The 111,920-nt window shown below is 34.9% G+C and overlaps 13 protein-coding genes and 1 pseudogene across 18 annotated transcripts; 8 read left to right on the forward strand and 6 right to left on the reverse strand.

Moving 5' to 3' along the window:
* Positions 1-9,892: 9,892 nt before the first annotated feature.
* LOC123899197 lies at positions 9,893-18,582 on the forward strand. Of its 2 annotated transcripts, XR_006805532.1 has the most exons (11): positions 9,955-11,517; positions 12,002-12,475; positions 12,589-12,890; positions 13,574-14,296; positions 14,373-14,651; positions 14,858-15,019; positions 15,338-16,267; positions 16,354-16,569; positions 17,166-17,426; positions 17,557-17,792; positions 17,887-18,025. XR_006805532.1 is itself a non-coding variant. In XM_045950270.1 (10 exons), exons 1-10 carry the CDS (start codon positions 10,179-10,181, stop codon positions 18,217-18,219), a joined length of 5,019 nt encoding a protein of 1,672 aa, XP_045806226.1. In that variant the 5' UTR covers positions 9,893-10,178; the 3' UTR covers positions 18,220-18,582. The 2 variants fall into 2 exon arrangements, 1 of the variants encoding a protein (XP_045806226.1); XM_045950270.1 differs by lacking the exon at positions 17,557-17,792 and having other exon boundaries at positions 9,893-11,517; positions 17,887-18,582.
* Positions 18,583-19,024: 442 nt separating this feature from the next.
* LOC123899198 (probable glycosyltransferase At5g25310) lies at positions 19,025-23,623 on the reverse strand. The gene is made up of 4 exons (XM_045950271.1): positions 23,287-23,623; positions 22,886-23,067; positions 20,119-20,470; positions 19,025-19,888 (listed from the first exon to the last, which is right to left on the reverse strand). The coding sequence occupies exons 1-4, from the start codon at positions 23,512-23,514 to the stop codon at positions 19,223-19,225; spliced, it is 1,428 nt and encodes a 475-aa protein (XP_045806227.1). The 5' UTR covers positions 23,515-23,623; the 3' UTR covers positions 19,025-19,222.
* Positions 23,624-25,294: 1,671 nt separating this feature from the next.
* Positions 25,295-29,950, forward strand: LOC123898927 (synaptotagmin-5-like). Its single transcript, XM_045949968.1, has 13 exons — positions 25,295-25,581; positions 25,683-25,795; positions 25,887-25,938; positions 26,237-26,357; positions 26,507-26,634; positions 27,112-27,213; positions 27,296-27,370; positions 28,107-28,186; positions 28,447-28,597; positions 28,701-28,931; positions 29,009-29,296; positions 29,419-29,532; positions 29,657-29,950. Exons 1-13 carry the CDS (start codon positions 25,477-25,479, stop codon positions 29,801-29,803), a joined length of 1,707 nt encoding a protein of 568 aa, XP_045805924.1. The 5' UTR covers positions 25,295-25,476; the 3' UTR covers positions 29,804-29,950.
* A 6,224-nt stretch (positions 29,951-36,174) lies between these two features.
* On the forward strand, positions 36,175-37,911 carry LOC123898515 (annotated as a pseudogene).
* A 2,842-nt stretch (positions 37,912-40,753) lies between these two features.
* Positions 40,754-41,772, forward strand: LOC123897512 (miraculin-like). Its single transcript, XM_045948188.1, has one exon. It carries the CDS (start codon positions 41,039-41,041, stop codon positions 41,669-41,671), a length of 633 nt encoding a protein of 210 aa, XP_045804144.1. The 5' UTR covers positions 40,754-41,038; the 3' UTR covers positions 41,672-41,772.
* Positions 41,773-58,141: 16,369 nt separating this feature from the next.
* LOC123897511 (kunitz-type elastase inhibitor BrEI-like) lies at positions 58,142-59,164 on the forward strand. Its single transcript, XM_045948187.1, has one exon. It carries the CDS (start codon positions 58,259-58,261, stop codon positions 58,898-58,900), a length of 642 nt encoding a protein of 213 aa, XP_045804143.1. The 5' UTR covers positions 58,142-58,258; the 3' UTR covers positions 58,901-59,164.
* A 9,316-nt stretch (positions 59,165-68,480) lies between these two features.
* Positions 68,481-69,359, forward strand: LOC123898574 (latex serine proteinase inhibitor-like). The gene has a single exon (XM_045949563.1). It carries the CDS (start codon positions 68,547-68,549, stop codon positions 69,186-69,188), a length of 642 nt encoding a protein of 213 aa, XP_045805519.1. The 5' UTR covers positions 68,481-68,546; the 3' UTR covers positions 69,189-69,359.
* Positions 69,360-70,886: 1,527 nt separating this feature from the next.
* Positions 70,887-73,791, forward strand: LOC123898906 (ER membrane protein complex subunit 7 homolog). The gene is made up of 7 exons (XM_045949944.1): positions 70,887-71,178; positions 71,278-71,321; positions 72,179-72,287; positions 72,495-72,558; positions 72,656-72,772; positions 72,870-72,978; positions 73,351-73,791. Exons 1-7 carry the CDS (start codon positions 71,084-71,086, stop codon positions 73,440-73,442), a joined length of 630 nt encoding a protein of 209 aa, XP_045805900.1. The 5' UTR covers positions 70,887-71,083; the 3' UTR covers positions 73,443-73,791.
* Positions 73,792-74,586: 795 nt separating this feature from the next.
* Positions 74,587-79,944, forward strand: LOC123898081 (cysteine--tRNA ligase, chloroplastic/mitochondrial). Of its 3 annotated transcripts, none has more exons than XM_045948938.1 (9): positions 74,587-75,107; positions 75,230-75,293; positions 76,177-76,338; positions 76,570-76,740; positions 76,901-77,182; positions 77,325-77,450; positions 77,609-77,812; positions 79,008-79,109; positions 79,446-79,944. In XM_045948938.1, exons 1-9 carry the CDS (start codon positions 74,740-74,742, stop codon positions 79,668-79,670), a joined length of 1,704 nt encoding a protein of 567 aa, XP_045804894.1. In that variant the 5' UTR covers positions 74,587-74,739; the 3' UTR covers positions 79,671-79,944. The 3 variants fall into 3 exon arrangements, with proteins under 3 accessions (XP_045804894.1, XP_045804895.1, XP_045804897.1); XM_045948939.1 differs by having other exon boundaries at positions 74,612-75,107; positions 75,226-75,293; XM_045948941.1 differs by having other exon boundaries at positions 75,092-75,107; positions 76,146-76,338.
* An 8-nt stretch (positions 79,945-79,952) lies between these two features.
* Positions 79,953-82,346, reverse strand: LOC123898082 (calcium uptake protein, mitochondrial-like). 3 transcript variants are annotated; one of them, XM_045948944.1, is made up of 7 exons: positions 81,966-82,346; positions 81,813-81,880; positions 81,481-81,698; positions 81,282-81,365; positions 80,772-80,916; positions 80,374-80,670; positions 79,953-80,293 (listed from the first exon to the last, which is right to left on the reverse strand). In XM_045948944.1, the coding sequence occupies exons 1-7, from the start codon at positions 82,231-82,233 to the stop codon at positions 80,078-80,080; spliced, it is 1,296 nt and encodes a 431-aa protein (XP_045804900.1). In that variant the 5' UTR covers positions 82,234-82,346; the 3' UTR covers positions 79,953-80,077. The 3 variants fall into 3 exon arrangements, with proteins under 3 accessions (XP_045804900.1, XP_045804899.1, XP_045804898.1); XM_045948943.1 differs by having other exon boundaries at positions 80,772-80,919; XM_045948942.1 differs by having other exon boundaries at positions 80,772-80,973; positions 81,966-82,345.
* A 4,255-nt stretch (positions 82,347-86,601) lies between these two features.
* Positions 86,602-87,675, reverse strand: LOC123898975 (1-phosphatidylinositol 3-phosphate 5-kinase-like). The gene has a single exon (XM_045950028.1). The coding sequence runs from the start codon at positions 87,549-87,551 to the stop codon at positions 86,889-86,891; it is 663 nt and encodes a 220-aa protein (XP_045805984.1). The 5' UTR covers positions 87,552-87,675; the 3' UTR covers positions 86,602-86,888.
* Positions 87,676-93,284: 5,609 nt separating this feature from the next.
* On the reverse strand, positions 93,285-97,151 carry LOC123898949. The gene is made up of 9 exons (XM_045949993.1): positions 96,879-97,151; positions 96,592-96,803; positions 95,846-96,027; positions 95,471-95,755; positions 95,318-95,376; positions 95,196-95,232; positions 95,002-95,073; positions 94,475-94,799; positions 93,285-94,005 (listed from the first exon to the last, which is right to left on the reverse strand). The coding sequence occupies exons 1-9, from the start codon at positions 96,967-96,969 to the stop codon at positions 93,502-93,504; spliced, it is 1,767 nt and encodes a 588-aa protein (XP_045805949.1). The 5' UTR covers positions 96,970-97,151; the 3' UTR covers positions 93,285-93,501.
* A 3,449-nt stretch (positions 97,152-100,600) lies between these two features.
* Positions 100,601-101,498, reverse strand: LOC123898618. The gene is made up of 2 exons (XM_045949626.1): positions 101,250-101,498; positions 100,601-101,165 (listed from the first exon to the last, which is right to left on the reverse strand). The coding sequence occupies exons 1-2, from the start codon at positions 101,347-101,349 to the stop codon at positions 100,819-100,821; spliced, it is 447 nt and encodes a 148-aa protein (XP_045805582.1). The 5' UTR covers positions 101,350-101,498; the 3' UTR covers positions 100,601-100,818.
* A 5,149-nt stretch (positions 101,499-106,647) lies between these two features.
* LOC123895734 lies at positions 106,648-107,907 on the reverse strand. Its single transcript, XM_045946226.1, has 2 exons — positions 107,551-107,907; positions 106,648-107,097 (listed from the first exon to the last, which is right to left on the reverse strand). The coding sequence occupies exons 1-2, from the start codon at positions 107,848-107,850 to the stop codon at positions 106,648-106,650; spliced, it is 750 nt and encodes a 249-aa protein (XP_045802182.1). The 5' UTR covers positions 107,851-107,907.
* Positions 107,908-111,920: the final 4,013 nt, after the last annotated feature.

Raw genomic sequence — 111,920 nt, forward strand, 5'->3', positions numbered from 1 at the left:
TCCATTGATACCTAACAAAGATATTTACTATCATTGGTTTAACTGTGTGAGAGATTTGAGACTTTGAGTAATAATTTGTACAGTTTAGGCGTACTGTGTGCATGTTAACATTTTATAGTCGCTATATATTAAATAAACAAAATAAATATTTTTTTTTAGGTCTTTTTATAAGAGACAATTTGGGTCAATTAAAATTGATTTATATGCATTATATTGAAGCAGTGTATAATTTTCATATTGAAAGAGTAAAATGTAATATCTTATTGTTTTAAATGTAATTTTCATATTTTGTCAAAAAAAATGTAATTTTCATATTGAAAGAGTAAATTTCTTATAATTTTTTGCCATTTTAAACTATAAAATATTAGATTCTACTTTCTCATGTAAAAATTAAACATGAGAGTATCCATTCTTGATATTTTGCATAATTACATATCCATGTCCTCAGCCTTCATAAAAAGCACTAGGCCATTTCCTATTTCTTGATATACAACATTGTTCTCTAGGATATATTTTTGACAAGTTGTCCAAAACATTTTGTATTGTATAATGATTTATTGAATTGCAATGAGATAATGAAGCAATTAATGTAAAGCATATACGTAATACAATATGTACACACAAAATATCATACATTAATTAAAACAAAAATATATTATACATGGACGCAACAAATCAAAATTCAAAAAAATATTATAGTATTAGAGGAATTCTATATCAAGAGATTTGTTCTTTAGCTCTGATATACAACAATGGATAAACATAAATTTGAATGGTAGTATTAGAGGAATTGGTGTTAGCATTTTGTGGTTTTTTTGACACAATGCCAGCACTTGAAATAAATATTCCCAAAATGCGGTTTGAAAAAAAAAATTCCAAATGCCAGCCTTTTAATTAGCCCTGTGAACCGAACAAACATATATCTCACCACCTGAGAGAATATGTAGCAGCTACTAGGATAAATCAAGTTATATATACAACTTTGAAGAATATTGGTAATGTCCGTTAGAAGCCTTCTAGAGTGTGTCTTGTGCTTAATATGGATGGAGCGCGAGAAGCTTACCTACGGTGTGGTTGTGGTGGTCTCATTAGAGGTGATAGTGGTGAGTGGATTGGTGGTTTTGCTTGTGGTCTAGAGAGTAGTGTCTTGGTGGCGGACTTGTGGGGAGTGTGGGAAGGTTTGAAATATGGGTAGAGATTGGATTTTCCTCGTGTGGAACTTCAAGGAGATTCCATGAGGGTTGTTTGTTAACATGGTTCATGATACCTAAGGGGTGTGTTCAACCGGGTGAAGTATGTTGAGAAAGATTAAGGGACTTTTGCAATTGGAGTAAGACGTCCGTATTTGTCATATTTATCGTGACACAAATATGTATGTAGATGTAGATGCTCTAACACATGTAGGTTGTGATTTGAATTCTAATGTGATGTTTTATGTGTTGTGTGTGACACATGTAGATTGCTCTAAAGCCTTAATTTTTAATTTGTGAAAATCTGATTTATGAATAAATACATTCCAATCTCAAAATTTTGATATTTAGTTTATAACCATTTAAAATACTAAAATTATTATCCAAGTTCAAAAGGTTTAACTTTAATTTTACGAAAACAGTGCTGGAACGGGTTTGTAGGCCATGAAGGTAGGACTTTCAGCAGACCGCTGACGCCCGTCAGGCGTCACGCTCATCTTCTTTGCGGCGATGATGACCGTCATCCAACCAGATGAACACCATTTTTCACCATTCGAGTTCGATTTGAACTCCGATTATTGATTCCATACACCCGGAGAAATCCTAGGACTAATTCTAGATCAATTAGTATTATTAAAAGACTGCAGAATTTACAAAGTTCATAATTAACTACTCAAATTGTGATTTTCCAAAATTAAGCACGAATTTAACATGGTAAAAACAGAATTCAAAGTACTAATTCATGGAAATCAGAACTATTCATCAACAAAAGAAAGAACACATCATTCATGGGAAACAACTCTTAATAATGTTAATAACAGCCCTCTTTGCATAAAGTACCCTCCCCCTTACCTTATATTCTGCAGAAGTTTGTTCTTAGTTTTACGACTTTTTTCTAAAATCTCAAATTGTGATGGGTAATCTAATCCTAATCTTCTGTCTAAGCTTAATATATTTATAAGGGAGGATTAGGTTTCCTTTTTATAAAAACTATGAAAATCTTGACATTTTATATGTCCGTTGAAATAGTAAAAGTTTGTGCTTATCTTTTTTTTATTTTTCTTCTTCCTTCCTCTTAATGGGAAAAGTTAACTTGTGCCTTAAGGCACTTGTTAATAGCCAAACCTTGTTTTGTTCAATTACAATTGGAAGTATTCTTAGCATGTGTGTATGACCCTAACTTAATAATAATAATCCCTGCTGCAATATTGTTTCGTCGTTCTCCCCGCCATTCCTAATCAGAAATCGACTACCGCAGGCAGTGGCGATGAAAAGGCAGAGAATCAAATTGGTGCCTTGTTCAAATTTAGATTTGAACAACTGAGACGAAGAAGACAACAACCGTCGCTCGCTACTACTTGAACTCTCTCTCCCTCGTCTCAAAACGCTTCCTCTCCATCACAAACCGTCACAAATTATGTCTGAGAATCTGCCATCCAATCCAACCCTCCCTTTCCTCCCTCGCCTCTTCCATAGATTCACCAAACTCACCCCCCTCGACCTCTCCCACTTCCATGGTGACCTCAACAATCTTCTCATCCAAATCTCAACTTTCTCATTCAACCAACTCACACATCTCTCAATCTCTCCAACCAACCCGCCCTTCCCAAAATCGGCTTGCGAGCTTTTTCCTCCTCCTTCTCCTCCACTTTAACCTCTCTCACTTGCTCCAACTTAAACTCCATCAATATCACTCATGCTTTCAAACTCATCTCGGATTGTTTTCCTTTGCTCCAACAACTCGATCTCAGTGACCCTGGAAAAATCATTCTCACAGACGCTGCGATTTGCTTCGTACCTTTGTTCTGAGATACTTTTTCATGCCCGTTAGTTTTTGGATCTTATTTCATGTTCATGTTTAGAAGTTAGGATGCATGCTTGAGTAGTGGTAGTCCCTGGTTTGTCTCACTGAGCACAATTAGGTGCAGAGCAAAATGACTCTTAAATTAAAATATGATAACATTTTAAATTAAGTAATATTGTTCTTGCAATCAATTTATACAATTTGGCCTTCTAACTTTTACAAACTTACAATTTTAGCCCATAACTTTCATAATAACATTTTTAGTTCCGTTTGTAAAATCTCAATTTTAACTAAGTCAATGCTCATGTGGATATTACTCGCATGCTACATCACCATCACATGCGACCTAATTATTAATAAAAAAAAATAAATCATAAAGCACTTGAAAGAAGACTTTAAGGAAAAAAATTGAAGCAATCTAACAACACACAAAAACGGAAGTTCCGGTCGCCGTCGAATCTTTGCACACCACCGGACCTTTGCACGTCGTCAAACCTCCGTTCATCCTCGGCACGCCGTCAACCAGCCGCCGTGAACTTACAGTTAGTTGCTTTTTCAAGGATTTAAATGTGAACTAAAAAATTACAAATTAGTGGTCTAGCAGTAGCACCTAAGAAAGATAAGAAGAAATCAAGAAAGAACAAGGTGGTTGTCAATGAAAAATGAAGCATCTAATTTCAATGAACAATGTTTATTTGCGATGAAAATGTCAATGAAAATGAAGCATTTAATTTCAATGAAAAATGTTTTTTTGCGATGAAAATGCACCTGAAAAGTCAAGTCCATGGGAGTAATTTGGGTTTTATGTTTTAATGGATTTTTTTTCTGGTGATGTGTTCAGTTTGGCCAATACAGTTTGGTGCTGGAATCGTGGTCTTGACTACAAACGGCAACGATAATAACTAAAACGGCAAGATGTCGTCGACAGGAGGATGTCGACGTTGGCACTTGGCAGGTGATGCGGGCTATTCCAAATTAGGTAATTTTGGTGTGGTTTTGGGAAGTGGCTCATTGAAATTTGGAGTTTCATGTTCTAATATCATGAATGCATTAATGCAGAAGAAGATGGAGAATGAAACCTAAAGAAACATGGTTACTTGCAAGTGAATTGGAGTAAGCATTTCAACACGTAAAATAGGTACCACTTCTTATTGTAGAACAAGTATCTATTAGGTACTTTTTGTGTTTTGTTCCAATGGGAGTACCTACTAGGTACTAGTACTTAAAAAAATAAGTATCCACCATTGAAGATGGTCTTAAACATTAATCACAAAATAATAATTAGGTGGCATGAGATGTTGAGGTGGCATGTTAATCTTGTCCATATAAGCGTTGACTTGAACTAAATTGAGATTTTGCAAAAGAAGCTAAAGATAGGAGATAACAGTGTTATTATAAAAGTTAGGAGATCAAAATTATAAATTTGTGAAAGTTACAGGGCTAAAAATACAATTTAACCTAATATTTTTATGAAATGGACTATACTTGTCAGAAAAATGAGATACTGGCGTTGTCCTTTCAAATTGAAATTGAATCATGCCTTGAATCAATCACGTGACCCATACACCCCAAGATGGTTATATCCATGATTGATTCTATTTCAAGTGTAAATAACGAAGTTGTCAAAATCCGTTTTTTACGTAAACTTATTTAATTTAGGTGGAATCGAAATATAAACTAGACTCATAAGCTCATAGAATTTACTTTATATTAAAATTATACATATAATTTATTTAATTTTTAACTTAATTTGAAATTAATAATTTTATTTTTAATCTATAAATTTTAAGTGTTATGAATATTAATTAAAGAAAACATAACAAAATTAATATATTATTAATTTTAAATATTAGATAATTCACACTCAATTGATTTTTTCTCATTCTCATGAATTAAACATGACTATATCATGCATTTCAATAACAAATATTATTGGTATTGGTTGAAAATATAAATGTTGAAGAGTCTTGATTTTTCTAACAAATGGCAACAACAACTATATATCCACAATATGTCTTGTAAAGAATAATAATACTTTTTTTTTTTCATGTATTAAATATGACTTTTTAAATCATGCTTGTCATGTAAGAATGAATATATGCTTGTCATGACTTTTTTTTTTCATGTAAGAAAGTTTGTTCTTTTTTTTTTACGATAGGAAAGTTTGTTGCTTCTTGTTATATTCAGATTTAAACAGATTTTGTTATCTATAATAATTGTTCATTGAAGATTTAAAGTAACAATTTATTTTTTAATAAAAATAAATTTATTTGAAAGAGTGCAAGAAAATATGAATTTATTTGTGAATTAAGATGAGGGTATAATAGAAGATAAGATGCAAAAATCCACTTTCTTAATTTGGTGTTATCATTCTAATCGGATACTTATAAGTTATAAGAAAATGGAGGGAGTATTTATTGAATAATTGTATAAAATTTTGTAATATTATATTATTTTATCAAAATCTAATTACTTATATGTTTCGTCTCTCACACATTTTCATCCATTTTTTGTATATTTTTCCTTTTTCTTTATTATTCTCGCACGACATGCATAAAATAAGAGACGTTGTTTCCTACTGGCTGCTATAAACAAAAATTCACTAAGATAATTGAAATACTTATCTATAATATAGGCCGAATATTGAACCTTGTTAAAATATTCACGAGTGTAAAAAATTATTACACTTCTAACTATTTATTACTAATATTATATTATATGTATTTTAACAAGATTACTCTTTATAAAAAAATATTTTAGCTTAAAAACGTTCAAGTAGGTAAAAACATGTAAACTCGTTTGGACTTGCGATTTTATCCAAAACTATTTTAGCATTGATTTAACACGAAAGTTATACCTAAAAATGTAGAATCGATAGAGTTTACGTTAAGTGACGTTAACGAAAAATGTAGTGTCCTTGAAGAGAAATGAATTGATTTTGATGCTATTACTAGTCATCATCTTACTACTAAACATCATGTTGAGGTCTTGAAGAAGTATTTCAAAATCAACATAATGTTGCCGAGTTTTTCTCAACCATTATAATGTCAATTTAGAGCAAATGTGTGTGTATATCATGCTTGGCATATATGATAGTTTTCTTTTAAGGGTGACCAAGTCGGGCGAATTGCGCGGTGAACATAAAACATTGCATCGAAGTACTCTAGACAGAAATGAAAGAAGTAGCCCACAATTTTGCAATTGATTGAATCCTCTAATGAAACGTATGAGTGGATGCACAAAATTTTTAAAAAAAGAATTTTAACTCTGTAATTAGTTTTTAGAAAGTCTTATTTTTTTTATATTATTTAATACAAATAAATCATGTTTAAATACATTAATACGTGCTCTTAAAATACATATTAACATACTCTCTTTATTAAAATATATTTAAAGGATTCTTTTGGAATTTCACATATCTTGTGGAGGTGGGCACAATACCTAGTATTTCATCCGTCCCAAAATATAAGTAAAAGTGATCAACAAAAGTGAATTTATTTGATTTAAATTTTTAACCAAATACATCAATTTTATTTAACTCATTTTTGTTTATATTTTGGAACGGAGATAATATACATCAGGAATACAAATGTTGCCGTATTTGGGTTTTGTAACCCAACCTAGTAGTAGGCATAACTCTCACTACTAGGGGTCTCGATGTTTCTCCTAGTGCTAAATGTATCTTTTAATCAAACCGTTTTAATTTATTTTATAATTTGAAATATTACTTAAATTTGAATGATTTGGTTTTGAATGAATGAATGATGTCCTTAATATATGCGAAAGCTTGAGTGCATATAACCTTAATTCATGTAACACAGTATTAAACACACTTTTTTTATGAGAAATGCTATATGGTGCGAAGGGCTGCGGTGCGAAATTCGACGAATACCCTTGCAAAAGCTTAACTCCCGCTAGCTCCACGTGCAGTAAATACAAAAACACTTTGTACCACAGTACAACCCTTCCCTTCATAGAAATATATCCGGCTACCGCACAATTTGACTGTTTCGTTTTTTACAACCACCGGTGAATAAGAATCTTAACTATAGCAATGTCATTGCTATAGTTAAAATAAACAGTTAACAAGCTTCAATTACTATTATTGATTTAATTCATTGTGTTTGGTGTATGAAATCTATTCTTGATGTCTAAAATTCTGAATCTTGTTCCTAATAGTTACTCCTCCTCCAGCAATATAATAGGTGTGGTTGTGAAATCCATAAATTGGATTTTCCTCACGTCGGAACCTCCGCAAGCCCGCAACGACGGTGACCTCCGTCGCAACAGAAACACGGCAGGCTCACCGTTGAATCTAACTCCCTTATCTACAACCTCTTATCCATTGTTATCCACCACACCACCCCTGCTGGAGAAAATCACCCAGTCACAACTTGCAAGATATTAAAGATACCATGGGTGGTTAATGTTGATGAAGCGGTGGTGGAGATATTGGTGATTGGTAAAATCATAGTGTAGAAAAGACGTAGGTCGTACACGGTGTATGCTAGATTTGTACCTTTGGATTTTCAGATTAATTATGAAAATACTACGCCACGTCATTCGTCGCCTTTCGCATACTCTTTTATTCGCACCATTCATCATTTTCCTTTTTTTATTATTATTATTTGAATTTATATGGAATTCACGATTTTGTGAGATTCGCACGAATTTTCTATAAAAGATGATTGTTGGAAAACATATATTAGTGAGTGTGTCGTTAGGACTTTTTTAAGGAAAAAAATAGGCAAAATTACACCACATGTCCTTTATCTTATTTTTTTTGTAACAGTTTGGTCCTTTATCTTTTTTTTGTAATACTTTGGTCCTTTATCTTTTATTTGTAACACTTTAGTCCTTTATTTTTTTTTTATTTGTAACACTTTAGTCTTTTTTTTTTGTAACAGTTTGGTCCTTTATCTTTTTTTATTTGTAACACTTTGGTCCTTTATTTTTTATAAATAAAAAAGATAAGGACCAAAGTGTTACAAAAAAAAAAGATAAAAGACCAAATTGTTACAAAAATAAAATAAAGGGTCAAACTGTTACAAAAAAATAAGATAAAGGACATGTAGTGTAATTTTGCCAAAAAAATACTAACATGTATTTCGAAGATATTTTTTAAGAAATTAATCACGCTAAACAACGGTAAAAACTACAATCTATAATGTAACCAAAAAAAAGAAAAATACAATCTATAATATAATATATCAAATATGTAAATCAAGTAAATTTGTGAGTCTTCATGTAACACACTGCTCATACTAATGCCTCATTCTCTACCAACGATAAAAATAAAATAATGCTTCATTCACACCCATCATAATTATAGAGAAAGAAAAATGATAAACAAAAATGATAAACAGTGTAACAAAAAAACAAAAATTATGTACACCAAAAAAAAAAAAAACAAAAATTAGTTAAGCTTTTCGTGAGTTGAGATCTCTCCATTTTGTACTCTTTCCATTTCTTTCATTACCAAAAGTTGTAAATGTTTTTGGGTGTATAAAATATATTTGGACCTACTTAATGTCATATTTTTGCATTTATATTCACAAAACTATGTGAAATGAAAATGATCCTAACTCGTGATACGAAAGTAATAAGTAAATAAAATAAAATTGTCACCATCCTAGATTCCTAGTTAGAGAAATGGTCCAGCAAAAGAAAATAGGCATAAAAAATGGCAACCCTAAGACCAACTCCAGCGGCTGGTTCTTTCTTCAGTTTGCCAGCTGGAGTATGATTTGGGTCCACTTTTTCTTTCCTTTGAAGCTCCACCTGGCCATCAGTCCATAAACAAGCAATGGTTCTTCAATTTTTTTTTTGATTTTAATAATAAAAGTAGCCGTTACCAACGGCTAGTTTCTTTTTTTTTTCTTTTTTTTTTTAGTTATTTTTTAGTTATAAATATAGTTTTGTGAAAAAAATTAACCAACACAAATTTTACCAACACTTATATTTTCTCTTCAATTTCAATTTTCTCTCTCACAATTTCATCATTTTAATTCAAATTTTCATTTTTTTTTACTTCAAATTACAATTGTTTAGGTCAAATGGATCCTAATCATTTTCATTATCAACAAGCTATGTTCAATTTCATGCAAAATTATCAAAATCCTAATCCTCAAAATTCTCAAACTGTTGCGATATTTCTGCAAGTGCACAGACTTATCGTGTAGTTATAAAAGATTATCGATCCCACAGAGACTATTAGTTAATATTTCGCTTATGTTTTCAATATAATGTAAGGTTAAGGCTAATAATAATTAAAAAGGGGTTTGTAAAATAAATACCTAGATATAATGTGCTCCTTTAATTTAGGTGTGGCTGGCGCCACAATATGCATGGCTGGCGCCATGATTTTGCTTTGTGGCCGGCGCCTTAACTTAATGTGGCTGGCGCCACTTCTTTATTTTATATCAATTTTAATTTAAATAATTAAAATTATTATTTTAATTATTATAAAATTTAATATGAATAAAATATTAATAAATAAAGTAAAATTGTGGGACCCAATATGGGTTCTTCAGAGTTGCACCATTGGAGATAAAAATTAGTTGAGTTGCTTCAAGCTGACGTGGCTTAATAGGTCCCACAAGGAACCCAAAAATAGGTTCACGGTTGGAGATGCTCTAATAATTCCAACACAAGATCGATCAAAGCATCAGATCAAATGGTCAAAATGCGTAACCTGATTATAAACCAATCCAATGCAATCCACCCATACTCCAAATTTAACGTTTCAATAACGTGGCCGTAGATAAACAAATAATCCACAAGTACCCATCAAGTTTCACCAATCCTACGGTCACAAATAGTTCATATTAAGCAACACGCTCACTCTTTCCTACATTTGAACTCAACCAATAAAACGAGAAGCGAAAACAAGAAACGCGCATGGTTCACTATCATACGCCACACAGTTACTAAACAAAAGAAGAAAAAATGCGCAAGACATTATCGTGCGCCTTATTGTCCAAACCTGCGTGTTGTGTGTGCTTTCTCTCTCTCTCTCTCTCTGTGCCTCCTTCGTCTTTCTCATTTCTCTCTGTGTAATTTTCTCTCTTATTCTTCTTCTTCAATCGAAAAACACAATATAACTAAAACAAAAAACACGAAAACAAAAAAAGAAGAAGCAAAAAAAAAAAATTAACAGAAATTATTTAAATACTGAAAAAACAATGAAGCACACTTCATCCGAAGCAGTTCCATCTCTATCATCCGTACCATCATTCACGACGGACCAATCACAACCCGCCACGTCATCATCTTCTTCCGCGGCAGCGGCGGAAGACCTTACAATAGGGTCTCGCGACGGAGGTAGCGGTCAAGAAGCGGTTGTTGTGGATCGGAGAGGTGAGTACTCCGCTGTATGTAGATGGACGGTTAAGAATTTTCCGAAAGTAAAAGCTAGGTCACTGTGGAGCAAGTATTTTGAGGTAGGTGGTTACGATTGTCGTTTATTGATATACCCTAAAGGTGATTCACAAGCTTTACCTGGTTATGTTTCTGTTTATCTTCAAATCATGGACCCTCGTGGAACTTCTTCAAAATGGGAATGTTTTGCTAGTTATCGTTTAGCATTTGTTAATGTTGTTGATGATTCTAAAACTATTCATCGTGATTCTTGGCATAGGTTTTCTGCTAAGAAGAAATCACATGGTTGGTGTGATTTCACACCTGCTTCTACTATTTTTGATCCTAAATTGGGTTTTTTGTTTAATAATGATTCTGTATTGGTAACTGCTGATATTCTTATTCTTAATGAGTCTGTTAATTTCACTCGCGATAACAATGACTTGTTGTCTTCCTCGCTTTCTTCTTCAAATTCCATATCTTCGTCGGTTGTTGTGGCTCCTGTTTCCGATGTTTTGAGTGGGAAGTTCACGTGGAAAGTTCATAATTTTAGTTTGTTTAAGGATATGATTAAGACGCAGAAGATAATGAGTCCGGTTTTCCCTGCTGGGGAGTGTAATTTGAGGATTAGTGTTTATCAGAGTTCGGTTAATGGGGTTGAGTATCTTTCGATGTGTTTGGAAAGTAAAGATACAGATAAGAATGTGGTTTTGTCTGATAGGAGTTGCTGGTGTTTGTTTAGAATGTCTGTTTTGAATCAGAAGCCTGGTTCAAATCATATGCATAGGGATTCTTATGGTCGGTTTGCGGCTGATAATAAGAGTGGTGATAATACTAGCTTGGGTTGGAATGATTATATGAAGATGTCGGATTTCGTTGGGTCGGATTCGGGGTTTGTGGTGGATGACACTGCGGTTTTTAGTACCTCGTTTCATGTGATCAAGGAATTTAGCAGCTTCTCCAAGAATGGGGCTGTCATTGGTGGGAGAAGCGGCAGTGGTGCGAGGAAGTCAGATGGCCACATTGGAAAATTCACTTGGAGGATTGAGAATTTCACAAGGTTGAAGGATTTACTAAAGAAGAGGAAAATTACGGGTCTTTGCATTAAGAGCAGGAGGTTTCAGATTGGTAATCGGGATTGCCGTCTTATTGTTTATCCCCGAGGTGAATCCCTTTCCTTACTCTGTGTACCAGTCATTTTAGTAAATTTTAACTCCATTAGTAGATATGATATTTTTATGTGCATTTTGGTACAATTCTTGTTTACGTTGATGAAAGTTTAGGAGCATATACTTGGTATGTTTTATGAGTTTTTCTTCAGTTTGATATTTTAAGCTTTTAGTTTATTTCTACCAATGTTGAATAGCAACTACTATTTGTTTACGCTTTTGGTACAATTCTTGTTTACGTTGATGAAAGTTTAGGAGCATATACTTGTTATGTTTTATGAGTTTTTCTTCAGTTTGATATTTTACGCTTTTAGTTTATTTCTACCAATGTTGAATGGCAACTACTATTTGTGATTAGGGATGATAATCTAGATCTTTTTTCTTTGTGCACGAGTCTAGTCCATGCACTCAGATTATTCAAAAACATTGAAATTATGCTTAGGTTGTGATGAATTTTTATATGGTTTTGATGCTATCAGGGCAGTCTCAGCCACCATGCCACCTTTCGGTGTTTCTTGAAGTTACGGATTCAAGAAATACTTCTAGTGATTGGAGTTGTTTTGTTAGTCATCGGTTGTCGGTTGTAAACCAGAGGATGGAGGACAAATCTGTCACTAAGGAATCTCAAAACCGCTACTCTAAAGCTGCAAAGGATTGGGGTTGGCGTGAATTTGTGACACTCACTAGTCTATTTGATCAAGATTCAGGTTTTCTTGTCCAGGACACTGTCATTTTCTCAGCTGAAGTTCTCATATTGAAAGAGACATCAATAATGCAGGACTTTACTGAGCATGTTTCTGAGTTAAACGGCAGCAGTTCCCTTCTTGATAGTAGTGGGAAAAGAAGTTCATTTACATGGAAAGTGGAGAATTTCCTTTCTTTTAAGGAAATAATGGAAACTCGAAAAATCTTCAGTAAATTCTTTCAGGCTGGTGGATGCGAACTTCGAATTGGTATGTGTTTTATTGCACATATTTTATTTCCTGCATTGTATCCACTGGAAGTAGTGATTGCAAACTTTTGAATTGTTGTTCTCTCATTAAAAGCTTATGTTTCAATGCTCCAGGTGTGTATGAGTCATTTGATACCATATGCATTTATTTGGAGAGTGACCAGGCTGTTGGCTGCGATCCTGATAAAAACTTCTGGGTCAGATACCGAATGGCTGTTGTGAATCAAAAAAACCCAGCCAAGACTGTATGGAAAGAATCTTCTATCTGCACAAAAACTTGGAATAATTCTGTTTTGCAATTCATGAAGGTGTCTGATATGTTAGAAGCAGATGCAGGGTTTCTTTCCCGTGACACCGTTGTTTTTGTGTGTGAAATATTGGATTGCTGCCCTTGGTTTGACTTTTCAGACTTAGAGGTTAGTCCTTTCAGGAATGTCTTATACTTGTAAATGCTATTATTAATTGATATACATATACTCTCTCTCTCTCTCTCTCTCTCTCTCACTCACTCACTCACTCACACACACACACACGCGCGCACACACACCAAATGTTCTCTGCCTTGCCCTTTTATTTTTTTCTTATGTCCCACTGTCCATGGGATGATTTGTTCTTGGCTTTAGATATAAGAATACCTGTATATACATGGGTAATTATTTGACGACCCCGACTCTTCTGTTTCTGACATGTCACAAATTTAGCATATAAATAATATCTGGTTTTAAATCTGACTTATATTCTGTCTGGTAAGATTGGAACAAGCAAGTTAGGAAATATGGCCCCTACCTTGGAATTTCTTGTTATAGCTGATAAGATGCATGGAACAAGCTGATAAGTGACTCATTGGTTACAGAAGTTGATTAAAATTTTGCATCCCTACTTGTAAGCATATTTCTATCCCATACCCGAGCCAAAAAATATAATTGTTTTCCTTTTATGAAAAGGGAAAAAAACGACTATATGTTTACCTCGTATCTTCTTGTTGTGAAGTTAGAAGTTCTTGTTATGAACTTCATTACAACTGCCGGTTGTCTTTAATGCTTATCGCTCTTATTGTTAGGTTTCATGTGCCTCTAATAATTTGATCTTTAATGTACAGGTTTTTGCTTCGGAGGATGATCAGGATGCATTGACAACTGATCCCGATGAAGTGATAGACTCTGAAGACAGTGAAGGGTTAAGTGGAGATGAGGAAGATATTTTTAGAAATCTTCTTTCCAGAGCTGGATTTCATTTAACTTATGGAGATAATCCTTCACAGCCACAGGTTACTTTAAGAGAGAAACTTTTAATGGATGCTGGTGCAATTGCCGGGTTTTTGACTGGACTTCGGGTTTATCTTGATGATCCTGCAAAAGTAAAGCGCTTGCTTCTGCCTACGAAGCTCTCTGGTATTTCTGATGGGAAGAAGGCCACCAAGGCTGACGAGTCTTCCCCAAGTTTGATGAATTTGCTGATGGGAGTTAAAGTCTTACAGCAAGCAATCATTGATTTACTATTGGATATAATGGTTGAGTGCTGCCAACCTTCTGAAGTGGGTCCTGTTGTTGATTCTGTTGATGAATGCTCTAAGCTTTCTCCAGATAGCAGTGGAAACATTAGCCCACTTGAACGTGATAATGAAAATAGAGCAGTGGAGTCTGCACAAGTTCTTGTTCATGATAGATTGAATTCCGTTGTCGAAGAAAGCAGTAGTACGTCTTCTGCACAGAGTTTTGATTTAAATGGGAATGGTATTCAGGAAAAAGCTCTTCCTGGACAGCCTACTTGTCCACCAGAAACAGGTGCCACTGTTTCAGAAAATGCGTCATTTCGGTCAAAGGTACAGCTCTGCATTCATAAGATTAAACTTTTGTTAAATATACTATGGTTTTGATTCTGTGAATTTGGAATTTCAGACCAAGTGGCCAGAGCAGTCTGAGGAGCTCTTAGGTTTGATTGTAAATTCACTAAGAGCTTTGGATGGGGCCGTTCCACAAGGTTGTCCGGAGCCAAGACGGCGACCTCAGTCAGCACAGAAAATTGCTCTCGTATTGGACAAGGCTCCTAAGCATTTGCAAGCAGACCTGGTTGCTTTGGTACCCAAATTGGTTGAGCAGTCAGAACACCCACAGGCTGCACATGCACTCCTTGAGCGCCTACAACAGCCAGATGCCGAACCTGCTTTACGAATACCTGTGAGATAAACTATTATTCTTTACCCAAATGTTCTTATACCATTTTTTTTTTTTGCATAATTCTTATACAAATTGTTTTATTGTGTGCATTTTATGTTCAGAGAACAGTCTTCAATTTTAGATTTACGTTGGCTGCATTTACACTTCTACGAACTTGATTATGGTTGCATTGTTTTACTACTATTGATGAATATTTTTTTTCTTAGGTTTTTGGGGCGCTTAGTCAATTGGAGTGTGGTAGTGAAGTGTGGGAGCGCATTCTGTTTCAGTCATTTGCGCTTTTGACGGATTCAAATGACGAACCTCTAGTTGCAACAATAGATTTTATATTCAAAGCGGCATCTCAATGCCAACATCTCCCTGAAGCAGTAAGCTCGAAGATAATTGGAAATAGCTCCGTGCCTCTTTAATTACTTAGAATTAATTTGTCAATGCAATAGAGTTTTATACAATTTTCTAATATGTTTTGCCATGTCATTTAATGCGTTTGTCAATTGGCATATCATGTTATTAATAATATATCCAAACAACTCATTTAATGTGATTTCGACACAGGATTGGATGATAGTGTTAAAAAGTTTACATTCACAATGCATCAAAAGCAAAATATTATACTTATGTACTGTTTCCAATTCCAAGATAGTTTATGAAGCATTTGTAACATTATTTTTTTCCCATGTATGTAGGTTAGGTCTGTTCGTGTCAGGCTGAAAAATTTAGGACTTGATGTGTCGCCTTTTGTCCTTGACTTTTTGAGCAAGACTATAAATAGTTGGGGGGATGTTGCTGAAACCATACTGAGGGACATTGATTGTGATGAGGATTATGGTGAAAGTTGTACCGCTCTGCCGTGTGGGATTTTCTTATTTGGTGAACATAGCGCTGCTGCTACTGGATTGCACATGATTGATGAGCAAGCTTTTCGTGCTAGTCGTCATTTTTCTGATATTTATATACTGTTAGAGATGTTATCTATACCTTGTCTTGCCGTTGAAGCTTCTCAAACATTCGAGAGAGCTGTAGCTCGAGGTGCAATAAGTGCTCAGTCTGTAGCTCTGGTATTGGAAAGTCTTCTTTCCCAAAGATTAAACAATAATGCCAGACCCGAAAATTTTCAACATTTAGATGGTGCAACAGAGGAAGATGCCTGTGAGCAATTGGTTCAAAGGGATGATTTTACATCAATTCTTGGTCTTGCTGAAACTTTGGCCCTCTCCAGGGACCTATGTGTGCAAGAATTTGTGAAATTGCTCTACATGATAATCTTTAGATGGTATGCTAATGAATCTTATCGGGGGAGGATGCTGAAGAGGCTTGTTGACCGCGCCACCAGCACTACTGATAATGGCCGTGGAGTAGATTTTGATTTGGATATCTTGGTTACTTTGGTCTGTGAGGAACAGGAGTATATTAGGCCTGTTTTGAGTATGATTCGTGGAGTTGCTGAACTTGCAAATGTTGATCGAGCTGCTCTGTGGCACCAGTTATGTGCTAGTGAAGATGAAATTATCCGTGTTCGTGAAGAATGCAAAACTGAAATTTCTAATATGGCTAAGGAAAAAGCTACTTTATCACAAAAGCTGAGTGAATCCGAGGCCACAAACAGTCGACTCAAGGTATTTCACATGTCTTGGTTGATAATTTATTGTGGATACCTCATATACTGGAGAATTTACTTCTGATGCATTTTATGATTCAACAGTCCGAAATGAAGGCCGAGATAGACCGGTTTTCTCGGGAAAAGAAGGAACTGACAGAACAAATTCAAGAAGTTGAGAGTCAGCTCGAATGGCATCGCTCAGAGCGGGATGATGAAATATTAAAGCTCTCTGCAGAGAAGAAAGTTCTTCATGATCGTTTGCATGATGCAGAGACACAACTTTCTCAGTTGAAGTCTCGGAAACGTGATGAATTAAAGGTATTACTACTTTTTTAAACAGAAAAAACATTTGTTCCTATATGATTGAAAAATAAGCATCCATCTATGCTGATGTTAAACACTGCATCTTATACAACTACGTGCTGCCTACAATGTTTATGTTTGCATACCCCCTATTTCGAGGTTAGGTGAGCTGGGAGGGATGTTTATGCATGACTAGCTGACTGATTTTATTACATAATTTGTTTCACTGGGTATAAAATAGTAACAGTAGAATAAAAAAGCAAGGAATGGGGGGGGGGGGGGGGGCATTGTTTTGCTTGTTGGATACAAGGGCATTGTTTTGGTAGTGTGGCAAAAAGTGTTCTTCAATGCAGATTTCCATTCTTGTCCCTAGATTCTGTCCACATCATTCAGATTATAATTAAATATTTGATGAGATTGCATCTCGAATAAGGAATAGTTAAACTGCAGTTTATTTTGACTTCCACAGGGGTTATGCATGTTAGGCTAAGGTTTAAAAAACCAAAGCATTTTTATGATTGTTCGCTTTCGTTTATGAATTGATAACTAGTCTGCTTGTTATGTCTTGAATGAGGCAAGGTCAATATTGATGTAATTTGTATATTTTACAGAAAATAGTCAAGGAGAAAAATGCACTTACTGAAAGATTGAAAAATGCTGAAGCTGCACGCAAGAGATTTGATGAAGAATTGAAAAGATTTGCAACAGAAAACGTATCTCGGGAAGAAATCCGGCAATCGCTTGAAGATGAAGTTCGTAGATTGACTCAAACAGTTGGACAAACCGAGGGAGAAAAGCGGGAGAAGGAGGAGCAGGTTGCTAGGTGTGAAGCATATATTGATGGCATGGAATCAAAGTTGCAGGCCTGCCAGGTTTGTCTTGACATATAGATTGTACTTTTCATATTTATTGCTTTTTATATGTACTTTTCGCATCTCTTGGATTTAATCTAGCTTACTTTCTCTGCAATTTCAATGCTGTCTGCTATTCTCAAATGCTTAGTTCGATGATGAACGGGTTTTGTTGGGTGACCTTGAAATCATAATGTGTGTGCATGAGTTCAACTGGGTATCCATAATATTAGGCAGGTTTTCACTATCGATGCTGGACTGTTTCATTCTTTTGCCTAAAGTTCTCTAGCTCAAATATCGTGTGTTGGAAATCTTTATAGTAGTATTTTGTTGGATGGGTCAGAATGATGCACAATGTCTATTTCATCTTTGAACATTGATGCCATTGTACGTTGTTTTCTTGAATTTGCAAAATATTGGCTTCATGATCATACTCTGGAGGTTAATTTGGTAAGTTAATGCCTTGTTTTTTCTTTTCCAGCAATATATCCACACCCTTGAGGCCTCACTCCAAGAGGAAATGTCACGACATGCCCCATTATATGGTGCTGGTCTGGAGGCTCTATCAATGAAAGAGTTGGAAACAATATCACGTATTCATGAAGAGGGCCTGAGACAGATCCATGCCCTTCAACAGCGTAAAGGGAGTCCAGCTGGGAGTCCTCTTTTGAGTCCCCATGCTCTCCCTCACAGCCATGGATTATATCCTTCTGCATCTGTGGGACTTCCTCCATCAATCATCCCAAATGGCGTAGGTATCCATAGCAACGGACATGTGAATGGTGCAGTAGGACCCTGGTTTAATCACCCTTGAATTCTTAGGTCATAGGATGTTATTCTTTTCGCGTTATTTCTTTGGCATTTTGGCTGGTAGAAGTGTTGGAGCAAGCAAGGATGTTGGGTAAAAAGGAGTACCTAAGGTTAGAAGGGTTGGGTGAAATTTTGCAAATGCCATACTCATTTGCGCCTACATTTTGAGGGAAAAAGAGAAGAAAAACAAAAATAGTTATAGGCATTTTTTAGTTTCCACAGTTATATGTCACCGTTACTGCATAGCTTGGCCAAAGTGGTTGCATCTATTTTATCCTGGGCCAGATGTGAAGCACTGTAAGAAATCTCTATTGATAGCTTCTTTTAATACGTAATCAACAAAGAAAATCCTTACCCCCTTTGATTACTCTCATGTCTCAGTCTCTTAGATTATGCATTTCATGTAGGTCTTTTTTAGGGTAAATGTGGTGGCAGATCTTGACTAAAATTTTAGATGGGGCCATATTTATAATAAGTATTAGTAACATTTAATGTAAATAAAAAATCCGCATCTTGGCGTAGTGGTAAAAATCGCTACCTTTTACCTCACATGCACGGGTTCGATTCTTCTCATTCCATTTTTTCAATAATTAAGTAATAAGAATGAATTTTTATACACCACCGACTTTTCTTGTTACGGAAGGTTTGCATTTTTCATAAAAGGATTTTTTATTGTATAAGTTAATTTATTAGCTATTTGTTAGGTTCCCGTGGATTTTAGTTGATTTCTTTGGGGTTTTATCCCCATTTCTGTCCAAAAAAAAACAAAAAATATGTGTATATTAAGTGTTATAAGGATAATGAATATAGTCCTTCAAAAAAAAAAAGGATAATGAATATAGAGGAACTCCGAACTCTGCATGCAAGGAATACAAATAAGAATGGCAGTTTTCCTTTAATACCATTCTGGCCAACATTTAGTTCACCTGTTCCTATTTGAAGCCAAAATAAAAAAATAAAAATCACTATATATATAGTATACTCTATTATGCTTAAGTGCAAATTAGCTATCCGAGTTTTATATTCAATCTTCTCAGCCATATTGAGTGTAAGATCATGTGAAAAACATCAAATCTTTTAGCTGGCTGATTCAGAGTAAAATGTTTCCTCACAGCCCTTACACCTTGCTTGAGATTCCTATACTTACTCTCTGGAATAGCACTAAGAACCTCTTTCAACCTTGGAATATCTGAAACATCAACCTGCACTGAAAATGCCTCCCATCTCAGTACATCACTGAAGGGCAACACATAATAATCTGATAGAATCACAGGTACACATTCTGCATAAATTGACTCTACAATTCTTGGGCTAGCCACTTCATGGCCACTTGGACATAGACAGAACTTGGAGTTTAGCATTAGAGAATAGTAATCTACCCCTTTAGGGAGATACTCATAGACACGGAAATCACTGTCTCTGTTTCTCCAGTGGTGGAGAAGAATGGGGCGAATTGGGCCGTGCATACCACCGGCAAAGAAGGCAAGATAGCGACGCGGGGCGTTGTCCGGTGGAGGTGAAAGAAGTTTAGGAGATACTTCACCTCCAAATAGATGAATTTCTGGTAAAGATACATCCTTTAGAGGATTGAAACCTTCAGAAGTGTTGGCATTGCACAAGACTCGGATAGAGTTATTGTAGAGGAAAGGATTACCCTTTGATGCATGTGGACCCTGCATAAATTATAAGGAAACAAAAATGGCTTAAAACTCACATTGTAAAACACTTATGTTTGAAAGCGAGTCAATCATTTTAGAATGTAAAGTAAATAATATCAGTATCATATTTGTTAAAATATCAATCATATATATTTTTTACTTTGCTATAACAAGGATAATTGAGGTAAAAATGTGGCTAATGTTTCAATTGTGTATCATAAACAATAGGGAATTGAACAAATTACCCAATCATGACAAGCAAGCATGAAGTGGTCAGCACCACGAGTTCTGTTCCAGAAGGGGTACCTCATAGATATCACTTTCACATAATCAGAGACAAAATGCTTTAAAGGAGTGATATCATAAGAGGATGGTGTATAGAGGTATTTGACCATCCATGTCACACTGAATGGTAAAAAGTAAACATGAGCTGCATTAGGATCATTAGTTCTAAATTTCCCAACCCCATGTTCCATCTCATGGAGGAACCTTCCTTCAATGGAATATATGTCCTTACAAGGGCCATCGTGAACAATTGGTAGGTCCCCATCTGGGTATACATATACTTTGAATATCTTCTCCATCTCCAAGTAGCTCCTGTAAATGTAATTATAGGTAGTGCTGTAAATAGCCATAAGAAATGGATATTTTAACTGTTACATTCCCTTTTTCCAAAGAAAATTGGAATTTTCCTGCAGAATGATGGAATTTGTGGTCCTATGTCAGGACTTTGAGTATAGCCATTAAGAACTTTTACATAGAACTGTGACATTGACGCATGAAAAATAGGCAAAATAGGAGTATGAAAAAGCAGTAGTTTCTGTCACAATCGTTTAATTAGTGCGTAAGGTTCGGGTGCTTATTAATCACACATATTTTTTCAAAGTGGCTCTTAAATACAACCGTAAATAATTTCAAAATGTATTATTACTCCGTGCTAGAGTTAAACAAAGTTAATGTATTTTGTCACGTGAACTTAACTCAATTGATAGCATTATATGTGTAGGGAGTCGGGGTTCGAACGAACCCCGATCATTTTCAAGACGTGGATGTAATTATAGAAAGTTAGAAACAATTTTCGTCAAAAAAGAAATAAAGTTAGAAAAAACTCAAGATGGAGTGTAAAACAAGATGTGTAGATGTAATTTATTTTCAACTTGTTTTATAAGTTATTCGTAATAATTATAGAAAGTTAGAAACAACTCATATATGGTTCATGTGGACAGTCATTTCTTCTTTGAGTACTTATGATAGCATTTAATTTTGATATACAGTCACTAATTTTACATGACTTTAAAGACCCAAAAATCTTTAATTATTTGAAGATTACTCCAAATCCTTATAGAAACCGTCACTAATTTGAAAAATATTGTTGATAAATGTACCCACAATTTTATTTTTATACACGAATTGCCAAATCAAAAGCGTAAATCTGTCGGGAAAAAAAAAACGAAAGCGTAAGGAATTCAAATTCCTTTTGCTCAAAAGACTTACAAACATATTCATGCATAAAAGGCATGGAATGTTACTGAAATTAGTTGGCACAATCAAAGATCACACTCACCATCATGCCTGACTAATATAGTTCCAAACTTAATTGCTAACATAATTTTCAAGATTAGGGATTGGATGTGGACATATTAATAGTATCAACAATTCAATATACTTTAAATAGTTAGCATGTGTTTGGTTTAGCTTATATTTGCCGCAGCTACACGTCCGAACATGATCTTGCCGCGAAAATGAGAAGCAACTATTTGTTGCTTCACAAAAACGTGTGTCGCGTCGCGTTGTAGACGCGGAAACAGACACAGCATTAGAAATCATGGAAGTTTGGGGTAACAGTAACACAATACTATACCAATGATCACGACAAGTAGTGAGTGTCCAACATATTTTTCCGCGCAAGTTTTATCATTACAATGAGTGTGTAAAACTCTGAAAGCAAATGAATGCTAGCGCACTCAGCCACCCCCAAGCCCAGCCCACCCCTAGTTTAGGTTATCTTATATTGCAAGAAAAAGAAAAAAATGTACACTATCTCATAAAAGTGTTCTAGTACAGTGACTTATAAGCAAAGCTCAGAATAAGCTTTCCACGCTTTGATGTTGATATTATTATTATTATTATTATTATTATTATTATTATTATTATTATTATTATTATTAATAAGTATAAAATATGAGTGTCTATTTTCGTTGTAGATATATCTTTCTTAGAATAAAGAATTGTGTTGTAAATGCAGTTCAGTTGATAATTATTAAAGATATTGATTTATAAAAGAATTTTCCACACTTTTAAAAGTGTGTGAGATTAAAAAGAAAAAGAATAAAGACTCAATTTGGTCTGTTACAATTTTTTTTATACATACAAAGTGGAAGGACATAGGTTGAACTCCGATCTTGGCGTTTGGCTTAGCAATTTGACATTTCTGCTGGTTTAAGCTATAATTTGTGAATTGATCCGTTACATTTTACGTTTGACTCAATTCGATTAGGTGACCGGCCATGATGCAGGGATCGAATTTGGATTTAGTTTATATTTTATTATATATTTCTTCTTCTAATTTTTTTTTTGTTTTAATTTTTACTCAACTTTTTCCTATCTTAAATATAAATGAAAAATATAAATAGTTGAAACAAAAAGTTAAACATATTTGAACTAAATTTTGATCCAAACAAAAAGTCAAAATGTATTTGTTTTACCTTTTTCATTTATATTTAAAATCAAAAGTACATAGTCTATGTATTTTAAAAAATCATATGTATTTAAATTTGTAAAAAACTGTACTATTCATAACAAATTCATAATTAAAATGGTCAACTATGATTGATTGTTAGTACTTTTACAGTTTTTATTATATTTTCCTGTAGATCATTATTTTATTTTTTTATGAGATTGCTGTAGATTATTTTATATTTTGCTGTAGATTAGTATTGTTTTTATAAGTTCATATTGGAAAAAAAGAAGAAATTAAGGAAGAGAAGAAAAAAAAAATGGAAGAGAATATACTGATAAAATAAGCGCGGGTTGTGATAAACAGCTCCGGCGGGAATGTAACCGTCGTGGTGTGGTGTTGACGGAGTGAGATTGCTTCTATGATCTCCTAATGCAACTTTGCGAATGGAACTTCTCGCTCGTGCAAGTCCTTCTTCTCGCTTCTCTTCTCTGTTCTTCACTTTTCTCACTTCCCTCTGTTAAAATTCAAATCAACCACATTACTAATTATATCAAATTAATCGATGATTGAAGTATATAGAAACAAATTAAATTAATCAAATTAATCTAACTCTACTAATCGATCTGTTTCACAAAAACAAATACAGTACTGATCGATCTATAATTGATATTGAAATGAATGTTGCGATAAACTAAAACTGGCATAAGTTGAGTAGTTAGAGTAGTGAAATTACCGGTCCGGTAGAGTTTGAGTGACGACCAGCAGGTTGAACGGCAAAGATGTGATCGTTCTCGGCGCCGTAAACATTTGTTAGTAAGTCGTGAAATGAAACTGAATTAAACGACGGCTCAACGACGGCGGTGGTGGATCGCATCCAATGCAAAGGAAGCACCACCGTAAAGATGACAGTGAATAAAGCTAGAAAGAGCATTAACATCAATTTTCTACAACAAATCTCCATTTTCCTTTCTTCAATTTTGTAACAAACTTTTAAGAGAGAGAGAGAGAGAGAGATAAAGTGAATGAGAGCTATGGTATGGAGATGGAGGTATAGATGTTATTATGATATCTTTCTGTTTCAGACTTTTTGTTACGGATCAATATCATGGTGTGGAAAATTTGAACTTGTGCAATGTTTAATGACTGTTTTGGCCCTATGAATTTTGATTGAAATGACTGAATTGACCTTGCGAGTGAGAAAGAGGCACGTGACCAAGGACACGTTTTATGTGATTATTCAAAACCAAAATGGGTTAACTTAATTTCCCGCCGTAAACAGGGAGGTTTTGCACGGACTAGGAACAAAAGCTGTTATCTTTGTATCTCTTTAAACGGAAACGGCAACTCATGTGGTTTCTTTTCCCCTTAATTACTTTTAGCTTCTTTAATAGAACACTCTATCTCACTTTTTTATTAAAATAAAAAAGTCATTTTAAGAGAGATTAATCATATTGGTAAAGTGGTACAGTAAATATTTTGTATTAATACAAAATATATCTCGCTTCATAAAGTGAGTATTATTAATAAGGTAATAAGTTATCATTGATTGATTATGAAATTAAATCTGAATATGATAAGCTTACTTTGATGGAGTTGTAGGTCGTTCAAGACTAGTTCCTTCTACACAAGCGAGCCAGTTACGGTTAATATTTTGTTCTAACTTTTAATATGTACTACCCACTTTTTAAGGTGTTGTCGTTTTTGGATGTAAGTGCTCACAAATTTGTCTTTGATAAAATGCATTTTTTTAGATTGAGGAGTGAAGTATTTTTGTTTATAAACTACCATTAATTTTGATTTTTGAAAATGTATGACTTTAAAGTGTACTAGAATCGTTCTAATCTGAACGATATGGGTTGATCGGGTCTTGGGAGGGATTGGTGTATTGATGTCGAGAATATGTTGTTTGAAAGGTAGCTTGATATAAATGTGGATGTTGTAAATTCTAAACCTCTTACTCAATCCAACAATAACAAGAGTGGATCAAAATTTTAATCACAACCAAATCCAAGCAATAATAATTCTAACAACTTAAGTGTAAGCATAAACAATCAAGCAAATAACAAGAAATGGTAAAGAGGAAGCAAACACACAAGAGATTTGTTACTTAGTTCGATCCAACAATAACCTAACGTTAGAGGGAGAGTAGCCCTCCGATTCACTATTTCAAGTTTGTTACAAGAGATCAAATGAGTTACAAGAAATTAGCTCCACAAGTTCACCAAGAACAATAATATTCTCTACTCATTACTCAATCTCTTCCCACGAATAAGAGATTCAACAAAGGTATCAATAAAATGCTCACTAGTGCTGCTTTTCAAGAACAATACTCGTTTTCTCTATTTTTCTCTTTTTGCTCAAGAACAAAGATGAATAATGAAACTCACATTGAAGGTGTTTCTCAACCTTAAATTTGTTAAATATGTTTGGATCTCATCCCCAAAAGCTATCGTTGGACTTTACATCGTTAGACTTCCTACATCGTTCACGCTTCAGGCCCATGGGGCCGGGCTGCAGCGTGAGGGGGGTGTTTATATATTCAGGCCCAAGTGACCAAATGAAGTACATAATTTGCTCTTTCAATAATCGATAAATGTTTATTTATATTATTCAATATTTATAATAATGACATAATTGTTTATATTAATTAAAAAAAATCAATATATTATATCCATAAACTGTTTTCCTCGAGTAATTACTCGTGTGTGCTCCTCTTCTATGTGCATCGTAACTAACTCATCAACATATCTCTCTCTCTCTTCGTTTGAATGACCAATGAAAGTTTGTGTATTCTAACAAACATGATCTGAAATCTGAAAACCATGCTTGAGCTAAACAATGACAACAATAAAGACAATGTAGATTCACACATTGCGATCATCTTCCTACATTTTCCATATAGCAATTAATCTCACCTTCAAAAATGGGATTCTTCAGCGGCATGATCATTGGTATTGCGATTGGTATCACATTGATCATCGCTTTCGCTAAACAAGAAAGCACCCGATCCAAGCGTCGCACCGATTTGGTATATCTATTCTAGATTTCACATTCACTTAATTCATTTTAAATATCATATTCTTTTTTCTTTTTTTTAACTGTATGTGTTATGGTGTGAATCTATTATAGGCGAAGACGATAGCAAAGTTTGCGAGGTTAACGGTGGAAGATTCTAGAAAACTTCTACCTGAAAATTTTTATCCGTCATGGGTGGTCTTTTCTCAGAAACAAAAATTGAGTTCAACTTGTTAATTTCACATTTAATTTTTTATTTGTAGAGCCTTCAAATTTAATTTTGATATGTCATCTAATATTAACGTTTTTGTTAATGCAGTTAACTTGGCTTAACAGTTTATTAGATAAGATTTGGCCTTTCGTCGATGAGGTACTTTAGTTTTTTTCTTATCAAGTTTGGAAATATGTATTTTATTGTATGAAACACGGAAACAGACATGGATATCAGACACGACACGAATACCGGCACGTCGACACTGATAATAATTTAAAAAAATGACAAAATTTAGTGCAAGCATGAATGTCAATGTGTGTCGATGTCTGACACTAACATGTCTCCGATACACCTAATTTGAACAGTTTCTCTGTGATTCATTAGATTTTATTAGACATGGCTATGGATGTATACTTTTTAATGATGCAATATTGAAATGTGAAAATGTATGTAGGCAGCATCAGAATTGATAAAAAACAATGTTGAACCTATTCTTGAACAATATAGACCGTTGATTTTGTCGTCTCTCACATTTTCCACATTGACACTTGGTACTGTTGCTCCACAATTTACAGGTTAGATATATTATTATAATTCTTGTGAAATTTAAGTAATTTTTCTTATGTGCTATGACTAATTATGGGTATGGCATAACTAAAATGACATTTAAAAAAGAACAGAGTGTATTATACTGAATTTAAAATATGTTGCTTGAAATATGTAGGAATTTCAATTGTTGAAGAGGGTAGTGGGCCTACTGGAGTGACAATGGAGTTTGACATGCAGTGGGATGGCAACCCCAATATTGTTCTTGACATTAAAACCAGAGTTGGTGTTGTATTGCCTGTGCAGGTAATACAAATAATTGTTAGGATAATTTTAAATATTAATTTTTTATTTGAATAATATTTTACATGTAAAACAAAATTGTGCACTATTTTTTATATCAAAAAGTACAAAAGAAAATTGCATTAGACAATTAAATTAAGGTTGTCATGCTAGTTCAGGTGAATATTTTCAGCTTTCAATTACATAGTTTATTTAGATATGTTTGTCTTCCAATGCTTGAAAGAAATGTAGACTTAGTGACATTGTTTTTTTTTTTTTTTTAGTAATCTAGTGGCTAGAAAATCCACCTTAAAGATAAATAAGTGGAGTGTCTGGAGTTCGAACTCCGACTCCTGCATAATATATGTGATGTCCCTACCAACTGAGTTAAGCTCATGGGGACGGTTTAGTGACATTGTTAATTAGGTTGCATACATTTATATGTATTGGTTATTCCCTACCACTCTATTATTTCTATTTCATTGCAACTTGTTTATATAGGTAAAAAATATTGGATTCACTGGGGTTTTCAGGTTGATCTTCAAACCTCTAGTAAATGATTTTCCTGCTTTTGGAGCTGTTTTATTTTCCCTAAGAGAAAAGGTGAGTTATATTGTCTTGTATGTTAAAAGTGTACAATTTTAAAAATCCAAATAATTCAATTTTTTTGTTGTTGTGCAAACAGAAAGCTCTTGATTTTACTCTTAAGGTTATTGGTGGTGATATTTCAGCCTTACCAGGGGTATCTGAAGCTATAGAGGTACAATAAAATTATTTCTTACAGTTTTTTTATTCATTTGATTTAAGTTATTATGTATTAGTTTGTGGATGTGCTCAACATGAACACAATCTTTATGTGTACACAAGATTTTGCAGTTGTTTAATACAGCAATAAATACAAAAATTCACATTCATTATCTACAAGTAGTTTTATGGTTTTACAAATTTTAGTGTTGTATGTTATTTTTTTAATCATTGAAAATCTTTGTTATATTTGAAATGTTTTTAAGGGTATTTTTCTAAAAAAAATCTTTTCTTTTTCTCCTCAATCTTCTTAAATCTCCATTATTGATCATTAAACTTTGTTAGTAAATGTATGAATAAGAGGTATATTACTATTGATTTGATGCACTGTAGTTTGTTTGAATCATGGAAAAATATAATATAATAAAATACTTAAGTTAGACATATGGTGGGTTAGTTTTTAGCCAGGGGTGTGTTTAGTTATTTGGTCAGTTTGGGCTAGTTTGATCTATAGCCTTTTTGTTTGTTCTGTTTCTGGGCCTAATTTTTTTGCTTCCTTTTCCTTGTGTTTTTCTATTTGTACACCCTTTTTGGAATATGGTACATCTTGTACTTATTCTTTTTCACTTATTTCATACATTAAACTTTAGCCTCTTAAAAAAAAGGCATATGGTGGTGTATGACATTGTCAATTTATTTTCAACTCATACAACACTCTACCTACAAGATAAACTACTCTACTTTTATTTCAGGAAACCATTCGAGATGCCATCGAAGACTCTATAACTTGGCCAGTACGCAAAATTATACCAATTATACCAGGAGATTACAGGTATCAAAAAGTTCATTCTCATTTTCTTTACAAAAATAGTACAGGATTATTTTCTTTTTAAGTTATATTTTAGAAACCTTAATTAAAAATCGATCAATGTTGATAATGATAATACCAATGTAAAAGTTTTCTTTAATTGTGGATGTCTAATAATAACCTTAATGGAATTAGTATAAGGTTTAAAACTTCTAAGTTAAAAGTACTATAGTACAATTTTTATTATTGACATGAACAACTAATATTATTTCTTCCTTTCCCAGTAACCTGGAACTGAAACCTGTTGGAACACTAGATGTAAAACTAGTGCAAGCAAAGAACTTAACAAATAAAGATTTAATTGGGAAATCTGATCCTTTTGCTGTCGTATTTGTACGTCCACTTCGCGACAGAACCAAAACTAGTAAAACAATCGTAAGGACTTTCTTTATTATTTATTCCATCCGATCCTTTTTTTATAACAAACAAATAACTTTTTAAAGTTCATTGAATATTTGATATATTCGGACATGTTCAGAATAACCAGTTGAATCCAATATGGAATGAGCACTTTGAATTCATTATTGAAGATGCATCAACACAACACTTGACCATAAGAATCTTCGACGACGAAGGAATTCAGGCAGCTGAGCTTATTGGTTGTGCCCAAGTTTCCCTAAAGGAACTTGAACCTGGTAAAGTCAAGGTTGTATGGTTGAAATTAGTTAAGGATTTAGAGGTCCATAGAGATAACAAATACAGGGGTGAGGTAATATATTAATTCTTCGCATTTTTCTTACATTCACATAGCATTGCTTCATGCCATTCTAATATCTACCCACATAGGTGCACTTGGAGCTCTTGTACTGCCCATATGGAGTTGAGCACACTCTTAAGAGCCCTTTCCACACTGATTACTCATTAACCACGTTCGAAAAGACTCTCAAGAGCGACACAGAGGATGATGATATTTCAGCAGCATCATCACGAAGAAAAAGCAATGTAATTGTAAGAGGAGTTCTATCGGTCACTGTAATTTCAGCTGAAGACTTACCGGTAGTCGATTTAATGGGCAAGGCTGACCCGTTTGTTGTCCTTTCATTGAAAAAATCGGAAAAAAAACAAAAGACAAGAGTAAGATTTGTGATATTTTTAATTTCTAATTTACAAGCCAAACACTTTTCAAGTAATAGTATGTGCAAATATTTATTTCTACATAGTTTCAATAAATTAAACATTAATTCATGTATTCTTAGGTTGTAAATGAAAGTCTAAATCCAGTTTGGAATCAAACATTTGACTTCGTTGTAGAAGATGGCTTACACGACATGTTAATTGTTGAACTTTGGGATCATGATACATTTGGCAAGGTAATCTCTTACTGAAGTTGTTTGATTCAAAGTACATACTCTATGAGTTGGAAACTTCAGTTAAGTATTTTACATTTCTTAACATGCGCAAATTAAATTAAGTGTTTTTTCTTTCTTTTTTCAGGAAAAAATGGGTAAAGTGATCATGACACTAACCAAAGTCATCTTAGAAGGGGAATACGACGAAACATTTGATTTGGATGATGCTAAATCCGGAAAGATTAATTTGCATTTAAGATGGGCTGCACAACATAAGTACCGTGACCCTTAATATATTGTTCAACCCAAATCGCTTTAGTAATCTAATGTTTGATATTGATTAGTCAAGTTTATGACACAATCACATGATCTTAGAAAAATTGTGGTGAATAGTTCAACTGTGTGTTGAATGAGTAAACATCATCTTCATTTTTTTAAAAGCGGCATTACTATAATTTTTGTGTATAAATGTCTAGTTAATGTCACAGGTTTAAAAATGTGCACATTTGTATTCTTTATTCATTCCATAACTATATTAACAAACACTTCAGTTTCTTTTGAGAAATTTAGAAGATAGTTACGCATCTTGAATTTGGAGAAGCTTGTGTTGGGAAAAACCGGCATAGAGAAAATAAAAGAACGCAATCAACAACACAAGAATATAACGTGAAAACTCCAAAACCGAAGAAAAAACCACGGCCGTTGTCAAAACCGACAACCAGAGAATAAACACTATGTGAAAATTGTTACAACCCATAAACTTCACTCTCAACCACCCCATGCCCCAATACACCCACACTCTCCAAAGTAAATATTTGAACTACATCTCAAATACTCTTAAACAAGAGCATAAGAGAAAAGCAAAAAGACACAAATACAAACTTAAAGTGTTTACAAGTGTTACTGCTTGGTGTAATCATAAACAAAGAACTTAAGTCCATTATATAACATTGATTCCCTCATTGCTTCACCATTCTAAGCGATGTGGGACTTCTTCAATATAATTTTTTGACTTTTTTTTTCCCTCTTCATTAGCAATGTGAGACTTACATTGCAATCAACCCCAACAATCTCCACCTTGATTGTAATGGTCTTCAATCTTCATTGTCTACACCGACAATCATTATCTTTTGCTTCATTGTCTATACCAACAATCATACTCCACCATAAAAAAGTATACTTCACTTGGAACTAAACCATCCCAAGAATTTTCTTCACTTGAAACTAAACCATCTCAAGATTTTTCTTCACTTGGAACCAAGCCATCCCAAGAATTTCATCTCGAAACCTCGCTGAAAATTTATGGTGCAACTTCCATGTTGGCTTTCTCCGGAAGTTCATCAGCCATCGAGATAACCGCGTACCTTGCATCAATGCCAACCAATGCCCGCACGCTATCATCACACACCTTGCATCCATGTCAACCGATGCCCATGTGTCACTTGAACAACTTCAAACATCTGTGAAACCACCTTCAGGCCATTGTTAGGCTCCAACAATTCCAGTTTAGTTACATCACCTAGTAAACCTTGTTTCACTAGTCCAACTAAACTCATGTCACTAACAAGTACCCACCCGAAGATCCACAACTTAACCAAAACATGAGAATCACCACTAGTAACAGATGCATAACCAATAATAGTATAACTATCTAACAAGTATCTACCTACTATCTATGCATCAAAGTTCAAGAAAATACCTCGCATTGTGTTAAAAGAAACTCACTCATACCTTGAACCTTACAATTTTTCCCGTCTTCAAGATGAACAACTCCACCTTTAACTAGCTCTAGGGATTCAAAAGTATTTCTTCTTCAAACACATGTGATAGGAGCTTCCAAAGTCCATCGACTCAACACTCCACCGATTCCCAACTTCCACTAGCACCTCCGCATCATAATAAGTTGTTGTTTCAGACGTAACCCGAGTATTCTTATCACCGCCTCTCCAGACTGATGTTGAGTATTATTATCACCGCCTCTCCAGGCTGATGTCGAGTATTATTACCACCGCCTCTCCAAGCTGACCTTGTGTAACCCTGATTGCATCAACACATCCTTGACTTGATTTTCTACAAGCCAAACATCAATTTTCTCTAGCCTAAACTTCACAGCGGAACTCCCTCCTCCTGAATCAAACCAAGAGCTCTGATACCAGTTGTTGGGAAAAACCGGCATAGAGAAAATAAAAGAACGCAATCAACAACACAAGAATATAACGTGGAAACTCCAAAACCTGAGAAAAAACCACGGCCGTTGTCAAAACCGACAACCAGAGAATAAACACTATGTGAAAATTGTTACAACACATAGACTTCACTCTCAACCACCCCATGCCCCAATACACCCACACTCTCCAAAGTAAATATTTGAACTACATCTCAAATACTCTTAAACAAGAGCATAAGAGAAAAGCAAAAAGACACAAATACAAACTTAAAGTGTTTACAAGTGTTACTGCTTGGTATAATCATAAACAAAGAACTTAAGTCCATTATATAGCCTTGATTCCCTCATTGCTTCACCATTCTAAGCGATGTGGGACTTCTTCAATATAATTTTTTGACTTTTTTTTTTCCTCTTCATTAGCAATGTGAGACTTACATTGCAATCAACCCCAACCGCTTGAAGGATTGCCACATTAGTAAATACACCAATCTTTGAGCAAAACAAAGCATTATATTTGAGAAAAGAATATTTTGACAAAATTTCGACAAACTTGATAAATGAGTTTTGATGTTATCCACCACAAGTTTCAAAATCTCAATCTCATATTCCTCTCATTTGGTAGACAAATATATTCAAAAGGAACCTAAGCAATCTTGCAGTTAAAGAACAATAACACTTAACAATACTTTCTCATTAAAATGTAAGCTCTTAAGATTTTCCCCTTGTCATCACACAAATTTACAACTTTGGGGGTGATTGTTAGGGGTGGGCAAAAAAAAAACTAAAAATTGAACCGAACTGCAGAACTAAATCAAACCAAACAAAAAAAATTGAACTATAACTAACAGTTTTAAAACTAAAATGAAACAGTTTGGTTCGATTCGGTTATCTTAATGGTTCAGTTCTTTTTAGTCAAAAGTTAGTTATAGTTTAGTTCAGAACCATAAAATCAAACCATTTTAACAGTTTGGTTCGATTCAATTCGGTTTAAAAGACAAACGGTTTAGTTCGGTTATTATAAATTTTGAAAACAATTTGGTTCAGTTCGTTTCAGTTTTCCTTAAAAACCGAACCATATCCACCCCTAGTGACCGTCATGTTGGCCCAAGGTGCAATCTCTCATTACCTCAAGACCCGTTTCCACAAGGACCCAATCCAATAGGGACAATTTCCCAACCTCATTTCTTCTTCAACTTGTAACGCCTTTCAACAATTGAGTCAAGGCACCATTTGTACACAAATCTTTCCTTCGAAGCCCTGATACTCTAAAAAGGGCGAAACATCGTGACGATACATACTCGATATTGATACTCGTCCGATATTTTCCAATATTAAGACTCATCAAGATTAACGGTTTGTTAACTACTCAAATGTTACTCCGATGTACACATAAATATTCTAGAAAATTAGGTAGAATAGTCCCTAACAAAACAGGAAAATGAAACATAACATTTACGTGGACTGTTTGGTTTGGTCCACTCCATTGATGAGAAGGACAGACCGATGAAATCAAATGACTGATAGTTGAATTTCGTTTTCCCTTCTTCTACCACTTTCCTCCCAAACAAACAACAACAAAAAAAATGCTCTGAATTTTCCATTTTTGTTTTCTCTCTTCAATATCAATCATCCATGGACCATGATGATCCTTCCAAACACCGTGTCTTAACTCTTCTCAACGCTCTCAAAGAAGCTTCCAAAGATCTTCAAATCAAAACCAACCCTTTAGCTTTTCTCTTCAAAACCGACTCTAAATCCGCCATTGAAGCTCTTTTAGAGCTCGAATCAAAAGCCATAGCTATCTTCTCAACTCACCCAAATCTTCACAATCTCTCTCACTCCCTCACCACCCTCAAAACGTTGATAGAAAATCTCCAAAATTTCAAAGGCTACGGATTAAAATCCATCTTTCAACGCCAAATCACTGCATACAAAATTTCCCAAGCTTCATCCACCTTAGAATCAGAAATTCAAACCTACTTAGACAGAGTAATAGTCATAAACCTTGTGAAAACGCTGCAAGAACATCATCAGAACGAGGATGAACAAGTTAAGGTTATTGTCGAGTTTGAACAGAGGTTGTCAAAGGGTTTTGATTTGGAGTTTCAAGATTTGATTTTGAGGGCAAAATTGTTTACCCTTTTGGAACGCATGTTGATTGAACCGTTTAGTTCAAAAAGGGTTAAAGAAGAATCAGCTATGGCTATAGCAGAATTGGTGAAATTCAACAAAAATGTTTTTGTAGGGTTAGTGTTAATGGGTCCAACTATTAAAGCTTTGATAACAATGGCTTCTGAATGTTCTATTAAGGTTCTTTCTTTGCTTGTTAGATTTATTCGTAGTCCTTTAGTTGATGAGATTTTTTCTAATGGAATGATTCCGACAATTGTTGGATTTTTGTTGTCGAGTGATTTGTGTCTTTGTGTTGCTGCTTTGGATTGTGTTTTTGAACTTGGTTATATTGGTAGAAAAGAAGTTGTTGAAGCAATGTTACAACAAGAGTTGATTAAGATACTAATGGATTTGCAAAGAGAGGGTTTATGTAATGTGGAGGAGATTAGAGATAAAAGGGTAGATTTTGATTTTGATGATTGTGTTTTTGATGGTTGTGTTTCGAGGTTTGCAATACAATTGGAAGTTGGGGAAGGTTTGAGTAGTGATGAGAAAAGAGAAGTGAAATTGGAGATATTGAGATTGGTTAAGGAGGCTTCAAGATCAGATGCAGAGTTTGCTACTATTAGTGCTGAAATATTGTGGGGTTCTTCACCTTAGGATTTAGAGATTAAGAAAATTGGTTGGTTGGTTGCTTTGGTGGTTTTTGGACCAAAATTGTGATTGTTTTTGAGGGTGATGACTGTTCTTCCATTTAATGTTGTGCTAGTGGTGGCGGGGTTGATGTGTTTATGATCGGGAAGGGATCCTCTCTCGTGTTGTTTTTAAACGAGGGAGTAAAGTGTGCATTCTGGCTATTCAATACTAGAGTGAAAAGCGTGCGGTTGAGATTTAACTAGAGACGCTTTACACTCGATAGGATCAACATCCGTTTATGGTATGTGCAAATGGTTGCGTTGGTTTGTTAGAAGAGGTGAGACATTTGTGTTAAATAGGGTTTGTTGTGGAGGATCCATGTTCTTTCTACGAGTAAATAGGTTACTTTAGGGTATCTTTTTGGGTTGAGTCCTCTTCTTTAGGATTTACTTTAATTTGTTATTTATTTTATTTACATGTTAAGAATAAGAAGGCGAGACAAAAAGAAAAAGGAGACAAAATGGATACAAGAACATTTTATATTAAGCTCTATTTGCATTTTTGTATATTATTTGAACTTGATAATTTGGAGATCTAAAGATAGCGGATAACATACGAGCTTATAGGGGAGTTTAAAAACTTATAGTAGTTTAATTGGTTTATAAATTCAATTAAGATAATGACATAAAACTGAGACACAGCATCCACACTATAAACAAAGAATTAAGGGCTTGTTTTTATTCATCAGTATAACATAACATGAGAGTTACATACTATCTCAAAACAAATACCAAGATCTATTGTATGGTAGGTAGTGAGTATGTGAGAAAAAGGAACAAAGTTGAATGAGCACATGAAATTTAAAATCTAAAAAATAATGAGCTGATAAAACCCCACTGGTTTGATATTAATTATTAATTAGTAACATCAGAAGCATTGCTAAGCAAAACATACCAAAACACCATAGTGTATTAGTGTTACCAACGTGAACAATCCAATATCCCTAGCTTATGATTCATCCCACATCACATCAGTACTACTAAGCACAAAATTTAAAACTTTATGAAACTACACACTGCTCAAATCATGATTCTTCTCTTGTGCAAAAGTGTAAACCTTCTGAAACCTAACATATATAATAAGGTTCATAAATACCTTTATCACCTGCCCCCTTCGGCATGTCCAGCTCAACTCGACCATGAACTCCTCCTTCAGCATGCCTAGCCAAACTCGATCATGAAATCTACTCAACTAGTGCTTATTCTGTTCAAGAAGTTTTAAATTGTTATATTCATTTCTGATCAGCCATTCGCTTCATGGTGAATTGTTCAAATTGATTGTTGCGGTCGTGCTTATATTCTTTATGTGGGCATAGCTTCTCATTGGTTCATTACCTGAGTCATTCTCTTACATTTACACTTTCTGGATTGTGCAATAGGCTCTTTATGAAGCGTTAATCAGGCAAGAAGAGCTGTTTGCTTACATCAAGAGCTGGTTGGACAATCTCATTTTTGAGTTTAAGTACACTTTTTGTGGGAAAAAAGTTTAAGTTATAAGACAGTTAGATTTCTAGCTACCATTCTCTTGATTTTCCAACATCATATTTTTTTAAATCAGGTTAACAGAATAGGGGCATCAGTATATATATTAGACAATTTTCAAATTTCTGATGAATTCTAAAATTTCAGGTGGTATTTGGCATTTCACTCCATTAATGTTTGGTATGGAACATACTTTTTATTTTTTTAATAAAAAAAACCTGATTTTTAAGATCAAATCTGGGCAATTAAAAACTTTCATTTGTTCCTTCAAAAAAAAAAAAACCTTTGATTGCCACATGGCAAACATCTAGAAAAGAACCGAGTAAATAGAACACTAGGAAATGGAATTGATGAGAACTCCTAAATAAAATGCCACCCTCAAGAGTCAATGAAACCAAACACCCACCTGACTGACTGACCAAACTTTGCAGCATCCAGGAAAAGGGAGAAAATAAGAAAGAAAAGAAATCAATGACTGCTGCTACAAACGAAAACGAAAAGGTGAGCAACTACATGCCTGATGAAATTTCTTACTCAATTCTATCAAAGTTATCTCTTAAATCTTTGAAACGATTTGAATGTGTTAAAAAATCATGGTCTATCTTATTTGAAAATCATCACTTCATGAACATGTTCCGTGATAATTTATTATCTTATTCTGACCCGCCAGCGTCGCTCATCCTAAGGGTTTTTAAAAACCGTAAACAACTTTTCTATTTCTTTCTCTGGTGAGAGGTTTGAGAATAATAATAATAAGGTTAAATTATTAGATTGGTCAAATCCATGTGAAAACTATATTTTTGGATCTCGTAGTATTAATGGCACATTTTGTCTCCATGGATCTGTGGATTATTCCGAAATTGTATTGTGGACACCAGCTACCCAAACACGCAAGCTTCTTCCAGACAGTGTGGCTGAGTCATTTAAAATGTTTATCCCGGATGAGGCTGATGTTTCTTTTTTATATCATGTTCAAGGATTTGGTTATGACCGTGTTATAAATGACTATAAGGTCATTCAGTATGTGGGTATTTACGTAGATTCATACACTGGGGATGAAGATTGGTTGGAAGACCTTGATTCAGATCACTTATGGGAGATATATAGCCTAACAAGTAACTCGTGGAGGAAACTTCATGTTGACATGCCATATACATTGCAATGTTATGGCGACACCCAAGTCTGCATGGATGGAGTGTGTCATTGGTTGTGTGAACATTATAACTTTGAACCGTGTTTGGTATCATTTTACTTGAGCAATGAGGAGTTCTTCTTAACACCAATACCCTCAGATATAGATGATTGTTTTCATGTTAACGTATCGTGGATAAACTTGGCCGTGTTAAATGAGTCCATTGCATTGATCTCATATCATACAGAAACGACTACTTTTCACATATCAATTTTGAGTGAATTTGGTATGAAGGAATCATGGACTAAACTCTTTATTGCTGGACCATTGCCTTGCGTTGAGCGTCCTATCATAGTTGGGACAAAAGGAGAAATATTCTTCATAAGAAAAGATGAAGAATTAGTTTGGCTTGATTTAAGTACCCAAATGATTAGAGAGCTTGGTTACAAACGAGAGCCTTATACTAGGCTGTGGATAATAATATACAAGGATGGCATTCTTTCAATTGAAGGAGTAAGTATTTAATTGTTTTTCTTGTTTTACTCCATTACAATAATTATTGGGAGATTACCTTGTTTACTTTATTTCTATATGCAAACTAATTTGTTATCTGTATCAATGAAATGATTGACATATTACCATTATTGAATGGCCTCTAGTTTTATGTAGAAATAACTTCTATGTGAAGAACTTCATTATCTAATGAGCAACAAATCTCTATTTGAGAACTTTTATTACATTCTGCCAGCAATATGGATTCACTATGTTTAACTTTCTGCTTTATGTTTTCTCCACCAGTAACCCAAGTAGGGATTGCGCCACGTAGTAATAAAAGAGTATCGATCCACAGGGATTGCGCGATTAAACAAGTAGATTTGTGTCTATAAACATATTAAAGATAACACACATATTGGGGGTTTGGTTTGAATGATTGGTTTGTACGAAAACGTTGAGAAATCAATTGATTAAGAGTGAGGTTGGATCGTCGACAATTCCCTAAACAATAGTATTCACATGCAATTCAATTATATCGTAATGAACCACTCGAATGTTACAACTAGATCAACATTGTAGTGAATCTCAATCTCTTGATAAATCCACCCTATCCTCTACCGATACTTCTCCAATCTCTTGGATGGAAGCTACCGGTAGCGAAGTATTTGAAAACGCGTTGATCGTATGCTACATTCTATGTTTCAATCTCTCGACCGGAAACACTCAAATGCACAATGAATTCAGTTCTGATTTTAACTCATACTCTCATACATAATTAAAATCTAAGTTCATTGCAAGATTGATTAGAAATTGTAAAGCATTAAAGACAGAATTTCATTGAATAACATTCATAAGAGAGATTCGATACTGATACAAATGATTACATGGAATACATTAGTTTAGTTCCTCATCATGATCCAACCTCAACGGAGGTCTAGCCTCTCATGGTGAAGTAGCTCAATTCTTGCTCCAACTTCAAGGAATCAGCTCTCATGATGTTGAATGCTTCCAATCTAGCCACTCCTAACCTCTGGAACACAGGATCAATCTTCAATTCGTGCACTGGAACTCTCAAGATCAAGATCAGATTCTAAAATTTCGAACCTAGGTGCAGAAAATCCAATTTGCTTATATAGGAATTGCAACCACGCCGCGCGTCAGATCCATCACGCCGCGCGTGGTTGCTGATCTTCATCCTGCGTTGCGCGTGTAACGTCCCACGCCCCTGGCGTAGTTCATTTTCCTTCCATCACGCCGCGCGTGATCAATGCTACGCCGCGCGTGGCACTAGTCAGAGAGCAATCCTTTCTTGATCAAAGCTTCACGCCGCGCGTGATCAGAGTGAAAACTTGGGCTCTCTGAGAACCTCATCACGCGGCGCGTGATGGGCTACGCCCCCAGCGTAGTGCAAATGAGATTTTTCCTGCATATTTTCCTGCTTTCTTGTGTATCAAGTAATCTTGTTTTCGAGTCGATTTTCTCTTGATTTATTGCTTAAAAACTCTAAAATAAGTCTAATGTTCCTCAATTAAGCATGGATTATGAGAGTGTGACGATACGTCATCAACATACGAGCTTAACTTAGTAGTTTAATTGGTTTATAAATTCAGTTAAGATAATGACATAAAACTGAAACACAGCATCCACACTATAACAATTCCACACTATAAACAAAGAATTAAGGGCTTGGTTTTATTCATCAGTATAACATAACATGAGTTACATACGTATCTCAAAACAAATATGCTAGGTAGTGAGTATGTGAGCAAAAAGGTTCATAAATAACTTTATCAACTCCCCCTTGGCGTGCCCAGCTCAATTCGACCATGAACTCCTCCTTCAACATGTTTAGCCAAACTCGACCATGAGTTTCATGTTCAGCATGTCTAGCTCAACTCGATCATGAATTCTAGCTTCAACGTGTCTATCTCAACTTGACCATCCAGGTTATGTTGAGCCCAACCTTCATCATGACAAGTTTAATGTGGTTATTTATGTCATGTTGAGCTTCACCCTTAGTTCAACTATGCAAGTCATTTAGACCTCGGTGTGGCCTGCTACGCATCCTTACGAGCATAATGACACGAGCTACGCGTGCTCCACATAATCTGCACGGACGAATGGTGTGAGCTACGCATGGTTCAACTTCATGTGTCCTGTGTAGACAAGTTGTATACGGATATTAGAGTTATAATTTATTGAATCTAGACATCCAAATTTTGAAAAAGGCCTATTAGTCAAAGGATAATGAACTATAAAATGATGCATTTAGGAAGGAGAAAAAGAGAGTTCCATTTTAGAGCAAACAATGTATTTTGCATTACTTAGCAAAAAAAAAAAGTATTTTGCATTCGCCTATTTAAGTTTTGTTTGGTAAAAATTAGTGGATAGATGATAAACTAAGTTATAGCAGGTGAACTTATCGTGAATAGCTTATAAACTAACTTATATGCTTATAGCTTATAGAGAATAAGCTAACTCATTGAATTTGTAATGTTTGATAAAATTAGCGGTCGAACTAGGTGATAAGTATGAAATGACATTAAAAAAAGTATGTTTAATTGATATTTAATTTGGTATGGAAAAAAATAGAAAAAAAAATGTTAAGCTATAAACTAATTAAATTAGTTTGTCAAAATAAATATAAGATAGTAAAAATCAGCTCGAAGCTAATGAAAAAAAAACTTTACCAAATAATTTTTTTTTATCATATGAACATATAAACTTATAAGTTAAGCTAAAAAAGTATTGTCAAAAAGAGCCTTAAAGTATTCTTAAGAATTTCTCTTATGTTGCACAATAGTCAATACAATAACTCACTCTTTATATTTTATGTTTACATATTATTTTCCAAAATTTACAAAGATAAATTTAAAGAGAAATACCCTTATATTATTTTCTCCAGTAGTTACATCAGCACGCTGTAACATACAATAATCAATTCGATCATACATCAACGGCTAACATAATTTTAACGGAAAAGACATAATTTTAATATAAATCATCCGATTTTAAATTTACCGTCAAGATTAAAAATAGCATGAAAATGCATGGATTTACGACATCACAACGTGAATCTTAAATTCTTAATCCTATATTATGCTATATTATATTATATTTGCCATGAGTGCCACGCGGGGTGAGTTTAAAAATTAGATTTTGAGAACTTCGTGGAACACGATGATAGCATACAGAGCATAAATCCAAAATAGGAGATAGTCATTAGAGAAAAAAATCAATAAAATATCAACTCTGTTTTCATAGCTATTATTTCTGTCTCTTAACATTAAACTGATAACCTCGTGTTACATTCACCTCAATTTTATATATTGTCATCTCATCACTACACAAAGCTTATGCATTATCTCTATATAAGTATTGTCTATAATTAACATAGTAAGACACAATTCAAAACATCATAAACCACAAACAATCCAAGAAACAATGAAATTCATTCCACTATGTTTCCTAATTTCTCTCTTGGTATTGTTCAACACAAAACCACTACAAGGAGCTGAACCAGAACCAGTTGTAGACAAACAAGGTAACCCTCTTCAACCAGGAGAAGGTTACTATGTTTTTCCACTTTGGGCAGACAATGGAGGCATAACATTAGGACAAACAAGAAACAAAACATGTCCTCTTGATGTTATTCGTAACCCCGATGCAATCGGTTCGCCGGTGACTTTCTCTGCATCAGGTCTTGATTACATTCCAACACTCACTGATCTTACTATTCAAATTCCAATTTTGGGTACTCCTTGCAATGAACCAAAAATATGGAAACTTTCAAAGGTTGGTTCTGGTTTTTGGTTTGTGAGTACTGGTGGTGTAGCTGGAGATCTTATCAGTAAGTTCAAGATTGAGAGATTAGCAGGAGAACATGCTTATGAAATCTATAGCTTTAAGTTCTGTCCTTCTGTTCCTGGTGTTCTTTGTGCTCCTATTGGTACTTTTGAAGATGCTGATGGAACTAAAGTTATGGCTGTTGGTGATGGTATTGAACCTTATTATGTTAGGTTTCAGAAGGTTTCTACTTTTGTTCAGAAGAAAAATCAAGATTTGAGCAGCATGTAATTGTAGTTTGTTTTTTATTTTGTGCTGCGTAGTGAAGTAGGATGGGTCATAATAAGGCACAAAAGTGAAATGAAAAAATAAATTATAGCATTTTACTCATACAATCTATCTCAAATTTCTCTGTTTTCTACTTTATTTTTTATCCATTTATTAGTTTTTCAGAGTTCTATGATCTACCAGCATGTTCTTTAAGCAAAGTTATTGTTCTGGGCCGAGCTTAGAGCTCGAGCATCAGAGGGTGTCGGACACATACATCATCCGAGCACGTCCTAACGGTCAGATACCCTTGCGTATTGTAACGGCCGTAAACCGGAATGATGAGCATTTACTGCACATCAAGGCCTCCAAGCCGTTTTCCGGCAGCCACTTGATGGCCATTAATGCCATCAAGGGCCTTAGCCCAGCGCTGGGGGCTATATATATGCATCTCCACTTCATTTGCAAGGTACGCATTTTTTATAGCTAAGAAAACCTTACACACATACTGACTTGAGCGTCGGAGTGCCTGCAGGTACACAACCCCCCTCCGCTCCAACAGGGGTCTCAAACGCTCTCAACCACCGCAAAACGCCGGCGAAGTCGCATCATTCTGGTCTACACGATCAGTTATTTTTAAATTCCTGATGGTGGGAGAGTTCCTTTGACTTAAAAAATATGACTTAATAATATAGCCAATGCAATACCTATAAGTGCAGGTTAATTTGGTAAAAAATATGACTTAATTTTTGTGATTTAGTGCGCATATACTAATTTGGTTGCCAAATTACCACTTTAGTTACTCCCTCCGTCTCAATTTGATTGATAAAGTTGACGGTGTCAATTAAATTGGGACGGAAGAAGTACTACCTAAAATTAACATTAACAAGGCGGTCAAAAAAAAATTAACATTAACACGTTAGTAATAACATTTTTTTTACTGTGTAAAAAATAAAAATAAAAACATTTTTTTGACAAATGTTTTTTTTAGGCTTAACTACATATTTGGTCTCTTACGTTTAAAAAGTATCTATTTTGTCCCTTACGTTTATTTTAGGTTTCAAGTTAGTCATTCCCGTTAGTTTTGTCACTAACACCGTTTGAACAGTACACGTGTCACTGTGTCCAAGTGTCACATGTCAATCCACATATGCAAATTGACCGCCACATGTGACAAAATTGATGGAAATGACTAACTTGAAATTAACCTAAAATAAACGTAAAGGACCAAATTGATATTTTTTAAATGTAAGGGACCAAATTAAAACGTAAAATAAACGTAACGACCAAATATGTAAGTTAATTTTTTTGTTATTACGACAGAAATAACATAAGTACTATATTTACAGAGAAATGCCAGCGACAACCACTCTAACTTTCTCTTTTTTACCTCTGATTTTTATGAGTAATGCTATGGGAATGCAAAATGTGACAATAATATGAGACACCTCGTAATGTTTACCTTATTTATATGGTTAACAATACTTTTTATTTTTGTCAATTTTTTATTTTTTTTATAAAAAAAATATAGATAATTATTATTATTATTATTATTTTTTTTGTTTTCACCACCAGTTTAATCTGGTTCGGGGGTCAGTTCTGGCATCAAGTGGTTACAGCCCCCTCCCGATCGCAGTTGCGGGGGATCGAACTGCGGTCCTCCCTACCAAGTTCAGCGTCAATCACCACTGAACCAACTAACGATTGGTAAATATAGATAATTATTTTTGTAACATAAATATTGAGTTGTGTCATTAAGAGCATCCACAATGGAGATACTCATCTTTAAGTACTTAATTGGACCTCACGTCTACACATCATTCATTAATAATTTTTTAATAATAGTATCTAATAAGTACTCAATCCCTTCAACTCAACATCTCTTAAAAAGTTCTAAATAGGCCCTACCAATAACACATCTCACCAATAACTATACATCATTATAAATAGGACCCACAAAAACAAAGTAGGTACTTATGCTTACTATTGTAGAACCACTACCTATTAGATATTGCTCCAATGATAGTACCTAATAAGTACAATGAGTACCTAATAGATACTACACCATTGTAAATGGTTTAACAAAGTTTAATATTTCATCTACTATATAAGAAAAGAAAGTACCTATGAAATTCCTAATTTACCCCTTTTTCATTTTTTGACACATAATCAATTCAGGGTTATTTTGTGTCTTTATTAAAAAATGTTAGTAGAAAAATGCTAAAAAATTTCTTAGTAGGAATCGAACCCTTAACCTTTTACTTACAATTCTTATTAGATTTAACACTAAGCCATATGAATTAATTTGTTATATTTTTGGAACCAACATATAATCAACATGAGTTAAGTTAAAAGAAGAAAGGGGAAGTGTTTAATAAAAATTGCCAGTTACCTCAAGAGGATTATTCTCTACAGTTGCGCGTGAATGATACATTTAGTTTAAAAAAAAACATCTACTATATAAGAAAAGAAAGTACCTATGAAATTTCTAATTTACCCCTTTTTCATTTTTTGACACATAATCAATTCAGGGTTATTTTGTGTCTTTATTAAAAAACGTTAGTAGAAAAATGCTAAAAAATTTCTTAGTAGGAATCGAACCCTTAACCTTTTACTTACAATTCTTATTAGATTTAACACTAAGCCATATGAATTAATTTGTTATATTTTTGGAACCAACATATAATCAACATGAGTTAAGTTAAAAGAAGAAAGGGGAAGTGTTTAATAAAAATTGCGAGTTACCTCAAGAGGATTATTCTCTACAGTTGCGCGTGAATGATAGATTTAGTTTAAAAAAAAATAGCATGAAATTGCATGAATTTACGACATCACAACGTGAATCTTAGTCCTATATTATGCTATATTATATTATATTTGCCATGAGTGCCACGCGGGGTGAGTTTAAAAATTAGATTTTGAGAACTTCGTGGAACACGATGATAGCATACAGAGCATAAATCCAAAATAGGAGATAGTCATTAGAGAAAAAAATCAATAAAATATCAACTCTGTTTTCATAGCTATCATTTCTGTCTCTTAACATTAAACTGATAACCTCGTGTTACATTCACCTCAATTTTATATATTGTCATCTCATCACTACACAAAGCTTATGCATTATCTCTATATAAGTATTGTCTATAATTAACTTAGTAAGACACAATTCATGTTAGTAACATTTTTTTTACTGTGTAAAAAATAAAAATAAAAACATTTTTTAAACAAATGTTTTTTTTAGGCTTAACTACATATTTGGTCCCTTACGTTTAAAAAAATATCAATTTACCATGAGTACCTAATAGATATTGCACCATTGGAGATCGTCTAACAAAGTTTCCTATTTCATTCTATATATAAGAAAAAAAAGTTTACTATTTCATTAATCATACAAATGTACACTATCAATATCTATATTTATCTATATTAGAAATATAGATATGGGTCATGCTAAACAGTGCCCCCGGGACACTTGTTAAGCATACCTAAAAAGGAAATAAAAAATAAAATTTATATTGAAAAGATAACTTTTTGTACTTTTGAGGCATTGAATGCACGCATTTCGAGACAAAATTTCTATTTTAACATGCTTAATCAGTGCCCCGGGGGCAGGGGCACTGTTTAGCATTTTCCTATAGATATATATAACAATAATATTAAAAAAGTCTCAAAGATCCTCAACAATTTACATAATTCAAATCAATTCAAGAAAGATCATCTACTAATTCTAATCAATAGAAATTTAGCTAGATATAAAAATAAGCAACATAATAAGAAGAAAATAACCCAGAAGGAATTTATTCGTCTGCTAGTCTCCAATCCATGATGAACCTCTCCTTAGCTTCCTGTGATGCGTGATGTGTGATTTTTTGTTGGCTGTACGTGATACTCCCTCCGTCTCAAAATAAATGAGTCATTTTGCTTACATGTATTATTCACATATTTGTTTTGAACCTATTTTTCTAATAATAAATAAAAACTAATATTAATATATAAGATGTTGAATTCATCTCGATGAGTATTTTCAAAATATCATATTTTTATAATTTTTACTATTATACAATTAAAAATATCAATCGTCAAAGTTATATATTGACATGCAACGCAGTCAACTGTCTCACTCATTCTGCCAATTGATTTAGTAGGATATACAGATTTTATGGCGGTGCCTCCACACATCATCACTCTCTCCTCTTCCCCTTTCTCTCTCATGAGTCATCTCTATGCTCTCCCATCTTTATGCTCTCTTCTTCTCTTAACAGCAACATGAGTGTTTCAAATTAAGCACCATGTTTATAATTTTCCATTTAAGTAATTATTTTGCAATCAATTTCTTTTATCATGATAATGATGCTCTTAAGTTCCATATCATTAGTAATAACCTTTGTCCCAACGCAAGGCATCAATGGATACCTTTCAGTTTCACAACAGAAAAAAAAATAAAAATCAATGGGTCTAAATGGATGAAAATCTCAATAACAAGCTTTTGTTCTTCACTCAAAAGATGCATATTTGGACATGGCTCAGGCTATAAATCTCGAGCATGTGGAAAATTTGGAAATAAGGATGCTGAGGCTGCATTGACTGCTATTGAGATGGCATCTTTGTTCGAGCATCATCTGAAATAGTTGTATTTTGGAACAGTGGGATAATCCCAAATTTCATCTCCAAAATGGTTACGTTCTTTTTCAACGGTATTCATATGAGCAAAGAACAAACAATTTCAAAATAAAAATCTTAAAAAATTAAAAAGTTAAAATTAATTATTAATAATTTTTAGAGACGGATCATTACCAATTTTTTAAACCAATTAATCAATGATTTAGTGTTAATACTCCATCCGTTTCAAATTACTTGTCGTTTTAGAAAGAAAAAAATTGTTTCAAATTACTTATCGTTTTGATAATTTAAGGTTATATTTTGTCTATTATACACTCCTTTCTAATTTTTTTTATTGACTACATCTATTACTTCTATTACTAATATATTAAAATCAATTACCACTAAAGTTCCTAAATTATCCTTATTATTTTTAACTACGTTGTAAGTTTTATATCTTTAATTGTAATTTCACTATAAAAAAATATATAGAAAAAATATAAGATAAATACAAAAAAATGATATGCTTAAAAATAGGAACAAAAATTATAGATAGAAACAAAATAGAACAATCTATACACATAAAAATAGGAAAAAAAACAATAAAAACATTATATAAAGTTTAGTCAATAAAAAAATTATAGAAAAAATAAGAAGAAACCGCATAAAAATAAGAATACATAAATAATTAATAAAAAACAATACTTTGTAAAAAAAAAAAACATAAACAATATTTTTCATAAAAAAAAAAAAACATAAACAATATTAGTATCAAGTTTACTACTAACCACTAATAATAATAAAGTTAATTAGTATCAAACTTATTAAATTACTCTAAATATTCATAAAAAAGGTTATCTATGTCATATTTCTAGCCAATGTGAAACTTCTAACACACACATTCATGTGTAGGACTGAACAAATATGAAACATCTCCACAACAAATGGATCTAGGATAGACTTTGATAGCATATTAGAATTTAGGAGGTATATATTTACTCAACTACAAGAGCTAATTTTTTATATATATATTTGGATGTTCGAGTTCTAAAACTGAGTAAATAAAATACAGTTCGAGTTATAAAACTCGAATAAATAATTATTTTTTAACATAAATATTGAGTTGTGTCATTGACAAAGTCTATTATTTCATTAATCAAATGTACACTATTTATATTATAATATAAATATTTAATTTAGTAATCAATGATTAAAGTTATTCATTTTACATTCTAAAATAAATTTTTAAAATTTTTTAGATATAAAATTCGAGTAGAGTATTTTAAAATTTCAGATGGTACTGAAAAAGAAAAAAAAAATTCAAACCAAAATCACAAATGTACAAACAGACCATATTTGTTTGACATGAAATGGGCCAAATTTGTTTGTAAGTCCACGTGATGTGATACGTACATCTATTTTTCTTTTGGGGATTTGCTAAATAGTACGATACAGTTGGGTAAGAAAATTGAAAATTCAAAACTCAAATGAATCGAATTAATTGCACCAAGTAATGGGTTACAATGAGTAAACAGGAATGATCAAATATACTCTCTCCGTCCCAAAATATAAGGGAAAATTGGTCAACTAAAGTTGATGTATCTAGTCCAAATTTTTAACCAAATACATCAACTTTCTTTGACCAATTTTCCCTTATATTTTGGGACAGAGTAGTATAATGTTTAGAAACAAGCATTCAATGATCAAATTAATTCTAATTATATTTACACATAGTCTAAAATATAATTAAAGAAAACTAGTAACATAAAATATAAATAATTGAAAATAAAAGTAGTCAAAATAATTTATGGTAAAAAATTAATTATGTTTGACTTAAATACACATGGATGAATTTCATTGGTGCCACATCAGCATAGGGCAACTACCCTCAATTTATGTGAGGGTAGAGAAGTAGTCACCTATTTTAAAGGTAAATACAAACTATCTCAATAGGTAACTTAAATGAATCATGTGTTACCGACAACAAATAGGTAACTCAAAATGAGTGTTACCAAGATTAAATTACTTTCATTTTGAAATAATATTGTTTTGTTAAAATGACACTCATCTTGATTAAAACTAATGTTGGAATATTTTATATTATTCAATTATTATATTCCAATAATTATTATGTGGGCATATATATTTATATTAATTATATTAGCTATTTATCAATTAAGAGCCTAAATTGATTAAGTGGTCAAATAAAGTTAAAAGGCTATTAGATTTCTATTTAGAATTAATTAATTATTTAATTAGTTAGATATGGGCTCAAATGGGTGGATGTCAGGATGGCCCATTTTGGGATAATGGGAACCCTAATGGGTCATCACCCTATATAAGGCTATGGTCCCCAATACACCGTACGAAAGCAAACACTCTCTTCTCCCCATCTGAAGAGAATCAAGGCATCAGGGTACCGGTTGAGGAAGAGCCAATCTAGCCGTCATTTCTTTGTGTTTCAGGATCACTGCTGAAAAGACTCATTTCCATGGATCCAGGTATTCCTAAAGATCAACTTGTCGATCCTATGATTTTATACATGCTTCCATGACTATTTTGTTTCCGTACTAAAGTATATGTCATAATATTGTCAAAGCATGTTGATGATTAAATTTCGCAAGTGCACGAAAATCACGTAGTAATAAAATATCGATCCACAGGGATTGTGTGATCAAACTAGTCGAATTGTGTTCATAGACATTATACAGAAAATACACATAAATTGGGGGTATGTTGAGTAATGAATTGCTAGAAAATGTGCTTTGATAATAATGGAAAAGCGAGGTAGAATCATCGGAATCATCTAGTCTATAGCTAACCGCATGCAACCTACAATGTATAAGAACTACTCAAGTGTTCACAACTAGATCGACAAATTAGTGAATCGCAATCTCTTGTCAAAATCCACTCTATTCGTTGTCGATACTCCCCCGATCTCTCGGGCGGAAGCTACCTACAACGAATGATATTAACGCGCGTCAATCGTTCGCTACACTCTATGCCTCAATCTCTCGACCGGAGACACTCGAGCGCTCAATACAATTCAGTTCAGACATTAAATCAATACTCTCGCACGTGACTTAACTCACAATCATTACAACACTAATGAAGGATTGTAAAGCATTAGAAACAGACTTGAATTGAATGAACACTATAAAGAGAGTATGATCTTACACAATTGCAGGTTACATTCAGCTGAACTACATCCTAAACTATCTTAGATCCTACCTCCAAGGAGTTTAGCTCCTCATCGTTCTTCGTACGCTTCCTCGCTTCATCGCCATGGCTTGTGGATCCATGCTCTCGATGTGCTTGGAGCTCTCCGCTGGAGTGTTGAATCACGATCTTCAAGTTCCAAAACCAGAATGTAGTGAAAAGTTGCAGAATTTTCCAACCCGAAAACAGAATTATGCAGAAAATATATATACAGAAGGCAACCACGCCGCGCGCCAGATCTACCACGCCGCGCGTGGTTGTAAATCCATCACTATGCCGCGCGTGGTAACAGAATCACGCGGCGCGTGATCAAGTCAGAGAACAATCTTCTTCTTCAGCAAAGCTTCACGCCGCGCGTGGTAAGGCATCACGCCGCGCGTGATCAGAGTGAAAATCTTGGCTCCCTGTGAGCTCCATCACGCGGCGCGTGATGGGCTACGCCCCCAGCGTAGTGAAAATCATTCATTTCCTGCAGTTTTTCCTGTTTTCTTGCAAAACAAGTAATCAAGCGAATGGTTAGATTTCTCTCATATTTATTGCTAAAAACCTACTAAAATGTATCTAATGTTGCTAAAATAGGCATGGATTAGAGAGTGTGACGATTTGTCATCACAACCCCAAACTTAAACCTTTCCTTGTCCTCAAGGAAACAACTTTTACCTCAAGCTTTTGTGTCAAGACCTTGGCACTTTCCTTAAATTCACTCGAATCATACATACGTGAGACTCACCTGATGATCAATGATCCACCTGCAAACAATGCTCAATTGCACCATCGTTCCCGCAAGACATTTTCAAGTAGTTCACACTTTTCGACCAAAGCTCTATGATTTCATCACACTACTCACATGCACTCTTCAGTTTTTGGTAATTCACTCAAATCAACACATCAATGCAAGTCAACAATGATTTTGCAAGTAATCTAAGAATTCATTCGGTTCATTTTGTGCACACACATTAGAGGTCTTTTAGGGTTATAACGTGGCTTGGCTAGGGTGGATGGTGACATTTTGGGATAAGTAGTAGAAAAACTTGGAGTTAGATCCCCCTATTAGTCAAAAAACATTTTCATAAACCAAACCCCTTTTGAAATATAGTGGACTAGAGAACTTTTCCAAATCATCAAACAAGGTTTTGCAATTCTTTGAACTCAAGGCTATCACTTCTTTTCTATATTTTTTTTTTTAATTTTCACATTCATACATCTTTTTTTTTCTTTTTCTTTGCCTTGCAAATTTTGAAAATTTTCAAATCAAAACTTTTTGTAAGTTCTCTAGTACCCTCACCCCAAACTTTATTTGTTGCTAATTCCAAAGAGCAACCCCAAACTTAGTGGTGAGCAATGCGCATCAACCACTAATTAGGTGCCTAACCTCCAAGAAAGTCATTCCTTTTTTCATCAAAAATTTCTTAAGGCTTTGCAAAAATACATTTTCTTTTTCAGCTCAAATTGGTTAAGCAAAGGATAATTATATGTAAGGGTGGATAGAAAGGCTCAAAGGTACCAAGAAACATGCCTCGTGTGTGCTACAAGAGTACCAATCAAACAAAAAGACGACAAGCAAAATCGAGAGACAATACATGAGCGGATATCACACATAGAAGAAAAAGGAGTGTTTGGCTCAATACCTCTCGGTTGGGTCGAATCAAAGAACCGGTCAAAAAGTGTGCGTTCCCTTCCTTTGCCTCTTGATCACATGAGTGCAACAAGCTATTGCACTGCAAGTTTCACATATCACACACGGAGAAAATCAAGTAATTGATACTCAAGTGACTAGAAAGAACATGCCAAAATATTGAAACAAACTCTAGAAGTAAAAACCATTCCACAATCAAACAAAAGAAGATTCAATTTTAGAGTACATAAGCAAAATATCCAGCTAATATCCAAGCAACATCAGAATATTATTACAAACCAAGCAAATAAAAGACAATTAAGTAAAGATAGAGATAGAGTAGTAGAATAGTAGCAGCAGCAGCAGATCAGAACCAACAACATCAAACCGCGTCATCCGGCTGGCCAGTGAAGTAGTTTGTGAACGGGCTATTCAAATTCAGATTCAGCCCATCCACATCCAGCATTTCCCTCTCCATCGCAGCAGCCTCATCCTGCTCAACCCGGCGTCGCCTCTCGATCTCAGCCAACTCAGAAGTTCTCAGACCCGAATTGTATGCTTGCCTGGCCTGAAATGAGTTCAGCTCCCTTGCCTGATGCGCCTCCCAATCCGTATCAACGGGATACAAAGTCCCAAAAGTAGGAGGAGGGAAGGTAGACCGGTAAGTCATCGCCTCGGTGTACATGGAAGAGGCGGTATCAAAGTAGAGATTCGGCAGCCCGGAATATTGAGAAATTTCCATTTGATGCAACATGGACGCAAGCTGATTCATATCATGAGAGTAACGTGGAGGAGCATGTGCCGGTATTTCTTGAGACTCATATGCCGGATCCCCCTGTTGATCCGGATGGTTACCCTCTTCAAACCGGTTTATTTCTTCTTCTTCCCTCAAAGCTTCCTCTCTCGCGGCATTCCCCTCACCTCGGGGCACAATAGGACCTCTCTCAAACTTTTTGATGAAGTAAGATAAAGACAGTGGTCGGACGTGATGAAGATCACCTTCTTGCACATTCATGGGAACATTATTCGCCCTACACAAAGCAGCGATGAGATTACAATGTCCCAAAGTAAAGGTCGGATTCGGATGATTGGCTATCTCATGAAGATCTTTTTGTAACCAATACCCAAGATTAATAAACTTCCCTTCAACCAACAATCGCACCGCGTGTGCATTATCAAGCTGAATTTCTGAATTGTTGCCAACAACCCTCACATTCTTCAACCAAAATTCACCCCAAGCTCGGTGAACGGGATTAAAGCTTGTTAAGCTCAACCTTCTAGGGAGGGAAGCTGCAGAGTGGGGCAGCCACATTGCTCCCGGACGACACACTATATTCTTTAGTTCCTCCCTAACTTCGATCCCACTCTTGTCAATCCTCTCTCTATCACGCAAGAGTTCACACACTCCTCCAGCAGCACAACCAAGCAGATTATTTATAGTTTCAAAAGAATAACTCACTTTAACACCCCTAACCACAGAAACATACTCCGGAAACATTGGTTGATCTGGTAAATAGGCATTCGCAAAGAACTCCCTAGCCCACATCTGATTTCCAGGATTCACTTCATCTTTAATCATCAATTTATTAAATTTCTCCCATCCCCTAGACTTTATCTCATTTCCTAACTCAGCTACACCCTTCAACAAATCCTCACCAAAACCCTTCTCTTGATTAATAGTAAAGGTTCGAATTTGTGAGTACCTTTTCTCATGAACTTCACTGATGAAGTGGGGATGAACCTGTTGCCGAGTGACATTGCTCCGGCGAGGAGGAGATGCTTGAGCAGACCGAGAAGATTGGCCCTTGCTTGCACTCATCTTCGTTCTTGGTTTCTTCGGAGGCTCTTGTGGTGGATTAGCATCACTCTTCTTCTTTCCCTTTCCAGTTAGCCGAGTCAACATCTTGATATTGTAAAGATTGAAATGGGTTAATTTGGGAAAATGGTGAAATGAGATGAAATGAGGGATTTGGAGTGGGATTAGGAGTGGGTGGTATGGGTATAATGTGATTGTGAAGGAAATGGATGATTGGAGGTGATTAGAAGTGAAATTGGAGAAGTTTGGAGAGTGAAAATGGGTTGTCAATGGAGTTTTCCGTGTGGGAGACCGTGTGAATTGATGATGGGACGGATGGAGTGGTTGAGAAGATGAAGAAATTCAAATTTTTACACGCTTTCCTGTGTAACCACGCCGCGCGTGGCCCTTCTACGCCGCGCGTAGTAGCAATTGTAACGGTCAAGAACTCCTTTCAAACAGGCCACGCCGCGCGTCAGAACCATCACGCGGCGCGTAACCACTTAGTCAGAGACTCCATATTTCTCCAGTTTTCACGCCGCGCGTGATATACCCCTACGCCGCGCGTGATAGCTTCTGAAAACTCCTTCCTCTGTGATGAAGGATCACGCCGCGCGTGATTGTACTGCGCCCCCGGCGTAGTAGAACTCTGTTTTGCCCTGTTCTGCTTTCGTCCTTGCTTCTGCTGCACACCTACCTACATACCTCAAAAGAAAACACACTAAAACATTAAAAACTGTTGGGTTGCCTCCCAACCAGCGCTTGTTTAACGTCCCGATGCTTGACGTTCCATGCCCCTACGGGTCACGGAGAAGAAGCGCCACCATGTGGTAAGTAGTGCGCATTCCAAGGTAACTTAAGAGCATGTTTAACAATATGATCATAAACCTGGATTTTAAAACATTGTGGGTCTCCATCATCACACTCCATCTTATCAAAGACATTGAATGTAACCTGCTGATCATCGGTCCTTAGCATGAGTTCGCCCATCTCTACATCGATTAGGGCACGGCTAGTTGCTAGGAAGGGTCTGCCAAGGAGTAAAGGCTCCCATTCCCTAGTTTCTTCTATGTCTAAGACCACAAAATCTGCGGGAAACACAAACCCAGCAACTTTAACCAACACATCATGGAGAATACCTTCCGGATGCACAACCGATCTATCCGCCAAAGAGAGACTCATCTTTGTCGGCTTTGCTACAGCTCCCGGTATCCTCTTCATCATTGATAACGGCATCAGATTAATGCTAGCACCCAAATCACACAAGGCCTTTTCAATGGTGAGCGTTCCAATAGAACAAGGGATTGTAAAGCTCCCCGGATCTTTCTTTTTCTGAGGTAGCTTCCGTTGAATGAGGGCGCTGCACTCTTCCGTCATACTTACCATTTCATCATCTAATGGTTTTCTTTTCTTTGTGAGCAGCTCCTTCAAAAACTTTGCATAACTCGGCATTTGCTCCAAAGCCTCAACTAAAGGTATAGCCATCTCAAGCTTGTTCAACACCTTCATGAACTTCTTGAACTCCTTCTCCCGCTCAAGATTCTTAACTTTCTTTCTCCTAGGAAAAGGCATCCTAGCATATGGCGATTCATCAACTCCTTTACCTTTCTCAACCTTCCTACTCTCTTTTTCTTTTATCTCCCTCTGTTTTTCAACTTCTTCTTTCTCATCCTCACTAATATCAACTTCCTTAAGTATAGTTTCCTTTTCTACTTCTCCCTCATATCGCTCATTTTCGACTACGACCTCTTGCTTATTCTCAACTTCTCCCTCAATGACCTTCTTTTTCAAGGGTTTCTCCACAGCTGGCCTTTCCGGTATCTCTCTACTCCTCAACGTGATTCCATTGCAAGTTTCATTTTTCGGATTATCATGAGTGTTTCCACCGAAACCTCCTTGGTTTTGCAACATAGAAAACTGTCTTGACAGCTGACCCATTTGCACCTCAAGATTCTTTATAGAAGCTTCATGATTCTTGTTAGAGGTTGCTTGACTCGATTTCATTGCTTCAAAGTTGCTTTGGGTCATGAGCATGAACTGATTTAGAGTCTCTTCCATCCTTGATGGAGGCCTTTGCTGCTGTTGCTGTGTACCTTGACCTTGCATACCATTCCCCCACCCGGAACCGTTGTTATTGTTGTTGTACGGCTTCCGAAAATTGGCCAAGTAGCGAGCCTCCTCTGAACCCTCCGGGAAGCATCCGCCATTAGGGTGGTCCTGCAAACAAAAATCACAGCGCACATTGTCAATTTTACCTATTGGAGAAGATTGAACTTGTGGATTGGACAGCAACTTCATCATTGCTTCCATTTGGCTAGTCATGAGCTTTTGCTGTGCCAATAGAGCTGTTTGAGTATCCAATTCCAACACTCCGCCTTTCTTTTTGGCTCCCCTATCATTAGTAGCTCTATACTCGTTTTGAGCCATGCTTTCCACCAATTCTCTTGCTTCAGTTTCGTCACGGTTCTTCAACGAACCACCGGCTGATGCGTCAAGTATCATTCGCGTTTGAGCCCTCAAACCTTGGGTAAACATTTGCATCTGATTGTGGCCATCGAAACCGTGATTCGGACACCTTTTAAGACAAACTTTGAACCTCTCCCAAGCATCATACAACGTCTCACCATCCGCTTGTTCGAAGTTGCTAATTTCAGCCCTTCTTTCTAGGAACTTATGAATAGGGAAGTAACGATCTAAGAACTTCCGCTCCAGCTGTCTCCAAGTCTCAATTGTTCCGGCGGGTATCGTGTCTAACCAATCTTTAGCACGGCCGGTGAGAGAATGCTTGAATAGCCTCAGCCTTTTGTCCGATTCGCTCACCCCCGGTGGATCGGTATAGTCGCAGGCTTCATAGAAGTGAGACAAGTGTAAGTTCGGGCATTGAGCTTCCGAACCTGAATACGGATTTTCCTTTAGGGCGGAAAGGACCGTGTTCTTGATGTCGAATGAGACAGGATTTTCCGGCTGAAAGCCTTGATTTGCCAACGCGTCATTGTCTCTCCTCCCATAATCACCAAGGGTACGCCTTGGCGGTTGAGGAACCGGTGGAACCTGTTCATCCTCCATTGTTGCTGCAGTCCTTCCTTGACAGTCCGGTGTATCCCTTAGCAAAGCTGTTCCCCTTGAAGCTTGAGCTTCCCTTGTTGCCTTTCGAATTGCGCGAGCGGTCTTTTCAATCTCCGGATCAAATTGCAGCTCTTGAGGACCTGTTCTCCGCATGCACAATGAAACACACAAGTAGAACGCTCCGGGAGAAAAATATAAAACAGAAAATAATAAAGAAAACACAGAAAATATGAACACTATTGCCTAGTTGAATCAATCACAATCCCCGGCAACGGCGCCAAAAACTTGATGATTAAATTTCGCAAGTGCACGAAAATCACGTAGTAATAAAATATCGATCCACAGGGATTGTGTGATCAAACTAGTCGAATTGTGTTCATAGACATTATATAGAAAATACACATAAATTGGGGGTATGTTGAGTAATGAATTGCTAGAAAATGTGCTTTGATAATAATGGAAAAGCGAGGTAGAATCATCGGAATCATCTAGTCTATAGCTAACCGCATGCAACCTACAATGTATAAGAACTACTCAAGTGTTCACAACTAGATCGACAAATTAGTGAATCGCAATCTCTTGTCAAAATCCACTCTATTCGTTGTCGATACTCCCCCGATCTCTCGGGCGGAAGCTACCTACAACGAATGATATTAACGCGCGTCAATCGTTCGCTACACTCTATGCCTCAATCTCTCGACCGGAGACACTCGAGCGCTCAATACAATTCAGTTCAGACATTAAATCAATACTCTCGCACGTGACTTAACTCACAATCATTACAACACTAATGAAGGATTGTAAAGCATTAGAAACAGACTTGAATTGAATGAACACTATAAAGAGAGTATGATCTTACACAATTGCAGGTTACATTCAGCTGAACTACATCCTAAACTATCCTAGATCCTACCTCCAAGGAGTTTAGCTCCTCATCGTTCTTCGTACGCTTCCTCGCTTCATCGCCATGGCTTGTGGATCCATGCTCTCGATGTGCTTGGAGCTCTCCGCTGGAGTGTTGAATCACGATCTTCAAGTTCCAAAACCAGAATGTAGTGAAAAGTTGCAGAATTTTCCAACCCGAAAACAGAATTATGCAGAAAATATATATACAGAAGGCAACCACGCCGCGCGCCAGATCTACCACGCCGCGCGTGGTTGTAAATCCATCACTATGCCGCGCGTGGTAACAGAATCACGCGGCGCGTGATCAAGTCAGAGAACAATCTTCTTCTTCAGCAAAGCTTCACGCCGCGCGTGGTAAGGCATCACGCCGCGCGTGATCAGAGTGAAAATCTTGGCTCCCTGTGAGCTCCATCACGCGGCGCGTGATGGGCTACGCCCCCAGCGTAGTGAAAATCATTCATTTCCTGCAGTTTTTCCTGTTTTCTTGCAAAACAAGTAATCAAGCGAATGGTTAGATTTCTCTCATATTTATTGCTAAAAACCTACTAAAATGTATCTAATGTTGCTAAAATAGGCATGGATTAGAGAGTGTGACGATTTGTCATCACATGTATATGTGTTTAATCTTAATTTAGTGATTTAAATCTAACAACTAAGAGATCTTAAAACTAAGAGAGATATTTTAAAGGTAAATGTAAACTTTCTCGACAGGTAACCTAAACCATGTGTTACCAACAACAAATTGGTCTTTGAACAGGTGGATATGGCAACAAAATAAAAAGAGACAAACGTTAATATGTGTTTTAAGAATATATGATAAACAATTTATATATAAAAGTATTTTTCTTAAAAGTTGTGCATTCAATTTTTCAAAATTCAAATTGTTGTATTTTTCAATGTAATAATAATTTTATTTTTTATTTTCTTAACATGTATTTTAGAGTACACATTAGGGAGACCCATATAGCAAAACATAAACCATATGTTACAGACTTTTTCTAACACGAAAGAGTTAATCAAGTGGTGCACGTCAATAACTTTATAACGAATATAAATTTTACAAGATTAACGGTCTATAAATTTGTATTGAATACCGTTAATTTTTGTGAGTTTCAATAACACATCAAATGATTTTCAATTTTTTGAAAAATTTGTATGAATGATCAATATGATATAAACTTTCAATCCGATGGTAAATTTTGTATAATTCGTATTCGTTATAGGGTTATTGATAAGTGATATTTGAGCCTTCACGTGTTACATACTACTAACTTTCTATATTATCACTACATAAACATGTCCATAGTAAACCTTATGCACCTATCTCTATATAAATGACCGTGTAGTTAACTCTAAGAAACACACAACACAAACATCATAAGCCAAAATTCAAAAAAGATTCAAAGAAACAATGAAATTCATTCCACTATGTTTCCTAATTTCTCTCTTGGTGTTGTTCAACACAAAACCACTACAAGGAGCTGAACCAGAACCAGTTTTAGACATAGAAGGTAACCCTCTTCAACCAAGAGTAGGTTACTATGCATGGCCACTTTGGGCCAACAGTGGAGGCATAACATTAGGACAAACAAGAAACAAAACATGTCCTCTCGATGTAATCCGCAACCCTAACTCAATTGGCGAACCAATACTCTTCACTCCACCAGGTGATCTTGATTTCGTTCCAACACTCACTGATCTCACCATTGATATTCTACTTCTGGGTCCATGTGTTCAATACTCAAGAACATGGAAGGCTTCATTGGTTGGATCTGGCTTCTCTGGCCTCTTCTTTGTGAGCACCGGTGGAAGAAGTGGTGATCTTGATACCAAGTTCAAGATTGTGAGGCTTGAAGGAGATATTTATAGCTTTAAGTACTGTCCTTCGGGTGTTCCTTATGAAGTTACTTGTACTACTGTTGGTACTTTTGTAGATACTGATGGAACTAAAGTTTTGGCTTTTGGTAAAGGTGTTGATGAACCTTACTATGTTAGGTTTCATAAGGCTTCAACTTTTCCACTCAAGAAGTATCAAGATTTGAGCACTGAGTAGTTTCATAATGTGTGCATAGTACGTGAAGTTGTGTGGGTCATAAAATAAGGAATTTAGAACCATAATAAGCCACATAAAGTGCACACTAGACAGAGTACTACTTGTTTCTGTTTTTAAGATTTGTGTCTTTCTGTTTGTTTCTGGTTCTTGTGTTTGTATCGTCTTTATATATATGTTTTTCTTCTTTTGTGAGTACTCCTCTTTGTTTGCAATCTCTCATTGTATTGGTGACCGATTTAAGTTAATAAAAATTTGGTCACTAAATCAATCTCTATCTTATTTTAAGGCCAAAAACTGAATTAGTGACTGAATTTAAAGATTGATTTTTGAGATCAATTTAGTGACCGATTTAAGTTAATAAAAATTTGGTCACTAAATCGGTCTCTAACTTAATTTATGGCTAAAAAAATTGAATAATAAAAAATATATTTGTTTAAACTAAAAATTAATATGAATATCATAAATAAAAATTATTATACATAAAATCCATAATTACATTAAATCTATATCTAGCCTAACTTTTTTTTTCGACGAAATATCTAGCTTAACTTAGCATTAATATTTTTTTTTAATGGCAAAATAATTATATATAAAAAAGAGAGAATGTTGTGTAAAAAAAATAAATTAGAGAGAGAATGAATACATCAAAGATGTTGATACATTTACTTTCCTAATAATATTAAAATGCTCAACTAATGCTTTTATCTTTTTGTCAAACAAAAAAAAAACTTATGCTTTCATCTATAGTCATGTACTCCCTCGGTCCCTAATTATAAGTATCATTTTAAAGATAAAATTTGTCTCTAAATATAAACTCATTTTCAATTTCCTAGATACATTTATTATTACTTTTTCAAATATAACCCTATCCTAAAAGTCAACTACAAATACATCTTTTCACTAAGAACAATTTAGTAATTGTAATACTCAAAAAATACACATTTATTACACTACCAACTTTTCTTAATATTTGTGAAAAATCACAATAAAAACTTATATTAAGGGACAGAGGGATTACATCAAAGGTTCATATGTACCCACACAATCATTGTAACGATACATTTACTTTCCTAGTAATAGTACACTTATATAAAAGATGCCCCATCGTTATCATCAAATGGTTTCTTCCTCAGTGTATATCTTCACATCCTCCCGTACAAATAATGTGAATATATAGCAGTATGGCTGGAACATTTCTCTTTTTGTTTTTAACAACGTCAAGGTGTATTCATATCTAAATAAATTATGTACTTCAGTTCATTGTCTCCGCTCATCAAAACTAATGCAGCAGCACCATCACTGTCGTCAATAACATTTTCATTATAAATACACAGTCATAGTTACAAGAAGACACACCAAAAGCTAAACACATCTAATCCACCACCGCAAGATCATAAGGACCCCTTAGAGAGAGACAATGATCAACCACCAAGCAAGATAAACTCTATTGGTTCCAACAAAAAATAGGGTGCATACTTCACTCGTAAAAGGAACAAGGGGGATCCAAGATTTTTACCTAGGAACCATTTCCAATATGAACGTTTCACCTAGAGGTGGGAATAGGCTAGGCCGAGCTAAACTTTAACTAGCCTAAGTCTGGCCTGTAAAAAAATTGAAAGTCTGAGCCTGGCTTGTGGCCTATCATAGACTTATTTTTTAGGCCTGAGTCTGGCCTTTTGAAAGTTTAATGTGACATGTTAGCCTATTTAAAAGTCTATTTCACATAAACATATTTAAATATATAATTATATTTATTTTTAAATATACTTATGAACTAATAAACCAATGTCCTTTTGATATTTAACATGATATTTTAGAGACGTTGACTATATATGTCATCATATTTCAATTCTAGTTTATAATAATATATTGAAAAAGTTAAATAATTTATAATTTAATTAAAGTACAAATTTTAATATATAAATAATGATAGTAATAAAAATATTATTCGTATTAACTTAAATAGGCCGGCCTAGTAGACTAAGAGCATCCACAATTGAGCTACTCATTTTTGAGTACTTAACTGGGCCTCACGTGTACACATCATTTATTTTAAATTTTTTAATAATAGTACCTCCTAAGTACTCAATCTCTCCAACCCAACACATTTTAAAAAGTTCTAAATTGTTCTCACTAATAACACATCTCTCCAATAACTCTACATTATTATAAATGAGTCCCATAAAAATTATATAGGTATCACTTCTTATTGTAGAACTAGTACCTAATAAGTACTCATTTATGTTTTGCTTCAATGATTGTACCTATATTAGGTACTAGTACTTAAAAATAAGTATTCACCATTGGAGATAGTCTAAAAGACTTTTTTAATGGTATATAGCCTGACCTATTTAACTAAATAGGCTTATAAAAAAGTTTTGGCCTGCTCTATTTAAAGAAATAGGCTGACCTGACCTGAGCTTATGTAGGCTAGGCCTTAAGGCCCCGTAGGCCGGCCTGGCCTGTTCCCCCCCTCTAGTTTCACCCTACCGACCCGATACTCAATAGAAAAAGTTCATACCGAAAGAAAAAAAAAACGTCATTTCGAGAGTTCTAGATAGTTCACACAATAATTTTCCAAATTAACATTCACCCCAATCTATTTTTCCTACTCATACCCATGCCATTATCATAAAACATGTGATTGATCATTCACTCAAATTTATAAACTACTTCATGTCAATATCAGTAGAAGTTTTTTTTTTTTTTTTTAAAGCTTAAATATGTTGTTGGTCCCTACAGTTGTAGCTCATTTTGATATTGGTCCCTGCAATTTTTTTTATTTGGTTTAAGTCCTTGCACTTTGAATAAAAATGGTTTTAGTCCCTGCAGTTGGTTTGACCGTTACAAAAATGGAAGATGTTGGTGTTTTGATTGGCTACATTTTTGCAAAAGCCAACCAGCCAGATGCTGGACTGGGGTGCGGTAGCATCATAGTACAGCATACTGATGCTCTGTTTTCGTGCAGAATTTTTATTTCAAATCTCAATCAAGATTTGCTTCAATTATATATTCTAGCACGTGCGCCTGGGCAAAACGAGTCTTGCTCAGCAAGTTTTATTGAAGTCGGCTGAAGGAATGTTATTTAAAACAAAAATATAATTATATTATATTTTTGCGTTTTTTTGTTTGGTAACACATGAAACAAACAAATTATATTTTTGAAATTAATATAGGGTTGGGCCGCAATTCCTACAGCTGTATATGTCTGAAGACCTAACTTGGACATCAAGACAATTGAAGACTATAAATATGTGAAGCCTCAAGCCTTTACAACTTGTGTGTTCTAAACCTTGTATTACAAAAAGTGTGCGTTTTTAAGGTTTAGAGTGTGTGTCTTTTGTCGGCCTTTCTTGTGTCTATTTGATGCAAGTTTAGGACTGTGTTTTGGTTGTTTATTGTAAGCTACTCCTAAGCTTTGAAGCACGGAGTTAGCGTGTGTGATTCACTCATAAGCTTTTAAGCAAGAGTGTGGTCTAGTTTCTAGGAGAGTGTCTCCATCCTGATTATTATTATTGACAGCAACATAGTACGTGTTGTTAGAGGGAATTTGGGACGGGGTCTCATTATCTAAGAGGTTCTTAGGTAGGATTGCACGGGTAGTGTCTAGGTGATAAGTCAAGTATCGGGTGTTGGTCGAGGGCTTTGAACTAGAGCTATTATAGTAGATTCATTCCTGGATTGGTATCCCCCAGAGTAGGTGACGTTGCACTGAACTGGGTTAACAACTATCTGTGTTATTTATTATTCTGCAATTTATTTATTTATTTACCGTGTTCTGCGACTGTCTTGCTGCAACATATGTTATAGCATCTTGTGCAGCATTGTGTTCACTGCGTGCCAGATTTCAGAAGAGACTAACGGAGTGCCACGTGGCCCAATCATTTTATGCCACGTGGCACAGTCAAAGTCATACCTATATATTGTTTTTAAATTTGTTTTAATATATTATATTACTAATTACCACTGTGTCTTCATCTTCTACCTCTGAATTTCACCACCACCATCACCATGCTTATCAAAAAAAAAAAAAAAAACCACCATCATCACCATGTTTTCATCTTCATCTTTTCAATTAAATAAAATAAAAGAACAAAGTGGCACAAAGGACAAACAACAAAAAACATTCCGCCGCTTCCCACTATGAAACAAACAACATGATTACAAGCAATCACAGAGAGCGATCGTTGCACGAACTCGAACGCTAGTTGCAAAACGATGACGTGATTCACAAAGTGAGACAGTTACAGAGCCACAAACTCGAACAACATAGGCAGAAACGAGAATAAATCGCAGCGGCGCCGGCTACAATTCGTCGCAAGATGTGGTGGTGTGATGATGATGAACATGAACATATTGGTGGTGGTGATTGAACGATGAATTGAAAGATCCACACATATTGGTGGTGATGGTTATTTTAATGTTTATTAATAAAATTATAAAACATTTTTTTTTTGGAAAAGAATAAAATTATCAAACTAATAACATTAAAACAAATAAAAAATTATGACTTTGACTGTGCCACGTGACATAAAATGATTGTGCCACGTGGTACTCTGTTAGTTTCTTCCATTTTTGTAACGGTCAAACTAACAGGAGGGATTAAAACCAATTTTATTCAAAGTGTAAGGACTTATACCAAACAAAAAAAATTGCAGGGATCAATACCAAAATGAGCTACAACTGCAGGGACCAACAACATATTTAAACCTTTTTTAAATGACAAATAATATTATATATTAATAAAAAAATACCAGAGATAGTTCATAATATACAAAGGAGTGACGCAAGTACACTCCATAAAAATTAATGTAAACAAAAAGACACAAAATTAAACTAAAGACCTTCATCGGCCACCACAAACAGATCCAAAGAAAACCCTCAAAATAGAGATAAGAATCAATCACCGAGTATAACCAACACACGAGAGCCTCCAACCAACCAAAGCCTAACAAGGATCCAACACCACAAACTACAACACAAACTACAACAAGTATGTCGGTACAGTATTAGACATGTTTTCCATACCCCCGGCCACAATAAAATCATTTACGTCTAATTGAACACTATGTGCACAGCAAGCATTGTACTGTAAACCTTGTTCTTTCATTGAAAAAGTAAAACTTAAAAGATGCAAAAGTAATTAATTTCTTTATAATAAATTACACACCTTAATTTCATTCTGGATGCACAAACTTTGCTAACAGTAGTGTAGTCTACTGGGCTTTTTCAAGGATTACAATTTGCAAGCTCCAAGCATAGCTAGAATATGGGAATTTGCTTAGAGCCTAAAAGTATAAATGTTAAACAATTATCTTCACATAAAATTGGTTGATCATTATGCAAATCAAAATTGACATATTGATACTACAAATGAATTTACATAAATGATCAAACCAGTTGGAGCAAGCGTTGAAGCTTTTTTATTTTTGTAAATTTATATGAATTTTTTTTTAAAAAAAAAAATATAGACAATTATTTTTGTAACATGAATATTGAGTTGTGTCATTGACAAAGTTGACTATTTTTTTTAAACCAAATGTATTTTTTGCGCGCAACTGCAGAGACTAATCATCTCGAGGTAACTGAGATACATTAAGGGGTTGATCTCTCCCAACAAAATTAACTCATTTTTTTAATGTTCGTAAGCCGTTATTTTGATGTATCTCATTAACGTATCAAATGATTTCCGATTAATGTTATATTATATATATATATATATATATATATATATATATATATATATATATATATATATATATATATATATATGGTCAGGATCAAATGACACCAACTAGTTTGATACCAAATGTTACACCTCTCAATAACGTTTTAACCAATATAAATTTTATAAAATCCACCGTTGGATTGAAAGTTTATATCATATAGATCATTTGTGTAAAATTTCAGACAAATCCAAAATCATTTGATACGCTATTGAGACTCATAAAGATTAACGACATATAAAAAAACACTCAAACCGCTAATTTTAATGTATCTCAATAATATATCAAATGATTTTGGTTTCAACCGAGTTTTTTTGGGTTTATAGTCGATTTTTTGAGTTTTCGGTCGATTTTAGGGTTTATGGTTGATTCTAAGTTTTTCCGGCCGATTTTTGGTTTATAGTCGATTTTTGGAATTTTGACCGATTTTAGGTTTTTCTACCGATTTTAGGTTTTTTGGTCGATTTTTTGGGTTTTCGGTCAATTTTTGGGATTTTGACCGATTTTAGGTTTTCGGCATTTTTTTTGCTTTTCAGCCGATTTTTTGGATTTTCAGTTGATTTTTTGTGTTTTCGGCCGATTTTAGGGCTTATAGTCGATTTTTGGGATTTTGGCCGATTTTAGGTTTTCGGCCAAGTTTTTTGGGTTTAGGGTCGACTTTGGTTTTTTCGGCATTTTTTTGGTTTTTTAGCCGATTTTTTGGATTTTTGGTCGATTTGAGGGCTTATAGTCAATTTTTTGAATTTTTGCCGATTTTAAGTTTTTGGCCGAGTTTTTTGGGTTTAGGGTCGACTTTGGGTTTTTCGGCACTTTTTTTTGTTTTTCAGTTGATTTTTTGGGTTTTTGGTCGATTTTATGGTTTATAGTCGATTTTTGGGATTTTGGCCGATTTTAGGTTTTTCTGCCGATTTTTTGGGTTTTCGGCCGATTTTAGGGTTTACAGTCGATTTTTGGTTTTTTGGCCAATTTTAATGTTTATCGTCGATTTTAGGTTTTTCGATCAATTAATAATTTTTTAAAGTTTATAGAGAAGAATAAATTTCAAATTCTTTGATTTTATGTGTCATTTTGAAATTCTCTAAATTTAACTTGAACAAAATAGATCATAATTTTCATCATTTTGAAAAATTTTCAAATTATCATCAAATCAATAGAATTCACTTTAAATCTCAAAAGATTACTTTACCCAAAAAAATACTAAATAACTGGCCAAATTTGTTTGACATCATGACATGAAACGGGCCAAATTTGTTTATTTCTAAGTCCATGTGAATAATTAGTGGCGGCCAACTGGCGGCCACGTTACGCCAGTAAATAAGGCACCGGTAACGTTCTTGGCGGTCAAAGCCGTCGCAAACTGGCATGGCGAAATATACTGGCGGCCCAGACCGCCACAAGCCAGCAACGGTCATTTCATGTTCCAAAGCCATTACTGGAGGCCTAGACCGCCGCAAAATAATAATGTCAGAAGCCTGCAGCAGAACTACTGGCGGCCTAGACTGCCACTACCAATTCTCAGATTTGACCAGTTAGCGACGGCCTGAACCGCCACTATGGCTTATTCGAATTTTTAAAAAAAAAAACGTTTTTAATTAATTATTTTGTTTTAAAAAAATGTTTTTTTAAATATTAATTGCTTTAAAAAAACATTTTATTTTATTTAAATATAAAATTTAATAGTTTTAATTTAAAACATCATTATTTATTATTTAAATATAAAACATTTTATTTTTAAAAAAAAAAACTTTTTTTTTATTTAAATAAAAATTAAAACAGAATTATTATATGACATGTTTATTTTATTATTTTATGAAACAACTTTGGCGGTTTTTATACTTATTGGGGGCTTAGGCCGCCAGTAAGCTACAGAGGGCCAAAACCGCCAGTAATTTCCGCCGGTAAATGAATGTTTTCTTGTAGTGATGATGTGACTAAATTATTTAACTTTTTTTTTTCAATTTTGTGTGTGTGCGCCTAAGTGCAGTAGCGGAGCTAGGGGTGGCATGGCTGGGCCATGACCCACCCCAAATAAATAGGAAATTACTAATATGCCCTACGAATTTTAATAAAATTATAAGTTATGCTATATATATTTATTGGTGTGTTACATCACAAACTTAAAGAAGTAGCCTAGTGTTCGACCCCTTCTAATTTTATTTTTTGCATTTTTCCTATTTTATTTTAACTTAAATTTTTGTAGACAATATAATTTAAATATGATCTGCTTATTATAACTTAAATTTTTGTAGACAATATAATTTTCGTTTTATAAGTTTTTTAGTTGCCCACCCCAACATTTTTTCTTGGCTCCGCCACTGCCTAAGTGGATATTATTTGGGGTTGTGCTCAAGTAAAAATTACTATATAGGTAAGTGCAATGCTTGAGATTGACATACAATCCGAGAAGAAGAACTGGAGAAAATAATGTGAGTGTGAGTGGTGAGTACGTGGGCAATTATTTTATTTTTCAAAAATGGTAAATTGTTGGATATGCCTTGAAAATAAAGACAAGGTGGAGAATTGTTGGATAAGCCTTGAAATCTCGGTAACAAGAAGTCAGAAATTTTTCAAGTTGCTGTTTTTTCGCCCTAGGCGGAAAATTTTCGCCCTAGGCGAAATTTGTGTGCAGGAAAAGGAAAAAGTTTATGTTTTTCCGCCCCAGGAGAAATTTCCTGCGCCCCAGGTGGAAATACGCGGGTTTGTTGATTTTTTGTGAAAAAAATCTTTTCTTGGGGGGCACTCTGACTTGAATTTGTTTTATTTTAAAATAGATTTGTTACTAGTTTTTTGGCATATATTTTTCTATAAATAGGGATCACTTTATTCATAGAAAAATTGAGGAAGAGAGAGAGGAATCATGTAGAGACAAGGATTAGGGTTTGCCACCACACAAGGGCTAGGGTTTTAGAGATGAAAAAAAGTTTTCTCTTGGTACAACTCTAGGGTGGACGAACTATCTTTGTGATACACCTTGGGAAACACATATCAAATTGAGTCTCTTGGTCAAGGGAAGAGATTCAAGTTTTGGGTAGAATTAGGATTAATTCTTGTAACTCAATTGAGAATTTCTTTTGTAAAGTTACTTATTTGATATAGTGGAACGGGAGGGGCTGCTCTCTCCCCCAGACTAGGTCATTGTTTGATCGAACTGGGTAAACAAATATTGTGTTCTTTCTTCTTCTTTATCTTCTTTATCGGTGTTGTTATAATTATGGCTTATTCAGCTTGTTATTGGTTGTCGTTCTATTGCTCCACACATCAAGTTATTTTATTGGTGTGATTTGTTAGACAAATTCACAACAAACATCATCACTTAAATTAGGCATTCCGAACTGTTATAATACTCCGTCCATTTCAATGTTACCAAGTTTAAATTCCTTTCATTTTAAAATAATATTGTTTTGTTAAAATGACACTGATCGTAAAACTGAGAGAGATATTTTAAAGGTAAATGTAAATTTTCTCAACAAGTAACCTAAACCATGTATTACCAACAACAAATTGGTTCTTGAATAGGTGGATATGACAACAAAATAAAAAGAGACAAATGCTGATATGTATTCTAAAGGCACGTGATAAACAATTAAATATAAAAATATTTATCTTAAAAGTTGTGCATTCAACTTTTTCAAAATTTAAATTGTTGTATTTTTCAATGCAACAATAATTTTATTTTTTGTTTCCTTAACAATATATCCTTAGAGTACATGTGTCTCTATGACACACGTTAGCGAGACTCATATAGACAAACATAAACCATGTGTTACATACAGGCAACTTTCTATATCATCACCACATAAACATGTCCAAATTAAACCTTATGCATTAATTATCTCTATATAAATGATCGTGTAGTTAACTCTAAGAAACTCACAACACAAACATCATAAGCCAAAATTCAAAAAAGAATCAAAGAAACAATGAAATTCATTCCACTATGTTTCCTAATTTCTCTCTTGGTGTTGTTCAACACAAAACCACTACAAGGAGCTGAACCAGAGCCAGTTGTAGACATGGAAGGTAACCCTCTTCAACCAAGAGTAGGTTACTATGCATGGCCACTTTGGGCCAACAATGGTGGCATAAGATTGGGAGAGACAAGAAACAAAACATGTCCTCTCGATGTAATTCGCGACCCTAACTCAATTGGCGAGCCAATATTATTCACTCCACCAGGTGATCTTGATTTCATTCCAACACTCACTGATCTCACCATTCGTATTCAAATTCTGGGTCCATGCGTTCAAGACTCAAGAATATGGAAGATAACAAAGGTTGGAGCTGATTTATGGTTTGTGAGCACTCGTGGTATAGCTGGAGATCTTTATAGCAAGTTCAAGATTGTGAAGCTTCAAGGAGAACATGCTTATGATATTTATAGCTTTGAGTATTGTCCTTCTTTTGTTTATGGTGCTCTTTGTACTACTGTTGGTACTTTTGTAGATTCTGATGGAACTAAAGTTTTGGCTCTTGGTGAAGGTATTGATGAACCTTACTATTTTAGGTTTCATAAGGCTTCCACTTTTCCTCTTGAGATGTATCAAGATTTGAGTGGTGTGTAGTTTCATTAAGTTTTAACTGTGTGCTTAGTAGTTAAGTTGGATAAATAAGGAACTTGGAACCATAATAAGCCACATAAGTGCACACAGACAAACTACTTGTCTTTGTTTTAAGATTTGCCATTTTCTTTTTCTTGTCTAATAAAGTGAAATGAAGTTTGCTTATTTTGCTCATACAATGTCTCGAATTTCTCTATTTTCCCCCCTCGCATTTATTAGTTGTTAATTTATAATTCTATGATCCACCAACAGGTTCTTTTAAGTATAATTAGGACACATTTGAATTGACTTATTTTTTAGCTTATAAAAATAACATATGCAAATAAGTAGTATATTGTTATGGTAATTCATAAGTTTTCAGTAATGATAATTGTATCTTTATAATCTATTTTTTCATAAACTACCTTGAAAAATTTATGAATAATACGTAAAAAATTATTTATTTGCATAAGCTATTTTAATTTATATAAATTCAAAATTAAGTCAATTCAAACAACACTTAGTTCCTTACTGCTTCTGTTCTTTTGGGAAAAAATCTTGGCAAAGAACATCTGTCCGGATGAAGTAATTAATATGATTGAAAATTCAAAAAGGATCTTATAAAAAAATTACACGGAGAGTCTTATATTTAGGAACATGGATAATACTACTTTCATCACTCTTGAGTAAGTCATTTATTCTTTAGTAAAAAAAAATGTAAGTCATCTATTCTTTTTAATGGCAATTAAGTACAAGTCTGATTCTATTTTTTAATTATTATATTTTTCTTAAACTATACAAAATATATAAATATATCATTTAATATGAGATGGAGGAATGTCATTATCTTTTTTGACTAAAAAATAGATGACATTCTTTCCGTCTATCAATAACTCTATATCATTATATTTTAATTTTTTAATATTAAAAATATGTGGTTGATGCGAAAAGAGAGCTTGGTAAAACAAAACACATCTCTCCTATAAGTACCGTTTGTTTTCTTCCCCATTGAGAGTACCTATTCTTAATGAAAAGATCTTTGTATTATGGATGGTCTTGGTTATTACTTCTGCTCTTCTGGGAAACAATTATGGCAAGGGAGAGAAATGGTTGATATTATTCACCGCCTGCCTGGCCCGCTAGTAAAATATAAGTTAGAACTCATAAAAATAAAATAAAACATAGTCATAAGTAAATAATATTTTTTACGAAAAAAAGTAAATAATATTTTTAAATACTATATATATAAACAAACTAGTGAAACTACACGATATAAAAGAGCTACTCTCTCAAACCAATGTTTCCCTTTATCACACAGTTAGAGAGGGGAATCAATGTTCAAATTTCTTCGCTAAACTTGGAGTCTTCTCAGATGCCGACTTCTTGACTCATGTTTCTCCTCCAGAAGGCGTTCGTGATATTCTTAGAAACGACGCAATTGAAACCTTATTCTTTTGTGAATAGTTTTTTTTTTTATTTACAATGAGCTGGTGATCGAACCCATAATTTATAATGTAATATTCAAACCCCTCACCACTAGACCAAACCTAGTGGCTTGAATAGGTTTTTTTTTAGTTATTATTATTTTTTCTTTAGCTTCCTTTAAAACAGATTCAAGAAGTTTTGTTTTTCTATTCTTAAAAACAGAATTCTAAAACAATTTTATTTTTTTATTTTTTTTAAACAAAAACAATTTTATATTTAATTTTTTTTTTCTTATAAAAAGTTAACCCTTTCATATCATTGAGAAGTAATTATATTTCCTCCCAAAGAATCTAACCAAACGTATATGTGAAAAGGGGATCGTGCGCGCAAAAGCAGAACAAAACCATAGTTGAGATTAAACCCAAGAACATAACATAAGACTGTGTTTTTGGCTGAGGAAACAAAGCCCTGAATCAACTCTGAATATTGTGCCTATGGCTTCCTCCACCAAATCGCTTCTTCTTTTTCTTTTCATTCAATTTTGCTTCTCACTTTTACCCTCATCATTCGCTCAATCGCCTACCCCTGGGTATCAATTTCATATTACACAAACCCTAATTTCATAATCACTTTTTCGATTGCATCGGTTAATTCCTCTTTATTCTAACCAATATCGTAACTTCTGCAGGTCTTCTGATGGATACACCATTTATGGTCGAGTCAAGATCCCTAGTAAGTTCTTTCATCATCATCATCACATCATTTAGTATATTCTGAATTCCCCAATCATTGTTTCATGTGAATTTCAATCATAATTTCGAATAATAGAAGTATTCAACTTCGATCTGTAAATTAAACTTAATTAATACACGATAATGGCATAAAGATTGATTTTTTGCATCCTTCATGGGATTGGTAATGGTACTTTGATAATTGGTCATTCAAGATTTCAAGTTGTTCATTCTTTTTTTTAATATCTAGGATTTTAGACCAAAATTGGAATGTTAGAATAGTTGTCAATCATGCTTTAATGCACCGTTTTATCGATATGCCTTTTGCACTGTTTTGTTTCTTTCTTTTGGTCAAGTGGCTAAAAATTCAGCCCTTGACGTGTGAATAAGTGGAAAATCTCAGGTTCGAACCCCTACCCCTGCATATATAATGCGATGCCCTATCAATTTGAACTATGTCCACGGGGATGTGCACTGTTTTGTTTCTATGCTCAATATGTCAATAAACAAAGAGTATGTTTGGTTTCTATTTTCATTTTCTGATTTCGTTTTGCAAAAACTGCACTTTGGCCTCGTGTTATTTCAATTTTTAAAAAATTTATATAGGAAACGGTGTCTCTATTCTCTCGTCCTTGATCACCTTTATCTGGTGGTGTTAGATTAGATTTGTCAAGTTTAGCAAGGTTAGGGGGAAGTTAATGATTAGTTATTCAGGGGATTAAAATGTCAAAATTTAATACTTCATTACCCATATTCCGTAATGCTTACTGTGTGTGTTGCACGTCTATTCTCTGTGACAATACATAGATTTGCTGTAAATATTGGTTATATAATGGTATCGCTGGATTATTTTGGCAGGTTATGGAACAAAAGAATTCAGCCTTCCAGCAAAAGTTTCAAATGTCAAAGTGATACTTAATGGTGGTCAAAGAGTTTCTTTTCTGAGGCCTGATGGATATTTCTCATTGTATCCTTTGATTTACTATTACATTACAACTTCATTTCAACTTCCTTTTAATTTGCATTTGCATGATGACTTTTTTGGGATATTAAGCCCTGTTGAATTCTATATTTGCTTATCTTCATGTTCTTGCTTTTAAGTGAGAAGTTATAGTTGATTATGGCAAATCGTTGTTAAAGAAACGATCAAGTTCCTTAACGTGTATGCTTTAAGCCACAATGTGCCTGCAGGGACTCATTTAATTGAAGTGGCTGCAATAGGCTATTTCTTTTCTCCAGTGGGTACTCAATTTGGATATTACATCTATAAATTTTCCCTAATAATTTTTCCCTATATATGCTCATGTATTAAATTATTGTGTTCATTAAAAAAAGGTACGAGTTGATGTCAGTGCCAGAAACCCTGGCAAAATTCAGGCAGCATTGACAGAAAATAGGAGGGGGCTGACTGAGTTTGTCTTAGAGCCATTGAAGGAGGAACAATATTATGAGGTTGGTTTAGACTACAAATTTCCCGTTCATGCTCCCTTCCACATTCCTTAAGATTATTATCTGAATGTCTGCCTGCTGTTATCTTGTTTTGCTACAGATTAGGGAGCCATTCTCTATTATGTCCATTGTGAAGAGTCCAATGGGTTTGATGATGGGATTTATGCTGATTGTTGTCTTCCTTATGCCCAAATTGATGGAGAACATGGGTATATGAACTATCATTTCCTTTCAAGTTTATCTCATTTGCATGTTTGCGTGACTGTACTTCCTTTGAAAGAATGAACTGATTATTTATTTCCTTCATTAGAATTTTATTAGACTAGTCTTATCCCAAATATGGAGTATTGAGAGTTACACGTCTTCAGAAGTAGGCAATACATACACATACAATCTAGAGTTTCTCTATTTGTGTGTACTTTCTTGTCGTTTCATATTATTGTGTGATAAAATGACATCCATCATCTATGAAACAATCTGAATGACAGTTGTTTTGTATTGTATAGACCTATAATGCACATTATTGCAGTACTCTTTGCATAATCTGTGCTCATGGCTTCACTGTATTTGTGGTGCAACAGATCCAGAAGAAATGAAACGCGCTCAAGAAGAAATGAGAAATCAAGGAGTTCCATCTTTAGCAAGCTTGTTACCTGGTGCGGCAAGAAACTAGTAGTTGAACAAGTAATGATGAGAACCGGTGAGCACATTTGTTTTCCCGAGCAGGAGCTGAAGACATATTACGTACCAAGATTAGAGAATTTTGTTATAACAAATTGGTGCTTAGAGAAATCTTTGATTATTTATGTTATGGAATTGTTGAATTTGAAATTTCTATAGGGATATGTTAGCATGTTTTATCTAAACTGACACGAATAGGCTTCCATGTAACTGTCCTCACTTTCTTCAATGTTGATAACCAATAGACTGCCGATATGGATAAAATGTATTGGATTGCTTGCCGAAACCGTTTACTTTTTACATTTGGTCCTCATGCTAAAAAATATATTTGATTTATGGTATGTTTTGGCTTGCATTGCTCATGTTATATTTTAGCACAAATTATATAATCGCAAGCAACAAGCGCACTGGAATGGTAAGAGTCTTTTATTATTGTTTATAATGGTTGAGAGTTTTTTTTCAGCTTAATCAAATATCCTGAATTCAAATGTAGTCCTGAATATGGAGGTGTTAAAAAAATTTGAGAAAAAGTTTTGCCACCCATTTTAGATACCCGGTCAAAAAACACTCAAAAGTATATCTGTATAGCAAGGGTTTTTTCATCCAAAAGTAACTTTTTCAACAAGTATGAATTTACAAATAAACTCACAACATTTAAATTTAAATTAATAGCATTGCATAAAATAGCATACTCAACCTACACAACATTTAATTTTTTATGTCACATTAGTCTTGTGTTATTGGATTGAGACCTGAGAGTGTGTTCCTCCTTAAGGTCTCATGTTCGATTCTCTCTGGTGCCAATTTGGATGGACTAATTTAGTTTCTTAAAAAAAGAAAAACTTTTTTTTGTCAGACTTTACTTACTTTGCGGCAAAACTCTGGATTAAATACTACAAAAAGAAATTAGGGTGGACTCTTCAATAGGATATCTTGTTTACTTGCAACAGCTACACATTGGTACTATCTTGTTTAGAGCTTATGCAAACAACTTATGCAATATAAATTAGATTTTATGTTATTTTATAAGTTCACACTAGTGAAAATTGTATTTTTATAAGCTATTTTATCATAAACTATATTAAAAAACTTATAACAATATATAAAAATTGCAAAAGCCGGTCAAACGGACCCTTAGCAAAAACAGGGAGTGCGATAAGCAGGAACACGTTCTATAATCGTAGCCTCATATTGACAATTTGAGACTGCTTCAGGATCAACTCACTCTCGACTCAACTCCAATGTTGATAACACAATTGTAACAACCGAAAAACAGACTCAAAAAATCAATGGGTACCCTTACACTGTCTCTTCTCAAATTCTACTCACCCTTTTCCTCCACGCTTTTCTCCCACTCAGCTCGACCCGTTTTCCCCCGCGCCGCCGTTTTCAGAAAAAATAAACTTCCTTCCTTTCGCGCCGTCTCATCATCCTCTCAGCCGTTAACGGCTGAGAAGAATTGCAACCACGGTGAAAATTTCCGTTCAAAGAGTTCATCTCCTGAAATATGGCTTCATAACACAATGAGTAAAACGAAAGAGCTTTTTAAACCCAAAGTTGAATCTAAAGTTGGAATGTATGTTTGTGGAGTCACTGCTTATGATCTTAGCCATATTGGTCATGCTCGTGTTTACGTCAATTTTGATCTTCTTTATAGGTTCATCTCTTTCACTTGAGAATACCCTAATGAAAAAATTGTTTTTTTTTTTTTGCTTTCTTTTTGTTTTGGTACTAATCAGTTTTCGTTTTTTTTTTTTGCTTGGTTTGATAATTAGGCAGATATTTTAAGCACTTGGGATTTGAAGTTTGTTATGTTCGCAATTTTACTGATGTAGATGATAAGGTCAGTGTCTTTTTGATTCGTCAGTTTTAATTGTCTTATTTGAGCTTATCATCTGAGAATTTTTGAGATAGCTTATTGAAACAACTTCCATAACCTCTCTAGGATAGCTTATGAAAATAACCTATAGGCTATTTTTTAAAACAATTTGATTTGAAATAGATTATACAGTCTCGCCTAGCTCAGTTTATAGAGACATTGTATGCAGTATGCAAGGATTTTCTAGCCATTAGGTTACCCGACAAAAATAAGAGATTATACATAAGCACTTATATGATATGAGCGTGAGCGTTTAATTAAGTTGTTTATCTAAACAGGCCATATGCTTACTTGCCCCGACTTTGGTTTTAAAAAAGCCTTGTTGATGTTTGTTTGTGATCTTATATAAATTGGCAGCATTGAGCATTTACCTTCATAGTTTAGTAAAAGTCTTCAGCTTATTACTAGGCATCTGTTTTAATAAGTTCTTTTAACTATGGTTTGATTAGGTTAAGCTTTTCACTTGTTGAAAATATTAATTGAAATACTGTTGAAGAAACTAAAACCTTCAAAATGCAAGTTTTGGAATTAGCTGCTTAATGTTGCTTTACATTGAGTGGAAGAGGAAAATGAGGTTCTAGGGGAATCCTTGATAGGTTTAAGTTAATGATGTATCTGAATTATGTCTGTGCGGAAATGAACTTAATACCTCTCACAATCTATATGACATTCCTTGTCTCTTAACTATTTGGTTTGTTATTCTATAAGTAGTACTTTTAATCACTTAAGAGTTTCAACCTTAAGAATTTTGTTGATTTTGACTATATCCTTTTATTGCAAGTTCAAGTACCCACTACTTTTAAATTGCTATTACAGGATCTTAGTCTGCAATTTTCGAATTATGTAGATAATTGCTAGATCAACGGAGTTAGGAGAAGATCCAATTAGTTTGAGTCGACGCTATTGTGAAGAGTTCTGTCAAGACATGGTAACTCTTAATTGCTTGTCTCCTACCGAGGAACCAAAAGTCTCCGAGCACATGCCACAAATCATTGATATGATTGAGAAGGTATCACTGTCGTTCATTTTACTATGGCATTAAAATCAAACATGAGAAGATCGACAAATTCCATATAGTTGATTGTATTCCATTTCTAAGAAAGCTTACATGGATATGCTATTGGTAATTTGGTATATGAAATGATTCTCGTCATAGTGTATTAGCAAGCTCTCTTTTATTAGTCAGATTCAGAAAATACAGTATTGATTCATTGTTAATCAGTTAACTACTTGTTGACAGATTCTTAATAATGGGTATGCATACAATGTTGATGGGGATGTATACTTTAATGTAGAAAAATTTCCAGAATATGGGAAATTATCTAGTCGAGGTCTAGACGACAATCGAGCTGGTGAGAGGGTTGCTGTTGATTCAAGGAAGAAAAATCCTGCTGATTTTGCTCTATGGAAGGTATAATAAATTGTTTATATATAGTAGTAATGCAGACATGTTACAAATGTCAACCTCATTATATATTTCAAAACAAATGGATGGTTATAAAATAAAATACTTATAAATCCTAATTTGGTTTGAAACTCATCTATTGTGGATTTTCAATGCTGTTCTGCAGTCTACAAAGCCAGGGGAGCCATTTTGGGAAAGTCCCTGGGGTCCTGGACGACCTGGGTGGCATATTGAATGCAGTGCTATGAGTGCAGCTTATCTTGGTTACTCTTTTGACATCCATGGTGGAGGGATTGACCTTGTATTTCCTCACCATGAAAATGAAATTGCTCAGAGTTGTGCGGCTTGTAGTAAAAGTGATATTAGTGTATGGATGCACAATGGTTTTGTCAACATTGACTCTGTGAAGATGTCTAAATCTCTGGGAAACTTTTTCACAATACGGCAGGTGACACAGTCCTCATAGTTTAGACTTATTTTTGTTTAAGTTTATTGTATAATATCTTTCACGAGGACCCAAAGTTCCCATTTGTTGTTGGCTACCACTCAAAAAGGTTAAGATCTATTCCACAAACCTTTCATGTTGGCAGGTTGTAGATGTTTACCATCCGCTGGCTTTGAGATATTTTTTGATGAGCGCCCATTATAGATCTCCTATGAACTACTCTAATATACACCTTGAAAGTGCTTCAGACCGTGTTTATTATATATATGAGGTACTGCTTTATTTGGCTACAAACTGTCTTCTTCCCCTTGTTGTGTGTGTGTGCCTTTGTTGATGCAGTTGTCAAGCATAAATTTTTCACGCATTTGTTCATTATATTATATATGTTGTGTACTGTAGATGTGCATTGATATTTATGTTTGTTTGCAGACATTACATGAATGTGAAAGCTTGCTGAACCAGCATGATCAGACGGTTAGGAAGGACTCCGTCCCATCAGATACTTTGAGTATTATTGATAGTCTGTATGATGTTTTTCTGACCTCAATGTCTGATGATCTTCACACTCCAGTTGTATTGGCTGGACTGTCTGACCCACTTAAATCAGTGAACGACTTGCTGCATACTCGCAAGGTATATTATTTTGGCACGTGTAAAGATGAGGATGGAGATGGATTTTCTAATATGAAATTTTGTGTCTATCTCTCTTAGTAAACTGTCATGGAAATGAGTATGTTAAGATGGTTACGTGATCACACTTAAGAATACAATTTTTAAAAAGAAAATTGAGGTAATTCTCATACAAAACATGATAGATGTCTTGGGTGGTTTGGAGTTTGGATATCTTAATGAAATTTCTGAGAGAGGTTGACCAAATGGAGGATAGTCCAAATGGTTAGAGGTAGAAGGAGATCAAGAAAAGTTATAGGTCTGCCCATTAAGATGAATTTAGAAGTAAATGTTCTATCTCTAAACTAGTTACATGATAGTAAATATTGCGATATCTAATACATGTAGCCAAGGTTCTAAATTGTGGTCGAGATCCTTGATACTGTACAGAATTTCAGTTAAATGTGGCCACACCCTCAATCGCAGTCACACTGCAGAAACGTAAAAAACCTTGATGGTGTGACCCAAATTGTTGTCCCTGACCTTTTTAAAAATCTTGAATGCAGCTAACCCAAGCTAGTGGTGTAAAGCTTAGTTATTGTTGAATCTCTTTCTCCATAGATCTTAAATAGTTTGTCCCCTTTCATACTCTGAATGTTTATGAACAGAGATTTGTACAAATTTTCGCAAAACCTCATCATGTGAAAATTTCACATGAGAATCCATTCATGATCTAATTATTATTTTTTCTTGACTTTGAATGAGGTCAAAGTTTGAAAATGGATAATTTTCAGGAATTTACAATATTTTTGATGATTTTTTTATTTAACATTTATATATTAAGCTTCAGATTTTTTATTATACTTATATCTTCCAATCCATCTTGGTTCATGTTGAAGTAATAGAGTTTTAGATAAAGAGTGAAGAAAGAGAGAGAAATAAAGAATTTGAATTGTGATTATGGTTTTGATAAATATGATACAAAAGACCCAATATTAGCAAAGGTTAAACTAAAGGGTATTTTGTGAACTACTCCTGGTTTTACACATAATCTTGTAAGACATGAATACTACTTTTCAGACTTACGGTGGTAGATATGCAACTTAAAAACCGCTATGTTGTAGATTGTCATATGAATGCTTGTTATTTGTTATCGACACAAATAAAATATACTACATGAATTTTGTGTATAATATTTCTGAGTTCATAATCCTTGCAGGGGAAAAAACAACAATTTCGAATAGAATCACTTGCAGCTTTGAAGAAAAGCATCGGAGATGTCCTTACAGTTTTAGGTCTTATGCCTTCAAGTTACTACGAGGTATGAGTATATGAATACATTTGACGTGATGGTTTCATTTCAATTTTTTACAATTATTGACTTTGATATCATCATGTCCATTAGGTTTATTCCAAGTACAAATCCTTAACTTTTGTGTACATAACAGAGATCCCATTTAGGGTTGGAGTGATTTCCTGTAAAAACAATTTGCCTGTGTAATTGTTATTTTTGAACTCTAATTATTATGTTTTATGGGCTACATTTTCTCTACATAGGTTACTTTCTGCATGTATCAGTATGGTGTTTCTGATCTATTTTCCAAATGCTTGTTATTTGCCTGCTTTCTTTTCTTATGTAATCAATATCATGCTGCAGGTTTTGCAGCAGCTTAAGGAAAAAGCTCTTGCGCGTGCAAACTTGACAGAAGATGAAATCTTGAAGAAGATTGAAGAACGAGATGCTGCTAGAATACAAAAGGAGTATGCCAAATCTGATGCCATAAGGAAAGATTTGGCTGATGTTGGTATTGCTCTTATGGATAGTCCAAATGGCACAGCTTGGAGGCCTACCATTCCTATTCCGCTTCAAGAGCAGCTCTAGTCAAAATAAGCATCAGTTGTCCAACATTTGCCGAGCAAAATCAAGAGGTGGAAGTCACAATTCTGGTATAAGGAGACAACTCTTCCTTAATCATTCATTGATGCCTTAAAGATGTGAATTATAATTTTTGCATTGATAAAAAATGTCACAAGGTTAGTGCTTTTGTATTGGTGGTCACTATTGAATTAATTAATTTTGTGTAACCTATGAGGCCTTTGTGTAGAATATTCATAATTAAGTCTAATGCAATAACAGATTAGTATTTGAAAGTAATCGTTAATCAATTTAGTTCTTCTGTCATCTAACAGGATAAGAAATTCGAAGTTGGCATGTTGTTTAGTGCAGGCTTAGTTTGTTTAGGACTTTCGCTGTCACTAATTTGCTACCATGAGTATGTGCATGTTCAATCAGGAAAACAACTGTGAATATGGAGATGTGTCTGTACAGCTCCAGCAGCATGACAAGAAACCAATGATTCCTGTCTCCACAGTTCGACCAACATCTCTCTCTCGCCTATGTAGCACTCTAACAAATTCATTTGAACAAAGATTTCCATCCCCATTTGTGTCAAACAAATGGAAAACAATCTCCACCACATTGTTAGAGAGAGATAAACCACAAACCTGTAACAAAAAAGAAAGATTTTATTCTATCTGACTACATATTTTATACAACTGATAAAGAAAACAGAGAAATGACGTACACTTGACGCAGCTCGTTGAAAATCATCTCTTGTTAGAAGGCCATTTACTTTTGCAAAACTGAAAAGAGCCAATGAAAGTGGTACTAATTTTTTCCGCAGTTCGGCAAAATTCTTGAACTCCTCAAATGTGATGCCTATGTTATTGAACCGTGCATCATCGTTCATTTCATCAACCCTTTCGAGTAACTTGTTCAGATGACTCACATCTGCAGAAGCGACTATGGAGTGTGCAAAATCCTTGGCTGATATGGTTTTTTGAGATTTGAAGTCATAATGAACAAACTCCAGCCTCAAAATCTACAAACATAATACTATAATTAGTTGACATTCATAATCATTTCAAAGGTTACTATAATTAGTATCGACTTATAAGGAGAAAGAAAGAATTATAGACATACTTCATCATGCAAATCACTTATAAACTTCACAAATTTATCATGTTTGAGCCGTCCTTTTCCGTCTTTACCAAATAAGTATTCCACCATCCTTCCATCTTCTATTGAAGCATCTGTCAGTCGTTCATCCCTTCGGTGAACACCGTGCCTGCTATGAGATCGAATTGATGTCACAGCTCTTTTGAATTCTTCTTTATCTATCTCTCTAAAGATGGACAAGACTTATTAACCATTAAATCCAATTCAATATGTTGAGAGAAGTGCAATGTAAGTCTCTTAGAATTTGATGCCATAATAGCAGTAATAGCAATGTAATGATGCTCAACAAAACTAGTACTATTAGATTGCATCACAATCACATAGTTTGAAATATAAAACTGCATATAACTTATACTTCGCCAGAAATAAATAATCAAAAATTACAATATGCAACCTTAGGCTACTTATATATCATAAATTAAATCTACCAATTGATGCTAAACATTCAAATAAGGTAGCATTAGTACAACTAACCCATCATTATCCATGTCAAACATTTTAAACACTGCAGAAAAACTTGATTCTGGGATGCTAAGCAGTGTTACCAAGAATAAATACCTGTTGCGGTTAAAATAGGGGTATTGTTAAGAATATAAATAGTTTAAAACCTTGTCCTCTATTAAAAACATTCTTCACAAATGTTCCGTAATAATAGAAAATTCAGACAACTCACTCTCTGAAAGATATAAGGCCGTCGCCATTTACATCGAAAAGCATAAAAAAATCTGAAGGAGGACAAAACAAGTGGCCAGGACTTCTTTCTCCTTTCAAGTGTCCTTCTCTAACAAGGTTTGATTCTGATGGAGGGAAAACAGGAACTACTGCGCGCATTAAATCTGCCGGAGTCATAAGAGGTTCTGGTGTACGACAAGATGCAAAGTATTCAAAAACCTTAATGCAAAAGAGTGGAAGATGTTAATGTCCGGATCAAATTACTCTTAAAAAAATGATTTCTCAATTTTCACCATTAATTTTAAAACGAAGCGCAGTATAGAGAATAAAGACCTTTTCAGGTGGACTATGCAACCGTATGCGGTTCTCATAGTTGAAGAAAACCTTACTTCTATACGCATCTGCAACAAAACATTAATTATTTAGTGAGATAGAATTATTAATATTTAAATTTAGTAAATCATCTTAAATAAATACATTACATGCCTCCAAAAAGTAAGTTATTATTGGTACTCTCACTAAGGGATAGTTTTCTAAGAGCATTGTTTAAGAAAGCGGAGTCGAAGTGTGAATTATTTTTGGAGACGTAATACAAAAGAGCAAGCACAGAGCCAAGAACAACGGCCGGAACCAACTTTGGATATCGAGGTGGGTTGGTATTCGGTAACGATGGTGTAAAGGAAGAAGATTGTGTGGTCGAAGTTCGAAAGCATCGGATGAAGGAGGATCGACGGAGAGTAGAAAATAAAGACATTGTAATGACAATGGCATGCTCTAGTTTCAAAGGTGAAAAGAAATTAACCAAATGAGAAGAACATAGAAACTTGAAAGATGTTTTACTTTTGTTTGGTGTTATGATTCTTCTTTTGCAAAGTATAGGTAAGGTGGCAAGGCAAGTATCAAAACTATATCTCTACTTTTTCGTGTGATTTGCAATTTTCTTTGAAACAAAAATTCGATATCAATTATAAGCAAAAGTAATTAATTATACACGTATTAAGAATATTGATTTGTTTAAAAAATAAAATATGCTTTTCCTGTGATTTAGATTTGTTTGTTGAGAAAAATAATATCAAACTTGCTTTTTACTTCAATATGGAATTGAATTTTATTTGTGTAGCAATTATTATAAATGTTAAATCTATATTATAATTATAATAATTAATATGAATAAAAGGTAGACGGGCAAGAACCTTTTGCAAAATTTAGCAGGAACTTCAGCCTTGTAATTGATGTTTCTATGATATGGAAAACTTAGCAGGAACTTCACCCACTTTGAGAGAGAAATGAAATGAGAGAGAAGCAAGGAAAGAGAAATACAGAGTTGATGGGTCAGATTTTGTGTTGTTGGACCATGATAAAATTTGGTGGGATGATTTAATCTAAGGTGGAGAAAAGTGGTGTAACTTAGACCAATACATGAATTGGTCCAGGCTAAATTGGCCCCAAAAGTCATTGTATTTTCTTGGCAACTTCTTCGACGTCGATTACCAACTAGGAAATCTCTCTCTAAAAGGGGTTGTCTTGGTGCTAGTCCAAATTCAAATTGTGTGGTGTCTTGATTTGGTGGAGAGCGAGAGACATCTTTTTGGAGAATGCCATTTTGCTATCACATTGTGGTATAAGATTTTCAATTGGTTCGGCTTGACCTCGATAGTGTCTTGTGACCCCTTTGCGTTGTTATAGACGTTTTGTTTTGGTAATGCAAATGGAAAACGACTCAAGGGGTTTCTTTTAGCGTAGTCCATTTGGAGAGCAAGAAAGGATTAGATCTTTTCCACTAAAGTAGTGAAAATAGATGAAATTTTTAAAGAAATTATGATGGTTTCTTGAAAGTAGTTAACGGCTAGAAAGAAGGGAGTAGTTTAGTTTTTATGAATAGAAGACTTGCCATTGGATTGTATTCTCATATATGATTTGAATTCCTTTAGTGTATGATTGTCGATTAGTGTAACCTTTTGGGTTTGAGTTAAGTATCTCTTGTACTTAATCCTGATTTTTGGTTATAGTGTCATTTGTACTTTTATTCAATCTATATAAAAAAATTGTGAAAAAAAAGAAAGGTAAGGTAGTAAGATAAATATAAGGGTGTGATTTAAAGTATATATTCATGCGCAAAGTATGAATAATTACTCCCTCTAATTTTTTTTTTATATCAAGAAGTAGTTTAATAGCTAGAAATTTAGCTTTTAAGATAAATAAGTGAGAGTACCATGTTCAAACCTGATCACGGCATATTAAATGCAATGTCATTGTCAACTGAGATATGCTCATAGGGACTACTCCCTTTAATCTTTATTATAAAAAAACTTTTGTTTTTTAGGTTCATCCAATAATTAATATATTTAGTCTATGATATAAACTATATACATCAAATTTCATAAATTTACATATAATAAGGATTAGAAGGTCTAGGCGTAAAAAGGTTACTGATATTTTCATATGTAGCATCCAAACTGATTTTGAGTGGGAAAAATAACCCCAAAATATTATGATGTTTTCTCTCCCGACCCCCCGTGTTTCTTTTAAGCTCCCTGAATTTCCAATTTTGCCCTTGCAAAAAACTTCGGTATGTGAAAACCAAAGTTTTTTTTTTGTCTTGAAAACAAATTTCGGTTTATAATAACCGAAATCTACTTTGAAATTGCACCCAAAAGAATTCGGTTTCTGCGAACCGAAGTTTTTTACAATGACAAAATTAGAATATTAGGGGTATAAAATAATCACGTGGATCGGGAGAAAAAACATCAAATATTATTGGAGTACCATTTTTTTTGGGTGATAGGCACGTTTATATCTTGATAGGCCCAAAAATCTATGCCCGTCATAACTCCTACACATGGGCTACTTACAATAGAGCTATGGGCCAGAACATTGTTCCAAGAAAGTTGTTTATCCCCACCTCTCCCGCCCTCATGTTAAACGGTGCATCTGAAGCATTTGTTAAGCATACGGAAAAAAGAAATTGGTAAAATAACTTTTTATATTCTTAAAGTATCGAATGTATAAATTTCAAGACAAATAGTACCCCAGACTTAGAGACAATGTTTAACATTTTCCTTTAAAAAAATATATGTAAAAATTTTAGAATACAGACGTCCATTATACATGATTTAAAATCTTCTTGTGTGAAAGTGACATTTCAAGATTTTATAAGTTTAGGTTTTATAATCCAAAATTATGTTTGGATTTTAAAACCCGGAATATATTTTTACTAACATAATTATATTTTTATAATTTTTTTTTTAATGTTATATTTTTATAAGTTGTTTATGTTGTTTCAAATATAAATATTTTTCATGATTCTCTCACTAATGTGAAGCTAGGGCCAACAAAAATTGTGGATACTTTAGCCGATGAAAATTCAATTCTTTCAAAATCAATACTATCAAACTCAATTATTTCTGCCACAAAATCATACATGCACATAATGGTTTAGACGGGACCTATGAAGTACTATATAAAGGGATCAGGATTGTATGCGGTCGGTCATTATTAATTACAATGCATTTAGCCACATCTTAAACGTCCAATATAAGATGGGATGATCTAATTTAAAACTAAATTTTCTATCTAAAAGATTATAAAAAATCAGAACTTAAAAGTGAAAACCCTAACCTACTTCACTATTAATTTACCCTATGAAGTGTGAAGAAGTACCGGATTGAGAACGGTTACTTTGTGGTCCATAAATCTGGTAGAAAGTAAGGAATCAATTCTGACATGCCAGCCGCTAGCTAGATCATAAAGATAAGATAATGAATGAATGAGGGAGTACTATGCTCATGCTGCACATATGATAACGCCACATGTATGGTATAGACAGTTATGGATAATGGATTGAGTCAGTCAGGTATGTAACTCAGCTTGGACCACTTTTTGCCCTCTATTCCAATTAGGTTTGGGATTTGCAATTGCCAATACCCTCCAATATTTTTAATGTACCAAAAAAAAACTTGATACTCCTATATTTCTATTTTTATTTTTAATAAAATGGATGCCAATTTATAGTATAATTATAATATCTCTAATTATTGAAATTAAAAATCCTTAAAGTAGCGATTAAAATTCCAATTGCCGGTTGTTCATGGATCCCCTGCAATCACCATTTGATTTTAGGTGAATCTCAGTCATTCATATTTAAAGTTGAATCACCAAAATTTAAATCTAAATACATGGATTCCAGATCCACCACACTATAGAGCATTAGTAATAGTATCGTGTAAGCAGCAAAGCAATGAAAGTACCGTATGAAACAGCACATGGCCAGCTAGCTTGCTGGTGGCATGTCTCATTTAACAAGTTTCCTTTATTTTTCAACATCTCCTTTCACCCAACTTTGAAATCTAATTAAAGTTTCCAAATTTTGAATTTTTCCTTCTTCCATGTGGACCATGATTGCAGGCTACTATTTAGTATTTTTTTTAGATATTTTTTCAATCAACTTTTAGTATATTTTACTGTAAATTTTAATTCCTCTTAATTATTGATTGTTTATTTTTCTTTATGTCCTCTATGATACTACTATTATTTCAGTCCAAAACAAAGGTGCTCGCTCCTTCCTTGCACAGGTTGTCAACAGATGTCAATTAATTCTTCCAGCTTTCAAATTTATTAAAAGCTTAAGATCATTTTCCAAATCAAGAATTCATTTAAAACAGAGATGGAGTCTGTCCTTCACATCATAGTAGCTCAACAACCAACCTGCAATTAAACAAATAAACAAATTATTTAAATAAAAATACAGTACACTTGAATAAAAAAAATAATAATAAATTAAAATACACAAATAATAATAATAATGAAAATTGGAAAAAATACCTGCACCAAACGCAACGCCATTGAACGAACGTACGTTACGAACGTCACGGCAAACGGGTCAACGGAACGGTCCAAAACAACGAAACAACCCAAACGGAACGGAGGCAATTGACGGAAATAACGTAATCAGTGACAACACTCTGCACAGAGAACCGAAACGGATCACGCAATTATCAATAGAACTCACAATACCAATTTTTAGGGTTTTCAATTCCAATTTTAATTAAATTAATTACGCCTGAAATAAATTAATTAAGTTTTTAATTTTCTTGAAACGATTTTTAGCGACTGGAAAATAAAATAAAAAACGGTCCAAAATTCTCTGCTTCCATAGCAAATGTTTATGTACAAAATGCAATGATGATTCCAAATTCATCAATCTCATTAGATCTATTCAGAAATTCTTCGACGATTGTATTGTAGTTCTTTCCGATGTCTGATTCATCAATCTGCTCCCAAAACTCGCCGGAGAAGACACGCTTTAACAAACTGCTCGCCGGAATCCATCAATCTGGCGGCAGATCAACGCAGTGGGTGAAAATCAACCACCGCAAAAGCGTAACCTGTAAAATTGAAAAACAGATAAAATCAAAGATCCTCAGCCTTGGACATGAGGGAGAGACGACTAGGTCTTGGCTCGAACGCCGATCTTCTCCTCTGTTGATGCGAAGAAGGTCGAATCAACGCGGTTAAAGCTCTTTTCACCCATTCACCTTCAACACCACCGATTCTCACAAGCGAATTCTTCATCGCAGATCTACGCATATTGAGACGAGTTGAAGGATGATACGAATCACCGCCACTGCTGTTGTTGTTTCCGTTGTTTTTGTGAAGACTGCATCGAAACGAACCGGGATGATTCGTTGGTGAACACATACACGTCTTTTTCTGAGCCGGAATTGGACGGTTCTTTTTTGTTGTAATAACATGATTTGAAATTGACCGGTTCGGTGAGATAGACCGGGAATCGATCGAGAACCGGACTCCAGAGGATAGAGAATTTGTATTGTATAGATTGACACGTGTAGGTGAAGCTGAACGGTTATGATGATAATTATGATGGTGATGATGATCATGGGTATCGATGTAGAAAGTAGAGGATGATGAAAAGGAAGAGTTGGTTGAAGAAGCGAAAGCTGATGAGGGTGTAGAGAAAGGGGTTCTTGATGTTGTATAGGAACAAAATCTACCTGAAGGTGAAAGTGAACGAAGAACAGGGCCACATGAATTTTTTTCTCGAGAAGAAGCCATGGTTTTTTTTTGTTTGTGAATGAGAGAGAGATAGAAGAGAAAGAGAGAGATTAGGGTTTGTTTGTTTGGTTGAGTCCTGTTAAGGACCCCTTTTTGGGGAATTGGTTTGGCAAACCTAGCGAGTCTCGGAGGCTGGTTAAATAGATGAAGAATGAAAAGGGCGAAAAGTGATTAATTGGAAAAACAAGGGTGTTATCGGTATAATGAAGGTTACGTGGGTTTGAGTTAACTTAACCATGGTTAAGTGAGGTGTACTAGTTAGTTTACTATTTATTAAAAAATTGGGAAAAGTTGAGTTGTGGGGTTATTGTATTGTATGGTTAGGATTCGGATCTAACGGCCTGTGAGATGTGGACTTGTAAAAACGATGAAAAGACAGAGGTTTTATTTTATTTATGGGAAAGAGTAAAAGGGTGACACGTATCAGAATATTTGGGAACGGTCTAATAGGAAAACACCACAGAGGTATTTCCTTCCGTGTTGGTAAGAACTAGGAAGAGTGCCTGGTGGGTGTTGTTTTGGTTTTCTTAATTCACAGACTTTTGTCGTAACTAACCGCCGTGTGTGTCCCTACAGCTCAAATAACTGAGGCCAACATTGCCAATTGCCAATTGCCATTGTTACAATAAGAGGGTGTAATAGATGTGAATTGTCTGAATTTTAATCCACGGTTAAGATTGTTTTGCCATGTATAATGTTTATCCTCCCTATGGTCCTTAATATAATAGAAAATTTGTTTTTTAGATCATTGAAAATCTAATAAACAAATTTTCTCTTATATTAAGGACCAGAGGAGAATAATTTGAAATTTAAATCATAAAATTAATGGTTAAGATTGACTATAATGTGAAATGGTGTGATTCTTCTACAACCGAATTTGAATAACCTCTTACTCGTCGTCAAATAGTGACTAAAGCCAAAATACTTTTTATAAAGTTTTTAATGATAAAAATTAGGTCAAATATATTCAAAAATGTTTTATGTTTTACATTCTCAAAAGGTCAATTTATGAAATATATTTTATTTTTTCTTCTAAAACTTAATATCTAACTCTATCGACTAAATATATTTGATAATATTTCAAATACTTAACTTAATTATTTAAGAATGAGCTTAGCCAAACTTTGTTTTTATTTTTATATTGAACACGTTTTTATTTGATAGTTACATTTTAAGAAATACTTTAAATTTTATACATCCAATAACCCCTCACCCAAGTACTAAACATATTTATATATCCAACAATCTAAGAAGAGTAATTAGTCAATTTAGTCCCTAAACTATCACTCTCTCACCAACTTAGTCCCTAAACTATTAAAACCAACTAAAAGGTCCCTAAACTATATTCACATCCTTCAATTTAGTCCCTAAACTATTAAAACCAACTAAAAGGTCCCTAAACTATATTCACATCCTTCAATTTAATCCCTCGGTTAACTTTTCCGTTAAGTGACTGTTAGTAGTCCCTAAACTATAAAAAATACTTCAATTTAGTCCCTAAACTATCTTAAAAAACAACAAAATAGTAACAACACTGCTAAATCATTACTGCTAAATCAAATTACTGCTAAAACAAATAGTCTCTAAACCATACTGTTAAATCAAATTCATTTTTAACATAATTCATTACTGCTAAACAACACTGAAAAAGCAACTGTAACACATAAGAGCAGACACAAACATTTGAAATATTTATGTCTCATGATTCTACTACTAGTTCTTATCTAGAAGAAGAAATTGTATTACTGAAAGGAGCTAGATCAATAGATAAATGAAAAAAGCAATGCGCCCAGTCAAGGACAAATCCTCTTTAGCCCCAAGCTATAAGCCAAAAGAGGAAAATACAACCAGAGGATCGATTCTCTGTTACATTCTTATAGAAGAAATTTCACGAAACAGAAAAAAATAAGGCAAACGAAATGAAGCAAGCTCCTTAAACGATAACAATTAGGAAAGCAAGGTAAGGCCAGTAGCCTGATAAAAAAAGAAAATGTTCCTCAGTACAGCCTAACCAATCACCCACTCCCTATTTGCTACATTCTCTCAAACCATAAACCATAATCTTCATTACATAAATCAACTAAACCATAATCCATCAAATTCATTACATAAGTCAACAAATCCATTATCCATCAAAAGAGATATATAAGCGTAAAAGTAGCTTTTGGATTTTAGGGTTTTAAAGAACAGTTAACGGAAAAGATAACGGAGGACTAAATTGATGGATGGAAAATAGTTTAGGGACCTAATTGATGGATGAAAAATAGTTTAGGGACCTTTTAGTTGGTTTTAATAGTTTAGGGACTAAATTGGTGAAAGAGTGATAGTTTAGGGACTAAATTGACTGATTACTCATCTAAGAATTTGAGTGATGTTGAATTCGAAATAAACTAGGAACAACTTCAATATCAATAACTAAATCATTCGAGACTCAAATAGTCTCTTTATTAAAGGTGTTTAACTAGGTGATACTATATGGTTTAGGGTGCTATTTTGGGTGTCGAGACTCAAATGACATTTTTTTATTCTCTAAAAAAATTGTTGGTTTTGAATTAGATTTAGTTTTTTTTTTTTTTTAACAATTGAATTAGATTTAGTTGTTAGTCGAGATCTTCTATAAATGTTACGCTTCAACCTCTCCTCCTTCAAGAGGTTATTTATCTACTCCAATCTCTTGACCATATAATGTCTATGACTCGTACTTATCAAGAATTTAATTATCGTGCTGACATGTTAGTTAATCTCGATCATACATCTACAATAATAGATTAGGTTATTTTAAATTCAATTTTACATTCTTGGGTAATGCTTAAAAACTTGGTAATTTCATTCCCTTTATATTTAGGCAAAAACGTAGTCTTGTAACTCTTGTTAAATTGCTAAGTGTGGACTATTAAAATTTAAATATATATGAGGGAAGGGTTGACCTTCTAAGCCCTCATGAAAATGAAAAAGTCAGTGGCGGTTTAGTTAAACTAATTCAAGTTGGTACGTCACATGTAACTTGCAAGTCAATAATTGAAGCTGGACTTTTTATTGGTTTGAGCTAATGTTGACATTACATTAGGTTGGAACTAAGGACTTATTCTACTGTACTGTAGCTTGTTCTAGAGAGAAAAATAGGAGACCGTGACGCGGCATCAAAGGAATTTTGTTGGAGTTAGGTCCGCAAAATTTGGTTAATTTCAAATACTAATAGTAGTCTCATGATGTTGGTTGGTTGGGTGTGCATCAACAATGATATAGGGCACTCATGATCAGCTGGGTTGTCATGGTATGATTTGTTTTAGTTACATAATCGTTGATCAGAATAAGTGATGACCAGTCCGTTGAGCAGCAATTCGTCCATCGAAGGGTGGTTGTACATGCAGGCACTTCGATGCTAAGTCAGCAAGAGAATGAGAGAGATACTAGAGAGAAGAGAGAGCGTAAAGAATTGAATATCTGACTCTTCTGTATAGGAGAGCTTATATAGTTGCCTCCCAGCATTGGGCCAAAGGTCGCCCTAATGGGCTGAAACGAACCGGCCCAATAGACTCGACTGCCAAGATGAACCCCGTATCGTAGGGGAGGCAGTTACTTGCCCATATCTTGGTTGGAGCCGTTCCACTATATGTGGATGATGGATAAGCTCCCTGACCGAAAAGGCGGTTGGATAACTGAGCACGTGCTTATCGTGCTGTGAAGTCGTTATGTCCTGGAGGCCACGTCATGTGTTGACGTGGCCGGAAAGGCCTCCCCTTATTGGGCTGTGCCCCAAACTCTAGACAGAACGGTAATTGGGTCAGCTAACAGTTTCATTAAATAAAATGATCTCAATTACTATAAATTTTGCTAAAGAGACTTAACAATTTAACAATCATATGAATTGTTAATGTTATAGAGAATTCAAAAAAAAATTGAGATAAGTATTTTAATACTGAATGAACTCTCTATTGTACTTGTGACTTACCACTTTGTCACTGATTTTTACTTACAATTTTTTGGAATCGTTTCTATTATACCAAAATTAATTTGGAGACCTTAATTCAAGAGTTTAATTGTTGTGCACCGTCGGTGTAAATTTTTTTTACACATGCATCCAATAACATGTTGCCACATCATTTAATGAATGTGACACATCATGTGTTTTTAATTACCATACATGATGTGTCGGAATATTATTGGATGCATGTGCAAAATAACTTTACACCGACGGTGCATAAAAATTAAATTCTTAATTCAAAGGCCTAAATAATTGAAAAATTAAAGACCTAAAGTTCTAATTTTGTTTCCTGGATATATTTTTTGGTCACATATAGTATATACTATAGCATTATAGCATATGACCTTTTTATATCCTTCCCAAAACAAATGTAAAGAATATTCACGTTTGACCCAAAAAATCTAAAAAATAAGGGGGGTGTATTCAATTAGGATTTAATATAGAAAGAATTAGTAAAAATAGAAAGCAATCGTAACGTAACTAAGTAGTTTTAATATCTTGGAAGATCTTTCATGCTTTTCTTTTTCCACTATTTATTGGGTAATCTAACTTTCACTAATTCTTTATTTGTTTGAAGTAACTTAACTTAACCGCAACACAACATTTTATACGGGACACAGTTTACAATTCAACACTTCCTTAACATTAAGGTACACATTTTGTGTTCTAACTTCTAAGTTCTAACACTATATGCCAAAATTTAGGAAGGATAACTTTGTCTTAAAAAATGGCAGATTTGTCAATCAACTTTTTTTTCTAAAAACAATTGGTCATTTATGTTACAAACACTTAATAGAAATAGCAAAGTTAGTAGTACCAAAAGAAAGAAATATCAAAGTTAGTTAGAGAGAGTAACTTATTAGTAGTAGTTACTAGTTAGTTTGTTCGTTTTCTACTATCTATCTAGCTAAACATAGAGCATCTCATGTATTAATTTACCATCTTTTACTAACTTTGATTGATTGCATGGAAGGGGTCGTGTTTGCTACAAAACTTCATCAAAGCAGCAAGTGGTTGGTTCATAACAAGGGGCTTGTTAGCATGTCACCAAGTAAATTCTTTTTTATTAGAATTTGAATTAAATCTAACTCAACTTTATAAAATTGGATTGTAAGGCGATGATTGTCAAATAACCAATTATCCCAAAAACTTAAGCTGTTAGGATAGAATTACATCAATGATTTTATATTATTTCTAACAATGATTACCCCCATTTGTAAATATATATTTAAGCCATCATTCATCCACTATGAATATCTTTAGGTCATCTTTCATCCAATGTGAGATTCTTAACACGCCTAACGACAAACACTATATATTTACAGCAGTTGGTGGGATATAAATCATAGGCGATCCGACAGCAGTTACCTAATAGATGGTTCAACGAATTCTAAAAAGACTCTAATACCATCTTACGACTCCAATTTTGTAAGACCGAAACAGGTCCAAACTCAAATCTCAAGATGATTCAAAGCTTGCTTGAAAATCCATTGAACTATTTAAAAAAGAGATATATAAAAATAAAAATCCTCTTGAAAGCAATAAAACATCCTTTTTTTTTTCCCTCTCATTATTTTCTCGCAGGCTCCTCAAACGGCAAGTGGGGTACTCAACTATTCCTCGAGCATGCCTTTCACCAATTCTTAGGAACATGTTAGTTAACCTTTGCATTCAATATTGGTACTCGTGGGCTAGCTCAAAATAAACATTGTCCAAAATCCAATGCCTATCTTATGAGGTCCACCAAATAACAAAGCAGAAGCTACTTAATTCATTCTGTTTTATCTTGTGTCTTATACTTTGTCCTCGTTCCCCTTTTCAAGGCCATATAACATATCTTTCATCACATCAACTCTTACCAGATACTACTAGTAGTGTCATTACAAAGAAGCTACAACATTGTACACCAACAATGAAAATAAAAAATCTAAACTTTGTTAAAACATCATTTATCAATGATGTTGCTCAATATGGATTTAGTGCAAGTGCATGTTCTGTTGGTACTAGTGTTGGTGCTGGTGCTGGTGCTAGTCTTGGTGCTGGTGCTGGTGCTGGTGCTAGTCTTGGTGCTGGTACTCGTGCTGGTGGCCGTGTTGGTGCTCGTGCTGGTGTTCGTGTAGGAGTTACCAAGTCTTTTGATTCTTTTGAATATAGACGATGTTTCCGTTCTCTTCCATACACAACCCAGAAGATCAAAGAGAACATCACAGCAAAAGAGACCATTAATAGTCCAGCGTAAATCCATCTACTATAACGCCGTAGACCAGGACAATGATCATTGTATATATCAGTGAATGTTTCTCGAACAAAGGTGCAGTCTTGTAGCTCAACAAGGGACGGCGCATAGTTATATAAGGCATTACCAACATTTATTCCAGCGGATATTTGGTTATAGAAGGTTGGGGTTAAACGCCCCTGAGTCGTGCATATCTCTGATGGTGAAACTTGGCACACAAAGTTCCCATATACCTGCATCACACAGAAGCTAATTAATATTATGACAAACTTAACTTGATAATAGTAACTCTCAAATTGTCATATGATGGATGACATTATGCATTAGTTTTTTTTAGTTCTGCTGCGACAAAATTCCATGCTTAATGAATTGATTCCGGCTAAAAGTGAGTTGAATGTGAAGTGAATTATGTTTGGGGTACATATAAAAAGTTGGTTGAAAAATAAATTTGAGGTTGAAAATCAACTATAAAGACAAGGGTAGCCCACCTCAACCTGCAGGTTGAGTGGTCCGGCTCATGATGACCCGAGGTCTTGGTGAATCGTGATTTTTGCAACCCAACTCATCAGTGAGCAGAACACAACTCATTTTGACTCTTACAATGTGACTTCCAGAAACCTTGATTCTAGCTAGACCCGAAAACTAACACAAACCAAGTGCATTATAGTGTTTTCATGTTCTATGAAGATTCAATTTATGTACCTGTGTTGCATTGCTTAGGTTAACTTCACCAGAGTCGCACTGTCTATCTGTCATGTCAGGGCGGAACGGATCGCAGAGGAGTGGCATCAGGGGACCAGATTGATTGTAGTACAGCGGCGTGAAATTGGGTGCGAAATTTATGTTAGAGACATTGGTAATAACTTGGTTCACCAAGTTGACTAGTTCAGAAGTCACTTCTTTGCTTCTTAACAATGTTTCTTGTGCAGTGGTATTGTCCACACAAGGCAGAATATCATCCAGGGCTGTATTTGCAGTAGGATATTGGTTCCATTCATTCATGGCTACACATGTATCTGCTGTCACACTATCAATAACAGCATGCAATTAATAAACATTACAAATTGACATAATTTCTCAAGTAGATCTCTGAAGTGACATAAAATTTAAAGATATAAGACATTGTTGAATAATTTAGTTCTTAGCTACAACATTGTTGTATATTACTATATCATCAGCAACATATCTATAAAACTATATGGCAAAACCATTTTTTTTAGGAAACTTACTTGTGGAGAATAACGAATAAGCCACATAATATAAGGGTGCCAGTAACAAGAAACCATCCCGCGACTACCAAGCTGCAATTATTTATGTCAAAGCATTTGATGAGAGAATGTAATGATAAGAGGAATCATATTCGCTAGCAAAGAATCGCCCAAGTATTATATAAGTGTATATGGTAACAATATATTACACTTACACATACACAAGGACCTGCATTCCGAAAATTGAGAACACTGTATAGTAACAAATCAGAACAAAAAATTAATACCTCAATAACAATAAGAAATTATGCATCTAAATTGCGACATAAAAACTTACGAAATCCAAGAAACGTCAAGACTAGCATAACTGCAGCTATTATGATTAGCGCCATCCTCCTGTATGAGGCTCACGGTATTCATTTTATAGATAAAAATTGATAAGAAAAAAATATATGAAGCTGAAAGCCATTGTCAATCATTAAATCATTACACAGAATCCAGGAGATCTTGTATGTTAGCTGAATTCTCCTTTGTCTTCTCAGAAATTGTGGCAGCAGAAGTATTGATATCTGCTTCTGCTGTGTCAATATCAGTTTGAACATTGGCAGGAAGAAAAACTCGATCGATTCCAACCAGCTTAGCTTGAGCTAGGTAATCAGAAACATTCCTTAGTTTATCCACAGCAGAATCAGCTTGATACACTACATATTGCAATGTCGTAGTTGTGCTGCGATGAAAACTACCTTGTCCAATATACAGAACCCCACATCCGATCCTGTAACATAGTAAAAGACATATAATTTTGTAATGTAGATCCAACTAAAAAACTGAAACCAGTAAAACAAAGAGAGAGATTTGTACATACAGTGTTGTAAATGTGAACAATATGAGGAGAATAAGGGAAACTGAATAGCATGTTGTAGAATAACCATAAGGCTCAGATTTACGACAGAAGTGTCCGACAATGAGGAGCAGTAAACACAAGCCAAAACCTAAGAACCATATTGTTGCAATGCTGAGTACAGGAACTGCAGTATATGACACTGACTGAATTCATTGAAAAGGAAAATAGTGAGTGGAATTATTTTTGTATGAAAATTCAATACCTGCAGGGCTAACTAAAAGGCTCATTTAAACTATAGATTAGAATAGCTGAAAAGTGAAATTTGTGGTTAATCAGATTCAAAATCGTGGTTAATAAATTTGCATGGTTAATAGCAGTTTTGCCCCTGCCATTTGGGCAAATTTTGATTCCCCCCTTTAAAATGCCACCAATTACTACGAGAGACTAAAAATAAGGAATCTTCAAATTACAAGGGTGGAATTGCAAAAATAAAATTTTCATGGGAAAAAACCAAAACTCGCCCAAATGACAGAGGCAAAAGTGCTATTAACCCTAAACTAAAATTAACCATCTATGGAACATAATTAACTATCTATTTCCTATTTTGTAAAATAAACTAATGCCCTCTTAGAAACTATGCTCAAAATTGAAACCTTAATTAACTAGGATAATTAATAAAAAAAAAAAGAAAGAAAAAAGAAGTGGTTTTTATACAAGAAAACTTAAAACAAAAACAGAAGAAAGAAGTAAGGGTTGAATGAGATTACAGTCCAATAATGGTGGTCAGTGATATTCCAACCATTTGTGTACTTATTGAAGCCATGAAAAGGATCTTTTCTTGTTGTTCTCTCTGCAGCTAAGGGAAGTGATGATGGTGAGTTCTCAAATGGTAGTAGTGATGGTGGTGAGTTCTCATATGGTTCAGCAGCAATTTCATCCCACCTTGAAAATGCTACACCATTTCCCTCATTTTCTTTCCCTAAAAAACAAAAAATCAGAAAGTTTTATGCTTTAGTACATTTTAGCAAAAAGAGAGGTGTTAGTGAAAGAGTACCTGAAGTGAGTTGTGACAAGAAAGAAGAAGTGGAAAAATGAAAAAATAAGAAGAAAAATGTGAGAAGTAATAGCCTGTAACTAGTAAACATTATGCAGTGAGTGTGTAGTGGAGAAAGAGGTGTTTGTGTTGTGGAGTTGTCTTCTAAACTCAGACTGAGTTGTATTGTAGCCACTGGCAAGTGGCAAACAGTGAGAGAGTGTGAACACAAAAGGGTTTAACTGTTGGAAAATATGAGGTCTCCGAGACTGGTGTATGACACTAACCTCGTTTCTCTCAATATATCTACCCCACCATTACCAAATACCGCGAAAAATTTAATCATACTATTAAGATTAAATTAACATTTTCATCATGTATTGCTAAAACAATCATATCATGTAGCTGTAAATTCTCCTTTACGGGACACATTTTGTTTTTATTCTAAAGTTGATGTGAAAATTTTATATAAAAAAAGTTCAATGGTGAAGTTTACTAGCGATATCCTTAAAGAAGTCTATTAGTATTATAGTTTTAAATACATTTGTTTTTAAGAAAATTCATTTTATTGTTGAATAAGTGGAGTGTCCAGGTTCGAACTCCGACTCCTGCACATATGCTAGTAATGTGATATCCCTATCACCTGAGCTAAGCTCACGGAGACAACATATCGAATGTTATTTCAGTATTTTATCATTTAAGTCATGCTCATTGAACATTAGTCAATATTATATACTACGAATTAAGATACTCTCTATTTTTTATTATCAATGCTATTGAATACTTTGATGTATATAAAAAAATGTTTGTTATTTATATTTTTAAAACTAGGAAAATGTTAAATAGTGTACTTGGTACATTAGTTAAACACATAAATAAATAAAAATTGTCTTGAAATTCGTGCATTCAATGCATTGAAAGTATAAAAAGTTGTTTTTATCGACATTAACTTTATGTTTTATTTCTATTTTTGATATGCTTAACAAGTACACCGAATGCACTGTTTAACACGACCAAAGTAGAGATAACAAATCATTGTATACCTTACAAAATTACAAATACTTAGCATGTATTATCATCGTTCAACTAAGTACTGGTCATAGTGAAAGAGACATTTATTTACAATAAAAATTTTGTCTTTATGTTTGTTTTAACTTTTCAAGCGATTATAATTAGGCAAATACTACCAAGTGTTTTAAGGGTATTTGTTAAAAATGTAAATTTAGAATTATTATTTTTAAATGTTATAGAAGTTAAATCTAAAACGTCTAACTTTTAGAATTAATGAGAACTAAATCAATCACACTTAAAATTAGAGCTGTTAAATGGGCTGGTCCAGCCAGATGAGCCAGTCAAATAAATTGGCTAGATTGACCCGATCCGATTATTATTGGGCTAACATTTATCAAGCTCAGTCAAATAAAGTCTAACTTTTTTTTATTCAATATTTTTTATATTATTTTGATATATTAATTCTTTATAATTATCAATTTTATTGAGATATTATTTGATGCAAGTGTAAACAATTTTTACATCAAAACTAAATATCAATTAAACTCTAATTTTCCATATATGGTGGACATATGGTGGACGATGAAGGTAATTGGAAAATACATACATTATCTCTTATGTTACCTCCTGAGATAATTAGTAAGATAACAACTTTGCCTCCTCCAATAGAGGCTGATGGTGCAGATGAGCGAGGTTGGCCAAGAGACTGTATGGGAAGATTTACCATTTCAAATGCATATAAACTTGTATGTGGTTATCATGAGCTGGAAAGGGATGCAATATGGAAACGTATATGGAGGCTAGAAGTCCCAGAAAGAATAAGATGTTTTATATGGAGGTTGAGATATGGTAGAATTCCCACCAACAAGGTGTGTAATAGATGGGGATATGGTACACCATATTGTGATAATTGTGTTGGTGAAGAGGAGACTGTCATTCATGCAATACGAGATTGCCCTTTGGCACACAATACTTGGAAGAATTTAGTCCCCATTAAATACCGCTTGGAATTCTTTACTTACAATTATCATGTTTGGTTTCAAAGGAACATGGAATCTGATGAATCATTAGAATGGGGTATTGGTTGGAGGGTTATTTGGGCTACCACGTGTTTCATATTTGGCTATAGAGGAATAAAGATAAATCTGATTCTGAGTTTGTAAGGCCGTGTTATTCACATAGGTACATTCATAATTATGTGGAGAATTACTATAAAGCACAACGCATGATAGCAGTGATAATGGAACATCACCGTATTACTATTAATGTCCGATGGGAAGCACCATTAGCATCTTGGCACTGCATTAATACAGATGGAGCAGTGCAACACGATGTAGCTGGGTGCAGAGGAGTTTTACGAGATCATCAAGGAGCTTGGATTGGAGGTTATGCAAAAAATATCAGTACCACGAATGTCTTCAATGCTGAGTTATGGGGGGTATATGAAGGGTTGTGTCTAGCTCAACAAAGATGTAAGTTCCAAATGTTTCTGTGGAGAGAACTGTTGTGACAAGTGTGAGTTAAGTCTCATATTGCTTAGAAAAGTGGGGGTTGAATACTTTATAAGTGAGATGATACATAAACCTAACGCCTTAAGGTTTTGAGTTAAAGTGTGGTGTCAAATTCACTTGTAGAGTTGTTCTTAAGTCCAATGTGGATGATCCCCCTGCTGCCCCTCGTGACCCAACTGTGGTATCAGAGCCGATCATTCGACGAAGGTGTTTGACTGACTCCCTGTATCGAAAGTCTTCCTGACAAATGTGGTCAGATGACGGGTTCCATTGAACACAACAACGACGGTACAAGACAAGTGTATGGATGGAAGAAAGCTTCCGCTTGAGGGGGATCATAATGAATTGAAGGACTCACACTTGAGGGGGAAATTGTTATGGCAAGTGTGAGTTCAGTCTCACATTGCTTAGAAAAGTGGAGGTTGAACACTTTATAAGTGAGATGACCCATAAACCTAATAACACTTTAAGATTTTGTATTAAAGTGTGATGTCAAACTCACTCATAGAATTGCTCTTAAGCCCCTGAAAATGAAGATGTAACGGGAGGGGAGGTCCATGATACTTGAGAAAATATAGGGGTGAGTTGTATATATTTAGATTGAACTCATTATAATTTCCCTTAACAATATACAATCGTTATTACACAACTTCAACATTTTGAGAATGAAGTCTCAATTTTAAGACACGATACTATCGTACATCCGATACATGTGTGTGGACCGAATCTGGGGTTGAGTCCCTCGAGTAAGAGTTGTAAAAAGACCAAGAACTCTCATTAATCTCACTTTATAAAGACTCTGTTTGGTAAGCGTTTTTCAAAAAGAGCATATAACTTATTTTACTAGTTTATAGCTTATTTTTCAAACGTTATTTCAAGTGGCATGCACTATTTTTTAACAAATAGAGCCTAAATCTCTTAGTTATGGACTCCTATTAGAAGGAAAGTATTTGGCTCCAACTACGTTATTTTATTTTGTTATGGACTCCTAAATAGAAGGAAATAACAGAAAATCCAAACTACCTATAATAAATAAATAAAATAAAAGTAATGCCTGCCAAATATACATGCCCAATGGAATGCTTGTTTGTTACTGAGAACTAAATCACACTCAAAATTAACAAATGAAATCCAAATAATTTCTCACCATTGTTTGTTTTCCTATCACAAACAAAACTAAAACTGGCAGTAATTAATTAATTAATTAATCTGCACAACACCTTTTCCCTGCCTAATCCACTTTATACTATTTCTTTTTGAGTTTAATACATTCATGCTCTCAAGTTTAATCTTTCAAAATCCTCACTCAATGTTAATTAATGTTTAGAGAGATTACCTCTCCAAACTTAAAAGAGTTGCTGGGAATTAAACTAAAGAGTATCGGTTGTTCCCTTGTTCAATCATTACCAACTCCACACACACAACACAGAGAGTTAAAACTAATCTAAGGAATACAATAAAGAAAAATATTCATCTTCACTGTCAGAGTTAAAGCTTTCATAGAATTCGTTTTCACTGTCAGAGTCTTCATAACATCCAAAACGTAAAAGGAATTCATCTTCTGTTAGATCACCCAAACCGTTCGGCATTGAGTCATTCTCTTCAAAACTTTTCTTGAACACACTGAATCTGTAGAGTTTCTCTTTTAAGGAAGGGTATGTTTTGCGACATTTCCAGCACCAGATTTCGAAATTGATATAGACAAAGATAAGGTCAACCCAATCATCCAGAATACACCAGAGAGACAAAGTAACACTCATCACCGTTTCTTTCAAACTGTTCTCTCCTAAAAACAATAATCAAGGTTAGGTTTAATTATTATTTTGCAATTACCAAGAGAGAAAAAATATTCAGATTTGATCGTTTTTACCTTTAGGATGAAGAGACGGTGGAGGCGAAGCAGCCAAGACATCGGAACATTGCGGTGGTTGTTGCGGCGGCTGAGAATCCCGATAGCGAGGGTTTTTCATTTGATTGACGCACGAAAAGGAAGGAGGGTTGAGAATGAATGACGTGAATGATGATCACTGGTTTTCTATTAAATAAATATTGTACCAAACAGGTCCAAACAGGAAAAGGTAGACGGATCTACTTTTCGCGCCCCTGAAATTCCTCTATCACACCTTGAAAATTACCAAACTAACCCGGAGTGTTTTAATTTTACGACGACGTTTCTTCCACAAGCAAGATACGTCCACCCTCCATTTGAAATTTGAGAAAAATACCGTTTGCTTTCCATAAGAGTCTGTTTGGTTCAAAAAAAAGAAGGGGATGGGAGGGATTTTAATAGAGGGGAGGGGAAGGGAGGGGAGGGAGGGGAAATGTTTTAATTAAATATATGTTTGGTTCAAAAGAGGGGAGGGAAGGGGAGGTGAGCGATTTTAATTAAATATATGTTTGGTTCACAATGGGAGGGGAGGGATTTTGAAACTAATTTACCTTTTTACCCTCAATAAAATATATGATTGACAAAGCAACAATCAATTGAGCGAGAGAGCAAGAAAGGGATTTGACAAAGCAGCAATCGATTGTTAGATGTTTTTCATTTCATGAAATATAACTGTTCTGGGCCGAGCATAGACGCTCGAGCATCAGAGGATGTCGAACAAATACGTCTCGAGCAAGCCTACCATGAAGAGCCCGCAAGACGTGCACGACCTTCCAACGGTCTGATACTCTTATGTATCGTAACGGTCGTAAACCGGAATGATGAGCATTTACTGCACATCAAGGCCTCCAAGCCGTTTTCCGGCAGCCACTTGATGGCCATTAATGCCATCAAGGGCCTTAGCCCAGCGCTGGGGGCTATATATATGCATCTCCACTTCATTTGCAAGGTACGCATTATTTAGCTAAGAAAACCTTCACATACACAAACTGACTTGAGCGTCGGAGTGCCTGTAGGTACACAACCCCCCTCCGCTTCAACAGGGGTCTCAAACGCTCTCAACCACCGCAAACGCCGGCGAAGTCGCATCATTCTGGTCAACACGATCAGTGGCGCCGTCTGTGGGAACTGTAGTTTCCCTGTTTAAACAAACCAAAAACTAAAAAACTTCCTTCAAAACACCTCCTTCACGACCAATGGCTGGCGTTAACAACCACCAAATCCCGGAGCACGTGGCGGAGAACCATGGATCACCGATGGACTACGCGACGTACCACCCGCTGGACGGCCAATTCGCCTCCGTAACGGAAGATGGCCAAGAGGGGCAAGACGCGCATTACGAGCCCTACAACCCAGAAGAACCGCAGATCCCTGTGGCTACCCCGCCACAGGCGACTCTGGCAGTGGCTATCCCTCCGGGCGTTCCCATGCAAGAAATGATGGCTGCGCTGGTCAATGCAATCAACCGCCAGTCGGACTTATTACTGCAGCAGAACCAGCGATACGAGCAGCAAAATCAAAGGCTCGAGCAGCAAAGCCGTCGCATCGATGCAATTGCTGAATCGAGGGTCACGGCGCAAGCTCGCCCAGCTCGCCGTTCACCCACACCTGTGAGGAGCAGAACCTACTCCAGGTCACGCTCACCACCTCGCCGTAGAAGCGAGAGGAGGTCGAGCCCAAGGAGAAACGAGGCATTATCTCGAAACTCCACCCCACCGAGGAGACATTCCCCTAGAAGGGACAACCCTCCTCGCCGCCAAAGGAACCGATCCCCGGAAGAAAGGGACAGCCACCAAGGCCCTCTTTCCCGAAGGATACGAGAACTCCCCCTACCGGTCGGCCTCGAGAAACCACCGGCAATGGATACCTACGATGGCTCGACAGATCCAGACGAGCACATCGAGAATCTGGAAGCTCTCCTCGAGTACAGAAATGTACGAGGCTCTATCAAGTGTAAGCTCTTTCCCACAACTCTGTGGAAAGGCGCTATGGCTTGGTATAAGAGCTTGGCGCCAGGATCCGTAGATTCCTGGTCGGACCTATGCACCCGCTTCCGGGCCCACTTCACGTCTTCGAAGCGTCATCCAAAAACTGAAGCCACCCTCGAAGCTATTATTCAAGGCGAAAACGAACCTCTAAGGTCCTACCTCGAACGGTTCAACAAAGCAGCCGTGGAAGTGAAAGTCGAAGAAAGTATGAAGTTGTACCTACTCGACAGGGGACTCCGTCAGGACAGCGACTTTGCCAAAGCTGTCGGGATCGAAGAGCCGAAGACGTTGGATGCTTTCTTCGAAAAAGCAAAAAAGTACATTGCCTACGAGGAAAAACAGAAGGCCATAGATTTGAAGAGGCCGTAATTCCAGTTGAAACCGGGGCGTCCTCTTTCCGAACAGAGATATCCCCCGAAGTTCAAGACAACCATGAAATGCTCAGAGAGGAGCTCGACCTCTTGGAAGAACTCCGAGACGGAGCGGCCCTCCGAGAAGCAACTTTGAAGCAAAAAATAGCAAAACGGCATGATAAAAAGGTCGTCAAGCGAGAATTCGACGTGGGACACTGGTACTACGACGTAACCAAAAAGACTCCCGCGAGGGCAAACTCGCGGCAAATTGGGAAGGACCTTATCTAGTCCGAGCCAAAACCGAAAACGGTGCCTATTACTCGGAAGACCTTTACGGAAAAGAAATTCCCCGACCTTGGAATGCCGAAAAGCTCAAGCAATACTACAGTTGAGGGAAGCTCAAAGCCGTCCCTCAACGAAGGCTGTGTCTTCGCCCATGAGAAGCACGCCTATACAACGGAGGAGTGCTTAGGTACGGGCATGAATCTTAAAATATAAAACAAAGTCGAGACATTAGGGGCTCGATGATGTTGGCGAGGAAAGTTCTAGACCACGGAACACCATCGTCGCAGTACACGACCGGTAGAACCCCAGCTCGCGATGGGATGTTCACACCCCGATGAGGAAAGCTTAACAACAGCCCCTCTCCTCGTTATTAGTTTGGATAAACATCTCCAAACACTTAGAATGGTTCCCCGCACCTTCTGAGCTCGGCATCAATGATACCAGCTATCATAACGATGACCACCGTCCAAATACACACTAGCGCGAAGGCACAAATAGCTCGGCGTATAGAATATTTGGAAAATTGCTTAAGTTAAAGTTACAAGCAAACAGTCAATGCTAGAAACAAAAACGTCGCACAAAAATCGTCGCATAAAACCTAAATCTAAGTGCGAAGATAAAGGTAAAAGGGCGAGCGAATAAATAAAAGTGCAAGGAAGAAAAACACGGCGAGCAAGCTCGAGATAATTATGTTCGACAAAACCGAAAGATCTCCTAAGACACAAGATGAATCGTTCAAGCTTCAAAGTTATTATCCTCATCAATGAGCATAACAACTTGGGGGGCTCCTGTTCTGGGCCGAGCATAGACGCTCGAGCATCAGAGGATGTCGAACAAATACGTCTCGAGCAAGCCTACCATGAAGAGCCCGCAAGACGTGCTCGACCTTCCAACGGTCTGATACTCTTATGTATCGTAACGGCCGTAAACCGGAATGATGAGCATTTACTGCACATCAAGGCCTCCAAGCCGTTTTCCGGCAGCCACTTGATGGCCATTAATGCCATCAAGGGCCTTAGCCCAGCGCTGGGGGCTATATATATGCATCTCCACTTCATTTGCAAGGTACGCATTATTTAGCTAAGAAAACCTTCACATACACAAACTGACTTGAGCGTCGGAGTGCCTGTAGGTACACAACCCCCCTCCGCTTCAACAGGGGTCTCAAACGCTCTCAACCACCGCAAACGCCGGCGAAGTCGCATCATTCTGGTCAACACGATCAATAACATATACAAATTGATTAGTAGATGTTTTTCATGAAACATATACTTAACGTGAACAGGAAATGAAAATAGCATAGTATATATCATGCTATAGTCATATCATATGTATAAAAATTGATTATTATATGTTTTTCATGAAATATGATTTTGTTGATTCATATGAGTTTCTCCTCGTATTATTATATGTTATTAATCGATAGCTATATGTTTGACAAAAGTATGAGACTCACTGGATAAAAATTAATCAATATTCTAAGGATAATTTTGGAATTTTAGAATAAATTTGAGGATAATTTTGTAAAAATAATAAAAGTATAACCAGCTCCCCTCCCCTCCAAATCCCCCCAATTTGGGGGGAAGCAAAAAATGCTCCTTGGAGGGATTTTGCTCACCTCCCCTCCCCTCATCTTCCCACATAAAAATTGAACCAAACACAAAATATTTAAAATATTACCTCCCCTCCCCTTCTCAACCCCTGAACCAAACACACCCTAAAGCAAACTTTAATAAGTTGTTCGCGTTCTAGAAAGCGAACCAAACTCCTATATAAGATGCATTCACCTTCTTCCCTTCATTTGAACTGTTCGCTAAAAACAATAAAAAAAAAACCCCCAAAACTCGAAATCCTTCTTTGCTCATTGGTGCTTGAAATCCTCTAAGAATCGAAAAGGAAACCATCATACCAGAGATAAGTCCAGATTCCGATTCTTTCCAAATCTCATTTCGAGTTTTTTTAGGGAAGTAGACGCTGCTAAAGCTGTATCTCTTAGGGAAGCCGAGTTGCAAGGTGAGGTTGAGAGGATGAATGCTTTGATGTAACCCTATCTTTATAGGGAAGCATCAGTTACACCCCCAAGAGTTCTCACACTAGTAGTCGCCCCCTCATACATGTCTTGTATAACTCGAATATATCCACGCGTACCCGTTTCTTTTCCTTAGTCTTTCACAACACTTCCTTAGACACCTGATCATATGCTTTCTCCAAGTCAATAAAAACCATATGCAAGTCTCTCTTTATACTTCGATACTTTTCCATCAACCTTCGTAGGAGGTGGATGCCTTATGTTGTAGACCTGCCCGACATAAAATCAAATTGAGCTTCTTCTATCTTAGTCTCCTCACTAAATAACATCCTCTTGAAAGCAATAAATCATCCATTTTCTTGCAGGCTCCTCAAACGGCAAGTGGGGTACTCTACTATTCCTCGAATCCTCGAGCTGGCCTTTCACCAATTTTAGGAACATGTTAGTTAACCTTTGCCTTTAATATTGGTACTAATGGGCTAGCTCAAAATAACAAAGCAGAAGCTACTTAATTCATTCTGTTTTATCTTGTATCGTATTCTTTGTCCTTGTTCCCCTTTTCCATGCCATATAACATTTCCTTCATCACAGAATAACATTTTTTTCGTTAATACTCGTGCAAAATACTACTACTAGTTTTATTACAAAGAAGCTACAACATTGTACACCAACAATGAAAAAAAAAATCTAAACTTGGTTAAAACATCATTTATCAATGATGTTGCTCAATATGGATTTAGTGCCAGTGCATGTTCTGTTGGTACTAGTGTTGGTGCCGGTGCTGGTGCTCGTGCCCGTGTTGGTGCTTGTGCTGGTGTTCGTGTAGGAGTTACTAAGTCTTTTGATTCTTTTGTATATAGACGATGTCTCCGTTCTCTTCCATACACAACCCAGAAGATCAAAGAGAACATCATAGCAAAAGAGACCATTACTAATCCAGCGTAAATCCATCTAATATAACGCCGTAGACCAGGACAATGATCATCGTATATATCCGTGAATGTTTCTCGAACAAAGGTGCAGTCTTGTAGCTCAACAAGGGATGGCGCATAGTTATAAAAGGCCTTACCAACATTTATTCCAGTAGATATTTGGTTATAGAAGGTTGGGGTTAAACACCCCTGAGTCGTGCATATCTCCGATGGCGAAACTTGGCACACAAAGTTCCCATATACCTGCATCACAGAAAAGATAACAAATATGATGACAAAGTTAACTTGATAATAGTAACTCTCAAATTGTCATATGATGGATGACATTATGCATTGGTTTGTTGAATGTAAAGTGATTTATGTTTGGGGTCCATATAGAAAGTTGGTTGAACAATAAATTTGAGATTGGAAATCAACAGTAAAGACAAGGGGTAGCCAACCTCAACCTGCGGGTTGAGTGGTCAGGCTCACGATGACCCGAGGTCTCAATGAATCGTGCTTTTTGCAACCCAACTCATCAGGTGAACAGAACACAGCTCATTTTGACTCTTAAACGTGACTTCCATAAACCTTGATTCTAGCTAGACTAAAAAAATTACGCCTAATATAAATGAACATTTTAGACCTGTCACATGGTTAACACAAACCAAGTGCATTATAGTGTTTTCATGTTCTATGAAGATTCAATTTATGTACCTGTGTTGCATTGCTTAGGTTCACTTCACCAGAGTCACATTGTCTATCTGTCATGTCAGGGCGGAACGGATCGCACAGGAGTGGCATAAGGGGACCAGGTTGGTTGTAGTACAACGGCGTGAAATTAGGTGCGAAATTTATGTTAGAGACATTGGTAATAACTTGGTTCACCAAGTTAACTAGTTCAGATGTTACTTCTTTGCTTCTTAATAATGTTTCTTGTGCAGTGGTATTGTCCACACAAGGCAGAATATCATCAAGGGCTGTATTTGCAGTAGGATATTGGTTCCATTCATTCATGGCTACGCATGTATCTGCTGTCACACTATCAATAACAGCATGCAATTAATAAACATTACAAATTGACATAATTTCTCAAATAGATCTCTGAAGTGACATAAAATTTAAAGATATAAGACGTCTTTGAATAATTTAGTTCGTAGCTTCAACATTGTTTTTTCCGCCCGTAATATTTATTTTTGCGATTCCACCATGTAATGTGAAGATTCCTTGTTTTTCGTCTCTTGTACTGTACTAAATACACAATGTGGCACGTTGTGTCAGCAGTTTTTAATGATTTGACATTGCTTTTAATATCAAACTCAACGATTTTTTAATTTTTTTTTTGGAAAATGCTAAACTGTGTCCCGGGGCACTGTTTAAGGAATCAAATATAGTAATATGACATTAATGCTTGTGCAGTCAACTAAAATAAAGGGTTAATAGCATTTTTGTCCCCTACAATTTGGGCGAAATTTGATTTCCCCCCGTAAAATGCCACCAAGTACTGTGATGGACTAAAAACAAAGAATCTTCAAATTACAAGGGTGAAATTGCATAAAAAATGCTATTAACCCTAAAGTAAAATTAACCATCTATTTCCTATTTTGTAAAATAAACTAATGCCCTCCTAGAAACTATGCTCAAAATTGAAACCTTAATTAACAGGAATAATAGTGGTTTTATACAAGAAAACTTAAAACAAATACAGAAGAAAGAAGCAAGGGTTGAATGAGATTACAGTCCAATAATGGTGGTCAGATATTCCAACTAGTTGTGTACTTATTGAAGCCATGAAAAGGATCTTTTCTTGTTGTTCTCTCTGCAGCTAAGGGAAGTGATGATGGTGAGTTCTCAAATGGTAGTGATGGTGGTGAGTTCTCATATGGTTCAGCAGCAATTTCATCCCACCGTGAAAATGCTACACCATTTCCCTCATTTTCTTTCCCTAAAATACAAAAAATCAGAAAGTTTTATGCTTTAGTACATTTTAGCAAAAAGAATAAAGAAAAGGAAAAAGAGAGGTGTTAGTGAAAGAGTACCTGAAGTGAGTTGTTTGTGACAAGAAAGAAGAAGTGGAAGAATGAAAAAACAAGAAGAAAAATGTGAGAAGAAAACACAAATGAAGTAATAGCCTGTAACTAGTAAACATTATCATGTAGTGAGTGAAAGATTACATAAAAAAAAAAAAAGTGGAGAAATAGTGGTGTTTGTGTTGTAAACTGAGACTGAGTTGTAGCCACTGGCAAAGAGTGAGTGTGTGAGGGAGAGAGAGAGTGTGACTGTGAACAGAACATAAGAGGGAAAATATGGGAAGCAGATTTCACGCAGTAATATTCCACACAGTTTTCACGCAGTTCTGAATGTGGACCTTTAATAACTCATAAGCTTTTTTATTTAAGGAAAATGTTAAGGAGACACATTGTAAAAGACTATGATCCAAATTTACTTTTAGCCTAAAAATTCTTATGTGCCCATTGAAATTATCAAAATAATCTCATCACATTCTAGAATGTGATCACTATTCGCATCTTGTTTTGTGAGTGACAATTTTATTTGACTCAAACTCAATGTCTGCATCCCCGTAAATGAAAATATTAAAAAAAGAAATAAATTGTATTCTATAATTCGAATGGTTCACATTCTATAATTGAACACATAGGAAGGTCGTTATTGAATGTTCTTCTTATTTGCGGGTCATAAAACCACCATGACTAACTAAAGAGACAATACAAGATGAATAATGATAAAAAAAAAATAACGTTATATTTGGTCAAGTTGTGGACAATATGATTCACTTGTCTTGTTCCAAAACAAATATTATAATGTCATATGAGAGAATTTTCACTACATACAACAATATTATTGTAATGTACATTAATGTACTTACAAAATTAAACTCGTTGATCTTCTCTTAGATTAGTATGATGATGATGAAGATGAAGATGAACTACAATCAGACCTAGATTCCATGCAGTCAAAAGAGTGGTGCAGTCGTGCAGTCATTGCATTAAAGTTTTTGGATTAAATTTTGATTAAATAAATAAAATACATTAATAAAATTGAATGGCTCAGACCCATTTCCACTATAATCACTCGGCAATTAATTCCAAAACTGATTTGAGGCAGGCCCAAACTGTTGGCCCATTGAATATATCCTTCAAAGGCTTAGAGCTCATCCCTCATCCCTCAAGAGATCTATTATGGTGTGAGTCACAACAAATTTTTAAATGGAGATATTTTCTCTTTAGGCCCCTCATGGTTCATTTTCACCCTCTGGATTTTACTTTTTTGCCCTTCAATAAAAACTTCGGTTTCTACGAACCGAATTTTTTTTGCCTTGAAAAAAAAATTCGTTTTCTGTTAACCGAAATTTTCCTGAATTTGAACTAGAAAAAACTTCGATTTCTGCGAACCGAAGTTTTTATCAAGGGCAAAATTGGAATATTGGGAGTATAAAAGATACATGGGGCCCGAAAAGAAAATATCTTAAATGGAATCTCTAATACACATGTGAAGCTTGTTTTTTCTGTTTTTATCATGACTAAAAAAATAAAGCATATCTACATCACATTTAGATGATCCAATAGAAGTGTAAAGTGTTGTCCAAAGTGTTCATATACTTTTCTATTCTTGTATATATCTTTATTTTGGGGTCTAACCAATCAATCAAATAGATAAAAGGTGTCCTGGGATTATGGATTACTGTGTTTCCCTGAATTTTTATTATCTATTTGTTATAATTTAGTTTGGATTTAACCCAACATTCAAAAAAACTGCTTTAAGTAAAATGGTCAAATATGAAAAAATGCATTTTGATAATTAACATATGCTTTTATACTATTTGCAGGGGGGATTGGTTATTATACATAAGCTATCCTTATGCACCATGCATAAGTTACTTAGTGCACCCCCCAAATTACTTGTGCACCCCCCAAATTACTAGCACACCCCCAAATTTTTCATGCACCCCCCAAATTACTTGTGCACCTCCAAATTTCTCATGCACCCCCAAAATTTCTCGCACACCCCTAATATGACTTTTGCCCCCCAATTTTATTTTTTTGGTCCCCTCCACATTTCTAGCCTAAACCATTTTGTTGTGGGAATGGTTTCAGAGATATGCACTCCAAAATCATTAAGTGTATAAGATGGTTTTAGAGTACAACCCTATAATTAGAATACAAACAATAATTGTGATTTGAAACCATTTAACCAACATAATGGTTTCCAGAATTTTTAAAACCATATAAACACACATAAAACCATTTTACAATACAAATGGTTTCAGTGTATAACTATCTGAAACCATTTAACCAACATAATGGTTTCCAGAATTTTTAAAACAATAAAAACACACATAAAACCATTTTACAATACAAATGGTTTCAGTGTATAACTATCTGAAACCATTTAACCAGCATAATGGTTTTCAGAATTTTTGAAACCATAAAAACACACATAAAACCATTTTACAATACAAATGGTTTTAGTGTATAACTATCTGAAATCATTTAACTGGTTTTAAATAATGATTATAATTGTACAAAAAAAAAACAATTATGATTCTAATTATAGGTTGTACTTCAAAACCATCTTATGCACTTAATGGTTTTGGAGTGTATATTTTTTAAACCATTCCCACAGCAAAATGGTTTAGGCTTGAAATATGGGGGGTTAAAAAAAAATTGGGCGCACAAGTCATCTGGGGTGCGTGAAAAATTTTGGGGGGTGCGCTAGAAATTTGGGGGTGCGCGAGAAATTGGGGTGCATGAGAAATTTGGGGGGGGTGCACGAGAAATTTGGGGGTGCGCGAGTAATTTGGGGGGTACGTGAGAAATTTGGGGGGTGTGAGATTAGGTGTGAGTGTGTGAGTTGAGATTGGCTAGGATTATTACATGTGGATGCTCAATCTAATGGATGTTATTGACTTATGTACCATGCATAAGGATTACACTTATGTATAATAACTTCTCCCTTTGCAGGGACGGATCCAGAAACAATTTATACCGGGGGCCGAAAAGTAACTAACCTATTTTATTTATAGAAATTATATTTGTTTACGTTGTCCATATAATTTTCTTTTGGTA

This window comes from Trifolium pratense, linkage group LG7 (genome assembly GCF_020283565.1).
Source record: "Trifolium pratense cultivar HEN17-A07 linkage group LG7, ARS_RC_1.1, whole genome shotgun sequence".
NCBI lineage: Eukaryota > Viridiplantae > Streptophyta > Magnoliopsida > Fabales > Fabaceae > Trifolium > Trifolium pratense.

Excerpts from the sequence above, each read along its gene's own strand:
- LOC123899197 (XM_045950270.1), top strand. The coding sequence starts at position 10,179 with ATGAAGCACACTTCATCCGAAGCAGTTCCATCTCTATCATCCGTACCA. Across the intron at positions 12,891-13,573 it reads TTGACTTTTCAGACTTAGAG|GTTTTTGCTTCGGAGGATGA; the intron begins GTTAGTCCTTTC and ends TTTAATGTACAG. Across the intron at positions 15,020-15,337 it reads GCCAACATCTCCCTGAAGCA|GTTAGGTCTGTTCGTGTCAG; the intron begins GTAAGCTCGAAG and ends CCATGTATGTAG.
- LOC123899198 (XM_045950271.1), bottom strand. The coding sequence starts at position 23,514 with ATGGAGATTTGTTGTAGAAAATTGATGTTAATGCTCTTTCTAGCTTTA. Across the intron at positions 23,068-23,286 it reads ACTCAAACTCTACCGGACCG|AGGGAAGTGAGAAAAGTGAA; the intron begins GTAATTTCACTA and ends GAATTTTAACAG. Across the intron at positions 20,471-22,885 it reads AACCCGCGCTTATTTTATCA|GAGCTACTTGGAGATGGAGA; the intron begins GTATATTCTCTT and ends TTACATTTACAG.
- LOC123898927 (XM_045949968.1), top strand. The coding sequence starts at position 25,477 with ATGGGATTCTTCAGCGGCATGATCATTGGTATTGCGATTGGTATCACA. Across the intron at positions 26,358-26,506 it reads TGTTGCTCCACAATTTACAG|GAATTTCAATTGTTGAAGAG; the intron begins GTTAGATATATT and ends TGAAATATGTAG. Across the intron at positions 27,371-28,106 it reads GGGTATCTGAAGCTATAGAG|GAAACCATTCGAGATGCCAT; the intron begins GTACAATAAAAT and ends CTTTTATTTCAG.
- LOC123897512 (XM_045948188.1), top strand. The coding sequence starts at position 41,039 with ATGAAATTCATTCCACTATGTTTCCTAATTTCTCTCTTGGTATTGTTC.
- LOC123897511 (XM_045948187.1), top strand. The coding sequence starts at position 58,259 with ATGAAATTCATTCCACTATGTTTCCTAATTTCTCTCTTGGTGTTGTTC.
- LOC123898574 (XM_045949563.1), top strand. The coding sequence starts at position 68,547 with ATGAAATTCATTCCACTATGTTTCCTAATTTCTCTCTTGGTGTTGTTC.
- LOC123898906 (XM_045949944.1), top strand. The coding sequence starts at position 71,084 with ATGGCTTCCTCCACCAAATCGCTTCTTCTTTTTCTTTTCATTCAATTT. Across the intron at positions 71,179-71,277 it reads GCTCAATCGCCTACCCCTGG|GTCTTCTGATGGATACACCA; the intron begins GTATCAATTTCA and ends TAACTTCTGCAG. Across the intron at positions 71,322-72,178 it reads TGGTCGAGTCAAGATCCCTA|GTTATGGAACAAAAGAATTC; the intron begins GTAAGTTCTTTC and ends TTATTTTGGCAG.
- LOC123898081 (XM_045948938.1), top strand. The coding sequence starts at position 74,740 with ATGGGTACCCTTACACTGTCTCTTCTCAAATTCTACTCACCCTTTTCC. Across the intron at positions 76,339-76,569 it reads TCATTGATATGATTGAGAAG|ATTCTTAATAATGGGTATGC; the intron begins GTATCACTGTCG and ends ACTTGTTGACAG. Across the intron at positions 76,741-76,900 it reads CTGATTTTGCTCTATGGAAG|TCTACAAAGCCAGGGGAGCC; the intron begins GTATAATAAATT and ends GCTGTTCTGCAG.
- LOC123898082 (XM_045948942.1), bottom strand. The coding sequence starts at position 82,233 with ATGTCTTTATTTTCTACTCTCCGTCGATCCTCCTTCATCCGATGCTTT. Across the intron at positions 81,881-81,965 it reads TAATAACTTACTTTTTGGAG|ATGCGTATAGAAGTAAGGTT; the intron begins GCATGTAATGTA and ends GTTTTGTTGCAG. Across the intron at positions 80,671-80,771 it reads TAAGTGATTTGCATGATGAA|ATTTTGAGGCTGGAGTTTGT; the intron begins GTATGTCTATAA and ends TTATGTTTGTAG.
- LOC123898975 (XM_045950028.1), bottom strand. The coding sequence starts at position 87,551 with ATGGCTTCTTCTCGAGAAAAAAATTCATGTGGCCCTGTTCTTCGTTCA.
- LOC123898949 (XM_045949993.1), bottom strand. The coding sequence starts at position 96,969 with ATGTTTACTAGTTACAGGCTATTACTTCTCACATTTTTCTTCTTATTT. Across the intron at positions 96,804-96,878 it reads CTTGTCACAACTCACTTCAG|GGAAAGAAAATGAGGGAAAT; the intron begins GTACTCTTTCAC and ends TTTGTTTTTTAG. Across the intron at positions 96,028-96,591 it reads CTGACCACCATTATTGGACT|TCAGTGTCATATACTGCAGT; the intron begins GTAATCTCATTC and ends CAATGAATTCAG.
- LOC123898618 (XM_045949626.1), bottom strand. The coding sequence starts at position 101,349 with ATGAAAAACCCTCGCTATCGGGATTCTCAGCCGCCGCAACAACCACCG. Across the intron at positions 101,166-101,249 it reads ACCGTCTCTTCATCCTAAAG|GAGAGAACAGTTTGAAAGAA; the intron begins GTAAAAACGATC and ends TATTGTTTTTAG.
- LOC123895734 (XM_045946226.1), bottom strand. The coding sequence starts at position 107,850 with ATGAATGAATGGAACCAATATCCTACTGCAAATACAGCCCTTGATGAT. Across the intron at positions 107,098-107,550 it reads ACCTAAGCAATGCAACACAG|GTATATGGGAACTTTGTGTG; the intron begins GTACATAAATTG and ends TCTGTGATGCAG.